The sequence below is a fragment of the Pleuronectes platessa genome, chromosome 1 (genome assembly GCF_947347685.1).
Source record: "Pleuronectes platessa chromosome 1, fPlePla1.1, whole genome shotgun sequence".
NCBI lineage: Eukaryota > Metazoa > Chordata > Actinopteri > Pleuronectiformes > Pleuronectidae > Pleuronectes > Pleuronectes platessa.
In genome coordinates, this window is record NC_070626.1 from 15,611,247 (window position 1) to 15,729,034 (window position 117,788).

At 42.0% G+C, this 117,788-nt stretch overlaps 5 protein-coding genes across 9 annotated transcripts; 4 read left to right on the forward strand and 1 right to left on the reverse strand.

The window, feature by feature from the left end:
* Window positions 1–1,330: 1,330 nt before the first annotated feature.
* On the reverse strand, window positions 1,331–14,619 carry abcb10 (ATP-binding cassette, sub-family B (MDR/TAP), member 10). Its single transcript, XM_053428600.1, has 14 exons — window positions 13,747–14,619; window positions 12,364–12,570; window positions 11,999–12,201; window positions 10,841–10,975; window positions 10,317–10,463; window positions 9,971–10,106; window positions 9,745–9,840; window positions 9,103–9,312; window positions 4,944–5,023; window positions 4,583–4,763; window positions 4,187–4,230; window positions 4,054–4,088; window positions 3,810–3,868; window positions 1,331–3,689 (listed from the first exon to the last, which is right to left on the reverse strand). Exons 1-14 carry the CDS (start codon window positions 14,150–14,152, stop codon window positions 3,496–3,498), a joined length of 2,133 nt encoding a protein of 710 aa, XP_053284575.1. The 5' UTR covers window positions 14,153–14,619; the 3' UTR covers window positions 1,331–3,495.
* Window positions 14,620–15,290: 671 nt separating this feature from the next.
* On the forward strand, window positions 15,291–30,994 carry urb2 (URB2 ribosome biogenesis homolog). Of its 2 annotated transcripts, none has more exons than XM_053423727.1 (12): window positions 15,291–15,401; window positions 16,091–16,227; window positions 17,436–17,612; window positions 17,734–18,893; window positions 18,991–19,129; window positions 19,541–22,016; window positions 22,583–22,743; window positions 22,850–22,960; window positions 24,555–24,797; window positions 26,810–26,906; window positions 27,769–27,902; window positions 30,058–30,994. In XM_053423727.1, exons 2-12 carry the CDS (start codon window positions 16,102–16,104, stop codon window positions 30,253–30,255), a joined length of 5,022 nt encoding a protein of 1,673 aa, XP_053279702.1. In that variant the 5' UTR covers window positions 15,291–15,401; window positions 16,091–16,101; the 3' UTR covers window positions 30,256–30,994. The 2 variants fall into 2 exon arrangements, with proteins under 2 accessions (XP_053279702.1, XP_053279695.1); XM_053423720.1 differs by having other exon boundaries at window positions 15,337–15,401; window positions 16,094–16,227.
* A 3,301-nt stretch (window positions 30,995–34,295) lies between these two features.
* On the forward strand, window positions 34,296–82,256 carry galnt2 (UDP-N-acetyl-alpha-D-galactosamine:polypeptide N-acetylgalactosaminyltransferase 2). 2 transcript variants are annotated; one of them, XM_053444502.1, is made up of 16 exons: window positions 34,296–34,497; window positions 60,783–60,867; window positions 65,315–65,468; window positions 68,054–68,152; window positions 68,264–68,331; window positions 68,439–68,504; window positions 68,626–68,747; window positions 71,292–71,379; window positions 72,612–72,699; window positions 72,842–72,945; window positions 73,981–74,107; window positions 76,889–76,981; window positions 77,736–77,819; window positions 78,101–78,254; window positions 79,181–79,300; window positions 79,439–82,256. In XM_053444502.1, the coding sequence occupies exons 1-16, from the start codon at window positions 34,402–34,404 to the stop codon at window positions 79,592–79,594; spliced, it is 1,704 nt and encodes a 567-aa protein (XP_053300477.1). In that variant the 5' UTR covers window positions 34,296–34,401; the 3' UTR covers window positions 79,595–82,256. The 2 variants fall into 2 exon arrangements, with proteins under 2 accessions (XP_053300477.1, XP_053300484.1); XM_053444509.1 differs by having other exon boundaries at window positions 34,299–34,497; window positions 60,780–60,867; window positions 78,101–78,227.
* A 5,190-nt stretch (window positions 82,257–87,446) lies between these two features.
* Window positions 87,447–97,372, forward strand: smyd2a (SET and MYND domain containing 2a). The gene is made up of 12 exons (XM_053421927.1): window positions 87,447–87,716; window positions 88,934–88,997; window positions 89,534–89,644; window positions 90,021–90,081; window positions 90,910–91,037; window positions 92,407–92,474; window positions 92,590–92,692; window positions 92,827–92,937; window positions 93,203–93,323; window positions 93,495–93,669; window positions 94,697–94,805; window positions 95,044–97,372. The coding sequence occupies exons 1-12, from the start codon at window positions 87,544–87,546 to the stop codon at window positions 95,125–95,127; spliced, it is 1,308 nt and encodes a 435-aa protein (XP_053277902.1). The 5' UTR covers window positions 87,447–87,543; the 3' UTR covers window positions 95,128–97,372.
* Window positions 97,373–98,185: 813 nt separating this feature from the next.
* Window positions 98,186–117,446, forward strand: cenpf (centromere protein F). 3 transcript variants are annotated; one of them, XM_053423114.1, is made up of 38 exons: window positions 98,186–98,253; window positions 99,652–99,827; window positions 99,989–100,114; window positions 100,556–100,626; window positions 100,775–100,911; window positions 101,141–101,232; window positions 101,309–101,582; window positions 101,701–101,903; window positions 102,202–102,327; window positions 102,453–102,581; window positions 102,985–103,107; window positions 103,423–103,558; window positions 103,649–103,778; window positions 103,888–104,167; window positions 104,451–104,657; window positions 104,789–104,997; window positions 105,720–105,849; window positions 106,150–106,428; window positions 106,622–107,209; window positions 107,366–107,539; window positions 107,651–108,555; window positions 108,685–108,887; window positions 108,969–109,101; window positions 109,205–109,340; window positions 109,558–109,660; window positions 109,915–110,168; window positions 110,275–110,383; window positions 110,552–110,757; window positions 110,850–111,068; window positions 111,806–111,949; window positions 112,114–112,303; window positions 112,390–112,487; window positions 112,637–112,678; window positions 112,879–114,015; window positions 114,155–114,284; window positions 114,387–115,022; window positions 115,805–115,926; window positions 116,526–117,446. In XM_053423114.1, the coding sequence occupies exons 2-38, from the start codon at window positions 99,666–99,668 to the stop codon at window positions 116,661–116,663; spliced, it is 8,481 nt and encodes a 2,826-aa protein (XP_053279089.1). In that variant the 5' UTR covers window positions 98,186–98,253; window positions 99,652–99,665; the 3' UTR covers window positions 116,664–117,446. The 3 variants fall into 3 exon arrangements, with proteins under 3 accessions (XP_053279089.1, XP_053279097.1, XP_053279104.1); XM_053423122.1 differs by having other exon boundaries at window positions 98,205–98,253; window positions 99,656–99,827; XM_053423129.1 differs by having other exon boundaries at window positions 98,237–98,294; window positions 99,656–99,827.
* Window positions 117,447–117,788: the final 342 nt, after the last annotated feature.

Below are 117,788 nucleotides of genomic sequence, written 5' to 3' on the forward strand. Positions count from 1 at the left end.
AATGAACATTGATCCCAGGAACTAGTGGTGACCAGTGGAACATTTCCTGGGCCGGGCCTTTGTGGTAGTCGAGCAGCACCACCTACTGGCAGCTTGACACACTGCATGAATCACAGTTGATGAGAGTTTGAGCTGGATGGGGCCAACGACCCTGTGGCTCCTCTTCTTACCATTTCTATTAGTTTTATAGGGGATAAAAAAAACGCTTTTTAAAATAAAACTTCATCAAAAGTTCTGAATAAATAAAATAATGTTATTAGTTAGTAACAATAATGTTATATGACGATGGCTTTTGATTCATGTATAATTGATTTGTTATTTGATTTTGGGAAAATAAATTAAACAAGAGCAGCAGAGGAACCCAGCCGCCAGCAGGGGGCAGTCTCAGGACATCAGACGGAAACAAGCAGCAGCAGACTGCTTGGAAATTAAGCAGCAAAGATCCAGGGATTTGTTGTTGCTGTAGATTCGTGCAGTAGTGAGGCTTCACCTGGTCTGTGCATGAAGTGGAAGTCAACCTGAGAAGCTAAACTTGAACGAGGACATCCGGGGGGGGGGGGGGGGGGGGGGGGGGGGGAGAGACAGCTCACCTTCAAAGTAAAAGTTCAGGAGGCCGGAAGTTTGATTTGATTTATGAGTAATGAGTGACCCTCCTCGTGCTAGTTGATGTGAAGAATATGTCATTTATTTGATGACCGAATATAAACCAGAGATTTTGCATGTGGGCAGTTTGGCCTAGGGGGTAGAGTGGTCATTCTTCCACAAGAAGGTTAGCGGTTCATCCCCACCCTTCCCCATCAGCATGCCGAAGTGTCATTGGCAAGATACTGAACCTCTAAAATAGGCAGGACTTCAACCACCTACTGATTGCACAATATCTTATACTATGTCAATTTAAAAACAAAAATAAAAAGTTTTAATTAAATGAATCCTGCGCAGTCCGCTTCTGCGAAGGAAGTGTGCAGTAGCATTATCACCACTTTCTAATTTTCTGCAAATTTTGGTATGAATTTGAGCATGTTAAAGCCCTCAAAAGGCCAATTAATTTGCCTGAAAAATACTAATAATAATCCTTAGACTTTCACTGTCTGTCAGTGCCTGTCAGTGCCTGTCTGTGCTCGGGCCCTAATTAAATTGGGCAGGTTAAAAGAGTTTAAACTCCCTGCTACCTGTGTAGGTGTATACAATTGTGAAATTCTTTTGGTTTGCAAAATGAACAAACTAAACTAAACAAACTAATAAATATTGTTAAACTGCTTAAGCAAATTAAGTGACAACTTCACTAATAACAATCAGAGATTAAAATGTAATACTAGTACCACAAAAAACATTTTTTTTAAATATTTCACTTTATTTCTCTTTACATATATGTATAACTTAGCAAACAGAAAATCATAAAAAAATCATGAAGGTCATTTATTACTCAACACATACATTACAATCATACGAGTTTGCTGTCCACTGTGATTTATAATCATGATGAATGCAGTGGATTAAAGTTTGGGTTACAAAGTGGGTGGAGGAGACACTGGAGACGAAACATAAGAAGGGATGTTAACAGATGATGGTCATCGCATAACTGGAAGTGAGACTAGTTTATAAATGTTAAGTCAAAACTGTTTGTCTTATTGTTGAAATAACAAGACATACAAATAAAGAGAATAAAACTTTTGGAAAACTTCCCATTACAAATCAGCCTTTAAAGAATATGTCAACTGATATACAATCTAAGCACTGTAATAAATTAATATACAAAAATCAGAACCAAAGTATAATGACAATAGTGAGACAATAAAGCCGCTGATAATCAGTGATCAGTGTTGTTTTAATTCCACGAATGACTGCCTTTAAATCGTGGATAAAATGTTACATCCACAAAGATTCAAGTATTTGATGCTAAACAATGGACGCTTGTTCAACATATACAACACGACAGCAACAGAACATTGCTGGGTTGTTCCTGATGTGCAATTCTACAAACAGATCTGGACTTACTTTAAGGTCACAGAGAAGTACAGCTCAAGGCATTTGCATGTAAACAAGACAAGAAAATCCACTCTCTGAGCGGTGAACTGGGTTTTTACGAGCCAAATAGTTACTGAGGAGAATCATTACTTCTCAGTCGGACTCTCAGAGCCAGCGATAATATTTAACCGGCTCAACAGTGCGGAGGCCGACATGTAGGGGGTTTAAGAGCTGTTTGTATAGACTCTAATGAAGGCCAAGTGTACACAGGCACACTTAATAAGGAGCAGAGCATGAAGGGGACAACATGTCACAATATAATCAGGTCAGACGACACTCACATGATCTAATGCTTGTTTCAGCTTTTCCATAAGTTAATGTCAAGAGCAAGAAAGTCACATGTCTTGCTCTTTTTGGAAGAAGATAAAAAGGTGAGGGGTTGAATGATGACATTTTTCAGGGCTGGCATTTAAATCCAAGGCAAGGAAACTAGAGAGTAAGTCCCATGTCAGCTCCTCAGCTGAGACTTTCAGTACTTCTGCTCTTCTTTCCCACAACAAATGTGCATACAGTACATTAATCACGCTATATCCGACTAGTGTTCTCTTTGACAGCACAGTGTAGAAATGATGAATATCTGCTTCATTTGTCTTGTTTACAATTCAAAATGGCAGGAAGATGCTCTGAATAGAAAAATCTGTGATACATAAACCTTTGCATCCAACATCCTAGACTGACTGTTTTCCAATTTAAAATGACAACGAATTGAAGTGTCACATCTCATACAATAACAGAGGGTTTGTCTTTTGTTTGTCTGAATAATTACCTGCACCAATGAAGCTCTCGTTGCTGTTTGTCTGTAAACAGGATTACACAAAAAAAACAATTTTTTTTGACAGGGTGGGTCATGAAGAACAGGATCCAATTTCTTTAACATGACGGAATTTGGCATTAGCCTTGGCGGAGGTTTGCCCTCTGTGAGTGCCCTTCTAGTTAAAGCTGGATTGGAGCTTCTCTTCAAAGCTACAGTAGTGACAGTGACTTCCATCCATGAGCCTCGAGTTTGAGGAGTGTCACTCTTCATCCTGTCTCGTTTTCACACTCAGACTCTCTCCCGGTCTCATTATTTCAGTGTAGAATAAAAATATATTATCAAAAGAAGATCTCTCTATAACTTCACTGATCCATGTTTCAGTTCTTAGGTCTTCACTGTGGATTACCCTGGGTTTCCATTACAATTAGGTCTTTATGTGATGCTAAATAGTCATTCCAGTGGTGAAGGGACTCAAGGCATTGAAGAAAATCCCTTTATGTTTCTCAGTGGCTGCCACATCTCCCATCTTTAGTCCTCCTCTGCCTTTCTTCAGTGTTTATCCATCTCTCTCCATTCCAGGAAAAATAATAGAATTGATTTATTCCTCTTTCTACTCCGTCTTCAGGGAGGTTTTCATCTCATTGTGGAGCAATCGACTGAACTCAGCTCCAGATTTCCTCCGCCTCTGATTCCATGTGTCTCTACTCACTGTCCTCTCAGCGCATGGCTTGTGTCTGTTCCTCCTGCAGAAATGTCTGTTTCTCCATCAGTTTTCTGAACAGCCCTTGCCTGTTGCCTAGCAGCTCTGTGTGCTGACCACACTCGGCCACGCGGCGCTGATCTAGCACCGCCACAGCGTTCGCATTCTTGATGGTGGACAGACGGTGAGCGATGATCATGACCGTTCTCCCTATTGATTGGATGAGAGGGGCAGGACATAGAAAGGAATAATAAGTATCATTCATAAAAAACTGCTGATTAAACTGAATGTCAGTTAAGTGATCGAAATTCAAAAGACAAAGAGATGTACCTTCCATCAGGCGCTCCAATGCCTCCTGGACCAGGAACTCATTCTCAGAGTCCAGTGCACTGAGGAAAAACATTGTTTAGGATCTTTTGTATTAACATTTGACCAAACATGGGTCTCAAACCATCACAATGGAGACCAAGAAAATTGAGATGACAAAGATAAAGACAGTGAAGCATTATAAGTAAAGCATATTTGTTAACTGACTGTACTTTAATTGTTAAATTCAATCAGACATGACTCTCACCTGGTTGCCTCGTCTAAAAGAAGGATCTTTGGATTCTGTGGAGAGAAAACACAAATGTATTGTTATGCAAAGTAATTCAGGTTCAACAGAAAGGATGAGGATACAAGCAACACACAGATGCTGTGGTTCTTACCTTGAGCAAAGCTCTGGCTATGGCTATCCTCTGCTTCTGACCACCTGCCACATAAATACCGAAGAGAACTTCATTTCCACGTGCACATTTCTCTCAGGGTTTACATGAACCCGACCTGAACCCATAGGTACACTCTAATTTGCACTGTATGGCTAGGTAGAAACAGCAAAACTGCAATGGACAACATAACACTATTGTTTATCATATTGAATTGATGATTATATTGACTAATATGTAGTATATACCCATTTTATGTGAAGTTTTTAACACCATTTTTTCAGAGTTTCACAGGAACAGTTGACCACTCTGACAAAGTGATTAATAAAAGACTACTGCAGATACAGTTGAATCAACATTGCTATGGTAATTCTGTTTGCCTCTCTGCGTGTTCCTCACCTGACAGCAGCACTCCTTTCTCCCCTACTATAGTGTCGAAGCCATCAGGAAAAGCCTGGACGAAATCATAGGCGTTAGCATCTCTGGCTGCGCTGTAGATGTCTTCTGTGGCCACAGCTTCGGGGAAATCTGCACCGTACGCGATATTATCCCTGATGGAGCAAGAGAACAGCACGGGCTCCTGGGAGAGAGGAGGGAGGAGTGGAGGGACAATATGAGAGATGATCTTCACTCAAAATGGTAATTCTTTGTTTGGACGGCTGCAGTTAATGTAAATGTATGACATGTTTTGTGTGTCTGCCCAGTTTTTGTGCTGTGAGATATGTTGTTAAGGTTGTTTGAACATTCATTTATTTATTACCTGGCTGACAGTTCCAATGTGACGCCTCAGCCAATAGGGATTTAGATCCCTGATGTCATGACCATCTATGGTGATGATACCTGGAGAGTAGAGAGGGTTTTTTAGGTTTGATATATAATATGTGTTATGAAAGTTTTCTATAAGCTGTTGAAAGGAGAACTCAGGCAGCAGCTGATGTCTTATGCAGAAGGTATTAATGTAGATCTGATGCACCAAGGAGCAATTGTCAGCCCCCAGTCTGAAGATGTCTCCCACAGTCTCCCCATATATCTCCCTATACTTGCATCACCCAATCTAACAGGACAGCCATGAATGGCTAGAGTTGCTGTCACTCTCTATGTTACATGTAGGTGTGTGCATCCTATTGGATAGTTAAGCCTAAAGTATGCATAATTAAATCACATTGTGTCCTTGCATCTTGCCACTGGTGAAATACGCAAAAGATTTAAAGTAAGTTCGAGTTGAAGCTGGTGTCGTTCTGTCTGTCACATCTGAGTTAGATATGAAAGACCCTCAACATAGATGCTACAATGCATTGTTGGTTGGCCCTTTATCTTTAACCTTGGGTACTGCTTAGAGAGAGAAGGGAGTATCTGTGGAATTTAGATAGACACCAGTCTACTGTACAGATAGGACTTGTCTCATCTCATCTCATCGTCATCCGCTTATCCGGGGTCGGGTCGCGGGGGGAGCAGCTCAAGCAGGGGGCCCCAGACTTCCCTTTCCCGGGCCACATTGACCAGCTCTGACGGGGGGATCCCGAGGCGTTCCCAGGCCAGTGTTGAGATATAATCTCTCCACCTAGTCCTGGGTCTTCCCCGAGGTCTCCTCCCCACTGGACGTGCCTGAAACACCTCCCAAGGGAGGCGCCCAGTGGGCATCCTTACCAGATGCCCGAACCACCTCAGCTGACTCCTTTCTAAGTAAAGGAGCAGCGGCTCTAATCCGAGTCCCTCACGGATGACTGAGCTTCTCACCCTATCTCTAAGGGAGACGCCAGCCACCCTTCTGAGAAAACTCATCTCGGCCGCTTGTACCCGCGATCTCGTCCTTTCGGTCATCACCCAGCACTCATGACCATAGGTGAGGATAGGAATGAAGATCGACCGGTAGATCGAGAGCTTTGCCTTGCGGCTCAGCTCTCTTTTCGTTACAACGGTGCGGTAAAGCGAACGCAATACCGCCCCCGCTGCTCCGATTCTCCGGCCAATCTCACGCTCCATAGTACCCTCACTCGCGAACAAGACCCCGAGGTACTTGAACTCCTTCACTTGGGCTAAGGACTCATTTCCTACCCGGAGTAAGCAATCCATCGGTTTCCTGCTAAGAGTCATGGCCTCAGATTTAGCGGTGCTGATCCTCATCCCAGCCGCTTCACACTCGGCCGCCAGCCGATCCAGTGAGTGCTGAAGGTCACAAGCCGATGATCCAATGAGGACCACATCATCCGCAAAAAGCAGTGACGAGATCCTCAGACCACCGAACTGCAACCCCTCGATATCCTGTCCATGTATATCACAAACAGGATTGGTGACAAGGCGCAGCCCTGGCGGAGACCAGCACCCACTGAGAACGAAACTGACTGGCTGCCGAGGGCCCGAACACAGCTCTCGCTTTGGGAGTACAGGGATTGGATGGCCCTGAGGAGAGACCCCCTTACCCCATACTCCCGCAGCACCTCCCACAGTTTCTCCCGGGGGACCCGGTCATACGCCTTCTCCAGATCCACAAAACACAAGTGGACCGGATGGGCATACTCCCAGGCCCCCTCCAGGATCCTTGCGAGAGTGAAGAGCTGGTCCGTAGTTCCACGTCCGGGGCGAAAACCGCATTGTTCCTCTTCAATCTGAGGTTCGACGATCGGCCGAACCCTCCTTTCCAGCACCTTGGAGTAGACTTTACCAGGGAGGCTGAGAAGTGTGATACCCCGATAATTGGTACACACTCTCTGGTCCCCCTTTTTGAACAGGGGAACCACCACCCCGGTTTGCCACTCCTTTGGCACTGTACCCGACTCCCACGCGATGTTGAATAGGCGTGTCAACCATGACAGCCCCTCAACACCCAGAGCCTTTAGCATTTCTGGCTGGATCTCATCAATCCCTGGGGCTTTGCCACTGCGGAGATGTTTGACTACCTCAGTGACCTCCACCAGGGAAATTGACGACGAAACACCATCAACCTCGAGCTCTGCCTCCAACATAGAGGGCGTGTTATTCGGATTCAGGAGTTCCTCAAAGTGTTCCTTCCAACGTCCGACGACCTCCTCAGTTGAGGTCAACAGAGTCCCATCCTTACTGTACACAGCTTGGATGGTTCCCCGTTTCCCCCTCCTGAGGTGCCGGATAGTCTTCCAGAAACACTTTGGTGCCGACCGAAAGTCCTTCTCCATGACCTCTCCGAACTTCTCCCACACCCGCTGCTTAGCCTCCGACACGGCAGCAGCTGCAGCCCTTCGGGCCTGTCGGTACCCTGCAACCGAGTCAGGAGTCCTCCAGGATATCATATCCCGGAAGGCCTCCTTCTTCAATCGGACGGCTTCCCTGACCACCGGTGTCCACCACGGTGTCCGAGGGTTACCGCCCCTTGAGGAACCTAAGACCCTGAGGCCACAGCTAGCCGTCGCAGCTTCAGCAATGGAGGCTTTGAACACCGCCCACTCCGGCTCAATGTCCCCAACCTCCACAGGAATGCCAGAAAAACTCCGCCGGAGGTGTGAGTTGAAGATACCTAGGACGGGGGCCTCCTCCAGACGTTCCCAGTTCACCCGCACTACTCGTTTGGGCTTACCAGGTCTATCCGGAAATTTCCCCCATTCCCTGATCCAACTCACAACCAGATGGTGGTCGGTTGACAGTTCCGCCCCTCTCTTTACCCGAGTGTCCAAAACATGCGGCCTCAGATCATATGACACGATCACAAAATCGATCATTGATCTTCGGCCTAGGGTACTCTGGTACCAGGTACACTTATGAGCACCCTTATGTTCGAACATGGTGTTTGTTATGGATAATCCATGACTAGCACAGAAGTCCAATAACAAACGACCGCTCGGGTTCAGATCAGGGAGGCCGTTCCTCCCCACCACGCCTCTCCAGGTATCTCCATCGTTGCCCACGTGGGCGTTGAAGTCACCCAGCAGAACTACGGAGTCCCCTACTGGAGCCCCATGCAGGACTCCATTCAGGGTCTCCAAGAAGGCCGAGTACTCTGAGCTGCTGTTTGGTGCATACGCACAAACAACAGTCAGAGTTTTCCCCCCTACAACCCTTAGGCGCAGGGAGGCGACCCTCTCGTCTACCGGGGTAAACTCCAACACCGCGGCGCTCAGCCGGGGATTTATGAGTATCCCCACACCCGCCCGGCGCCTCACGCCCTTGGCAACTCCGGAGAAGAATAGAGTCCAACCCTTATCCAGGAGTACGGTACCAGAGCCGAGACTGTGCGTGGAGGTAAGCCCCACCAGATCTAACTGGTAGCGCTCCACCTCCCTCACAAGCTCCGGCTCCTTTCCCCACAGCGAGGTGACGTTCCACGTCCCCAGAGCCAGCTTCTGCCGCCCGGGTCTGGTCCGTCGAGACCCCTGACCTTCGCTGCCACCCATGTGGCTGCGCACCCGACCCCAACGGGTCTTCCCACAGGTGGTGGGCCCATGAGATGAAGAGAGGGGGGGTGCCACGTAGTTTGTTCGGGCTGTGCCCGACCGGGCTCCGTGGCAAACCCGGCCACCAGGCGCTCGCCATCGAGCCCTCCGTCTGGGCCTAGCTCCAGACGGGGGCCCCGGGCTTCCTCCGGGCTGGGTCCCATCTCCTCTTGTATCGATATTCATTGAGGGTTTTTGAACCATTCTTAGTCTGGCCCCTCACCTGAGACCACTCTGCCATGAGAGACCCTACCAGGAGCACAAGGCTCCAGACAACACAGCCCTCAGGTTCACAGGGACACGCAAACCTCTCCACCACGATAAGGTGACGGTTCCAGGAGAGGGATAGGACTTGTAATATACAATATACATTAATATATAGTGGCATATACAGTAATGTGTGAGCATGTTCAAAAATTCCTCAACAGTATATAGTGCTGAACTTATTCATTTGTCATCATCGGATTTTTAAGCATCTCATGACTGAACAGTAACTGAATGACCTCTTGTTCTCACCTCCATCGGAGTCGTACAGTCTGAGCAGCAGCGAGACCAGGGTCGATTTTCCAGACCCGCTGGATCCCACCACTGCCATGATGGTTCCAGCTGGGACCAGCAGACTAAGGTTCTGGAAAATAGGAGCCTCTTTTCGGGTCGGGTAGGCAAAAGAGACATCAGAGAACTGCAGCTCACCCTTCAGCTGGTCTGCAGGGAGAACTAGACCCTCTGTGGAGGAATGGAGGACAAAGACAAATTAAAATATAATATTTTGATTATTAATTCTGTTATAAAATATACAAGCAAATAAGGAGGCAAAAACATGAATATAAATGAAAGGCAAGAAGAGATGTTTGCAGTAATAAATAAAACCTTCACATTTTTCAAGCAAGCAGTGAATCTTTGAAAATTGTTGGCAGCAAAATAGTCATGTGGTTATAGAGTGACGGCTCAGGCGATTCACTTTTCTGTTAGCAAAATATATTCTAATCAACAATTCTGAAACCGCTTCACATTAAAGATGATCTGCTTTCTGAATACTAAAATAACTCTAATATGTTGAAGATATAATTGCAGGAAAACAGGGAACTCATTGATGTATTGAAGTAATACTCTCCTGCCTGTATGTGTGTATGTGTGTATGTGTGTATGTGTAGTGACCGTTGAGAGGAAACTCAGGCTTTCTGTCCAGCAGCTCCCAAAGTCGGGTTCCTGCTCCGAAACCCTTCATCAGCTCAGAGTAGAATGAACTCAGTCCTAAGCATCAATACAGAAAAAACAGCACATTATTATCAATCATGGTTAAAGTGCAAATGGATGTACACAGTGCAGACGAACGGATTCATACAAGAGGACAGTGCACATGCATGTTCAGTATGTGTGTTACCTGCGATACTGATGCCCACCCAGAAGGTGTACATGAGGAACGCTGACAGCTCTCCAACGGTCATGTGGTGGCTGGCCATCAGAAGGCCTCCTTTGTAGAGCACTGACAGGATCATGATGTTACCACTGAGACCAGTCTGAAATATCAGGAATGGAAGGTTTGGAAGATTGGAAATTACTTTTTTAAATGGTGAAACATCCCAAGCACAGACACAACAGGTACTGTGGTCATGTAGCAACCCTAACACACAGTGGCAAAATGCAGAAGTCTGTGTGCAACAGCTCATTTGCTAACAGTGGATTTGGTTTGCATCGCTGACAAGCACACACACAACACACACACTTACCACTCCAAAGAAACCAGCTCGTAGAAAAGCTTCCTTCTTGGCCAGGCGGAGGACCTGGTCTGTCTTCTCTGCGTATGTGCTGACCTCTGACAGCTCTTTACCAAAAGCCCTGACCGTCCGCAGGTTGCTGATGCGCTCCTCCGCCAACTACATACACACGCGTCCAAAATAAAAATAAAATTCATTAGAGCTTTATCTACCGGAACTTAGATTATCAACATAGCAAATTAAATCTGTCTACAATTGTTATTCACTTAGCACAGCCAGTGAAGCATTTATCAAACACACACAACTATGGAATGGACAAGATGGCTTCACTAACCACTAATTCAAACAGAGAAGAGCTTTTTTAAATTCATATACTAAAAAGGAAAAACCCTGAATTCATTAACATAATAACTTTGAAGTCCTATTTTGACACATCGTCCTTGTTTACAACACCTACATTCTCAAATAAGGTTTTAATAATCCCTGTCCCAAGAACAAAACCCTCAGCTGTTTCTTCAGTCTGTTTGTATTTGTACCTCTGTAGCTTGTGCGAGTGCGTCCTGTGTGCGTTTGGAGATGGAGCGAAGATATCGACCATAGATGACTGCGAGACCGGCCAGAGGAGGAACAATCATCAACACAAAGCTCGCAAGACTGGGGGAGACATAGAACTGGAAGAGCAGAGGGAAAAACCCAGTGTTAATGGAAACCAAAAGAAGAGGGAGGAGGGGAACAAAAGACATTCACACCAAATTACTCTGACAGTAATTACAGCAATTATTCACATTCATTTCCTTCAATGTTCACGACACCAGGAAATCATTTTACTTCCTTGTAGGGGATACAGATTGTCCTCACGGCATGCATCATGTTTATTATCAGCTTTCTAGTAATACACATGATGCAAAAGCGTTTATGATACTTACTTACAAGTCAGTCTTACTTCCTGAACTTGCTGTTCAAGACTGTCTATATCCTAGTTCTTAGTTTGTCTGGGGTGTGGCATTCGTTCAACATAATCTTGCATTGATAAGAAGTTTTTTTTTTTTTTAACTGGTTTTCCGACAATCCAATAGTCCACAAACAGTAACATAAATGGAAACTGTCAGCTCATATACAACAGCTCTGAATGGAAATATGCAAACAAAAGATCTGTCTTTGTATGTCCTACAAAGACAGAGAGCCAAAGGGGGGTTCGGTTTCTGGTTTTGATTTCTTAAGTCTTTTCTTGTTTTTGACTTGGAAAGCAATTTGTGCTTAAGCTGGAAAAGTGCTTCATAAATAAAATGTATAATTACTTTATCTTTAAGATATGTACTGTATGATGTGCTGTACTGCCCACCTGTTGTTTAACGACCGATTGTCAACATCATCGTACATCATGAGCATATGTATATCCTCAAACTGATTTAACATCACAAAACATGTTTTGGATTAGATATTTTAGATTGACATCACATTTCTAATTATCTGTTTAGATAAAATGAATAGACACGGTGTGAGAGATCATTATTTTGTGGCTAAAAGGATATTGAGTCTGTCCTTTTTTGTAGCAATTGCGATAAAATAATTTCTTTCTCATAAGAAATATAATACCCAGCACACTTATCTATGGTCTAAAAGATTGTCTGTTAATTCGGCATTCAGACCTGTCCTCACCAGACACAGAGGACCACTCTGAGGGACGTACTCACCATCATACTGACACCAGCAGCTGCCTGGGCGACAGCTCTCAGACCGTCTGAAAGGTTGTCTGTGATTGAGCGCCCCACTACAGCTGTGTCAGCAGAGAGGCGGTTGATAAGCTCCCCGGTCCTGTTCCGGTCAAAAAATGCCACTTCCTGTCTGAGAATGGAGGAGAAGACGGAGGTTCTGAGATTACTAACAATCCGCTGACCTGCAGAGAGAAGGTAAAATATATTAGTGAGGAAAACAGAAACAATCAGTTGATTTATTAAAATGCGAATCAGGAGAAAAATCATCATGTATGGTTTTTTTGGGCCCATTTCATGTGAATGTGTGTGTGCCTGTACAGTTTTAATCTGCCTCCTCGTCTCACCTGAGAGCTGCATGAGGTAGACTCTGGCGGCATTCGCTGCTCCACCACACAGGAACGCTCCCGTCAGCATGATACATAATGAGGTCAGGGAAGCCGTCATCGCCTCTGTGTCTGTTCCAGTGGTGTAAATGGTGTCGATCACTTTACCGAGGAGGAACGGTGCGGACATGGTGACTGCACTGGAGACAGTTAGGAATCCAAAAGCAGCTGGGATAGATGATAAAAAAAAAAAGACAGAGAAATGAGACGTGAAGAGGAAAGTTTAAATAAAAGCAGAAGATCCAATGAAGACCGTGGAAACTAAAACCAAAGTTACAAATGATCAAAGAAAGTAATTAAATCATATTTGGGAGCAGTTATTACAGTAACTCCTAATCAAAAGATACTTTTAAAGTCTTATAAAGTTGCTCTCCAAATGAACACCTGAAAGAACTGATCTGTAGCAGCCTTTACTGGGTAATGAAAACAATGTGATGGTGTTAATAATCTATGAGAACGTTTTTCAAATCGAGTAGACCAGAGAGCATATGAAAACTGTTTTAAAGATCCTAAATAAAAATATAACAACATGTAATGAGTTCTTCCCTGACTCATACCGTATCCTTACACCAAGTTTAGTGGTAATAGGTCTCATAGTTTTAGAGAAATCACGCTAAAGCCGAATTCTTGCTTCTGCATCGAAGCTACCACGAAGCCTCAGCACAGACGTGTACCCAAAATTTCCCTTTGGATCAACAAAGTATTTATTTATCTATCTACTCTACAGTGAGCCCTACGCCGTAACCCGACGGGCGTACACCTCCTTATAAATGTAACTAAGCACCGAGTTGATGCAGACTGCAAGAGCTGTGATAGGTCCACTTGTCGCCATTTTTTAATAGAGTTTAAGGAAAGGACACGGAAGACATCTTTCTTTTTCCTCGTTGCTTTTCTTTAAGAAAAAGTATTGCTCTTCAACACCTATCAGCTACAACTCCAGAATGGTCCACTTGCCATTGTTCTGAAGTAAACAGAGAAGCCAGACGCTTTGTAAATAAGGGGACTGTAAAGCTGAAGACACTCAACACCAGCAAAGAAACTCTACCGCCACTGGAGTTTCGGTGGAATGAATGAAAGGAATCGGCCTTTACAAACAGAATAACAAGGTGAAAACGTAACACTCTTGGTGAAAGAAATGAAATTACATGGGATTGGCCGGAAAGGGAAATCATTTTTAACAATCTTCTTAAAGAAAATAATAAAATAGCACTTCTCAATAGATCCAGTTTTGTCCTTAACTTAAAACTATGGTAATTCTAGGGGGGGCAGATACATGTAAAGGGGGCCCTCGCTGCCTGCGCTTCGCCCCTGGCCTTACAGACCCATTCTACACACACAGTTTACCTGCAAGTCTCCATCTCTCTGGATGAGCGAGTCCCACAATCCTCTTCACATCCTCCAGAGGGACGGTGGTCGGCGTCTGGTCCCTGTCCGTGTCCGGCTGGGTCGCCGGGGAGGACGAGGAGGCGGCTGAGGAGCTGGCGAAGGCGACAGGTGTGCGTGTGACTGCCCGTGCTCGGGCTGTGGACTCGAACGTGTGTAAACAGAGTATGGAGAGCGAGCTGCGGGGCAGGACCGAGGTGAGGGGCCTGGCTGCCGGGTGGAGTGAGGAGCTAGCCCCGCTCCTCCTCCGGGGGACCGCTGAGAGGGTCAGGCGGAGCCCCTGTGATAGCCCCCTGGCCTGGGTCAGTCTCAGTCGGGACAAATATCCTCCGTTTGTACAGCCTGACGTGCGGACTAACAGCCACATTGTCCTAGATGCGAGCTAAATTCCCCACAGGGGAGTCAAATACATTAACCGGTGATAATAAACAAGTGGTGTCGAGGTGAGGTTAGGTCCATGTCAGCTCCGCAGCCCTCAGGTCAACACACCGCCTCCATAGCCGTCCAGCTGCGAGCCTGCCGCCGGTGCATTGTCGAGTCTTGACGGTTATTGTCGCTGTTATCTGCGCTTCACAGGCGTCTTCACCCAGTTTATCTCTTATCAGCGAGCAATTAGCAGCACCACCCCGCCCGTCACGCACATCTGCCGGCCCCTGACACATATGTGGCGGAAGCGGAGACACGGGCGACACCACAATCGGCCCGAGGAGAACGTGTGATGTCCCGGTGCGGAGTGTGGAGCAGTGCGGGGGAGTGTGGAGCAGCGGTAGAGGAAAGGTGACCCTGCGGCTCCTGGCTCACAAGAAGCTGCTGCTCGATGTCACCAGCGAGAACCAAACTTCCTCCAGACGAGACCAATCCAGCCCAGAGCAGCCCAATGTTTGTTTCAATGCTTTATTGACAAACAGCAACATTAACAATGATCAAAGCGAACATAACAACACGTAAAGCATAACAAATCACGCCATAAAGTAATCAGTATTAAAGAGGGTTTATAAATCAAGCCCAAAAATACATTTTCACAGGAGAGGGAGAATTCAGAATCAATACATTGGGAAATAAATGTGCAAACATCTTGCCAACAAGTGGGTAAAAGAGCAAAATAAGTGATGGATATCTCCTGGAACCATGTGACTAGAAGAAACATCGATATCTCTATTGCATTCTCATAGTGTTCAGTTGACTCCACAGCAGAAACCATAATTTCATGATTGGAATAGTTCCCATAAACTCATATATGACTGCTTGGCACTTTTGCAAATTTGCAATGCAAAAACCTATTTCCTATATGCATCCGGTATATTTTAGCTGAAGTGGTTTTCTGTTATTTTGAAAAATAAATGTTGCATTATCTTTCTGTTTTTGCATACTACTAATAATTACATATAAGGTAGTTTGAATATTATGTCATTTCTGTGAGAGAGAGAGAGAGAGAGAGAGAGAGAGGGAGATTCTTTGAGAGAGAGACATTACTCTGGAATATCTGAGCCGACCATAGTGACAACTGTTGGCGGATGATGTCGATCGACTCTCGGTTGCTTTGGGCTGGCCGGCAGGGTGAAAGTTGAAAGTTCGTCCCCATCTGAAAACAGGAGCCACGTGCCTGCTGTAAAGTCGTGAGTTCACTGAAATAAATGTTTACAAGTGCATGTATGTTTTATATAATAGGCACAGTCGATGCTCGGGGATAGTTTGCTCCAGTATAGACGAGTGACAGCCCAACTATTAGCTTCTTCTGACGTCAGCTAGAACGTGCTATCTAGCTAGGTGCCGTTAGCTTTAGAAGCGGAGAGAGTCAGAAAGGTGGTTTGTATACATGAAAAGCATGTTCACCCCAATAATACTCAGATCAAAATATATACTTCATGGGGAAGTTGTTCTTAGACCAAAGTGCTACAACAGAACAGTACACAAGGACATATAGTATAAGACCCACAGTAATAGTGCAGAATAAAAGGGAGTTGAATATTGCACCTGCCCTAAAACACTTATAAAGATAAAACACTGAAAGGATATAACGCTTAAAAGATTAACAACAACAAGTGGCATTACCCAGCGTGTAAAGGTGCCAGACAAAGTGCAAAGGTTATTGAGATACATGGCTGAATCAAGAGGTTTCCTTAATGAGTGGGATAGACTTTGGGATGAATGAGAGCTCGAGACTCTTAATGATGATTGAACATTACACATTAACCTAAATGTGACCGCTCTCAGCATGTGCTCTAATGCAGTGTGTGTTGAGTTTGGTAACTGTGCCTAAAGTACAATCACACAATGAAACGCCCGTCTTGTTTCCTGTGTACAGCAGCTACAGCGATGGCTGCCATCTACTCAGGAATCCATCTGAAACTGAAGAGTCCTCAGACACCATGGGACGACAAGCTGAAGCTGGCACGCTTTGCCTGGATCTCCTCTCAGTGTCTGCTGCCCAACAAGGAACAGGTGACAGCTGAAGTTGTCAGAGAAGATGCTTGTGTCTTCGTCAACCTATACTCTTTGGTTGTTGTTTTTTTATTTGGGTGCAAGGTTCAGATGCTGGAAAGCCTCAGTAGTCATATGTGTGGTCTGAGTAAAAAGTGGTTGCTGTAGTTTTATTTCATAATAATCTTCCATGTAGATCATTGTTTGGATATCAATTATCATCAGTAGATGTTATGTGTCCTCTGTTTTAATCCTTTCTCACGGCTGTCTGATTATAATTTGAACTGGGGAGCTAAATTAAAATACTTAACTGCCTAGGGGTCTGCAGGTCCTCCACAATTACAAATAGCACTTTAAAACAGGTTTCCTGCAGTCCTACATCACCTAACCCCTTGTATTACGCAACGGCACCCTATAGTGGTGTAGATTAGTTGAATTTAGGGTGCCATGAAAACCAAGAATTCATCAACAACAGTATATCACCAGCTTTATCAGGACAAAGATGATCACTGGGAGAATTTCACATTGAAAATTATATTCATAACAACGTTGTAGTCGAGGCTGCAGGCTATTGGGTCAATTTCCAAATCAAATAAAGATAAAAAGATATATTAAACAGCCTAACAACTAAAAATATATTAAACCTGAGGGCTGTCTTTCTCAGTACTCACAAAGCCATTTTCAACTACAACCCACAAACAGTTTAGATGAATAAAAGGGATGTACAACAGATATCACCTTCCAATACCACCTGTTTATTTTACACATAAGTTCCAGTTGAAGCAGTTGTCATATGAAAAACTAGTCGATGTAGTTGTATTGTTGTACATGAAGGAATAATCATATGATGATAAGTGTATTTGTATAATAAAAAGTTAAAATTGGGTTGTAGCTTCGCTGCAGATGAATTTGCTGAACATTTGCCCACTTGTTCCATTGCTCTGGTACCGATGGCTTTTGCATTAATTATATTTATGATGTCTACTAGAGGATTTGGATTTATGATTGGCGTCTATCTTAGTGCACATTACTTGACAGGCCTTCATTAGGACTGTGCTGATACAGTGACCACATTTACTGTGGAGGATTTGTGAATTTCTTTCTTCGTCTGTCGTTAATTTTTTCCTTCTTTAATTCCTGTCTGCTTTAGGATAGTTACAAACAAAGCCTGTGTTAATTTAATTCAAACACTTTATTTCATTGACTGTCTTAAACTTTTTTCACTGCAGGTTCTATTGGACTGGTGCACCCATGCTTTGACAGGCTGGTACAACAAGAAGGTGGAGTTTTCTCAGAATGTACTGGAAGGCCTGTGGTGTTACCTTGATGACCTGCTTCACAGCCGAAAGCTCCACTCGCTTCTCAAACAGGGAAAGACGGTCAGCCTGAGGCTCAACATGGCACAGGTGTGTGTTTATGGCAGAATCGTGTGTTGGTTAATGCGCTTGCATATTCATACTTAGGAAACAGGATGTGTCGATGTTTGTATTTGAAGGTTTCATTCCTTGTTCCTCTTTTTTCCTCCAGCTGCTGCTTGAGCGTCTCCAGGAGTGTTCTCGTGTTGGCTCCAAGTCACTGGTGTGCGCGGCCACCATACTGAGCGTGTGTCAGGGCATTCTCTCTTCTCCCGTGCTCTCATCTGTCTTCATCACCAAGTATGAACTCATGGTTGACCTGCTGGCCAAACTCTGCTCGATAGCCTGCTGTGAGCTTCAGCAGCCATTGCTCACAGAAATCATAGTGACTGAGTCTGATACATGTCAAGATGAGGCGATGAGCGAGCCTCTTCAAACTCCACTTGCTAACAGTAAGGAAACGTTGGACTCTCCTGCAGATCTGACAGAGTTAGATACCAATAAACCAGCTTCCAAACCAAATGAAAACCATTCATCTAATTTGTTTGAGGTGCTGCTTCAGGTGTTGTCATGTTACTTAGCGGTACAGCGACAGCAAGCCAACCCCAACAGGGTCTTTACCCTGGTGACCAACCAGCTGATCCAGCCATTAGTGCTGCTCAGGCATCTGCTGACTTCTGGGGAATTTGCTCCCTCTCACACACATCTGCGTCTCCGTCAGCCGCTGTGCAGAGACATCCGCGTCAAGATTGACTCCATCCTTCAGTCTGCCCTCTTCCCGTCCGAGCACCTGACCTCTTACAAGGAGGAGCTCCTTCCATCGAAAGGCGAGACTGGGAAACGTGGTCCAGGAGGAGCAAAAGGCCCCCTGAAGCCAATCAGTGCCATTATTCCCAAACTAAGTGCACAGGGCTACTGTGAGCCGCACCTACACTACTCTGTGAAGTCCAACACGTTGTCTCTGCTGTTTAAATTTTTTCTGGAAAGCTATGGGAACGGTAGAGGAGAGAATGAAGAAGAACAGAAGATGCTGTGTTTCTATTTTCTCACGAGATTGATCCCAGCATTAGATCTATGTCTCGATGGAGACTCCGTCTCACCTGCAAAAGCAGAGCAGTCAGTGTCTGAGTCGACTGGGCAGACGTCTTCCCCGGACTCCCTCCATTCCCCAGAGAGCTGGACATTGGCTCTGTTGTCTGTGGAGTCCCTGCTAACCCAGGCTCTGTCAGCAGATATGTATAACGTAGCAGCAGACAGAATACGACACAAAGAGGTCCAGCTCAACTTTTACAGAGCACTGGGGCAAATGCTCTTCAACCAGGCTCAGCCAAGGTAACACAAACCTCCTTGATGTGTTTTTCATTATATTTTTTTCATATAAACAATCTTTTGGTCATTAACTGTAAAACTCTAATATCTTGTCTTTCAGCATCCCAGCATGGTACCGCTGTTTGAAGGTGCTCTTGAGTCTTAACCATCTGATTCTTGAACCAGACCTGGACCAGCTGTTATCTTCAGCCTGGGTTAATTCGGAGTGCATGGAAGCACGAGTGCAGCGCGCCAGACAGGTCATAATTCTAACAGTAATTCCTAAATTTGATTTTGTAACAATATGATATTTGTATTTATTACATATGCACAAAATATCTGGGTTTTGAGGTCACGGTTTGGTATGTGTTTACTTAACAGACGATGGCTGTCACCCTTAAAATCCATAATACTGCTGCAATATACAAATAAAGTTAATTTTCAAAAGTAAAATCATTACGAGGAACTTACGATATTTGTTACACATGCGCTCAGAACCGAAAGGCCCATAAATTGTTTCAGCACAAATACATTTACTGTTACAACCCTAATGCAAATTTTATAAAAAAATCAATAGTTAAGCTCATGCTGAGAATTGTATACATGTAAATATAGAATTGAGTCTTTGTAAACAGATGAATTTGAAAGATTCTGGATATTTGTCCCAACAGCTGATGGTGTGCAGTCTCCTCCAGACCTACACTAAGCTCCGTCAGATCCCTCGCTTCTTCTCGGAGCTCCTGTCGGTGATCTGTCAGCCAGCTCTGGAAGAACTCCGACCTCCGCTGCTGTCCGAGGCGATCTCCGTCTCCCTCGGGACTTGTCTTCTGGACACGCCCCCGTCCCAGTGCCTCGAGATCTGCTCATCAGTGCTGGAGAGTATGAGGACATGTATACTCCCTGACCTGGTGAAGGAAGAAAAAGAGGCAGAGAAGATGGACATTGATGGAGGAGGAGATGATAAAAAAAGCCAACTTAATGTGGACCAAGAGAGACAAGATGCATCTCTGAAGCTCTTCTCCCTCAGCCAGCTCCTTCATGTGGTTTTATTCAGCCTGAAAACTCTAGATAATACATCTCCTCTTCCTTTAGTCCGGCAGGGTCAAGCCCTGATGGATGAGATGCAGCAGGTAGTCAAGGAGTTACTACAGGTGTTGCCAAGAGAAAACAGGATCAAAAAGACGCCAAGGAAAGGCAAAAAGAAAATGGACCACAAAGAGCCCGAGAGGGTCCCAGTGCTGTGGGAACAGATGACCCAGGAGGCCACACTGCTCCTCAGGTACACCTGGGTGGAATTGGACACACTTTTTGATATCCACTGTGGTAAATACATATCTCCTGACTCTGACCAGGAGGCAGCTGTCTGTGAGACTGGGGAGGAAGCTCTTTCTAATTCTCTGCTCCAAACACGCATTGAGAGTCTTCTATCTGGTGACATCTTACCTGCACATCTCTATCCCTCCCCCTCCTTCAGCCCCATGAGCTGCTTGCTGCTCAAACTCCTGACCTTACAGCAGATGAAGAGAGTAATGCTGAACTGCAACTTACCATGTGAATCCAGCACTACTGCACTGCTTAACAGGACAGCCCACTTTATTTCAGCTGATCTGAAGCTTGAGGAGACTCCAGCCGGAGAGCAGGTGTGGGACGGGCAGATAAGCAGCGTAAACAGCAGCTCCTATGTTGTTGCACACTGGCATCTTGTTGCATCCAATCTGCCTCTGATTGCTCCCTACCTGAGCGGAGAGAACATGGGCTGCATAGCAAATTTTCTCGTCGGGTCTCTCCTCAGCGAACAGTCAGACGGAGGGATGGACTGTCCACCCAGCTGTCTGACCATCTCCCTCATATCATCGCAGCTTCTCCAAAGCCTAATTCTCCCTGAGTTACCTTCACTTAACTCTGCAATAGTTTGTTCCATAGCACAAAGGATTTATGGTGTCCTCCTTGCGGCACATGCACCCAAGGTTTGTGCTACTCTCCCGAAGATTCAGGAAGACGGAAGTGATGCGAGTCCTTCTTCTGCCAAACTGGTGGAAAAGGAGACCATAGTTGAGGATATACTGGCGTCCTCTAAGACTGGAGACGTGTTTGTATCACTCACGGACTCACAGACCAAGGAACTGGTGAACTTAATTCAAATCTTAACACAACTTAACCCAGATGCTATGAACTCTGAGGATCTCGCCTCTGTTTTCCTCCTCCTCCTCATGATGCTCACCTCCGCCTCCTGTCAGTCTGACGGTCGTCCGGACTCTGAAGCTGATGCCGTGTTCCAGGCGAAGCTGCTCAGGATCCTGACTCCTCTTGTGGAGAGCAGACACTTAAAAGGTGTTTTGAAGCTCATTCATGCTGGTTCTCTGCTGCAGGCTACTGTGTCTTCTCTCCTCTGGCATAGCAACAGTGGAAGATATCGAGCCACAAACAGCCTTGATTGGATGGACTTAATCAAAGCAGTGCAGGACTTCATCAGGGCATTGGTCCAGTTGATTATATTCAGAAACAGCAGCGTCCAACTCAACCTGAATCAGTTCGTTGCTTTTCTTACCAGTAAGGAAAAGCCAAGCGGGCACAATGTTGCACTAAGTTCAGCAGCTGTTTCAGGAAAACCAGATCCAGGAGCATCCATTTCTTCTGATCATCTTGAGCTGGCATCACTGTCTTCTTTTATCCAGGAGATGACCACTAACCTGGGGAGGAGTAAACTAATGGATCAGACCTTGACCCAAATGATAACAAAAGTGAATGCTACACTGGGACCAGCTGTTGAGTCCGCCATAAGACCTCAGACTGCCGGCGAAGCAGCCGTTCAACCAGTCGTCGTCCTCGATCAAGCCTTTGTGGTAGAAGTTGTTACCGTCATGCTGCACTGTGAACTGTCCTCACTGTCAGTGGAAGAACAGAACAAGCAGGATGGCTCCACGCTCACCCTGAGCCACATGACTCTCTATCAGAGCATGTGCCAGCAGATCCTCCGAGAATTAACCTCTGACCTCAGGCCAATGGAATCTCTGGTCGCCGATCTCCATTTCCTGTCCTTATTCTACAAGGCAGCAGAGATGACGAGAGGAGACGAGGAGAAGGGAGAAAAGGAGCTGGATGAGCTGTTTGCTCAGATCCTGCAGAATGTGCAGGGACTGCTGAAAGGTAAATGGACAGACTGGACACATAATAATAATATCCATCCATACATGCACATACACACACACACACACACACACACACACACACACACACACACACACACACACAGTACAGATCATAAGTGAATCACAGGCCCATAATAATAATAATAATACAACTTTATTTATATGGCACTTATCTAAATAAGGTTACAGAGTGCTGTGTCAGTTGGTTTCCTTCAATTAATCATCTCCTACTGGCAGAAGTTTACAACTGCATCTGCATTTAATTTATTACATTAGTGTTGAAATATGACGACTTTTTGTAGGGCTTGTTCAAAAAGGAGGTTTGATATTTCCTAACAAACAAAGCTAGATAAAATCTTATCACATAGATTTTGATTTCTATAAAACACTTGGCATCAGCTCAGATTTATGTCAACACCTAAAGACCAAACACTATTGTAAAAGTTAAAAGCATTACATTTATTTCTTGATATGTGCATAGAGTTACACTGTGTTGTTGTGTCACGTCTTTATCAAAAAGACTGATATGCTGATATGACTTCAAACTGTTTATTTTGCCTGCAGCTCCACGGCTGTCAACAAAAGAGGTCTCTGAGCTGGAGCCAGCAGTGCAGGAGCTGCTGCGCCTCCTGGTGGAGAAAAACACGGCTACTCAGTTCAAGCTGCTGCTCCTGATGATCAGAGAAGGACTTAACTCTGGCGAACTGAGGGCTGGAAACTACAGGGTGAGGCCAAGATCTGTCCCAATCGCTTCTGTTGTTTCATGTTTAAAGAGAATCAGTTAAAAAATAATTGCTTTAATCTTGTCACTGTTCCTCCTCTGTTCTGCAGGAGGTGCTGTCTGCAGTAACCATCACTAAGCTGCTGTTCTGTTGTCAGTTACCTGAGCCCTGCTATAAAGCTCTGTGGCACATTGCACCGGAGATTATATCTGCTATGGTGGTGAGAAAACACACACACGAACACTTACAGGGATAGTTCACGGAATTTTTTTTATCACTCATGATCTACTCACTGCTATTACCCCCTGAGACTCGTAACATGTTTGTGGAGTCAAACACTTCACCCACCCCTCCATCGGCATAGTGGTGAGTGGATAATGAATGAATTTTCATTTTACGGTGAACTATCTTCTTAAACACAAAGTCACACAAAGCAAACAAAGGAAAGACCAGGCTTCAGTGAGCAGCCTACAAACATACAGAGCTTATAGACGGATATGTTGAAGTGTCCAAATCCAAACTGTAGGAGTTCCATTAAACAATCTGTATTCACGTTCTGAACATCCTTTGAGTTTTAGATGTGTAGTCAGAAGAAATTATAACAAATCAGTGTAACTTGCACTGCATTTTTTTTAAACAAGCAGGGACAGTGCCACGCTGAGAGCATTTTTAATATGCTCTTCAGTCGTCAGTGATATTTTTTCAGGAAGTGCAGCACATGTGACAGCTGTCAGGAGTGACTGTGCAGACAAATGACGATGAGGCTGCTGATTTCCACTGGAATGTCTCTTTTTTTTTACTTCCTTTGGTCAATGTGCTTTCAATTAGGCCGGCTGGCTGGAGAAAACAGACAACACAGCAATCTGCTTATATCATTCTGTAAACACACACACGCACACACACACCCAAAGTGGACTTAGATATGTTAATAATGCTGTTGTTTCCTCTGTTATGACCTTCACTATGTCCATATGTCTTCAGTTGTTGATTTGTTTCCGCCTCAGTCTTCTCTTGAGACGATGTAAAATTAGTCTAAAATCATCATATTTTCTTGGTTTTAGATTATTGAGGGAGGTTATGTTTTCACCCCTGTCCATTTGTTGGGTGGAGTGATTGTAAGCGAGATTACACAAAAAATCCAGACAGATTTCCACGAATCTTGGTGGAATGACGTTGTGTGGGTCAAAGAAGAACCCATTAGAGTTGATCTGGATCAGGAAAAGATCAAGGAATTTCTTTTCAGTTTATTTAACATTGGAAGATAAGGCCTTATTCAACATTTCTCCTTATAAGTCATGGATCTTGAATAAAAAAATCTGATGTTTAGGTGACTGATATTTATGAGTGTCTGAAATTTAATGCAGATCCAAATAAACATCTCAATCTAGTAAATTGTGGTTTCATAAGGGGACTGTTGGGCCTTGGAGGAGTTAAACGCTCTACTCAATGCCCTCTAGTTGTTTATGTCTTAATTTATTTATTTTTTCAACATACAGTTCTTGAGCGCTGTGTCATAGTTGAAGTAATCAAATGAATGATGGCTGAATTCCATATAGCTGATTCAGTTACCTTGTGCAGTTTCTGCTTAGTCACTCTCATGGTTCAATGTGACACTTGAAAAGATCAAATCAACTGTCAATGCTATTAGTATCAGCTGCTGTGTCTCTCCTACTGTGACAAGCCTGGGAAAAAGTCCTCGTAGTGTTGTCAGGTTTGTCAGTTCCATATTGAATTTATTACTTTTTGAAAGCTTCAAAAAGTTTTCATTCTCTTTCTCTCGCTGTGTGTGTGTGTGTGTGTGTCTTTACTTGCAGTTCTTGGTAAGAGCATCTGGACTGGACAGCTCTCTAACGCTTTCCTTTACCGTTCCTACGGTGACTTCAATGACATCACTGCTGCGGCAGGGGGAGGGGCTCTTCACCAACCCTCATCATGTGGTCATGGTGCTTGGCGCGCTGCAGTCTGTGCCCCTCGACCACTTGGCCCCACCTGTCTACCAGTCAGCCTTCTTGGCTGTTCATGAGGCGCTGTTCGCCATCATCCAGTGTCATACTCAGGTAGGAAGAGACAGAAGGTCGGGTGGTTTCCAAGCTTGAATGCTTTTAGTAGAGGATAATCCCGACAATACTGGATTCTTGAGGCCTGATGTATATACTTAGAGTGAAAAAGTTATCCTTAACATAAACTCATACCGTAAACCAAAATTTTTGATCTATATCTCTAGGATTTATGATTTTGAAGATTTGTGACCAAGATGCAAACTGAGACATTTTACATTGGAAGAATCAACTTATCTGGTAAACAATCTGTTTGATGGCTTTACTGTTTTTAAATTACTTCCCACCAATTTTCGTATTTCTGCACTGCAATTTATCATTTCTTAGATAATAAGATGTCAGATATTGGCGGATATCAGTCAATATATCAAACTGGCTAATGTTTTGATATAGCTCCAGTCCAGAAGCTATCCAAGTATCCAAATCTGTGTTTCATTTGACAGGATTGCAACAGGATGTGATGTAATCCAAAGAACAAGAAGACATTTAAAGGAACACCGCAAACTAAAGTGTTGTAAACATATAACCACACTCATAGCAATAGATAATTGTAGCACCCCCACTGTAGGTCAATATAGATAAACGCCACTGGTTTGAATCCAAGTTTTGAGGAAAAGGCATTATGTGCCTCGAACTGTGCTGCTGAGATGTCAGCTTTAGTTTTAGTTTGCATTGCAAACAAAATGTGGGGAAAATCTACCTTTTATTTCTCCTAGTTTTTAAAACTTTTTGAAGGGGATTTGATATCCTAGCCTTCATATGGCCTTTTGTTGTACCGGTGTTGATGTGATAACTTTTTAGTTTATCACTGGTTAAAAGGTTAAAAGTGTTCTTTGTTCAGAAACAGCGACAGAGAGTGACTGAAACAAGGCAGCTGTGTTGAATAAAACAGAGCAAGAACCAGCTAACTGATTTCAGATGTTTGTGAGGACAAAAGACAGCAGTAAAAGAGCAGGATCGAGAGAGCAGGGAGGTAGAACTGAGAGGAAGCAGATAGTAAAAGACTACATTTATAGAGTATGAGAGGGAAATAAAAAAAAAAGTGATAAACAGAAGAGAGCAGGAGGTGGAGAACAAAAGAGTGAGGAGTAAGTGAGGGAAGTTTTAGGAAATTGAAGATAAGAGAGGAAGTGAAGTGGAGGGAAGGAGGGAAGGAGGGAGGGAGGGAGGTAGAGAGGAGAGAGGTAGGGGAGCTGGCAGACAGGTTAGGTTGGCATGGAGCGGGTTCAAGTCAATGGAAACCATTACTGAGCTCCAACCAAAGCTGGTGACGTCACCCCCTCTCTCTAATTATTCTTTCTTCATCCCTCACTCTATCCACTGTAGTCTTCAAGCAAAGAGAGGTACCGAATGAAATGCAAGCGTAGTTCTTGTGGGAAGCCAACCTTACCTCAGTCTTATACTGAACTGTAGGTTGGTAGCTGCTCTGTGTGACTCGAACAGGGAAAGTTATGAAACAGATGGATGTTACGGTATTGTAATAATTCAAAAACATTTCTTTGTTTAAATATTAATGTTCGCTAACTTTACATTTTTCTCCTTTAAAATGTCTTTAACCACAGAAAACTGTAACCATAATCTGTGACAGCATCACATTATTCTCTATTTTTGTTGCAAAGTTACATATTTAAGACACCCTGGCGTACCATAAGATCACAATAATGTCTTGTGCATCATTTTCTACCCTTTACTTTGAAACTGAAATTACCTCTACAATTTCTTTCTGATGCAATAATCAGGTTGAGCTGGATCCATTTGAAAATATATTGTATCATTACATATATTGATACACCTATTATACCCCTGCTAAAGAGAACAGTACATTTGCGTTATCTACAAGATTTAAGCTAAATCTCACCTGGCCCCCCTAAGAAGGAAAAAACATTATGGATGTTTTATGGCAACCGACCACGAATATTATGACAGTCCAACTACAATCTATGTCAGTTTACCTCCTTATCAGACAAAAAGTGTGAAATCTAAAATATGTTTGTGTGTGTGTGTGTGTCTAGGTGTTGTCAAATGCAGCTCCGTCCTTTCTAAATGTCTTCTATCGTCTGGTGGCATCCATTATGCAGGAGGGTCGGCAGAGAGGCGTCAGTGACACAGGTAACGTCTACATGCTCAGAAAAGTTGACTCACTGTTTTAATTAATTTGGAGAAAAACTTGCGGTTTGAATGTGAACGTGAATAAACATGTGATTTTAACTAGTCGTAAAACAGGTAGTTTATGGGTTTTATTTCAGAGTAATAGGAACATTTAGAAAAAATTCCTCCGGCCCTAATATAATAAAGCCCATTCATCCAGGTTCCCCAGCATGTCAAGGGAAATGTACATGTGCACTTTTCTGTCCTTGAATTGTAAAAGATTCAGTGAAATAACTTTGATGTCAGTTCAATGTTGAATTAAATAAAAAAAGAGGAGATTCATCTTTCTGCCCTACGCGAGTTACTGGAACCGACAGGGACTCGGTGTCATGCCCAGTCACTTTTCAACACTGTTGGCAGCTTCTGATATTTACTCAACAGCAGCAGCCTCCCAGAAACCGTGAAATATTAAGTCAGAGAGTTTTCTTGGTCTCAATTAGGTTTTTCGTTAAATCCTTGGTAGACCGCTGTCATCCTCTGCAGAAATCTGTGACCATAGAAACTTCTCCACAGCAACAACAGTGCTGAGTCAGTGTGTTGTAGAGGTATTTAAAATGTTTGATGTGCTCAGTTTTTTCTGCACTTAAATCCAAGTATCATTTATAATCTTGGCCTAAAAACAAGTGTTAATAAGGCAGCATTGTGGTGCAAAGTAGTCAATGAAACTAGAGCCGCTAACAGGATAGAAAATGAATGTTTCCTACAGTAAACTAAGTGTAGCTGCAGGCAAAACTGTGAGTACCGGGTATAATGTGTAAACATAACATTTACTTTCCGCATATAAACATGTAAGTAAATTGATATCTCTGTTTACATTTTTTAGGTTCTGATTGTGACGTGTATCACAAGTGCTCCAGACTGACACAGCGGATGTTCTCTCACATTGCTGCTACAGCTGAGAGCTTCACCACACTGTCGACCTTCATGGTGGCTCAGTACGTCACAGAGCTCCAGAAGGTAAAACACACTTAACCTCATTCTAACCTGAACCTTAAAGTGTTAATCTTTATAAGCAGAAGATTTTGGGGCAGAAAGCCTTGGTTTCCGTCTGTAGTTTGACCTATCACTCTTGAGCAGGTGTTGGTTGCCCCCAGGTCAGTCCCTGTAGTAGACCAAAAGAGGCAGGACTCATTGACCAAACTGCACTGGCTATTAGCTTTTTATTTAATCTGCATTCATATTAGAATAGCTGTTAAAAAAGGCCAGTTGAAAACGTGTCTGGACCTAAAACATCTACAAAAAACAGCTGTTTGTGTTTAGTGTGGCTAAACGTTTTACTTGTGTGATAAAAGAAAACGTTTCAGACTGTAAACAGTCTAACTCAAATGGAAGACAGGGACTTGGCCCGGATATTTGCTGTCTACAACTGAAGCCTCAAAGTATTAGCCGTTGCCCCTGTCATCATACGATAGCTGATGACCTCCGAGATTACGAAGTGTTAACCCATAAACAACTCTTTGAAGAGGTGTCAGAAAATAAGGACCGGTTAACGCCATATCCTCACTTTGTAGGTCCTCACAATGATAGAAGTACATGTACACACACACACACACTTAATCACATACAGTCACACAGTCAGCACAGTTCCTCATCCAAACCCAACTGTTAGAGCCTGCGGTTTCATTACAGCTGTGAGTGACACACTTACACACAAACATACAGAACATGTGGATGTATAAGTGAGGCGGCAGGATCTCAGCTGATCCTTTGAGCCCGTCCAGTTTGTCTGGTGGTTAGCGCTGAGCTGGAGAGATTGAGTCGGGCTGCGTGACGGAGACGCTGACGCACACGGGCAAAGATGGGAACTATTTCCATTGGCCGCATTGCAAACGTTCACACATCTCGGTGAGTGGGTCCCGTATTACTGTAAGTCACTGTGCAGAAAGTTTCAGGCTGGATGTTCCCTCAGAGCAGTGAGTCACGTCTGGTTTATGAACGTGGCTCCTCTCTGCTACCAGACTGTATTTAACGCGATGCCAACCTGACTCAGCAGTCTGCAGCAGAGTCGCACACCAAGAGGAATACATGAAAGTACACATTCAGACCGACAGACAGACTGGTTCAGAAGTGGTGTTTGAGCTTCTTTGATTCATCTAATAATCCTGAAAATTGGATTTATGTTGTGCTTTATATCAGAGAGTTCAGAGAGATGGACCTTTTTGCGTGTCCAAGGTAATTTAGTTGTCTGTCTCTCTGTTGTCTGATCGGTGTCTAATGGCTCTTAGCCGGAATTAAACTTTCCATGCAGCAGTCGGGTGTAATTAAATTAGGGTGGAGCCGTAATTAGAAAGTGAAGTTTTTTTGTGGTCAACTTTGAGACTTTGGGCTACATTTGGATACATTTGTTCACCGTAATGCAGCAGGATTCATTGTCTCTAGAGATTCCCATTACAATACAAGTCCAGTTGCAGATATTCACAGGTACAGGTGAGGGAGCTTTCAGGCAGGTAAAGGTTGTATATGTCAATCTACACAAATGTGATCTACTTTAGCAGCTACAGAAGATGTAGTTTGATTGCTTAGTTTCTCTTGGAGAGCTTTAGAATTTCTTTAACATATAACTCCATCTTTCCTCACTCTTATTCACTATCTGTGACAGAGCTGTTTGACAGATTTTCTTGGTTTCATTACTGTAGTAAAACTTTGAGAAACACGCACAACTTATTTTCACTCATCATGAGTTTGTTTCCTCTTTGGCAACAGGACATGATGCGGCAGCTTTCAGAAAATCCTGTAGGTCAAATTGAACAAACTGAACACTTAAGACTGATTAAGTGTAAAAGACTCACTATAGATGGACGTGAAAACTCTCTAGCCCGTAACATAAAGGCTACAAGTGCAAATGTGTTTGTAGTAAAGACTGGATGTGAGAGAGGACAGTGACCCATTGGCCACCGATATAACATTGGTTGGTTTTTTGCCCCCCCCTGGGCTCCTGTTTTGTATCTGTTTGTGTGCACGTGTTTATGTGTGAGTGAGAAACAAGAAAAAGCGATTATATCAGTGCTGCTCGGCATAACTAAATCTATTAATGGGAAGTAACCTTTGAAACAGATCTCGTAAACTGCTTCCTCTTCCTCCCTCATAACTCCCTCTTTACTCTCCTCTCCAGGTTACTCTGCGACCAGATGTTAAGCTGCATCTCACTGAGGGGATCTATCAGATTATGGACCTGTGCATGGAGCAAGACATCAAGTTTCTAATGGCAGGACTGCAGATGGGAGTCAGAGAGGTGTTCAACGAGCTGTACGGCAGCTACACCCACTACCACAAAGCAGAGAGGCAAGGAGAGGAAAAGTACACTGTTTGATATCAATTAGGAAAACAAATGTCTGGATAAGGAAAGATTATGTGATTTCTGCATTTCAATGAGACAGGCTGGTGTAAATCATCGGATGTTTAGGCAGTTATCTCTGGTTCTGTTCAGACCTGGTATTTACATCCATCCTGAGGGATCCAATCACAAGGCAGCAGGGTAAAGTGAAGCGAGCAGGGTCAGGAGGGACTGAATGAATCGATGCTGTGTGTAGATCTACTATGAACAAAGGTTGAACCCATTTGAAACAAAAATGTAAATCATATGTTTTAGTCATTATGAAACTGTAGGAAATCAGAGGACGTCAGCTGAGTAGTCTGTCGTTAAGATGTGGCCAAGGATACATTTGTGTCCACGCACAAATGTGGCCAGGTGCATCTCAGACCACCTCCGAATGTGGCCTGAGTGATCGGATGTCAGCTGACCACTTGTGATCAGATCACTCAGGATGAGGTCTGAGCGAGGTCACTGAGGAAGATGTCGGTTTCTAAAGGGTTGTGAACCACAGCCATTAAGAACAAAACAGTACTCTCTGATATGACTGGTTAATATGGTATTCGAACACAAAGCCATCTGCTAGTGGATTACTTTGGAGAACATGACGGACTGGAGCAAGTGTCGAAGTCGATATGTGAACTGATCATGTGGAAGAGTTTCCTTTTTCTGCAGCCATGACAAATGATACGTAAAATATTGTGTTAATAATATAAATAAAAACAACTGGTTTCAGTGAGATATGATTCTTATTTTACTGCTGGATGAAAAATGGCGACAAATGGGAATTGTACATATTTTCTTTAGCTTTGTCTCTTTACCAAACGTTAATCATTTTATATGGATACATTTCAATACAATACTTTCTCAACCCAATCTGCGTCTGCGTCTTTTGTGCACTGTATTGTTTTCATGTACTTTTTGCTTTTTATTTGATTGAGTTCATTAGACGATCAGAAAGGAAATATGAAGGGAGATCAAAGAGGAAGACATTCATCAGACACTGATAAAAAAGAGGAACATAGCAGGCACGTCAATGTTGAAGCTTGTGGTTTCTATTATCTAATCCCTCATACAAACACATTGAAGCTCCAACATTTCCTCGGGTGTGGTTTTCTGCTTTAGTTACACCAACACAGCACTAAATGTCTGCTGCTCACATCCTGCCAGCCCCTGTAGCTTTTTCGATTTACTGTATATGCTCCCGCCTTAAGGTCAAATGCAGCTGCAGAAACTAATGAGTGGAAAGCTCCTCTATTTACCAATGAACGTACATAAAAGTTACTGTAAATCTGTCATTGTGCGACGCCCCCAGAAGAAACGCTGTCGCCCCAATAACAGGTTGCTTTATGTCATAATAAATTGATGTGACAGTTGTTTTTTCTGAATTGAAGAGAATCACTAAGCTGTTGATTCAAGAAGTTGCAGTAAGTGAAACCTTTTTGTGCTGTAAATGTATTATTTAAACAGACATTATACACATTGATGCAGAAGACGGAAACGAGTGGAGCTATAAATGTGAGGAAATGAGGCAGTCATAGATCGAGGACAGTGAATCTAGTGATGCTATTGTATCTCTTCTACTTCATGTTCCTGTAGAGCTCACAGAGCCACCTAATGATAACAGTAACTGACTTGTTGATGAGTCAGGGAAGTTAGTATCTTTCCATTGTCTTAGAAAGAAAGTCTATAAACTATGCTGGACCCGGTGTTAATGCGGAAAACTGTGAACAACACACATCCAGTAAAGACTCTTCTGATGTGTGCTGGATCAACAAACCATTTGAAATAAAGGAAACGATCTGCACGTCTAAAACTCCTGTTAAAGTGATTTATTTGACGTTTTGAGCAACAGGCTCTTCCTCAGACTTGTGATGCAGAACAGAGTCAGACCAGGTGTAACAACATGGCAGCTAGAAACACACATTTAATTGATGCTCTTTTAATCTGACAAATATTTCAGACTTGAACCCGCTGATCCATGTTCAGACAAAATTAAAGACAAAATCTTTCTTTGCCGCCACAAAAAGTCTCAGGTCTCCTGTCTTACAACATCTTGAGATCATGTTCTCGACCACAGCAGTTTTCTCTTTGCTCAACTTAGTTATCTTAGGTGCTAGGTGATTATAAGGTGATAGTAAACCCACACATTACCATCGTTGAGCAAAAATAGATGAAAGACTTTAATCAAAGACACGTTGAACGTGTATTCACTTAGTTAATGTAATGTTAACGACTTTTTTAATCATATTTTCTCCCAGATTATCTTTGGTGCAGTTAAAGATCAAACCTAACTTTCTGACTAATATTTTCAAAGTTTCCCTGACACTGCTGGTATGAATGTGTTGTCATTATTAGGGAATTGCATCTGTGAACTAGAATGTCACCACACTCATAAATATCAGTTTGCCTAAACATGCCTGGTTTATTGTTTCATAATCAAAAAAAATATTCTTTGAGAAATCCAGGTAAGTGTTGAAAAACGCCCTAACTTGCAATGTTTAAGAAAGTGATGCAAAAATTTTCCCAGATCTGGATCCATACCAAAGCTCAGTGAGTTCTTCCCTGACCTGTGAAGCATCCTTCAACAAAATGTTGTGGTGATCCATCCAATAGTCTTTTCGTAATCCTGCTAACAATCAAACAAACTCCCTTGTGGATATCATAAGCATTTTTTCCAAGTGTTAAAGATCGTATGGTATGGTATGTTGCCATGATCCTTCCTAATAGTTTGGATGGACTTTTTTTTAATTTACAAAGTTTTATGTTGACAACTGCAGTATAGACACAATGCAAGATGTTTATAATGTGCATTTATGTGATTAAACACATGTTTACTCCATGTAACACTCTGTTGCTCCTGCAACGTGGCTGACAAGCCAGTAGACAGACTTGTTGCCATTACTCTCTGTTTCTGGAAGGTGAATTCTTGAAAGCCAAACCGATCCTCTTCAGGGTAATTTGAGGTCCTCGTAACAGTTGTTCAGGACATCCAGGGCAAAGGGCAAAAGATAAAAACCCTCTTTTACCTCCGTGCGGCTAAATTTGCACAACATCTGTTTCTGTGCCTCTCACTCCTCCACTCTCTTCACAAACATTAGCTTGACTTCCATCCATCCATGCTCTAACACTACTGTAGGTAACATAAACACGCTGAGTGTCTCCTCAGACCACCGTAGCGTAAGCAGTGATGAATAAGTGTGTGTGTGTGTAATATGACTGGGACACACATGGGAGGAACAGCACAAAGTGCGTATTGACAGCGGTTTTTTTCTCAGACTGCAGAGATATTTGCTTTTCCGTCAAAATCAAATTCTATTAATAAATTAGAAATGCCCTTTTTTTCAGTTGAGCCCTTGCCCCCAAATATGTCTGTGCACGTCCCTGAGACTGAGTTGTTTCCAGTAGAACACGTTTGTTTGCCACATCCTGACCCCAGGATTTAGAATGAGAACAAGAGAGAGAGAGAGAGAGAGAGAGAGAGAGAGAGAGGGGAATAGGAAGAGAAAGTAAAACTAAACTGTCTACTTTGGGTTGATCATGGTTTGATGAGTAAATCAGGTCGGAGAGGAACCAGCGGAAATAAATAGAGAGTTGTCTATGATTTAACTCGGTTTAACCTCTTTATATACAGTCTGTGGGTTTAATCTGTGACTCTGGCGCCCCCGGTGTCTCCTCGCAGCACGTGCAGGCCGCTGCACAGCACCCAGTGGAATCATATGATGACCACAGACCTCCTCTCTGCTCACACAGACTCGATACTGAAATCGTACAACTAACATTTCCTACAGGGACTGCCCCCACCCCCCCAGCCCCTCTGCGCTCGGCTCTAGCACGGAACCGCACGGCTCGGCTCTCTCAACCCAGAAGAGCCAGCTCGGGCCCTCCTCCAGGGCTGCGTGAGCCGGTGTTTGATTGGATTAGAGTCGGCTCGCCTTTGCCCTCTAACCTCGCTGATGGTGGTTGGCTGCTTCCTGCTGCCTCCGCTCCCCCTGACCGACAGAGAGAGCCTGCCGAAGCCGCACGGCGAAGCGCCCTGCACGGACACAGCCGACCGGGACGAGCCGCTTCCAGCCTGAGCAGAGCCGAAGCGCAGCCACAGTGCACACACGGGCGGACGGGGGAGAAAAACGAAACAAGGCAGCCATGCGGAGGAAATCGAGGATATTGTTGTGTTTTGCGGTGCTGTGGGTGCTGGGGATAGCCTACTACTTCTACTCAGGAACAGCGCTGGGGCGAAAGGTAGGTTCCGGTGTTGCTCGACTGTCTTTCCCCGGCCACACGCTCCAGTCCCCGGCTCCGGGCGGACGTTTCCTTCCAGGACAAAGCGAAGATGGAGCGGTGTGATTCGGCGCTGCAGTGCCGCTTCTCATCCTCTTTTACCGGGGACTCGCTGGTTTTTTTGTTGCGGCTGCATCGATGCTGTGAGGAGTGTGATAGAGGGCCTGCTAGTATCAGTGGGCAGGCATTGATTTGCGGGAGATGAGTGTGGACAGGGGCAGCAGGGGGAGCGGAGTCGGCCGGGTCGCGTTCGGGGACCTCCCGCTGTGCCGGTGATTGCTTTCCCGTGGCAGCGGGACCGGTGCACGTCGGCGCCGGGCAGCGTGTCAGCCACTGAACCGCGGCGGCGCCGGTTTACCGTGAGAGCCGGGGGAAGGTGGAGGTATAGCGGAGTGATTGTTGTTCATGTGAGGCTGCTGGCCTGGCTCACAGGGCCGGGGGTGTTGGGGAGGTGGAGGCTGGGTGTGGGGTGGGGGGGTTCGCCCATAGAGCACGTCAGCACAAGCGGCGGCTGCTGCTGCCCAGGACTGAGTCAGGATCAGGAAGTGGGGAGGCAGACGAGCGCCGGGTTAAATCCCTGATATTCACCATGCTGTGGCTGGCTACATAAGCTCATCAAGTTGTACTGTGAGAAGAACCTGGATCCAGTTGGCGTTCACTCCTGTGGGAAAACACACCTACAGTCATTCGATCTATTCCTGAGCTAAAAGTAATGCAGTCTGATTCAGCAGCCATGCAAGAAGTCTTCTTATAATGTCTAGGTGATTTGTTAAAGCTGTTCTAGGGATCCAGCTGCATGTTTCTCGATAATCGATAATCAGGGACTAAAAAACTACAGTTGAAACAATAAATCGGTCAATTACCTTAAATCCAATCAAGCTGCAACAAGATCAAGATGAACTTTATTGTCCCTCAAGAGGAGAAATTGTGCTTGGGCTCGTCACCAGAACTGCAGCCCATAAAACCCACATAAACATGTACACATGCACAAATCCCACATTATACAACAGACATCATAGCAATTACCTTAAAGATTTATAATACAGAGCACACCTGACCATATTGCAAATACATATACGTATACAATAATTGAGGAGCAACAAGCAAGCAAATTTTACACACTCATACATTTCAGTTCCCTAAACATGCCTGATCTCACAATGTTAAAGAAAGTGGGTAAAATATTCCTGGATCTAACCCCTGATCCGGATCTACACCAAAATGCAATGGGTTCGTCCTACCACACCCTTCCACCATGTTTTGTGGAAATTTGTTGTCTCGTTTTCCTGCTGTCACGCTTGCGAACAACCGGAAAACTTAACCTCCCTGGCGCAGGCAATAGCCAATTTATTGTTTTTTAAAGTTATTTCTCAAGCAACAATGTGAACAAACATGTGATGCCTCCAGCCTCCAACGTGTGCCTTTTCCTTTATAGTATTGATAGTTTTTAGAATATATTTGGGTTCTGGATTGAGATCGGATAAAACAAGACACATGAGTAAGTAAAGCCTGTCAATATGACACAGGACAGTTCAACAGCATCACAAGCGGCAGCCTCCAAAATGACCATTCAGTTGAGTCGGCACACCCCTAAACAAGTTTCAACACAAACAGAACCATATAACATTAATGAAGGGAGGAGGGATTGCATGACTGTTGTGTTAGGCAGTATTAGCCGTGTGTACCTAATAAACCGAATGTGTTAATGGATTCTTTGACAACACAGTGTCCATCAGTTTATTTTTAGATAGTTGTTTTCCATTTGGGTCATGTAGTTGGTTTACAGCAACGTCTTCAACTGTTTTTTTCTAGTCACACCAGCGGTTACTGGAAATGTCAATAGTAATTGTGGTAATAGTATTGTAATAGGCGTTAGAGTAGTAATGATGATAGTAGCTGCTCAGCTACACTTTATGTATGAGAGGGTACGAATTCCATTCATAATAAACCAGGCCTGCACATGTAAAAGTATGTCACATGTGAAATTTAAGTTAAATAACCTCCAGGTGTTCAAATGTACGCTCGCATGACTAAGACATGTTGCTGGTGTAAACACTCCATGTTCTTGGAGTGTGTGACTCCCTTGTGCTTGTTGTAACTCTGTCAGTGTGTCCTGTCAGAGTCAATGTAGTCCAGTGTGTCCTGTTTATTTGTCTCCATGGAGACCTCTGCTTTGGCAGTTTCATTTGCACTCTGCCTCTATTGCCCCTCTAGATTTGGTTGTGTGTGCATGTGTTGGTGTGTGTGTGTGTGTGTGAAGGTCCTGTGTGTATTCCACCTGTTTCCTTGTCTTGTCCTATCTTTACTTTGTTTGCTTTGCTTCAGTCAACCAGAGCAGAGCTGTTACTATTCCATTAGGCTGATAGCTTTTTGTGTGTGTGTGTGTGTCTGTGTGTGTGGTTGCAAAGAGGGTCAAAGGGGCAATGCATGATAAGCAACTTTCTTTTGAGTTGATTTGTGGGCAGCATTTAATGTGGAGCTGGGTTGATCGGTTGCATCTGGGTGGGGTCTTTACACACTGGGAGATTTGATCTGTTCAAACAAAGGTGCTGCTGCTCAGGTTAAGTGTTGTTTTTCCATCTCACCGTACTCTACTTTCAAGGAACCAAGGCGTTAAGTGATTTCTCTCCGATGTCCTGAAACAAACTTTTGTAGCTGGACTGGAGTTTAGTGAACTTTTCCAAAATGCTCAAGGCTCAACACAGATGGACTTAAGTGGGTGGAACTGGCACCATGAAACCAATTTCAAAACAAATCCTGTAATTTCCCAAATTTTTTTCAAACAAATGAGAATTTATTTTCTTTACATCGCAAGTTGTGTGTCACCGAGCAAATACAGTTTTACGACAAACAGCAAATCTTAATATTTAATATGTTGGAATTGGAGAATTGTAGTATTTAGTATAAATTAAATGATTATTGAATATTTATTGATTTTGTTGCCTGATTAAGTGCTTAATCGATAGCTATCAACTCCAAATAATGTCGACAACAGTTTTTCTGTGGTGACCCCGTCATTTGTTTTTCATCTTGTTTCTTCTCATGACAACAGATGTGTGAATGGGAAACGATGTGAATCTAATGATGTAACAGTTGGTAGGTTTCCAGTTATGGACAAATACTCCCCCTCATGTTCAAAGTGTGAAGTTTGTACGTTCATTCATCCATTAGTCACACTGGAGATAATGGTGACTTGTGTGTATGTTTTGTGGTGCAAAGACAATTGGAAAAGGAGCGTGTTCACAGATAGTACTTTCATCCAGGGTCACACCTCACAAAGCCACACGTCTCGTCGTCTGTGTTCACGAGCATTGTGATGAATTCAGTGTCCGGCGGCTTTGGGCTGAGATTTGCTGGCAGCTAATACAGCGAATACACTTTTGAATAATCTTAAAGGACAGTGTCTGTGCCAGGGGAATAAGTACACACACACACACACACACACACACACACACAGCCGTGACACGGTGGCTCTTTGGATCTAAGCTCTCACCAAATAGCATTATCAGTTGAAAAGTATCCCATTTGGAAGAATGTGGCTCTGTCTGTGTGACACTTCAAAGACACTTTTTGAACACAGTATCAGTGCCTGCGAGCGATCACACTGCGCCGTTCAGAAATGAATGCTGCCATTTCTCACATGTTCCCTGTAAGCTCTTTTTGACAAGGCAGTAAAAACAAGGACTGAAATGTCACAGCGTGTCTACATCGGTCAAGTGCAAACCTTTTATACAAAATCATTCTTGTACCCTTGAACTTAAATTTGGACCCGCTTCTCTGGAAAGTTTCTTTCTTTAATTAATGTGCACACAGTTATACAGTTATTTTTTCAGGCTCACTGGCTTCAATTCCGTTGATATACAGTGTGAAATAAGAGAATTCGAGATGGGATCAGTCCATAATCTCTGCAATTCTAGAAATATGGATACTTTATATATTTAATGTCATATTTAAAACATTATGGTTTCTAATAATCATTAATATTTCCAACCCCTTGGCATCGGTTGGAAAACAGAAATGCATCTCTACAATTTTATGATGATAACTGTGAAGAATCTGCTCCTTTACACATTTTATAGTTGTACGTGTGCACGTGTAGTTGATGGACGGGGAGGCACAGTGTAGTGGTTTACCTCATAGCAAGAAGCTTGGTTGGTGGTTTGATCCCCAACTACCTATGGGCTGTATGTATGGGTGAATGTGAATTGTACTGTAAAGCTCTCTGAGTGATCGATAAGACTAGTTGAAGGGCAATATAAATAGTCCATTTACCGTTTGTGGACTATCTGTTTCGGTTAATTGGCGATAAACTGCTCATCAGTGAGAGAGCGTGGTTGTTTGTATCTGTATGTCGCCTCTGAGATAGATTGTAATAAACCCTACAGTATATATTCCCAATGTCAGCTGGGATTAGTTCCAGCTCCCCTCCACCTCCGACCTTGGAAGGATAAGCAATCTTACCAACAGATGGATAGTTGATGCACTGAAAGTAAAGTTTCTCATCTCCTGTACACAGTACAAAGTAGGTGTATAGGATGACAGGACTCTTTGGGAGACACCCAGCAACTGGACTCAGAACAAACGCACATATCTGTAAGTGCATTGTTGTACACTGGAGGATAATGTTGCAAACATGAGCCTGCTGCCTCATTAAAGTCTTCCTTGTTGGACGAAGCTCAGAGGGATTTTTCCCGCCTGCTCTTGAAAAGCCGACGTCCCACTGTTGAGTCTACTTTTCCTTCTAATCAGTGGCGTGAGTGGAGAGCTAAATAGCAGATAGAGGAAGGTGGAACTAAACCAACAAACACTTTAATAAGAAAGATATCAGCTGTTTGCGCAAAGCTGCAGGGGTAGACCGGGATAATTATTCATGGGGTTGGAGGAGAGCAGCATGGAGACTTATATGGTTTTTGGAAATACATATATACACTATATACATGTCTACATTTAACTGCAAACTGCCAATATTTGCTTGCAAATGAAGATATTTTAAGTCACATTAGATCCCATTATTGCACCAGCAAAGCATTTAATAAAAATGTTTACAGGTGGCTTCAGAAATCAACAAATCATGTATTCAAGATAAACTTATCCTTCAATTTGAAATGAAGCCATAACAGATCATCAACTTATGTTAGTGAGGTGCAAACTCTTGAGTGCAGAGGTTTAAATTAACTGACTCTGGCGTTGACTTGAGTGAGCGATTTTCATGCTTTTTAAATTTTATGCTTTTGAATCTTGCCCTTGCAGGACCTGCATGATCTCAAATTTAAATGTTTGCCGACTGAGCAGTTTAGAAGATGTTTGTAGCTTCAGGCAATTTGGGTTCAGTCAGGTTTAGTCCATCCCTCAAACAACATAAAGCACAAGCATAGACATAAACAAAGCAACCCTGCCAACATACATCCGTGGCTGTCCTGATTTTCTACAAGACGCACACACACACACACACATTATGTCATGTGTGGCCTAGACCGGTAAAGGGGGCAAAGAATAATGCTCGAGCAGGGAGAAAAACCGAGGTATGGCTGGTGAAAGCTGGGTAAGAATGTAACCAACCCTGTGTTCTCTCACAGCTGCTGCCAAGACTGTCTGGCTTGTCTGCGCCCTTATGCCTCATCCCCTCATCGTATAGCCTGCAGACTGCTCTTCAACTGTTCTGTGAACTGTTCGAGTTAGAACGCAGGAATGAGGATCGTGTCTTTCACAAATCACCTGCACTTTGACATCAGAGTTTTGACCTTTTAAAGTTGTGAAGGCACTTATGAGGCGTGGCAGCTGGCCCCCTCAGTAGATCCGCCCCTGGATAGAGCGTTAATTACATAAACTGATAATTGGATTCATCACAGCAATTAATGGATTGGTTTACCCCCCGAAGCCAGGGTGTGTTGCATGTAGTCAAGACATCCTGTTCATCATGTGTCACTTGACTCATCAATATGTAGATTAGCACAATAATAATGACAAATTTCCATAAATGAAACTTTTACAAAGAATTGAGACCATGAAAACAAATAATAAGAGGTTGACACATTCATGCCACAATTGTCCAATGTTGTCATGGAGCTCAACTTTCAACCAGAGGTGGATCACAGTGTCGACTTGCAAGTTTTTCTCATTGTTATTAGCTGGAGGATTGGATTATAGTTTCTACTTGGTGGTAGATGATTCAGTGGTGAGCTTTTCCTTCCAGCAAACCAAAGAGAGAAGACAAGCAGGAAATTCATCGTCTCAGTACGGATTCAGAGAGTCTGTATAGCTGCCGGGTCCAGAACTCATGAGTGAAAGTTACAGTCTCTGTTATCTGCAGCTGCAGTCGGCCACTCTCTGCCGGTCTGTGCATGTCTCAAACTTTGGCGTTATCGATACATCGGTCTCTCATCGTAGATTATGTGACTTCACTGGCTCCAAGCATTTCACTGACGTAAAAGTAGAAAATGTTGATTCAGTGACTGATGAAGATGCTGCGTTATCAACGTCGATTAGAGTGCGCTTTGACTTAACACGTTATTTTATGTGTGGTATTAAGAACAAGGTGGATGCCAACCCCCGATCCTCAATCATTTCAGTAACGTCAGAACTATATATGCAAACGTATGTACACACGCACACGTGTTGTGTAACTATGGTTCAGAAATCTAGCTGAAAGACTTGTGGCTTTTAAACCACTTGAGGCCTCAGCAGTGTGTGCGGGTTTAATCAATGTTCAGTTCCTGCAGATGTTGATCTGATTTAGATACTTCTTTGATAGAGATATCAAAGAAGTAGTGTTTTTTAGGTTCTAAGTTATTTTATGAGTTAAATGAAAATCCTCATTTAAACCAAGGAGAGAGGCCGACTTGTTCTTGTGTGTGTGTGTGTGTGTGTGTGTGTGTGTGTGTGTGTGTGTGTGTGTGTGTGTGTGTGTGTGTGTGTGTGTGTGTGTGTGTGTGTGTGTGTGTGTGTGTGTGTGTGTGTGTGTGTGTGTGTGTGTGTGTGTGTGTGTGTGTGTGTGTACATGCTCCTGAAGGTCCTGTGTCCGGTGTTGTATTTATGGATATACAGTTTGCACGTGACAAAAGGTAAACAGTTGACATTGAAAGCTAATATATAGAGCGGATTGTAAGATTGTCTTATTATAGTGATGACATTGTGAAATTGCCAACGCGTGTACCAAAGTCTTTGCAGACTTGTATCGAAATGTTTCACAGTTGGGAAAACACTTTCCAACTTTTCCAATTCCACTTGAATGCACAATAATTTGCTAGAAGAACATAAAACTCGTCAGGCCTCTCTGCGATAACTAACCATAGTGGGGCTTAGCAAACAAATTAAAGCGATTTACTGTAATTGTGAAAAAGAACGATGGAAAAGGTGAACATTTTTTGAGATTTGGGTAGAAAAAGAGTGTGGCTGGATCCAAATGAGAGAATGGTGAACTGTGTGGAGTCTGGGAGCTTTTACCTTCTCCAGTCAGAAGGAGTTAGTTCTGATCTACAAGCCCTGAATCCAAATGACTGACCGGCCGGGCTGAACAGACGGATAGCTGTTGACATACCAGGAAATAGACTGAGACGTTGCCAAGAATGAAGACAAATAGTTTAGGTCGATTTTTTTTTTTTAAAAGAGCAGTTTATATCTTTTGATAAAAGTGACATCTGCTCTCAGGGATGATTGGCCACATGCCAATCTGTGGCAAAGAGAACAGCTTTTTTTTTTACATATTTGATATAATTTAACTCAGTCCACCCCTCGTGAGCATCAGTAGGTTCATTGTGGTTAAACATAATAATATGCTGTGCATGTGCTGTAAACTGGATTATTTTCTTCTCATGATGATTTTCTTCCCTGGCAGATGCCATGCATTCATAGAAAAGGGATAAAGCTGTCCATTGTTCCAAGGGACGAGCGCTGAGACAGGAGCATTTCAGGGATCTCTTTTTTCATTCAACAGATCAGCCCCTGTTTATTCAATTTGTCACAGAGACAAACTATTGTAGCTGTGTTATAACAGTGTAGTTGACATGCTCGGAACATGGCAGTCAGTTCAGCAGTAATCTGTGTTCCCGTTATCTGCCTAAAATATTCAAAGAGGCCTGATACGGAGTGGAGGTGGTCATGGTGTTTTGCTTGTGTCCCCATTGTGGCAAGGACACTGAAGTCAATATTCAAATGACAGCGATAACCAAAATGCTCCCACCCTGTTGACTTGATGTGGCCGGTGAGTCTGGAATCTAAAGGTTTTCAAATCCCTCTCAATCCGATTACACAAGCACGACGCCATGTTGGAATTTAATAGAATCAGTGTAATGTGTATTATTTACTAAATATACAGCTAAAGGTTAATTTATGCTGCCTTTACATAAAAAATTAGATAGGAGCATTTCAAATGGTTACTGTCACTGCCCACATACTTCCATGGCTACACTGCACAGACTGGTCTTTTGTTTCCATATCTGTAACCTTTCAGAAGACGTGCACAGTAACACGCTCGACAAGATATGCATCAGCTCTGCAGAGAATATTTTTGTTACATCTTCACCACTTCCTGTGTCTGTTACTGCAGACTTACAAAGCAGATACAATACAGAGTCATCCAGGCCAGCTGGCTCCTCCTCAGACGTGTGTGGATCTGTCAAAGAATCCCGATGCTGACTGGGCTCATCGGTCTCAATGTTGAATGAGCTGCTGATCTTTCTGAATATTAGTTTTAGACATGCTCTCTGACTAAAAAAATAAGATCACAAAAATCTAAAGAAATCACTTTATAATGTACCGGCATCAAATATTTAGAGCACAAAATAATTTTAGATGTTAAGTATAATTTCATACATGATTCATGAAAGATAATCCTAAAACACTTTGCAGTGATGACCCCTGAATGAATGAATCGGTAAACATGTAGAGAGAAGGTATGCACGAGGGCCTGTCCATTAGGCTTGTTTTATGGTGAATGGTTGTAACTGCAGCATAGCAAACTCCCATTGGTGATGAAACTCGGCAGCGTAAGTGATTTTTAAAATGGAAAAAATCTCCAAATAATGTCTGGCCATGTGCCAAAGTGATGGGTACTATGGATTTTTTTTTTCAAACGCTCGTCTGGTGGGAGATGTTAACTTCTCACCCTTCATCACATCATGACCATGTGATAACAAACTGGTATTTGGTTCATCTATCCTGTAAGCAGATTCTATCAAAGCAATATAGATATATGAATCGATTGAACTGATTTCAAGCCCATAATCTACATATTTGACAAGGACCTACTCCACTGACTCCTGCTACTGAGGCTACTTGTGATTTCTCCACCATCATAACTCATTGATACAGGACTGGAATTAACACACTGCTACACACATACACTAAGTTCAAAATCCACATTTTTGGTTTATGATTTTATTGGTCAAGACTTTTATTGGTCAAGACTTGAAGAAGCTTGTAACTTGTCTTGTGAAAAATGTGTTGAAACGAGTTTCAGGAAACAGAGTTGCTGACCTGGCTCTACTGTTTTGTTCTCATTTACAGGAGGAGGAATCAATGACTTACTGACTGACAAACAAACTTGTGCCTTATACGAGTACGAGTGTAAGAGTCCCAATGCAATGGATAGAAGTGGATGAAATGAATACAGTGTGTGTGTGTTTGTACACGTTTTGTTACATCCGCAGGACTTATTGCACCATAAACATCTACCTCATGTGGACCAAAGCCTGGCCTTACTGACGCAAAACACAATTTTTGAGGACCTGGTTAAAGTTAAGTGTAAGATGTGAATTGTGGTTAGTAATGAATTGGTCATGGTTACGGTTAGGTACACGGTTTTGGTTTGGCTGTCCACAATGTTTGAATGTCAATACAAAATTCTTAAAAGGGGAAAAGCTGGGTGTATGTGTAAGTGTGTTGGAAGGAACAGTGTCTTAACAAGGATAGCTATGCAAACACAAAAGAGTCTGTGTGTGTGTGTGTGTGTGTGTACACAACCACAGCATGTCCTACCACGAGCTAACTTTTCCTGTGGGCTCGTTTCTCCTCTCAGGGACACGTCAGCAGATTTAAGACTTTTGTGTTTGTATCTCAGACTGTCATGTGTTTATATGCCAACTCATTACAGTATTTGGCAACACAAAGGGTTTTTCCACTCAGTCCTTCAAGTCAAGTTGCTGTGTCGAACCTGGATGGCTCAAAAAGCTGTCAAAGAATAAGGTAGCTTAAATAGCAGCAGTAGTCATCTGTTTGAGTGGTTGAAACTCTAATGGAAAACAAACTGAAAATCAGACCATTTGCCAAAATAAATAGTCAGGAAATACCGTGCTTTTAAAAACAGACTGCTACTGTATGGTGTGTTCCTCCGGTGACAGAAGCCTTGGTTGGCCGTTCTGTAAAAATAGACACGTGCATTTCCAAATTTAACTTCATGGTAAAGTATACCTCTCTTTTTAACATAAACCCTTCATTTGAACCTAGACCCAGCGCAGAGGTTTATATGAAATGGTGTTTCTTCACATTCAGACTAATTCTGCTGCCTCAGCATTGTGAAGCCAGGTGTAATTGTATGATTTCATGTACAGTGACCTATGGTAGGATATGCTTTGTTACTCAAAAATAAGTAGCTGTACCCATCAGTTCCTCTGAGGAGAAGTAGTGTAGCCAACAAAGTATTTGAGACTCAGTCGAGTTGTGTTGTCAGTCAAATACGACAACATATTTTAGGACGACTTCTTTACAATAGTGATATTATTTCGAAAGAAAACTGACTGAAGTGTGTAGTTTCCATTAGTGACCGTGTATTAAGGTGTAAGTTATTAAGTTAATTGTGTGTTTGTCTCCTCCCCGTTAGCATGTCCATGTCACCAGCTCATTATCTACTGTGTAAAAGGAACCAGGCTAGGGGTCATTTCATACTTCAGTATACTGTCAGGAGAGGTTGTGTTATTGCCCTGTTTGAAAATACTCATCCAACTTGGCTAATGTTCAGTGCCAGAGCTGAGTCCCTCTCCATCATCCAGCTCCGTCTTCACTACAGTTGGGTTTGTAGTTTACTGAGGTTTTCTTGTGCAGATATTTGGTTGACACAACAATTCTCTGCTTTCTACATTCATCAATCAGAAGATGTGTTTTTATCTGGATTACATCTCAGCCGGCAAAGGTTGTAGACGAGAAATGAGAAGCTGCTTTCGCTTCTAGCTCTTTTCTAAAATCGAGGATCAATGTCTGTGTATGTGTCTGTCGGTGTGTGTCAATGTGTTTTCTCCTGACTCAGGCCATATTTATGTTAACTCTCCAACAGGCCATATGGTAATGCACTTTCTCTCCCAGCGCCTTTCCTTCTATTTCCTCCTGTGTATTTGCTTTTTTGTCTTCCTGTCTTCACAAGCACACTTTTCTCTCTTCCCGTGCATACTTGCTTTGTCATACTATTTGTTTTTAAATTTTTAATGCTGTTTGTTCTTTTGTTGTTCTTTTGAAGTAGGCTAGGAATTCAGTTGCTTACCCAGGGAGACAATTATGAAAACACTGTCAGAAACACAATATTCCTGCCGTGTAGAGATCTTCCAGAAACAGGTCCGTGACCCACTTTTGGGCCCTAACCCACGGTTTTAGAAACCACAGATACAGAGAGAGTAACAGAATATCATGTGCTCCTGGGCCAGCAGGGCCTCTTTTTTTCTTTTTTTTTTGTGGCTCTCTGCATTTTTGCCTTAAAAGGTAGGTTTGATTTATCTGCGATTTCTGCTTAGGTGGGGGAGGAGTGGATGTGATTGTGTCACATCCCATTAAGATGGGCTAAGAATAGCTAAAACCATCTTACACCTGATTTATGATTTTTGAAATGGGTTGTTGCAAATACGCACTGTGGTCTGCTTGTCATTATGACCTGCCAGGTTGGAGACCCGGCCAAGTCATACACTTTACAGTCGCAGGTACAACTTTCACTTGACAGAATGCAGAAAGTTAGGTTTTGTATCACTCTTTCTATTTGCAGATATAGGACTGTTTCATTGTCCAGTCCCTGCTCAGGGTATGATGTTCTCACAGGTCACCATACCTCCATACGTGTTAACGAATCAACCACGAGTTTGCAGCTACAGCAACACCAGAAGCTGTAGCCATAGACCGCTAGAAAAGATGGCCATGGTTCTTGTCAGCTCACTGATTAAAATGTATGAACGCAGCTAAATGAAATTTTGCTTTCGGAGCTGTAATGGCAGAATTGAGATAAATTGTGGCACCAGAGAATTTGTATTCCGCCTGGAATGAAGTCTGTGTTGTTTCTGTTTCTGTTGTTGGCAGATAACTCGGCTTTCACACTCTATTACTTACGGTTCTCATGTTTCCAAAAACAGCAGCACGATAAGAATGAAATCTAACTTTGTTTTTGCACTGCTGCTGAACTTGATACTGAAAGTGTCTCTTCGACTTGACTCTTCACTTTATATCTCAATTTGTAGCTGGTTTTGATTCTTGCATTTTGCTGCTGTTATTTATTATTGTGACACAAGAAACAGCAGACTGTAAGTAGATCCAGTGTTTGCATTACATTTACATTATATTGCTGACTTTACTCTTTCCTAACTTGACAAATGAGCAGGAGACCCATGATATCCTCAGCACTTATACTGCTGGGTTTACACTTTTGTGTGCCATTGGACCGACCTTTTAATGAATACCAGTTGTGTTGCAGTTGTTCTGTGTGATGCATCAGCTGCCTTTCCTATTCATGTGAAATATTAAACCGTTCTCTTTTTACACGTCACGGCTGTAACGTCATGATAAGGAGAGCAGCCTTTTGAACGACCCACAGTCAAATGTTATTATGACTGAATCTAACTATGAATAATGCACACTGAAACCAGAAGACACCTCTACACTGTCAGACCAGCCCATAGGTACAGCTTGGTAATAGTGTGTTATATGTCGCTGACACCCATTACAAGAAAAACCTGAGTTGGAAGTGTGTAATTAACTTTCATAAAAAGTCTCACATCTGCTCCCCGTGTGTAACTCCAGCCTGATAAACATGTTAATATAGCAAAAGCTGAGATGCTGTTATGATCCTGCCGTGTTTACAGCGGAGAGGCTGTTTGCTGTCTGTGTTGTAACCTATGGTTGTAACACACACACACACATGTGACCAAGTCACATCAAAGAGGCCCAATCAGGACCAGATGTTTTAATGATGCATAAAAAAAGAGTACAGCTGCACCCTAACTCAAAAAAGTGTTTGTTCAAATGCACCAAAAAAACGTCCTCCTCATTCAAACATCATCATCATCATCGGGGGTGCACACAATAAGCAATCCTGGGAGCCGCTTCTTCTTTTTCTTCTTCTATCGTTTAATGCTGTCTCAACTTTCTGCATTTGTATGAAGTAACCCAAAAATTATTTTCACTCTGCACACAAACCAAATCATGGTTTAGTTTGATCTGGACTCAGACCATCTCTTTTGGCTTACAAAATGATGTTCAGTGAGGGATTAAGAGAAGGACAATCTTTTCAGGATGTCACACAGCAGGCTTCAGGCAGTTATGTCTCATTATGCGCATTGCATATTAAAGCTGGAATAACTCCCATTGGATCATAGATTTGACTTTTTGACCCATAGCCCTGTGCACTGTCTGCATTGGTGCTTTTAGAGGATGTTATTGGTGCCAGGCCAAGGATAGAACATGTCTGGTTTATGTCCAAACAGGATTGTGTCGCCATCCATTAGTTCATCCTCCTGCAGTGGAAGCTAGAATCCAGCTCTGGCACATCTGTTCAATTTACCAACCGATGTGTATAGGTAGTAATAATGTACGTGCATAGAGAGTGCTATGGAAAATCTAGAGCAAAGGTTATGTACTGTATGCATACATATATATTTCAACACTTGGTCTTAAATTTACATAAACAACACACAAAGTACAACATACATAGTCATGTAGAGACTGTGAATCTTGGCTTCGGCTCAGACTAAACACACATGCACAGCAACTCCTGCACGACATTCTCATCCATATGTGAAACCCATTCATGAAAAATACACCCTCTTGCTTGCTGGCAGAAAACATTCACCCTTGTATGGGAAAGAAAATATTTATGGACGTAGAGCTCCTTCCTGTTACACACACACACACACACACACACACACACACACACACACACACACACACACACACACACACACCTATGGTATGAGGTAACCTGCTGTGTTACAGTACTTTAACATTGATGACCTCAGCGTCGTCTGGGGGGTCTTCATCCACATGGTGCATTGTACTATTTGCAATTTCAATTTTTCTGCCTTTTTTTTTGTGCAACACCCCGTCATTATATTCTCTTAAAAAGAGCCAGGAGCTGTAATTTCCACAAATCATCATGATCATTACCATGCGCCAAACAATTGAACCAAAGCTCTTCCCATCATTTAGATTCTCTTAAAGCAAGAAGATGGTTTTTGGTGGTAGTAATCACAGACCACCGCTGTGGTCGAGGGAGGGACCGACATTTACTGTTCGCAGGAGAGAGGAGGAGGAGGAGGAGGCAGCATCAAAGGAGGCAGGGAGGAAGGAAGGGAGGGAGGAAGGAGGTGTAGGGAAAGAAAAGAGATTAAGCAAGTGGTTGATGAAAGAGAGAATTGGTGAATTTTAACTTCCCCAGCCCACCACCCTGATGACCTACTTTTTAGCCTCTGCTGACACACTAGGATGATTCAGCACTCCACTCGGTCTCCCCCCTCCGCCTCATCTTCCGCTCTCATTCCCCCCCACTCTTCTCTCCTGCTCCTTGCCTCTTACCTAATCTTGTTTAGCAATTCCTCTTTTTCTCCGAAAATCGAATTCGAACCTGCCCATTTATCAGGAGTCATTTGTTCAAATTATTTCTTAAACTCCTGTCTTCTTAACAGCAAGCTTCCACAATGCTGAATCATCATTACCGCCAAATGAAAACCGGACAAAAGATTTCAGGAAGGGAAATTTAAATTTTATGTTTGTTAGTGTGGTGAATGTCGAACCGTCTTTGGTACTTCAGCACATAAATCATCTTTGAGGTCAGGTAAAGAGATGAAAACCACTTGATAACATTAATGTTTCATGATCATATATCCCTTGTTTTAGTCTTTCCACTAGCTCCCTGTCTGTTTACAGATTTTAAGATTATGCAAACTAGTTTTAAGGCTCTCTGTGGTCTGGAGCTATATCTCTGAGCTTTTTGTACCTTTGTCTCCACATGTACTTGCTGAGGTCTTTTGTGTGTTCCAGGATTACCATTAAACAAGTGGTCAGCCACCACAACGATTTCCTGGCCCATGATGGTGACTGAATCATCAGCTGATTCCGATTCTCTAGAAATGTAATCTTGAATTTGCTATCAATAACATTGTATAATTTGTACCTTTCTGCGTAAAGCCCCTTTGTAAATACAATAATTCTGTTAAATTGTATAGGTTTGGGATATAGCAGCTGTCTCTAAATGTGATAATCCTGCAGTTGTGCTTCTTCCCCTTTTCGAGTGATGACATGTTTCACCATAGACACCTATCGGTTAGCAGGATAATTTAATATTCATGAGTTGCTGTGCATTGACCATTTGTGGTTGAATGTGGGCGTGTAGAGGGCGGACTTTGAGGCAGATCCACGTACGCATGTTTCCAGTTGGAGTGTGGTTTATAAGGGGAACTTGGCCTGCAGGTTTTATAGGTCTGGATCTTTTCGTGCTTACGCCATTTTTTGGACTTTGTGCGCACATACAATTCTACTAAGAATACAAAACACTTTAATATAAATGACGCCCCAGGTCAGCTGAGTCAGCAACGTCTTTTTAGTCCCTATATCTGTTTTATTTAAAAGCAATTTTATGACTTTCTTGTTTAATATGCTGCTATGGTAAAGCACTTTGTGATGATTTTTGAAAAGTGCTCCCTAAATAAAGTTTGATGTTATAATAATTATTATTATTTTATTGAGCCCTGTCCCATCCCCCTCTCTTCCTACTCCACCTATTTCCTCTAACAGATCTCCTCCCCCTGTCAGCAATCAGCTGTTTTCTCCCTGCAGCCTTCTGTTTTGCATTCTTTCCCACTTGTTATCCCCCCTCTTTCATGTCCGTCTGAACTTCTGGACGGAAACACAGAAGGCCCTGTGTGTGACCCCTCAGGCAGAACATAAATGGTGGGTGTGTTGTGCGTGTAAGAGGATGTAAGAGACACCATGAACCTGAGCTCTGTTTATTGTGTGTGTTGATCCATCATTGATAGGCAGGGAGGGAGGCAGATGAATTTTCTAAGCTGCTGCTTGGTGAACTGGCCTTACTGGTCATTTTACCAGTCAACATCAGGAGGCAAAGACACCAAGACTTTCATTATCTCATTAGTGAGAAAATAATAATTTGGTAAAATTTCCGCAAATTATGAATGGGCAGTTTATTTCAATATGTCTGTATATGGATTTAGTTTGATGTTTAATCAGCGTCTGTGTCTCACCATAAAAAAACATTTGTAAGGTCAAGCTTTTGTTGCATTTTGAATATAGATTTCAGATGAACCTTTCCAGATGAATTTAAATCAGTCAACTTGGGCTCTGGGAAATTGTTTGTGGGTCTTTTTGTCTGTTTGTTAGTAGGATTATGCAAAAGTATTGGACAGATCACTACAAAGTAAGGGAAAGGAGGTAAGCGCTCTCTGGCTTTCACAAAGTTAATCCCTCCACCTCTCCTGTCTTCCCATTTGGGTGCATGTGAATTTGAAATGATTTATTTTGATACTGTGATGGTCATTAAAGGAAACTTATGATTTTCACTGATAGCTCAGACCCCCTTAAGAGGACATCTTAAAAAGGACTTTATTCTGTTTGGCCAAACATCTAGAACCCTGCTGAGAAGTAGCACAGCCAGCACTCACTGGGTTTTCAGACATCCCAAATGCATAAATCTGCATTTTCAGAAGATATCCCACTGGCTGGATTCTTTCTGAGCACCAAACATGACTTTCATTAAATCACCAATATCATGCTGGTTTTTTCCCTTTTATATTTGGTGTGTATAGATTTTTGTAGCAAAGGTCCATGACAGATGGAGTTGTTCTCTCTCACAGAAAACCCTGAAGAGCTTGAAACGCCTTGTTTTCATTCCTTTGTGTTAAAGGCGTTTTCGTTAAAGACCAACATGTAATCACGATCCCTAGCTGGAATCGAAGCGGCAGAGCCAACACTGTTGTCACCGGGGCTACAGCAGTGTTAACCGCTGATCAGGAAGCCTCTGGTTAAGGGGTGTGACTGTGTGGTTTGACTGTCCAATCAGAGCAGCGTGGGCTTTTTGTTTCAGAAAGAGGGTGAAGAGAGAAGTGAAGCAGTGCACGCTGAGACAAATAATGTGTATTTGCAGTAGACCCCCAATCTAAAATTGAGGACCTTTTTAAATGATCTAAATATAGAAATGATAAGTAATGTGTCATCTAATAAATGACAAAACACTATACAAAGATATAGAATTGTGTGTCCAGCAATGTTTCTGTGAGAGCAACAGTGAGACAGCAGATGGTGCACATGCAGAACGTTCCCTAAATGCTTTGGCTGTGATGTGGTGAAAGTTTACAAGGTTTTTATTTCCTGGTAGCAGATTGAGAGTAAACTCAGTTATTGGACGACTTCATTTGGGCTGATCCAGACAACACCAGCGTCAGCCGCTGATAAACAAGAACACAGGAACTGAGGATAATTAGTTACTTTGCCTACTATGTGTGTGATCTGATTTTAAGTGTGTGTGTGTGTGTGTGCGCACGAGTGTGATGCAGATGAGGTTTTGGGAGGAGGCCAGCACACACAATTGCTCCATTGAGTCTTACACCCCCTAAGTCTCTAGCTCTCTCTCTCGCTCTCTCTGTCGCTCTCTCTCTCTCTTTTTCGCTCTCTCTCTTTCGCTCTCTCTCTCTCTCGTGCTCTCTCTTTCTCTCTCTCACACTGGTGAGACTTGTCACAGTTTGCTTAATGCAGTCTGAATTCTCTAGTCAAGCTGACGGAGCTTCAGGGTTGAAGCTCTGTCAGCTTCCCAGCACAGCCCCACCCCCTGTCTTTTTGTTATTCTGCCCCCCTCCCTCCCTCTCTCTCTCTCTCTTTCTCCTATGTCACTCTTGGTGAATGTTTGATTTTGGCAAGACTGTATTTTAAAGTTACACATAATGATTTGATCCATGTGTTTGAAGCAGAATAAACATCTGCGGCCATTCGCCAGCAGGAGCGTGCGTGTGTGCCTGTGTGTGCGTGTGCTTGTGTGTGTGTGACTTGCTTCTGAAACTTGTGTGATATTTTGTATAACTCTCCTCCTTTCTCATGGCTTATTAAGTGTCAGAGAAACAGACAGAGAGCCGAACTGTGTTTTTCTTACTCCAGGCCTGGTTGACTAACAACTCAAAGACCCCTTTGTAACAGAACCGAGAGAAAGTGTTGATTTATTTATCGGACCGGTCACTTTCACTCTTTGTCTTCAGTATGTGTTCATACTGCTGACATGGACTCGTGGCCCTCCACCATCGAGCTTTGTTTAAAGACGAGAGAATAAAATGTTGCTCCGGATCCAAGTCGCAGATAACAGCTTCACAGTAGGGATATTAACAGTGTGAGGTCTCACTGTCTCCTGCAGAGGAAGATGTCAGTCGTTCGTGCACCGCACATGAGATGTTTCCAGCATTTCTTTAACCTGCTAATATACTTATATCAGGGCTTGGGTGGTGGCAATGAAGACAATTGTTGTGTTTCAATTAAATTGAATTGCTATCCCCTTTTATTTTGTGATGGACCATCTGACACTTCAGCTGCTCTCACCCATGCACTCAACTGCGGACATTCTCCTGAAATTATCTGGAGGGGCTGTAAACGATACATGCAGACATTTTCCCAGGCCACGTCTCAAAAACAAAAGAGTACAAAAAAATCAGGTTGAAAAAGAGGTGTCATACATATAGAAGACGGCAACGAGGATGTCCGCTTGGAAAGACGAAAGTTGCTGTAAGACATCAACAGAACTCTGCAGTTCCTCCGTATTATCGCCAGAGGAGCTGCATTTGTGAACGGAAATGTCAGGATGAGGCGCTCCACAGTTTCTGCAGACTTCTCCACCTGACCTCCTTGTATAATGTCCATACAAGTCCAGGAGAAGTTGATGTGTGAACACAGCAGGGGATCTCCCGCTGGGTATGATGCTTCTTACACGCAACGGATGCCAAAATGTAAAAAAGAAAAACTATATCTTCCGGTGAAAAAGCGTTGCCATACATTCATGAAGACCCAGGCAAAGAGGTAGAGCTTGTGGTGATAGGCGCTGACACCTGTGTCTGTGTGTTGTTCTAGAAGAGCATGTGATCTCCACAGCGAACTTAATAAGTCCAGCTCTCACCTGAGTAATGCAGAGCATTCGTTTCTGTTTTGAAAGCGTCTGTGCAGAGAACAGCGGATAAGAGATTCTAGAGCTTTTGGGCTGACGGTGGTGCTAATGTGCTGTGATTTTCGCAGCAGAATAAAAATGTCATGTCTTGCCTTCTATCCCCAGTCTATCCCCAAATGTCTGTGGATTTTCTAGAGAAAACTGATTCAGTCACATTTACTCAGTGATGCTCTATGAACTCCCTTGTTCAGGAGCTGCACAAGTCTCTCGAGCAAGTTTTTCTGTCTACTGATTCTCAACAGCTGTGAAGTAAAGTTTGGAAGAACACCAAGGCCTCTATTTTTTTATAATCCTGTTTCAGTTTTTTATATTTTGTGTTATTCTGTGGTAAACTGTGTTTTAGCGATATATCATAAAAGCTCCACAGGACCGTCAACCCCCCTCACCCCTCTTTACATAAATTAGGAGTGAAACGCATTCAACTGACTTCACAATGAGACATTAAATCAGACGTAGGTCTCTCTCTCCTTATGTGGGGATTTGTCTTGGTTGACTACTTGAAGTTCAGCAAGTTCACGTCTGGGTCTCGTCTGGAGAAGAAACCAGGGTTTGAGAGAGGATAAAAATCTCTACCTGTGCTTTACGTTAAAGCAGTTGGTTTAATTAGAATTAATGTTTTATACCCCTGAAATATTTTAGCCATGAACAGAGTTAAATGTAGCATCCATTGAAGGCATTTAACATGATGTGCTTCCCATAAGAAATGTGATCAGGGCCATAGTGTGTTGATGGTAAACGGATCAGTTAAGAAACGGCAATAAATGACAAATGATACAAGATGAGTTTGTATTAGTAAAAAAGATCTCAGCTGATTTGTCTTGAAGAGGAGAAGAGATCTGATTCAGGAGGGATCAGGTTGCAGTGGCATGTGACTCTGTTTGTTTTGACATTATGGATGCTTATCTGTCCAGACAGGTCAGGTTCACACATCACACGTAACATTATGTCTCACCTCTTTTGACTGTGGTTTATTTCTCTGTGATAACCAGCGTACAGTGTGTTGTGATGTTACTATGAACCCCTGCAGGGATGGTGCTCTTTTCGCTCCTCGGGGTAGATTCAAAGGTCAGGCACAACTCATCAGAATTCAGCGTCTTGCTAAAGGACGCTTCAGCAGGACAGATGCTGGCTGTCAGGAGGGCTTGAACCTGCGCCATCTACTTGAAGGATCTTGTCTCTAATCACTGACAGCGCTCGTTGCTGTACACTGCCCTGTGGGTGAGAGCCAGCATAGATTACATACTGTAGGACAACATATTAGAAACAAGAAGCATTGTATTCATTTGTTTCTTTTCTGTTCGCATTTTTACTAATAGCTCTGGGTAGGGCGATGTCCTCCCGTCGATCCAAATCTTAATTGAATATTTCAACACCTATCCATGCTCTCACTTACTAGCGTCACTAACGACGCAGATATTAGCACTTTGTTATAAAACTAAGAGCTGAGTCTACCACACCCTCGTCAGAATTTACCTCAGTGCACTCACCTTGGCTGTGGGAAAGATGATGGATACCTACTGTCTCAGCCAGTAGTGTGTGAGCTCACATGGTGCATTTCGAAGGTTATTCGTTAGGCTGCTTCACCTCATCTTCAATTATGGGAAAGTATTACTAATTCTGGGACTCCGGTATTCTCGCATATCTGTCATACTTGACCTAGTTCTTACATTTCATTTACTATGGTAAATTTAGGAGGAAACGGTTTCAATCAGCACCGTATCATCATCACTGTGTGTGTCCTGCTGCTCTGCCTGCCTGATGTCCTGCATTGTTCTGTCCTGTCGTCTCTCGGAGGGATTTTGTAATAAATTAAATCCCGCAGAGCAAATCAGATCATTGACACTGCGTGTTGTATCCGAAACATGGTTTAATCTGGATTTACTCTGTGAAATCAAAACCAGGTTTGGCTTGAGTTTGGATGTGTACATTAACATGTATGCAAAAAATACACTGTGTGTGTGTGCGCGTGCTTGTGTTTTTGTGTGTTTGTTCACTGAAATCTCAACTCCTCTCTGAGTTAATCTATCACTGGATGTGATCAGATTACTGTGGATTATACGTTGACTATTAAAGTCTCAACTAAGTCTTGATAGAACACGCATACACATTCACTTACGAACAGATAAGTGCGCATAAGTGTGCGTGTAACCGGACTGACGCACTAATGCATGTGAGCTCTCAAACCCCCACAAACACAGCTGACACACACACACACACACACACACACACACACACACACACACACACACACGTGCTTTGGTGTGATCTGTCAGGGGCTTAAAGTCCATCCCATTATCAGCGAGGCAGGTGAGAGATCTTTTTTTTGCACCCTGCAGAGATCATTCAGTTAGCAGAGAGAAACAAGTTCATCAGGGCTGGCAGTGGCTTTTGATACAAATAAATCAAATAAATAAAATCTGAAACGAGCAGAAGTAAACAGAAGCTGTACTGCTGTGAACAGGGCAACAGGCAGATTTGCTCTCAAAGTCCTTCGAGGGGGCTCAAACCTTGAAAGCAAAAACCACCACAGAGGGAACAATTATCAAAACAAAACAAGAAGCAGCTACAGCTTAAGGAATATCAAAAGACAGGAACCTGTCAACACAATGCAGCCAGATTCCTTGTCTGGAGTTTGCCTTTCACGTGTTATGAACGCAGCAGGAGATTCTCTGGGACACACTCGCAACAACAGTCAAATTCTTGACGAATGCAGGGTGGTGCATGCAGGTGGCAGGACATATTGTAATAATAACCTTACAGCACATGGACGTCTTTATTCTCATCGTCTCTTAAGGTTGACGACTTGGCCAGTGGCTCCTCTTTTGCTCCAGATTTTTTGGTATTCTTTTTGTTTTGTTTTCCTTTTTTGCATCCGTAATCGCAAAGATTGTACATGTACAGTATATCATATTTTCAGACAGGGTGGAAATATGTTGGGTTACCTACACACAAAGTAAAAAAATTTGAAGAACTGGGTGTTTTTAACAATTGCTAGCAACATTATGTTTGTCGGTTATTAATACACTGGCTGTAGCAAGTGGACTGAGGTGTGTGTGTGTGTCTGTTTGTGAGTGCACTTTTAATCATGTTTGTGTCCTAGAGGAGAAGCGGATAACAGGCTAAAGCCATTTTCAACAAGAGGTTTTAAAATCCATTCGAGCGATGTGAGTCATAAAAATAGCTCTGCCAACATCTGCTCTCCACTTACCTTTTCGAAGTCACGTTTCAATCAGCAACAAGTCCTGTTTACGGCGGCCAGCTATTGATAAATCACGCAGACTGTTCCTTAAAGCACTTTATTGTTCTCATCGTCTCTTAAAGCCTTCGGTCCTGGTGCGATTAGTGATTTCCATAAATCATAGGTTATGCGGATCAGAAGTGGGCAGCGCAGACGCAGCTGCACTATGTCTCCATCACTTTTCTCTGGGCGACTCTTCTTTCATTTTATTTTTTCCTTGTTCTGCCCCCCACGCACACACACACACACAATAATGATAGGGGGTATAGTGGTCAGGATGTCTGTTCTCCCGCCCGTGTGTCCAACCATCCATCTGTGTGTCCGTTATCAATCTGTAGAGCTCCATTAGGAATTCTTTCATGAATATTTAATCAGGCAGTGAAGTGGAGCCCTTTGATATTTTGAGTTTCTTTAGTGACCATGAAATCCTGAGAGCAGCTCTTCAGGTTGTCGGTTAAGAAGATTATCAACTTATGTAAAGCACGCCCTGCTGTCTTTATGTGATTGTTATTATTAGGCCTAGTGAATAAAACAATATCAACAATAAAAAATGTTGCAGATGCTGGGTAGATCTCCTGTTGACTCTAATTAAATTAAATACAATTTGTGCCTATTTCTTGGTTTTCACTTCTTTTATCTCACTTCCCATTATTTATTTTCCTCTCAACTGTTTTTTTCAGTAAAAGGGAAAATTTATTTCTGCAGTTGCAAGTGAAAGTGGAACCCAGTGCTCTGCAGCCATTTGGCACTGTGAAGCACAGCAGGAGAAATTACTTGTTGATCTGTTCCCAGCACTGGCTCGTCATGAGTGTGATTAGGGTGTAGAAGCAAAACGATTGGCATGGGACTGAAAATAGTTTGTTTTCTTAATTCTCTGATGGAATTTAACATAGTAATTTTATAATTTACTTGTGCAGCCAATAGAAGGGAAAGTGGTGGGTTTCCAAGAGGAAGCTCATCACTCAGCAGTAAGCTAGAGGCTTCTTTGCTTTAGTTTCTTGTTCATCCAATGTTTATCTTTGAGATTTCACTTCCTGTAAACGGATTATCAGTTAACAGCTGCTAAAAACTGAAATCTGTCTGCCTTTTGGCAAACATCCAACTGTCAGCAGGTCGGAGGTGAATTCAACATCTGTATGTCAGTCACTCGTCAGGATAACTCAAAGACCACTGAACTGATTTCCATTGAATTTTTTGGAGGGGTAAGACACGACCCAATGCAGAACTCAATTATATTTTGGAGCAGATCCAGATAAACGGGTGGATCAGGATCTTTTGGGTGGAGGTATTGGCTCTCTGAACAACCTTCTGCATTGTATTTCCTCTGCTGGGGAAGTTGTGTTTTCAGCCCTGTCTGTTTGTTTGTGAGCAAGATTTCGCAAAAACCACGGAACAGATTTCACCAAATCTTGTTGGAAGGGTTCAGTGTGGGTCAGGGAAGAACCCATTACATTTTGGTGCGAATCCAGGATTTTATTTTCATTTTCTCTTTAACATTGTGAGACATATGCAACATTTTTCGAAGGGAATAATTCATGGATCCTGATATAAAAAAAAATCTTTGAACAGACCTTTGTCCCTTTAAAACCCCTGATTTCTCAAACACCATTCCATCAATGACTGTGACAAACAGTCTCATGACCTCAGTGAAACGTCTGGATGAGACTGAAATGATGTGATCATCACAAGACACAACACAGTTGACCTCATTAGGTGTCAATGCTTTAAAGTCTTACAATCAACAGTGGTGGTTGTCATCAAAAATTGACAATCACACCAATGTGAATGAGGTCAGAACTTGCAAACGCTGGTTTACTGACAACCACTGACAGTGAAAACACATGGAGACTGAAGAGAGGAAGAAGTTCCACAGTTTAGAATCTACTTTGAGAAGCTGTAAGAGGGTAAAACTTTGTAAACAATTTGAAGCATTTCAGTTTAAAGAGTTGACTTTAAAATGTCTGCTATAGAACCTTTTCTACAGATAAAGCTAAAGTCCGATGTGAAGTTTTATTTTTCCCTGAAAATGTGTCCGGTTTCCCCCTCTGAATCTGTCAAACTTCATCTCTGCAGCGAGTACACTGTCGGCTCTAGTTTCCATCCCACATCGAGCATCACCGGCAGACTGAGCACGCTCTCAGCCGTCGTCAACACTTATAGAAATGTATTTTATGGAGGATTTTCTTTAGAGTAGTCGTGGGTGTTAGAGAACCTAATCTTATTTCAGTCACTGGAAAATAGGTGTAGCTTTAGAACACAATGACACGCCGTCCTCAGCAGATGAATGGAAACGTTGGCATATAGAGGAAAGAGAAAACAAGAGCCGTTATTTTGCTACTAGAAAGGCGGCTGCATAAAAGTGTTAAAAATAGTGTGAAAATCCTTTTTCTTCCCTTTACCCCGTCTCTGCAGTGTACAAATTAACCGTTAAATACTGTTTCTGTTGGTTTCAGACTGTTGCCTGTTCTCCTGAGACGGGAACAAAAACAGATCGATAAAGCGTTTAGAAAAAGCTGAAGGTGAAAGGGACCTACGGAGCAAACAAGAGAGTTTAACAATAGTTTTCTAAAGTCAAGGGCAGCGGTCTGCACAGGGAGGGACGGTCACTAATTGCTGTGGCCCACAGAGTATTGATCCAGTGGCTTTTATGGTAATCTAGATGAACACAAGAATGGATGGCTCGGTTCAAATGTCCACCTGTGTAAATGGTGAGAGCATTGCTTTGCTTCTGTCAGGATGGAGTGACTGAATGAAAGAGATAATGAGTGGACGGATGAATGAGCAGCTGGAAATGTTCTGAATCACTGAGCACATCTCGGATTTTATTTCAACCTCGCTAATACTGTGAAAAAAAACAGCTTTTCAGTTTAATTATGAGGGTACAGACATCTTAAGAGCAGGATAAGTGAATTGATGATTTTAACATGAATCTATTCTGCATTGTTTACTTTGTAAAATAACCTTTTCTTATTGGCAATGAACATAAACGCAGATGGTGATGTGTCTGTGAAAGGCTCATATCAGCTCAAACATTGGTTTTCACTTTTAGGTCGGGGATGAAATGTGTAAACCAGCTCAACCCTGTGTGTACTAATCTATTATTGAATTGAAGCTATTGAAACTTCTGATAACATCCGCCAACCAGGTTATGTTGTCACCCTTGTCTAATAGTTTGTATGTTTGATTGTAAGGAAGATTACAGAAAAACCAGTGGACGGATTACAGTGAAACCCGGTGATAGGATGAACTATGGGTCAGGGAAGAAGCGCTTTCCTTTTGGTGTGGATCCTGAAATCTTTTTCACTTTCTCTAACAGTGTAAGATGGGACTCAATTCTTTTTTTGACATTATCTTTCTTTTTAGCAGAGAATAATTCAAGAATCTCGATGACAAATCTGGTGCAGATTGATTGAATCATAAGGGCCTGTTGGGCCTTGATGGCGGTTCGTGCCCTTCTGCGCGCCATTCTAGTTGATGCTCCATTTATAATCGTCAAGAATAAGGTGTATCTAGCTGCTCTACTCTGTGACTACCGTCAGCTGACTCTGTGTGTGTGTGTTACGGTCTTGTGTGAGTCAATGCTAATGTGTGTCTCCCGGTTTCTTCCAGAAGGAATCGGACTCCAGTGACTCATCTAGTCGAAGCAAACTTTACAGCTCTGACGATAAGACTCATGGTGTGGAGACCCTGCCACCAGGTAGGAAACTTCACTTCTCATCTTGCACCACCACCACACCACACCTAAACATGACATGGATAATATAGCTTTACTAATAAAAAGCATTTGAGTTTATTAGTCAAATACATAGTCAGGATATTTGATCCGGATCTCCGGGTTCAGTGTGTCATTGTTTGTGCTTGTGATTGCACTGAAGGGAAAGACAAACACTCCCCCGCTGTATGCACAGACATGGTGCACCACAGTCACATATCCAGAGGGTTTCCCACATCATATTCCCACCACCAAAACCATTTCCTCTTTCAAATGAGGTAACATGACATAGCTTTGGTTTGATTATCAGGAGAGCATGAACATCCTCCACTTCACCATGTTCCAAAAACGACCAGACTGTACAGCCATCAGTGTGACACGAATGTCACATCCACTCATGTATCCGGATAATTCTTGGATCCACTTTAATCCTCCCGCAAACCCAACTATGTGTCTCCACCCTGACTTTGACAAACATTGTTTTAGAGTCCAGCAGGGCAGAGAAGTAAGAGCAGAAAGAGCTAATCTGAGCAGAAGATTTTTTTATTCAGCGCTCGTCCCTGCTCAACTCACAGCAGCCGCTGCCCCTCCCTCACAAGCCCAGGGCCTGAGAAAGCTGAACACACACTCTCTTATCTGATCCAGCGGTAGAAATGGAATCCACTTTGAATGTTGAATTAGAGACATTTCAACCTCAGGGTGACTTTTTACTTAATAATGGCAGCATATCGCATCGTCACCCACAACAACACACACACACAAACTTGCATAGAAGAACGGGGAAAAAGGTGAAAAAGAAAGAGAACATGTAGAGGAGGCAGAGCCTGGGATTAAAATATGGAGGATTAAGTGGTGAAAGAATAACTCTTCCATTGATTAAGATTGTCTGATGGATTTAAAGCCCCGAAAAAGAAAAAAAAACTGCAAATGGATTTTGTATTTAGGGTTTGCAACGAATATGTATTATTTTTATTGATTAATTGATCTTCCGTTCATTTTTAGATTGATCAATAATAGTTTAATAAATCTTCTACCTGGATTCCAAAGTCGATTCACTACAATTTGTAAGTTGCCAAGTCACCCCGTATGTTATTTTATTCACATTCCATGTTTAGACCTCACAATATTATAGAGAAACACAACAAATGACTCCACAATGAACAAGCAGCTGGTGACTGGAGGGAAAAAAACTGCCTTTAATAGGAGGAAACCTTTAACAGAATCAGAGTCAGTGTGGACGGCTGTCTGTCCCTCGACCAGTCATGGTTAGAGGAGAACAATGGTGGAGAGAGGAGAGGTGGGTGGATGTTCGGGAGAAAGAAGAGAGGGAGGTGGGGGGGGGGGGGGGGGGCAACAGAAGAGGGAAAGAGAAGAGAGGCAGACCAGCATCATCATGTTCATGATGCAGCATATCTGAGAAGCTGGATGCAAGAAATTAAACAGTAAAACTGTGTAACAATTATAGATATAATGTGTAACAATTCTAATTCAATTTTCTAAAATTGATCAGACCTATGTTATATATTTAGTTTTCTTGTGTACTTGCATTCTCCAAAATGTTTACAACAATGTTCTAACTTAGAGAAATTCACAAGTTTCTTCAAGGTAACAAGACTCGTGATAAATCACGATTATTGATTGTCATTTGCTGTGTAATGTGAATAAAAGTCTTACACATTACCTTTAACGTGAAGATAACACAGAAAATGTCTTAACAAACTAAAGCAACCTGTCACAAACAGCTCAGTGACGAAGGGTAACTCTGAGGGTCCGAAGCAGCAAACTGCCAGTGGGGTCCCGACGGGAGTATATAAAGTCGTCCGAGACAGAGAGAGTATTGGGAAAATGTCAACAAGACTAGTAACACCATTGAGAAAGTGAACAGTTGGTCTACTCTGAGTGGTTCAGTGTTCAGAGCGGTCAGGAGCAGCAGAGAGAGAGTGACACGCAGAGTGAGAAGTCAAAAAAAGTCATTTCGCCACATTAATTAGTTGCTGCCACTAAACATAGATATCAGCAAGGACATCAAACATTGTGACACATGCAGCAGAGACTTGGAGGCACTGTCATACAGTCACAGGCCAATCAGCGCAAACTTCAGCTCATTAGCATGCCAGGCACATTCACATGCCGTCAGGGTAGACACACACACACACACACACACACACACACACACACACACACACACACACACACACACACACACAGAGAGATAACCTCGCTGAATCTACTTTATTTTCATAAGGCTCTGTTTCTGTCTCTCTCTCTTAAACACTCATCCATACTGGCGGTGGTCTAGTGGCAGAAACTTGGACTATGGGCAGAGAAGGTCTCTGGTTCGTCTCTGGTTCGACTCCACGGAGAGACAACAAAAGACGAACCTGGATTGATCTGTCCAAAAATCCAAGAGTCTCCCTACCCTGTCTAGTGCCCCTGAGCAAGGCACCTTACTCCCCCAACATCTGCTCCCCAAGCGCCGTACGCGGCTGCTCACATGAGTGTGCCTTTGCATGACTGTGCATGTGTTTGGGACGAATAAATGCATCTTATCTTACTGGTAGTGCAATCTCACACAACCATATGCCTAACACAATACATTAGCATAGCAGCTGCACCCGGCTTATTAGGTGTATTATTATTCGTTTGTGCCCGTGTCTCAGTAGCCAATGACAATCTGTGAAATTAAACATGACAACTTTCTCTGTTTAGTGGGCAACGGTCCTGGTAATCTGCTCAGACAGACGCGCCATGCTCCGCCTGTCTTTCTCTCTAAACTCACATTTTAGTCTGAGGCAAATTAGTAAATGATCAAATGTAGTCATTTTGTTCTTCTCCCCAGTTCACTGCAGTCCATGCTAAATGTTCTTGTAGCTTTGCTCAAATAGCCTCGCCTCATCTCTTTCTGCATATTTTCTGCATATGAGCAGCATGCATTTCATGTCAGCTTTTCCTCAGTGACATGTTGCCACCTTGTCAAGCAGCAAGGTTTTCCTTCCCGTCAATCGTGAGGGATCCTTGCATCATCCAAGCTGCTGCCTACATTTCACCTTCCCACTCATGTGTAATCCCATTCATTCCTGAGACACATTTTCTGCCTTTTGTAAAGGTTTAAACAGCATCTTTTATTTTGTGGATATGCTGTGTTTATTCAGCATTTTACCAGAGCTGCATTGAGAATATAGTCTTTTTTTGTCAAAGCTAACACATTAAGAAGATACAGGAAAGCTATTTCCCCAATCACGTTATAATTTATATTTAACAAAATGTGCTTAAAACATTTAGAAACTAGAATGGCACCCAGTGCATCCGCCTAGGTCGCTTGTGAAACAACATTTAAATTAACTCGATCTGGATTTTTATTGCTCTCTCTTATCTAATCAAATTTTATCTCTTCAAACCAGTGAAAATGCTGAAAAACGCCCTTCACACAATTTTAAAGAAAGTGAAAAAAATCTTGGATCCACCCCTTGATCCGGTTCCTCTCGAAAATGTAATGGGTTCTTCCCTGACTCTTACCACCTCCTTCCCCCAAATTATGTGTAATCCTGCTAACAAGCACACCATCTCACAAACCACGGATGAAAACTTAACCTCCATAGTGTTATGGAAGTTTTCTTCATCAAGGAGACCAGAGGGTGAAACAACATACAAACGCTAACAGAGTAACATGAGCAAGTGTCACCCCCAAGTCTGAAGATGTCTCACACAGCCTCCTCATATATCTCCCTCTACTTGCATCACCCATTCCAACAGCATCTATAAATTGCTAGAATACTGTCACGCTCTTTGTTACATGTACGTGTTCGCATACTATTTGATAGTCAACCCTAAAGTATGCATAACTAAATAACAATGTTTTCTTATGTCATGCCACTAGTGAAATACAGAAAAGAGTGGAAGTTGGTGCCTCTATGTCTTGGCGCACCTGAGTTAGATATGAAAGACCCTAAACTTACTGTTGGTTGGTCCTTTATCTATAACCGGACCTTTAGTCCTCCTTAAAGAAACAATGGCGTATCTGTGGAAAGTAGACATGCACTATTCTCCTGTACAGATATAACATACAATATACATTCTATACCTAATATATACTGGCATATACAGTAATGTGTGAGGATGGTCAAACATTCCTCAACACATAGGTAACAAGTAACCTTCACTTGAGGGTAGTTGGTCAACATGTGATTTTGATCATCTTACACATCTAATCATCTAACAGGGTACTGTTTGCTTTCGGTTCGGCGCACGTACACTGGACTTTATTTACAGTTTTGGAATATCTGCAATTGAATGCTTTTCCATCTTATCCCACCCCCTTAGTTCGACAGGTAATTTTCTGACCACAAACAAGGCAACACCCAAGCAAGTGCTTCCAGCTTCTGGATGGATGTGGTTTGACTGTTGCTTCATATGTTTGCGTGTGTGTGTCTAGGGAAAGTGCGCTGGCAGGATTATGACCAGGACCTATACGTTGGTGCCACGGTCGTCCGATCGGGTCAGGATCCATACGCCAGGAACAAGTTCAACCAGGTGGAGAGCGACAAACTCCGCATGGACAGAGCAGTTCCCGATACAAGACACGACCAGTATGTATCTTCTGTTGATCAGAATACCTGCTTCACTAATACACATACATTACACACACAAACTACAACACTGCCACTATAAGTCTTTTGTGTGCACATGGTTGTCCTCTATTATCTGTCAATTTGATTTAATTGGCACCAGACTGGAAACTCCCTGTATTGTGCTCTATCAGATGGAACCAGGAAGTAGCAGCATCCACACTGCGCTGTATGCTCCGTTCATAAAGCAAACCTCTGCTTAATGGCTGATTGTTCTGCTTGTTAAATGGATGAGGAGACAAAAACACATCCTGAAACAGCACCATGTCATGATGTTTTACTAGGCTTGATTCTCAAGGTGAACCAAATGATCTTGATGCCCCCTGAACAATTACGCTGCATATTGGTTTAACACAATGAAAAAAGAAAGATTCTGCCTATTCTAATCTTTGCTGTCTTCTCAATCCGTGTAAAATTGAAGGTCAAATATTTCAAATATGAGTCCCATAAGATGCTCTTACCGATTTTCCTGTCAGTTGGCTGCATTTTCCCTTACCCTGAGGATCTGTTCTAGACCTGTATGTTTTGAATGGGCTGTTTGTTGGGCCTGTTGCAGCTTACTTAGAAAAACTGTAAAAATAGCCGGTAGTAATTGAACCGTGGCCAGTAAAGAGGACTCAGTCCACAGAACCCTGAGGCCAACGCTACTGCACAATGAGCTGTTGAGTCCCTGCAGCCACTGCTACAGAGCACTGGTCAGTTGTTTATTCAGTTTTTGTTAATATTGAACGTATTGCCTGTGCACTTCCTTGGGCTCTTAACGATACACATGCCGAACTGATACGTTTTTTTGTGTAATCCTGCTAAAGCTGATGAAAACATTGCCTTCTATTGAGACGTAATAAAGAAGAAATACCTACCACACTCTGAGCAAATATTTTGATATTAAGACCAACGACTTAACAACGGGCAGACAAGACTTAACCTCTACATTTTATTTTATTTTATAGGTACATGTTAATATTTCAACCTGTATGATTTCTGTAGGATTTATTGACTTTTCAAATTTTGAGTCTTGTTTATTCTGAGCAATGGAACGCCAATGTCATTTTATCCGTGAGTCACAGTGTGTATGTGTGTGTGTGTGTGTGGGGGGGGGGGTCAGTCCTGTGATGCAGTGACTATTTCACTGGTTTCAAGTGAGAGAACATGTGGTGCCAACCAGGCTGTTCCAGAACCCAGTGTGCAAACCTTTTCTCCAAGAGGGATTTTAATATGTTATTTGCGAGGAACATGTCAGCATTTTGATCAAGTGTGTGTGTGTGGGGGGGGGGGGGGGGGCGTTCTGAGGAACAGCTGCAATACAGTGGGCCATAGTCCATCACATTACATTTCATTTAGCTGAAGCTTTTCTCCAAAGCGACCTACAATAAGTGCATTCAAGGGTACAAACCCAGAACAACAAGAATCAAGAAAGTACAATTTCTTCAAAAATAGAGCAAAACTACTAAGTGCTATAATTAAGTGCGATTTAAGTGCTACTGCCAATTTAAAATGGATGGCGGGCCGCAGATGGCCCGTGGGCCGTAGTTTGGACAACCCTGGTCTAGATCTATGGTCTAGATACATACTGTGTGATTCAAAGACTATTTTTATAAAGGCACTCGTCTGGCCTCACTGATATATTGACCTAACGCCAATAGATTTAGCCATTAGCCCACTAAAAGAGCAGAGATGTGTCTCCCATTGATCTGCGAGTGATGTGTCATTTGCACAGCAGCAGAGATTGTGAAAGTTATTCTAGAAAGCCAGGCGGAGCTTGCAGACTTACTCTAATTCCAGGCTGACAATCCAATATATATAAAGTATATAAACAATATCGATGGATTGTTGCCCTGCGGTCACCAAAACCACTATCATTCGTGTGGGTGGGTGTGTGTGTGTGTCTGACAAACTTTTAATGAGCTGTTTGAGGGATAAGACTTGGTTTCAGGGCTAGAAGCAGGTCTAATGTTAGAGTTAGGATTAGGGTAAGGCATTTAGTTTTGATGGTTGGGGTCAGGGCCTAGGGAATGCATTATGCCATTGAGTGGCCTCACTAAGATAGATGTAGAAATTTGCCTCTTTAGGGCCTTTTCCAGAATATACACTGCCCTTGTCAAGAACAGTAGTCTACAATGGGTCCTAATGAGCCCAAACTTTATCTTCTTTCTTCTGGTTTCTGCATAGTTAAAGAAAGGGATAAGATGTATATTGGGGTCAGGTTAGGATTAGTCATGAATTAGTCGTGGTATAGGTTAGAGATGAGGCTTTGGTTAGTTTGTCCACAATGAGTGAAAGTCATTGCAAAGTCCTAGAACAAGGACAGCTGGGTAAACTTGTATGTATGCGTGTGTTTCTGTGCGTGCGTGTGCATGCCTCGGTGTGTGCTGAATTCTTTTTAGTGCATTCCTGTCTTTAGGATGTGTTTAGTGAGTGATTCCAGCGTGCCCATTCATTCAGCTGTGCACCTATGTGTGGAGGAGTGTTTTTACATTTATACTTTGTCATAAAATATTGTTGCGTCTCTTTGTTCCTAACTCGTACGATTTCCTTGTTGCGTGCAGCTGCAGACATAAACAATGGAAGTCAGACCTACCAGCCTCCAGCGTGGTCATCACCTTCCACAATGAGGCTCGCTCTGCTCTGCTGCGGACTGTGGTCAGGTAGGTGAATGGTGTGTGTGCTATCCACTCCAAAAAGAAATACTTCTCTCTTGGCTGAGATTCTATCTTCTTAAATTTTGTCTTCCTATAAATAACCTTGTCTTTCTTTAGTGTCTTGAAGAAAAGTCCTCCTCACTTGGTCAAAGAGATCATTCTGGTTGACGACTACAGCGATAATCGTAAGTATTACACAGAAAAACACGTATAACAAAAACACTCAGTTGATATCATGTAAGTGCAAATGCAACATGAATCTCATCTGTTTGCCACGATCTGTCTGTTTCAGCGGAGGACGGAGCGTTGCTGGGGAAGATTGAGAAAGTGCGTGTGTTGAGGAATGACCGCAGAGAAGGTGAATAGAAAAGGAGAAGAAGATAATTTTATATTTTTATAACATAAACATCCCAGTGCTGCTTCCTGACACGTGTGATGGTTTGTAATAAAGATTTTCTTGTGACTGATGTTTCTCTCAGGACTGATGCGTTCGAGGGTTCGTGGTGCAGACGCTGCCACAGCTCCAGTGCTCACCTTCTTAGATTCTCACTGTGAATGTAATGACCACTGGCTGGAGCCGCTACTGGAGAGAGTGGCTGAGGTACACGCACGCACACACACACACACGTTTGTAGCAATCTGTCTTAGTGAGGACACTCATTCGCATAATGCATTTCCTAGCCCCTTACACTAACCATCCAAACCAAATTGCTTAACCCTTAACCTAACTTAAACCTAATTCTAACCCTAACCCTAAAACCAAGTCTTAAACCCCAAACAGTCCATTAAAGGGGGGATATCTGTACAAGAACACGAACACATGTATTTTGGCATCTTTTAAAAGTAACTGTGAAGTGAAAATTCTTGTTGAATCGTTTATATTTTTAAAAACATCTCTATTAGGCTGCTTTAAGACATGCACTACATTCTCCTGAAATAATATGATGGGGCTAAATGTGAGAGCCCAAATTTTGAAGTCAGTTGCTGCGGATATTCTCCAGAGTTTCTCCTGCCAGCTCCCAAGTAAAAATCATGGGGGTGAGCTCATGTGAGAGGACAGCAGGAAAATGTCTGGAGAATTTACAGCACTCAGGTGAGCTGGTTGATGACGCTCCTAACACATGATGGAAGCGAAACTGAAAAAAAAGGAGGCACACACGTAGAAGACGCGCAAAAAGATGCAGACTCTGAAAGACAACAAAAGCTTTTGATGATAAGAGCCGACACTGATGTGCTGTAAACAAAAACATGATATCTGCAGCACATTTTATGACATTTCCTGCTGTCAACGTGAGAACATCTCATGCTGTGTTCTTCATATATGAAAACAGAGTCTGGAAAATGCCTGAACACAGTTGTGTGGACATTTTCCAGAGTTCATGTCTGAGATTGGCTGATCAATATCGATTAGTTGAATCCAAAACCGTTTTTGTTTTATGGTCCAATCCCTCGGCCAACGTGCACACTTTGGAAAAGGAATTGCTCTGTAACCCGTCTAATTGCTTTAAGTGGATGTGATGTCATGTTCTGCCTGAATTTTGTCCCATTAGCATGCCAACGCCAGTCACAAAACAATGTCCCAGAAAAGCCGCTAAGACAACACTTATTTATATCTGTTGAGGAATTGTGTTTTCCTTCCTTTCACATAGAGGTCAGAGGTCAGGGAGGATGTCATTCAGTGTGTGTGTGACATCGCTTCAGTCACACAGGAATGACACTTTCAAAATAAAAACACATTTTCACGTTTTCTGACTTGAACCGTTTGGAAAGAAGTCTTTCTCATACTAAGACTAATGACTCTGTTTGTTGGTGAGGCGATTTTATTTGATCAGTCAGAACAATGTTTATTCAATTTTAAAAAGTAATTTTCCATTCCGTCTTTCGAAACCAAAGCAAGCTGTAAAAGTGAAGCTCCGGAAACCAGGCTCCCTTATAGATCAACAGTCTGGTGACATTTAGAGCGAAGCCTTGAAGTCCTGACTTGAGAAGGAGCTTCTTGATTCAATGTTATCTTAATTTGAGTGTCGGCACCATGGGTAAAATGAGGGTTGTTCTTTAAATATTTATCTGGTATGAATATAAATAGTGTAATACTCTTTTTGATCTGTCTAAATGTGTCATTTTGTTATTATTGCAAAGTTAATTAATCCCTGAAGCCAAATCTAAAACACTTAGCTTTCAGATTAATTAAAGCCACTTTTTTTTGCTGTAGTTCTAATCACAGAAACGAAAGAAACATGAAATCTGTTTGTCAAGTCCAAACGTTTCAGCCAAAAAACAGATCAGTCAGTATGTGGGGTCCTAATGTTATCACTCAGACCACTTGAGCGATCCTCTCTCTGTACCAGTGTGAGATGCAGCTTTCAGCTTCAGGAATTAAAGGGCTGCTTTATTTTCAGTTCTAGTTTATAAATGATGATAAACTAAATATAGAGCACGGACTAAGCATATGAATCACTGACGTTGAGGGAAATATTTACTTCTGCTCTAAAATTCTACAAGACAGGGTAAAGTGCTTGGAGTCGTCTTTAGCTTTGCATGTTTTGGTCCTTCTTGCTTGACAAGACTTGTTGTAAATATTTATGAAAAAGCTGGATCTCTTCTTACTCTGTTAGTTTCTTTGGACTCGTAAAGTTTTTAAGCAGGTTTTTATGACTCCAAACCAACAACAGCCAGTTTCTGGAGGCATTTTGTTTTCTGTCAGTTCATCAGTCCCATTCTTGTAAACATGATATCTTAAGTGGTTGAAGGTCAAAGGTGAAAGTCACTGTGTGCTCATAAATCCCTTATTTCCCTCTTGAATCCGTTATCTTGTGATCACCTTGAGAGAATCCATATAAAGTTGGTCTAAACACTCACTTATACTCACAGATTAACTGATTACAGTTGGTGGCTCAATGGTCATGGGTAAATCATATTTCTGGCCTCTTGAACATGATTTCTCAAGTCTGCTTTTAGGGAATTTCTTCAAATTTTGACCGGATGTCACTTGGACTCAGAGCTTCAATGATGAGATTTCAGTTTCCAAAGGTCATGGTGACCTGTTATCAATCTGTAATTGTTATTATATAGACTTAAACTGTACTGGTTGACAGAGCCACACACCTGCAGGGCATTCATTGTAGTATTTTCTTTCTGTTCTCAGGATAAGACAAGAGTAGTTTCTCCGATTATTGATGTCATCAACATGGACAACTTCCAGTATGTAGGAGCCTCGGCCGATCTGAAAGGAGGTAAAGTATCCAAGTATTAGGTACATGCATGCACGCACGCACGCACAATAGCCGCACTTATAACTGCCGATTTGGCATTTATTGTTCTATTTCATAAACGGTTTTCACTTGAGGCTGTGAGTATAAGAGGAGTCAGGGTAGCTGGTTCCAACTAAAAAGCTAAACAAAAATGAAGACACTGCTCAGCACAAGATAGCAGACTGACACTGTGAGGGCTGGTGAACAAAGTGGATCAACTTGAGTCAACGTCCACTTTATTGTCAATTCTGGCATATGTACAGGGATTGAGATTCTGTTTCTCTCTGAACATATACGTAGACATAGTAGCACACTCAACACACAGTATACTTGCCTATTAGGCGCTCAAGTTACAAATAATTACACAACATAGTGTATAGTACATAATACAAATTATATGATATGGGACTTAAATTCATCATGTCGCCATTAAGACAAATAAAAGGGTATCATAGAAAGCTGAATATGTGCATAGGCAAACCTTTTCTAGCAAGTTCACCACATCCACTTAAACAGTGACGTTATATAAGTGTTGTGTTCACAGCTGGTTTCCTCGGCCCCCCGGTGGCCAAAGACATCCAGAAATGCACGTTAAAGTTTCCAAATAACAAATGGCATCCGTTTCAAACTAGGTTTTGAATCAGACATCTGTTGAACCTTTAGGTACAATTTCATGGTCTGAAAATAAAAACATATGAATGGTCTACGCTGCCATAATTGTATACTGTTCTGGGGAAATTGGTACAGAGTTTAAAATCCAGCAGAAGGGGACGATGTTTTGTTTGTAATCTATAACAGACATTAATATCTGGAGTTATCAGTGTGCCTCCATCATTCTACATACATACAGTGGATGTGTATGTATATTTTTTCACCTTTACCATTCCTAATGTATGTTTAAGTCTACTGAGTATGGATTATACTACACATTTATTCTTTGTTAAACATGTTTAATATAATATTAATACTGACTATGCATACTGACATAAAAAAAACTTATAGTAAAAATCTTGTACTATTATAGAACTAGTATAAAGAGTGTAACAGGAAAACTTTCACATACTTTGTTAGTTTTGGTTGTTGAACGCTCTCTGGTGACACATGAACACGTACAGACATGTGAAATCAGGCATTGTGACTTAATCCCAACTAATGGTCATAATGGTTCTGTCGGTCATTTGTGTGTGTGTGTGTGTGTGCGTGTGCGTGCATAGGTTTTGACTGGAATTTGGTGTTTAAATGGGACTACATGACTCTGGAGCAGAGACGAGCCAGACAAGGCAACCCCATCGCGCCAATAAAGTAAGACACACACACACACACACACACACACACACACACACACACACACACACACACAGATTTAACAGTTGCCATCATCAGCTAATCCCCCTCCTCTTCCTCACTCCTTCCACCTGCCCTCTTTCTCCCTCTGCCCCTTCAGGACTCCAATGATAGCTGGAGGTCTATTTGTCATGGATAAGGACAGATTTGATCTGCTCGGAAAGTACGACATGATGATGGATGTGTGGGGCGGAGAAAACCTGGGTGAGTCAAAGGAGAGCAGAAGAAATGATGACACAGTAATGGACGTCTGAGGAGTAGAAATTGTTGGTGATTGAAGGTTAAAAAATATCAAATAGCGAGAAGAAAGAATAAAGTCTAGCTCTTGTCAGCTTTCACCATCAATACACTCGGCTGCTGTTATCCCCTGGCCTTCAGCTTCTAAAGGTGAAAGACGTGAGCAGCTTTTCCAGATGCTTCTAATGCTCAGTTTGATATTATTTGAAGTGTCAAATAGTTTCTTCTTTAGGTCTTATACAGGCACATAACTGAAACTTATTTCCATCACAAGTGCGGTTCTTTTGTGGCTTGAAAACCACAGATTCCTGTTCACTTATGAAATCCCATCTATCACATGAGATTTGATATACCAGGGACGTGTCTTCTGCTGTGATCATTACATAAGAATATCTGGGTGTCCGGGCCAAGAATATATCATAAACTCCTCAGGAATGAAGGTCAGCTATGTGTAAAAGCATTTTCCAGAGTTCAGTCTTGGAGAGTGACAGTGTAAATGTGATAATCACTGGAGTTGGTGTTGAGTGGAAATTGCCATTGTGTATACAATGGAGCTCATTTGCAAACAGTACAATGATATAATAACAGCTGTGTGTCCCTGCTGCCTCAGTCTGAATGCAGTTGGGATATTGTTAAGAATAAAGCTGACAGGATGATTCATGCTTCTCTGGCAGCTCCGGCGTCATTAACCAGGACTCAGATCCTGGTTCAATTTTTGTGTTCGTTTAGTCAACACTTTCATTTCATTCAAATGTAGACAATGAGTGACCTTCCTTATCAATGCACTGAAGGGAGGTTCAGAAAAAGCGGTTTTCATACCTCTTATCATAATTAACTGTAATAATTGAATGGAAATAGTTTGTTTCGAATGAGTTTATGAAAGGAAAGTGTTTCTGACTTTTGCTTTTCTTGTGTGTGTGTGTGTGTGTGTGTGTGTGTGTTTGTGTTTGTCTCTGTGTGTGTGTTTGTCTCTGTGTGTATTTGTCTCTGTGTGTGTTTCAGAGATCTCATTTCGTGTGTGGCAGTGCGGTGGCAGTCTGGAGATCATCCCCTGCAGTCGAGTCGGCCACGTCTTCAGAAAGCAACATCCGTACACTTTCCCAGGGGGCAGCGGGACAGTGTTTGCAAGGTGACACTCCTACACAAATATGCCAAGCCTGTAAAATCCGCATTAACCTCTAAGACTCCACCCATCATTTACTTATTTACATTTCCCATCCACACATATCACATTCCTACTCAAGCCCGACCGTATGTGCTGATATAAAACCTTTTACTTTACAAAATTAACAATGCGAATACAGACTCTTGTAGTGGATTGTCATTGTTTGGGAACAAAAATACCAAAATGATTACTCAGTTCACCCGAAATAGACCCAAAAAATGCCAAACCCCCGCATTCTTTATTTATTATTAACCTATATTTAATCATGATTATGGCAGCATCACAAAGTACAAGTTAATCGGGTAAAAAACAAGACAATCAGAGTTAGAATATAAAAACAGGAAATGAAGTGCAAAACAAACCAAACATCCTGCAACATCGGTCAAAATCATCGACATCCCAGCGACTCCATTTCCTGTTTTTTTTTTAAATCACTCAATATTTCAAATCCCTCAAAATATCTGTTACCCTCATATCAACACCGCAGACGGTGACTTCAGAGCAGTTAGAGAGGACGTTTATTCTGAGGATCACAGTTCATGCTTGATCTCGTATGTCAGCAGGTTAGAAAGCGATCTCACTCTGATTTTAATTTCCCAGCTGTTGCTCCAAGCCTTTCAGTCTTATCACATGATCTTGGTCCACTGCTCAGTTGTCATGCAATTGAAGATCATGTGATTTGGTTGAAAAGTTCCAGAAGAGTAAATGGTCCTTGTTGTTAGATTGTTTTGTCAACTGCTGTTTCCAAGGTCAAGAGTCCACCTTCAGGCTCAACCTTTAACTAGACATGGGCAGAATTTTCTTCCGGTGCTCAGAAAAAAAGAAAATCTATAAAACCATGTCAACTGAGGAAACGTGTGACATGATGGAAAGCCCGAGAGCTGCTACTGAAAGGATGAATGGTTTTCTTTTCTCTTATTTCAGAATGCATTTAATCTGCACTCAAATCAAACATCAGTGTATAATTGAACCGCCCAGTCCTCCTCTGCGGGCCTCTCTCTTTACTCAAATTATTTCAGGCTCAAGTTATTTGCATTGAGTGCTGTGGTGTAAAGGATTTTCTGTGGTTTTCAATGACTGAACATGTGATATTTAGTTTTACTGCAGGTCTGAGAATTAAACCCGTGTTAGATAATTAAAACTAAGCTACAACAATTAAAAGCCGAGCAATCACAGGGACAATTGCTTCCAGATTAGGAACGAGCTCTCTCGTTAAATACAGATCTGTTTTTGGCACATGCTGTGATTGAGAGCTCTGACAAATGTGACAGCATAATCACCGAGCATCGGTTAATGGAAGCATGATACAAAGAAAGATAATGGATCTCTGCTTTGAAATGTGGACCATTTACAAGTAACCACCCCTAGAAACAAGCCTGACAAAGCCACATGGTCCTGATTAAGAAAGTATGGGCGGATCAACAAACAGATAAGTTGGAGCTTAAAGTGGCTGTGGTTTCTCTGGTCCTCACCATCATTTACACAGCACAGGGATATGATTTATGAATTGACACGTGAAGTGGTGTCCTCGTGTTTCAGCCTCAACAATAAAGGTTCATAATGCAGCACAGCACATCTCTGGTTTCAGGCTGTTCAGTCCTACATTGTGCTCTTTATGTCGCACATAACTCCAGAGTCTGTCCCATGTGGCTGCTCACAGGGAGACTACAACACATATTACCACAGCACATATTTTTCTCTGCTCGGATGCCTTTATAATTGCTTTTCTGAGAAGAGCATGTCCTAAATATCAAACTTTTATGGCGCAAAGACGGGGCTCACTTACAATCATAGTGAAGAACAAAAGCTCTAGACTCCATATGGTGGACCAGAATGAAATGGATTCCTGCATCAGGCAGGCTGGTTGCACATTGGAAATAGTCATAGTGAAAAATACTGAAACTGCATTTGGTCTCATGTTCAGCATCGGATTTTTAATAAGACAATTATTATTAATTTATAAAAATTATTTCATACACAGAGGTACTGACATTGAGAATTATGCGGAAACAAAGAGAAATCGTTAGAATATCAAAAAGCAATATTCAAAACATGCTGCATGAACTTCTCCTTGATTAGGCTTGTACAGACTTGGCCCCGGGCGCCGCTAGCAGACCACTCCTCAGTGACCTCAGAGGTCTCGCTGGGTTGTATTGCAATAACATGTCTGTTATGTATTTGTGGCCAGCTCCATCAAGAGATTTAAAAATAAGCATGCAACTTAAAAAATTAGATTTAAGAACAGGGGTGATGTGGGCAGTCATTTTGTTTTTTGTCTGAACTCTTGTGGCTACAGTTTGAATCAGTTATAAGTGCTGGATGGTCTTTTTAGGAAGTCCCATTAAACGTTCTGTGCAGTGGTGATTGGAATGAAACATGGATCAATGAACTGGATCAATGAACTCTTAAGTGCATGATCTTCAGATGCTCTTCAGTGGGGTGAGGTAGAGGGTTTCAGTCCAGTAGGTGGTCACAGCAGAAGCCTCATTACACCAGCGACTGCTCCTCAGTGTTTAGAACTGTGACCACGTTCAGTCCTGGAATTATCATCTGTCCTGAGTGATCTGATCACAAGTCACAGGAGACGCATTCAGAACACCTTTTACTGCCAGTTGCGAACAGGAGAAACAAAATGCTAAATGCAACCCTGCAGTTTTCCTGTCTTCTATCACATCTCTCTCCTTTATATCCCTGTCCCTCACCCCTCCCTGATTTTTTAAAAATCTTTTTCTCCCCCCCTGTTAGGAACACAAGGAGAGCAGCAGAAGTGTGGATGGACCAGTATAAAAACTTCTACTACGCTGCTGTCCCATCAGCGAGAAACGTCCCCTACGGAAAGTAAGTACCCTTCAGTGTAAAACTTAACAGGTCAGGCAGACACATGTTTAAATTAGTTTGCCGATTAGCCTTATGTCAGCTGTAAAAAAAAAAAAGTCAGTAGCCGCCTTTATGGAAGTGACACTAGGCAGTTAGTGTGGCTGAATGGACTGCAAGAGGTCGCTGCCTGATTTACATTGATCAAAAGACTGCCGTATTATTTGATGTGCTGAGGGGATTAGTGTGAAATTACTGCAGCACAGGGCAAAGTGAAAGGACATGAGGGACACGAGCGGCTCCTCTAAAAAGAAGCAAGGATCGGATGGCAAAGCTCCATGAGAATGGAGGATTGAGTGAATTACATTGCAGTGTTTTCGAGTTTTTTGTCTTTTGTCCTCCTTGGATGTGTTTTCTGGTCCTTATTTCCAAAGTAATCTGCGTAAAATCTCACTGCTTCTTTGTGTCCCTTCACACATCCAGAAGAGTTTTCACAACAACAAGCACTCTCACATTCAGACAGCGTAGTGAGACGGAGATACAAAAAATATGCTGAGATGTATGACCTTGTGGGAACACTATTGTCATATCCCTGCGGTGCCGCCCAAATCTGTTATTTTCCCTGCAAAACAGCCGCCTCAGATGTACCCTGGGCCTCCTCCTGCTGCCCTCACAGAATCACTGAGCAGGGCTATAATTCAGTCAAACTTCAGAGACGCACTGGAAACCACAAGTGATCAACCCTCTCATTCCCTCTCTTTCTCTTCCTCTCGCTCAGCATCCAGAGTCGTTTGGAGATGAAGAAGAGATTAGGCTGCCAGCCATTTAAATGGTACCTGGATAATGTCTACCCTGAACTGAGGTAAGAAAATGAAAGCATTTAATGTCATATGGACGGGTGCATGGAATTATATACATACATATCATTATATATTGAGACATAAATTACACAGAGGAACACCCATTGTACTTTCCTACTTGTGATCGACAAACGTGGCTCTTTTCGTTCTCGGTCACCACACACCCACCATTTCCTGCTACTCACAATAAAGCCTTAATATATTTATAGAGCTGATACAAGCATGATAGAGTGGGAAAAGAAAACAATCAAACAACCCTGTGTGTGTTTGTGTGTGTGTTCAGGGTCCCAGATCACCAGGACATAGCGTTTGGAGCCTTGCAGCAGGGAGGAAACTGTCTGGACACCCTGGGTCATTTTGCTGACGGGGTGGTGGGCGTCTATGAGTGCCACAACGCTGGTGGGAACCAGGTAGCGTTACAACGACAACACACACAGGTCAGCTTGTCTAGTCCTTGCTCTAGAGACACCTGGGTGGCAGGAGGTGGCACTTGTGGTGAGACTACAGGGGGTACGTCCGATGATTTGGCTATCTTCGGCCGAATGTTACAGAGTTTGAATTGGAAGTCAGGTGGAACTGAGAACAAAGTTAACCCCACTTTAAGATCACCTTATCCTAAAGTGAATAGAAAGTCAGTAATACATGAAAGCTGTCTCTTAGTTAAGCTGCAAACTACGTAATACAGTTCAACACTCACAGAATTTCTATGAGAAATCATTTACAATGTAGAGGGTGTCCAGTGTGCATCTGTGTGTGTGCGCAATGTTCATGCATACTTGTGTTTGTGTGGTGTGAGGTTTTCCTTTTCCTGAAATAGGACGACAGGTGTAGACAGAGAAACACGGACATCGACCTCACATATCACATGTTCACTGTCACCTTTCAGTTTCTGCCACAGAAGCAGTTTTGTAGTATCAACAACAAACCTGTGCTGTTTCCACTCCAGTTGTTTTACGTTAACTGCAGCTCAGATGAATGGAGACGCCCTGTTTCATTGAAATCATGTAAATAACAATACGGTTTCTTTGGACAACCTGTTTCTTAATCACAGCATTATCTGTTACTGCTATTGTTTGTTAATCAGAGCAGCACAGATGTATTCCTTTAATTTGTTCATGTTAAGAGTGGGGTCTTATGTTTTACTTCATTACTTCATCAATCTGATGAAGACGTCCTTTATGCCAAGTTGGACCTCGATTTGCATCTACTCCAGAGCCGTATTATACTATGAAATAAAACAACAGATCTGGACAGATCGTACTTGGATTATTTGAGAATGCCTGGATCAGAACATCCCTACCAGTGTGCAGGCAGAGACGTGAATGCATTGAAACTAATATTTTCCTGTGTCTATTTTGTGAAGGAGTGGGCCCTGACCAAGGACAAATCAGTTAAACACATGGACTTGTGTCTCACTGTGGTGGACAGAACCGCCGGTTCCCTCATCAAACTACAAGGCTGTCGAGAGAATGACAGCAGACAGGTACAGACGCTGAGCAGTTTCTCTTTCCTGCAAGACAAAATAAGAACTGAAGGACATTTGTGACCTGTGTGTGTGGGTGTGTGTGGGTGTTCGTGTGTTGTGCTGTGTGTGTGTGTTATTGCTTTTTTTTCTCACCAGAAATGGGAGCAGATTGAGTCCAATTCCAAGCTTCGTCATGTGGGCAGTAACCTCTGTCTGGACAGCCGCAGCGCCAGGATGGGTGGACTCACCTTGGAGGTCTGCAGCCCAAGCCTCAACCAGCAATGGAAGTTCACCCTCAATTTACAATCATAGGGGGCGCTACAGTCCCCAGGCAGAGTTGGATCTTGAATAGAGAACCCAACAGACTCTGAGACACGGGTTAGAAGATGGACTTGAAGGAGAAAGACTGGCTCAATGGATAAAAATGGATTTTTGCTCCTCAGAGGTGCAGCCTGTCATGCACCCCTCTCCCCCAACTCTCCCCCACCAAAAAAAAAAAAACGAACATGAGCCACACACCCTGGGGGGAGGGGCTTGCAGACCATTACCGGAGTAAACGGGAATCTGTCTGTGCTTCATGATGAGGATAAAAGCGATGAAGAGGCTTCCCACCCAAACTACATACCTCAGTGTTTTTCCATTGATGGTTCCAGAAGCAAATGTTGAGTGAATTCCTTTTTTTGTTTTGTTCTTTTACATTATTCAATTCATGGGAAATAGGAATCTTTGACATTTTTACTTTGTAATTGTTTTATTTCATTATTATTAATATTTTTTAATGCCTTGCTCTTAATTCTTGACGGGGAGCTTTTTTTCTTTTGGAAGAATGGGATGATGTTGTTGTAGTTGTTGCTCCATCCGGTGCTCTCTCATTGGTTTTCCACACTGAACTCGAGCCCAGAGCGGCAGATGGAGGCTTCAGGTTGTCGTTTTTTGGTGAAGGTTTGGATGAAGGGAGGAAACGGACTCGATTCTTTGAGCTTTTCTTCTTGTTTACTTTCATTGATTCACAGGATCAACAGAGAAAAAAGAGACGAGGTGGAGAGATTACGATGTGTACTTTCTTGTCTCCTGTGCCGTTTCTTTCCTACAGGTTGTTCCTTGAGGCGGGGGAAGCGGTTCAGGGCAGAGCTTCTGTACTTTGGACCAGGCCTGACACTGGAACAACCGTTCCTGAAACCAAGAAGTGTCTTGAAGCTCACCTTGAAGATGTTCTGTTTATGTTCAGGCTGTAGCACTGGCTGTTGCTTCACTACTACACCGGTTATGTCTCTATAGGAAAAACACAGAAAATAAGTCTCCCGTCTCTTTTTATTTACTTTAAAAAGAATGGAACCAAATTTCAAATGGATGTTTTATGTTTCAGGTGAAACCGAGGAGCGATTAAAATTATTTTTAATTAAATACTCTCGCTGCTCTCTAACTGCTTCCTGTTGGGCAGTTCAGTTTATACAACTTTTTCCTGCAAACATAATTGTCTCTGCATGTGTCTATATGTCCATTGTAGGAAGGTTACTGTCTAAAATCCAGGTCCAAACTGGATTAAATGTTGCAGCTTCTTCTCTAGAGCTAACAAGGTGTTTGTTGCAAAGAGATAATGACACAGACACCTAATATTTTACAAATTCATTCACAATGACACGATTGAGGCGAGTGTTCATCCACATTCTACATGACCCTGCAGGCACAGGCATAGGAAAATCACCAGTGTCCAACGTGTGGCAAACTTCTCAGAGGACTCATACTGTCGACCTGTAACACGTTTTTTTTAACTTTTATTTATTTAAAGGAGACCTAAGGAGATCCCTTGCTTATTCCAGCCTGTGAATAGAGGTCATGCTCAAACAAAAGCATTTCCAAAGCCCCTGACTGAGTTCCAACGGTATGAAGTGTGCATGCACTCGTCTTCTTGAAAGCTCAGAAAGCTGCATGCATCACCATCAAGTTCCCACAGTTGCACTCAGTCACTAGTGATTTGCATCAACATGTTTTTCCCTTCACTGTGGCTGTTAGATGAGCCATCTGTTCAGAAGTCTAATACTGCAATAAACAAGGTTTCACTATGTGACGTACTCTGTTTCTGCACGAGGCGGCCAGGTTTTTCTGATTGCACGAGCGGAACTGTCGACCTTGCGCTGACACGACAGCTTCTTAGTTTCTTGTTACCTGATTTTGGTACAGATTCAATTTACAGAACGTGTATCTGTTTGCAAGTCCATTATCTGATAGCCTGTTTTGCATCTTTTGCATAACTGCTGTCCCCTGTGCTCCATCATCTCTTCTGTCTCTGTCACTGATGAGTCATGATCTTGGATTTTGGGGTAAATTGCTTTTGATTAAGTTCAGAGTGACTCATCACTTGGCATCTTTAATGCAGCTACATACAAAAAACTCCACAAATATCCCTGAACAGATGATACTGTATGACAGACTTCATTCCTGGTTTACTCTAGAAAGAAGCTGCGACAGAAATTGTTTATTAATGTGAACAAATCTGTTTCTCATTATTTCTCTTCCACGCACATTCACCTCCTTTCACCTTTGATTTTGTTTATTTAATTTTTGTAGATAGATTTTCCAAACCTGACAAAGACAGCTGGTTGTGTTTGCTCTGTTGTCTGATCCTTTTCTTATTTTCTGCCAAGTTGTTTCCTTGGTTCTGATGATTGCCTTGTGTTAACGCCTGAGTGGCGAGGAGGAGGTCAGCTGACATGTTTGAAAAGCCTATCCTGTGACTTGATAGGTCGCTTCATGAGGACCCAGGGTATGAGGCCAGATTCTAGATGGGGGGAGGATACTTTTGTGTTGCCATGGGGATGAGACTCAAAGACCCAAATCCGGTTTAGGCTGGTTTAATGCTTATCAAAAGGTAGATATGCTGTCAACTTTTATGGTACTTTTTATTTTTTTCCATTCTGTTGGGAAATTGTAAAATAACATAAAAATAAATCAGTCGTGTCTTAATTTACTACAATACAGTAGAAAAGTTATACATTTTCATAAAATGTGCAACGAGAGTCAAATCAGAGGCTTTGCAGAACATGACACTTTAGGCTGGTTGCAATACAAATGTGTAAAGATGGATCTCGCATATTACATGAAACGCATACACTCCTTCAAAGTGGCTGGAGCTTAATTTTAAATTTGAAAACCACCAAATATTTATTTTGTTTATTATATGGTTCCATTTTTTTTTACACATCAGCTGATTCTGAATTTGAGCCTGTTTGGTTGAAGCTATTATTACTGTTTGGGGAAGATCTGAAATCTGGGTTGTTCTAGGAGAAATCGGGTTCAAGTAGAATAATTTTAAATATTTAGTTTTCCTTTAATTTGTATTTATATGTGTAAGGATCACGTCTAAAAGTGTTACTGGGCTGGATGTACAAACGTCAAAGCATTTTTATTTGCTATCATTGTGACCTCCAGCTCTGGGATTGTAACAAAACCTCCACTGCAATTGGTTGTGATGCTGACGTTTTACTGACCTATAGCGCCCTCTATTGCCACCCTTGTGGTTAATGATTAGAGAACCAGGGGCGAAGGGGTGTGGAGGTAGTTAAGTTCTGTTGTAAAATGTACATCCAGACAGTTTTTTTTACTTATTCACATTTTCTTTGTCTTTCTTTACATTATGATATAACCTGTTGATTCAGCAGCCTTGCTAACCTGGATTTTCAGTGGCAATGAACCTGATTACACAGAATCAGAACAGGCACGATGACCAAACTGCACACGCCCGAGTGATCATGGCAGTACGGTCTGCAAACAGTGTTTCACATGTGTTGTTTAATGCCTTTTCTTTTCAAAACAAGTCTTACTCTTGTGAAGTTGAACAATTTACCTTTTTTTTTTTTTTTTATATCATTTTATATGTTAATACATTCTTAGAAGAAAATGACTGTAAAGGTCAAGCACCTCTTTTTGATTGGATGATTAAATGTTTACATCTTTAGCACAATGTGCCAAAGTTCCTTCCAGGAAGAATGAAAAAAGAGGGAAATGCCTTTGGGAAATGCAGAAATGGTCGTGTTGGGTGCACATTGTCCCACAGATTGTTGTTGTTGCGTTAGAGTTCAGAGGGCAGGATGTGAGCTGCTGTGCTGATCTGGTGTCAGATTTAATCATGGTGCAGGGTTATCAATGTCTGTAAAACATCTGTTAAGGAATTAGTCGTTTTTTGTGTGTGTGTGATGGAAACAACTAAGAGCTTCATTCAAAGGGAAGAAGGATATTGGGATATGTCAATCTGGCAGTCAGACATTTTTTATTCGCATTAAAAGAAGAGTAGAGTGACTGAACACCAGGGAAACAATCAACGGTTTATTCTATGAAATGTTTGTGTCAGCCTGAAAGACGTCTTCCTCCTCTCAGCCCACCTCAAACAGAAGGGAAGCCCGCTCTGATAGGTGACGAGCCCTGCACGGACATCCAGATCAGGACTGCTAAATCTCTGTCCATCTCTGTTTCTGTAATGGTGTGGATGAGTCGGGGCAAAAGGAAGGCTTAATATGCACATACGACAACAAAGTGTAAAATTCTCATCGACCAGTAATGACTTAACAAAAACACGACATGGTAAATATCAGTATAAGTAGGGAGGGAAATGAACGGCTAACCTAGCTAGGTAATCAGGTTAGCCGTACTGTTTTTTCTATGAGGAATGTGGCTTCATTCAATAATTGAATGACAATGGTGTTAAAATAACGAGGTGGGTGATGTGGCACGAGGGGGTTACACATGTAAAAGTGTATATTTTTGTAGATACCTACATCCGTGTATGTACAGTATGTACATATATACACAGTGTACTCAGCCGCGGTTCCTAGTTTTGTTGTCAGACTGTACAGCGCTTCTAACTGTTCCCTGTTTTATAGATACTGCAGAAAATTCAACTTTGATTGAGGAGAAATGATTAACTTAAATAAATGCATTTATATATATAAACTAAATGGTGTCTGGTGTTTTCATTGGCTTCAGTTTTGTGATGGTGGAAACTCCACATCAACCACAAACATGCCCATGATGCTGTTTCTCTTAGTACACATCTCTGAATGTGGACTGCTTTGTATAAATGATAGTAATAACAATCGTCTTAAAACAAGTTGACAGACATATATGTATAAAGAAAAACGACAAAAACATGTTTGACAGAAATTTAATTATAAACACTCAATATAATGATAACTAGAGTTAGGTCAAATCAAGGAATGTTTTATGATAAAAGTATGGTTTAAGTTTGGATTCAAAGGAAGCTACTGACTCAGCCTGACGTATTTCCTCAGGCAGGGTGCTCCAGATCCTTGGAGCTCTTATTTCAAAAGCTCTTTAAAACCCTGTTGTATCCCACTGCTGCTGCTTTGTAGTTCTTCAATGTTAATGAGCCGGCAGCGTTTTAGGTGATGAGATCATCTCTGAAAAGCCTCTGGTCTTCTCATCCAAGGATGGGCAAAGTTAAACATGAATTTTACATTTATCCTCAGCCATTACTATTTAATGAAGTGAAATCTAAGTACCAGCATCAAAATGCTGGTACTTAGATTTCCATCTAAAAATGTGCCATGGGGCAACTTTTTGTCCTGACCTAGATTGCATAGATCGGCCTTAATATAAGCTCAAAATTTTATAACAACAGATGGATAATATTTCTCCTGGGTTACTAGGACAAAGGCAATATGGTTAATGCATTAGGCTACAAGTTACTCATTTATAATGTATAAACAGTATCTGTCTCAATAAAGTGCCCCTTATCGTTCTGAGAAATTAACAATTTTATTGAAGCAAGTTGTATTTTGTACATCTGTACAGAACCACCACGATTCTATATAGAACATCATGGTTGGTTAAATTCAAAATGTATAAACCCAATGACCTGGAAAGCCCTCAGAGCACCTTGACACATGCATCACAATAATTGGGATTTATTTTATGCAAACCAATTGATTATACATTTTATTTGAGTACCAAATCACAATTATTTCATTGTTTGAGTATTTGAAGCAGGAATTTCACTCCGATTCCCAGGGTAGCTCTCGCTGTGCTCCAGGGCCGGAGCAAATGAGATTACAAATTTGCGCCCCCCAACATACACACACAAACTGTCATGCATCCCCAAGAACTTTTGGACTGTATACATATCCACACACAGGCAGACAAAATTGTAAGCTATGAAAAACAATACAAATATATAATAAAAAATATAAAAAGAGTCTGAAATCAGCTGTACTGATAGCACATCATGTCATGTCGACAAAAATAAACATAAATGATGTCCACAATCGGGCTGATTCTTACCTCTATATTGTTCTCTCTTCTCCTCCTCTACTTTGCAGTGCTTTCTTAATTGTGCACCTGATAATTGAATCTTTTTTTGATTCATCTTTGACTCTAACCACAGTCTATCAACCGCAGCGTGTACGTCAGGGACACACCTGAGGCGGAAGCGCAAATTCTGTGCGAGCCGCCGCCTGACTGTTCACAGGGGACAGGCTCTGGTTGAGACTTGGATTGCTGCTCTGGCTGGATTCGCTGCATGGTATCTGATGTGATCCCACTACCAGCCTGTCATTTTACTGCTGAAAGAGGGAGAGAGGGAGATGGAGGAGAAACATTGAGGGAAGGCAAATAAGGAGATTGAGACCATTTCATAGTTCAATAGAAACATTCTTTAGGGGTCCAAGCTAATTCAATATTGCACATTGCTAAAGAGGGAAGCTGACAGGAAATATACTTGGTTTTATTGGACTATTGGACTATTAGCACATCAACTCCATCCATCTCTCACGCTATGCCTTGATGTGTTATTTCTCCCCTTATTTTGGACTATCCCTCCATTTAAGTGTCTGGTCGTACCTCAAACCTTCTGGAGCTGTTTGATGATATTGGCACAGAAGCACATTGTGTGAATAGTTTGATTTGATTCTTTTTTTCAACTTTACTTGAAATTACTTTTTGATGCGACCCTACTTATAAACTGTAACTGGCTATACAGCTGACAATGATGCACCTATATACAATACACTGTTACACAAGTACAGTTCTTTTTTTTAAATCCATTCTTACATTTCGTAATTCATACTTGGCTTCTAGAAAGTTGGTACATGTGCACAAGTGATAGGAATCCAAAGCTGTTTTTCAAGACATAGCACACCTACACTTTGACAAGTGCATGTTTTATTAAAACTATTTCAGATAATTGAATTTCTACTGATGCATGTTGAAATGATTTAATTATTTCAACAACAGTATCCACCACCGCTACAACTGTACACAGTGTGCAGTGGGCTTCTGCGCAGGAAGTGTGCAGTTCGGTTCTGCGCAGGATTAATTTAATTTAATTTAATTTTTTTATATTATATTTAATTTAATTTAATTTAAAAAATATATATTTATTTTTAAATGGTTATGGTTTATTATTGTTTTTAAATGTACATGGCATTATATATTGTGCAATGAATAGGTGGTTGAAGTCCTGCCAACATCACAGCCTGCCAAACTTTAGAAGTGACATTAACATTAAGGATTTGATTACCTGCTCATACCCATGAGAAACTAAGCACAGGAAGAAGATGCACAAATTGCACCTGTAGACTTTTTTGTTTGTTATGTCATGATACACCTGTGTTTCGATTTTTGTGAAGATCGGTCAATGTGACAGTGTTCAAGGGGTCTCAGGGGGCACCGTTGAGCCATTTTACCACGCCCATTGAAAAATCATCCAGAATACATACATTTTCACCACTTTCTACTTTTCTGCCAATTTTGGTAAGAATTTGAGCATGTTAAAGCCCTCAAAAAGCCAATTAATTTGCCTGCAAATTAATAATAATTACAATTTCGGGTTGCAATCAGGGTTAGGGTTGCCATCAGGGTTAGGGTTGCCGTGTTAGGGTTTGGGTTAATTCTATTTATTTATTTTTATAACTTTTGCTAGTTTTATGTTTTTGTTTCATTGCTAACAATAAACCCTTATTGATCTATCTTATTTCATGTCTTTGATTTGATTGTAAATCAATTTTAGCTACATTTCATATATGAAAGGTGATGTATAAATAAAATGTTTTATAATATTGTTATAAGTGTGCTGGCACATTCATGTCTGTTTTGTCGCCTCTCCAGCAGGGGGCGGTGGGGCCACACCGGACCCACTCATATTGGCGGGGAGGAAGAAGGGGCTCAGGCTGACAGGAATCAGGGAGCTCACGTCGCTGCTGGTGTTCGGTGGTTGTGACGGAACTGAGGAGCCTCACACAGGTGGAGCCATGAAGAACGAAGGGATCGAGGGCATGGAGCGGTTCGTGAGCCCGGACAAAGGCAGAGGCCTGCAGGCGCTGAGGCACTTCGCGGTGGGGGAGCTGGTATTCGCCTGCCCCTCGTACTCCTCCGTGTTGACAGAGAACGAGAGGGGGGCGCACTGCGACCTGTGCTTCACCAGGTAACAGCACGCTGACCCGGCTGGGGACTCAGAGAACAAGCGAACACACCTCCGGGACGTGTAGCTACGAGCTGGTGGTTGGAGACAGTGGGAGGGAGGGGGCGGCGTGTCCACAGCTAACCTGGCTAACCTGATTAACTAGCTAGGTTAGCCGTTAAACCTCCGGACGCCCGCCGAGCTGCTGCAGACCTGAGCTGGGTCAGTGCGGCGAGGCAGCTCCCCTGAGTTCAATACAACCACATCAACTTATCTGATGCTTCAAAGCCAAACATGCAACGTAAAACGCTGCTCTCCTGTAGACTCATTGAGCCAATATCATCTTTGGCATGATGCTAATGCTTATAGGTTGTTCACTTGACTTATATTAATGACATTTGCTGACAGCACTGCAGGTGGTCATTAGTTATTTCCCCCCATAGTCAGCCTCCATGATCTCAGATTCAGCGAGTGTTCATTTCTTTCATTTATCTGCCATGAGAAGATCATCACAACATTTAAATGTCTAGCCCATGCTTGCACCAGTATGGGTGTGGAGATGATATGGAGGCTGGGCTACATGACTCTTGACACGTGTCTCGGTGTGTAGGTATCATGGACTGTATATAAAGAGGTTGTTATACTGTTTGAATCAAGGTTAAACTGCTCTGGTCTTCTTTATCTATGATTCACTTTAACACACACGTTGGAGTAACATGAAGTTCTCTGCCACACACTGTCGTCCACCCACATGCCTCCTACACAAGTTGAGGTTGGTGGAGCAGTAAAAGGTTAGGGTGCTAAATATAGGTGTCCATTTGTCCCAAGAGAGGAGGAGCCAGGAGATGAGGCCAGAGGTGCTTTTGTGCAGTAGTGGTGTGTTTTTACATTTCCTACTTTCAGTCAGGCGCTCAGAACAACATTGGGTGTATTTTCTTAGTGCTGCGTAATAAAACGATATCAGTGATGATTGCAATATAATATCCCTCGATCACAGTTTGTCAAGTTCATATATCAACATACTTGTGCATGTGTAAGCATTGCTAGGAGGTTTAACACAATTGAGCGACCTCATGTTTATAAAATGTCATTCTCAGCTCATAAATAAGAGTTTAAAACCACAATGTGCATTTGAATCTGTCATTTCACATTACATTTGAATTCTTCTTGTAAAACGTCAATACTGGGCTCATTCTGATGGTTGTAGCAAACAAACATGTTGTGTCTTCATCTTATTACAGGAGAGAAGACCTTTTTAAGTGTGGCAAATGTAAGCAGGCCTTCTACTGCAATGTGGACTGTCAGGTAAGAGTGACTCAATTAAATAAAGGAATAGGACATGAAGATATTTTGTACATTATTTAAAAAATAAATAAAAACATCTGTATTGGTCTTTTCCATTGGACTTTTTTGCAGTTGACCAATTTTTTGTCAGTTTGAGCTCTTTGTTGTATCAAAACATGAGACTTTTGCTTCACAAAACCATCACAGAGTAAACTGTAAGAAAAGTATTCACGTGGTGTTCTTGTGACCCACTTTGGCAACTTGGACCAGAGGGCACTCAGGCACACTGTTGGTGCTATGATGATTCATTCCCGTTATCCAGTTTTAGATTCATTGCCCAAATCACACTCTGTGCACTGCAGTAAAAAAAAGATGTTTTTACATGGGTGTGTGAATATTTGACACTTTGTGATCGTATAATTATTCTACAGCCATTCTATATATTGTTTTCTTTCCCCTTCAAACTTTCTGTCATTCCATGTATTCTTCTGTTGAACCGAATAACTTGTGATAATGACTGGGCGGTTATTTCTCTCTTCCTCTTTGTATTGATGCAGAGAGGTGATTGGTCCATGCATAAGCTGGAGTGTGTAGCCATGTGTGCCTATGGGGAGAACTGGTGTCCGTCAGAGACTGTCAGACTGGTGGCCAGAATTATCATGAAACAGGTAAAGTAATAAGAAACAGGAAGAAATGATTCAACATCCTTTTTATGGGGAACAAAATGGCAAAAGTTTAACATAACCAGCGAATGAGAATCAAGTAAAGTCAGAGAAGCAGATGTGAGATGCTATCAAAGAATAATTTAAATAAAGATATGTGAGGCAAAGACATAAGGCACAACTTGGTTTATTATGTGTACAAGTCTGGTACCGTATTAATCTAACAAAGCATAACCAGAACATTAGGTCTTATATTACTGTTTGTGACACTGTAAACAAACGTATAACTTAACTAAAATGAGTAAAACAAAGCCACATTAAATACTCCAATGCTCTAATTTTAGCTATCCCGAGTAAACCAAATGTTTTTTTCTTGTTCCAGAGAGTCACAACAGAGCGCACCCCTTCAGAGAGGCTGCTTCTATTCAGCGAGTTTGAAGCCCGTAAGTGTGTGAACAAATGAGCATGTATATTTAATTTCACATGATCTGCAGCAGCGCTGGGACTTTTATCCCAAGCTTCTGGATGCTGTAATTTCATGATCACTCTCCTACCAACTACATCCACTGTGCCCTTGAGCAAGGTACATAGCCTGTACTTTGTTTAAAGTACTACTACCACTACTAATTCATTAGCCAAAAGACTAAACAAATCAAGACAGTGTTCCACCTCAGCACCCACTAAGTGTTTTCTCGGCTCCAGTTGGTATTTTCATTTAATCTGAGCGGTTGTTGAAGGCTCATGTTTGTCACCAGCGGATTGTCACAGAATTAACCTTCACACCTGCCTCTCATTCACACAAAGCAACTCAGTGGCCAGCTGCTGACTGCTGCCACCAGTCAGTTTGAGAGTGAGAGTGTGTGTTTGACTGATGATGACACATGGCCTGTAGCAGTTGCATACTATACACTTTACACTGAGGGGTTGTTTCATGGAGCTATGTGGTAGACATCCATGGTAGTGGTAACAAACTACAACCAAATTCTTACTGATAATATTTTGGATCAGTGGGCAACATCTATGTTTTAGTCATTATCTTTTCATTATGGCTCACAGATTAGTATGTGCTATGTGACATGCTTAGTTGCTCCTTTTGTTGTAAAGAAGGTTTGCATATTTTATAAGTATTTTTTAAGATGTTCATTTGTAAACGCAAATGCTAAGAAAACACAATCTTCTATACACAAAGTGGTCTTTCTGTGGTGTTCTGGCATGTGTTTGACTTGTCCCCTCTGTCCTTGTCTTTCGGTCTGTGTCATTGCCTCCTCCAGATTTAGATAAGATGGACAGTGAGAAGGATGAGTTGAACCAGACAGACATAGCAGCACTGCATCACTTTTACTCCAAACACATCAGTAATCTTCCAGATGAGCAGGCTCTCACTGAGCTCTTTGCACAGGTAATGTTTGATATTATCTCGAATAATTTTAAATCAGAACGAAAGAATGTTTGTCTTGTTTTGTCGTTTCTTTAGAGTCACACTGTATGAGGTTACTGTAGAACTGTGGTGACAAACAAACTGTAACACAGGGTACCGCATTGTTTGTATGTATCTTTAATTATTTCGAAATGTACAGTTTCCTCTTCTCCATTTATTCACAGCTTTTGAGAGCCCTGACAGTTTAGTTGGCACTGTGCTGCTGGAATGCAGTCAGTCCCAGACAATGAGATTAAACGTCCTTAAGCAGCTGCCTGAGTCAGCTGTACCAGCTACTGCTCCTTCAGAGGGAGAGGTTTTTCAAAGAAGCACAACATTGTTAAGATGGACTTTTCCTTAGTTTTGAATATGTGATTTATGTGCTCTGAAGTCTGAACAAAACATTTTCTACACATGAGCCTTCACTACACAACACAAACTTAATCATTAACCGTTTAACACTTTCCTGCAATGAAAGAATGAATCGATCCACCCTAAATTTGGTGTAAGATATTTTTAATTGCTCCTCCATTCCAAAATGCTCGTGGTTGACTCCTTTGGTTTGTTTCATTAAAGTTGTGTGATTGGTTAGGAGAGTGTCAGAGGTTTTGCCTGTCACACAGACTGACCTTTCTCAGTCTGTGGAAGGATGTTCTAGTTGCAACATACACGCACATGCTAGTATGGTCATGTGCCCACACTACTCCGACTGAAGCCATTTGAATACAACTTTCACATCTATCTAATAACTATCTCTCTCCGCTTACCATCCTGTACTCACACATTACACACATTGAAGCCAGGGTCTGTCCCCCCCCCACTGGCCTTGTCTGTTTAACAGCATTTAGCTCTTTAATTTGATCCGTCAGAGGCCCTGTACACACCTGGTATTAACATGTGGTTTTTGTGATCTGATCACGTCAGACCACATTCGGATGTGGTCTGGGCCACGTGTGTCCACATTCTTTTAGCAGTGTGAACGCAAATCCATCCTGGCTCACTTATGAAGGATCTTATGAAGTGAAATCAGACACATCTGTAAACTCAGACTTGATCATCGTTTAGTCTTAACTAACACAAGCGTTTAGTACGTGTGAACACACGTACTAAACGCTGGCCACTTGTGATGGGATCTCTCAGGACGTGTACTTCAGCTTCTTGTTTCAGGCTGCATTTAATCTGCATGACTGGATTTTCTTCTCAGTGGAAGGGGTGTGATAGTACGGTAGAGCAGAGGGTGGTACAAGCTGTGTTATCATATTACTCACCCTGCTGTACTTTTTCCTCCATCTTCACCTGTTTTTTTTGTGTCATCTCTCATGCTCGGTCACTCCTTTCTTTGTTTCTCCAGGTTAATTGCAATGGCTTTACTATAGAGGATGAGGAACTTTCCCATCTGGGATCAGCTGTTTTTCCTGAGTAAGTAATCCGAGTCTTCGCTTGATTATTGCCCTAGGGTCCATTCAGTCGTCATCACTTTTCTGATTTCTTAATAATTGATTTGACCTTTTGGGCTTCTCTCTCTTCCTTCCAGTGTGGCACTGATGAATCACAGCTGTAGCCCTAATGTCATAGTGACGTATAAAGGCACAGTGGCTGAGGTCCGAGCTGTTCAAGAAATAAACCCTGGAGATGAGGTAAGAAAACGCAGGAATCGTTTGGCAAAATCATTCTAAAAGAAATTACAGATGTTTATTCTGATTGACGTAAAATGGCCATTTAAAACAAAACAATTCTCCTCATCCATGTAACTTCCTTTTTCTCTCTATAGATCTTTAACAGCTACATAGACCTGCTCTATCCAACAGAGGACAGAAAAGAGAGGTTGCTGGATTCCTACTTCTTCACATGCCAGTGTACTGAGTGCACCAGCAAGTCTAAGGTACCTTCAGCTGTTCTTTACTGCATCTCAAACATTCTCTTAGATTCTGAAAAAGCTTTTTTGTTATATTGAATATATAGATTTGGTAAAACCTTTCACCTGTGATCTTATAGTATTATACAAGAAAGAATCTCATTACTATCCGTCTCCTGTCTGTAGGAAACGCAGCAGGTTCATAGCGGCTGCCATCACCAGTGTGTGTTTCCTGTGAAGGATATGTTAACAATAACGGTTTCTTTATTCTTGTCTTTTCATTTCCCTTTAGGACAAAGAAAAAATGGAAATCCTGAAGCTGAGCTCTCCGTCTGAGCCTGAGGAAATCCAGTCCATGGTCTATTATGCCAAGAATGTCATAGAGGAGTTCAGAAGAGCCAAACACTACAAGAATATCCTCTTCCTCTGACTATAATTTAGTTTTCCCCTTGTCCTCTTTGTCTATTCAATTTGTCACTCTGTCTATCCCTTTACCTTCACTCCTAAATAATGACAACCGTTCAATTCCATGCCTCCTCTTCTTTTGCTTTATTCTCTGTCATTACTCCTTGACGCACTGGCACCCCCCAGCGAGCTGCTGGAGATGTGTGAGCTCAGCCAGGAGAAAATGGGAGCTTTATTTGCAGACACCAACGTCTACATGTTGCACATGATGTATCAAGCCATGGGCGTCTGTCTGTACATGCAGGACTGGGACGGAGCCATGAGCTATGGAGAAAAGATCATTCAACCATACAGGTACATTGACTCACAGCAGGGACACAGTCGTTCGGCTACAATAGATAAATCAATTGTACAGCAACAGTTATGTAGACAGATTATAAAGCCCTGTAGACATGTTAAGTGGCTGATTTGGCTGCCAGTGTTGATTAGAATGTTATCTCACTTGTTTAAGGAACAGATATCGTTCCTTAGACATCTGCTAGTTTGTCAACATTTCTTGTAAAAGATGAGATTCTAAACCACGTTTTAGTCTTTTAATAATTTCTTTTATCTTCACTTTGTTTCTTAGATTAAAGCTATACATTTTTTTATTTGCAAAAACAATTTGTTTCCCATAAAAGGATTCTTATTGTACAGAAATTAGTTAATTAATGTGTAAATTAATTACACAAGTGTGTTGCTTCACTGAATTCTTAAACATGACAATGCCAAACATATTTTTTCTTTGTGTAATACTACACTCAGCAACTTCTACTCCAGTGAATGGTTTATCTTCAAGTATCGTGTTCTCCCAGCTTCGTAGGTCTTGAACTTTTGTAACACTAAAATAAAAATAATCATATTCCAAGCAGCATACATCTATTGCTACATTGTTGGCAAATATGATTCCCACCTCTGAATTTGAATCCTGGATCTTTTTTTACCCCCCATGAAATGTGACGCACTGACTGTGCATCTTAAGACTATCGCTCGAGCATTCATATAAAACTGAACATAAAGATGTTTTTCCTAAACAACTTAAGATCATTAAGTCTTAGGATGATTCTGAAATAAAGTTTGTCGACATTTAGTCCAACAGTTTTAGAGGAGATGTCAAATATGGGTTTAAGAAATAATGGAGAAGATTTTTAGTACATTTGAAAGTTATTGAGCAGTAGAGCTATGTATAAGAAAGGCAGATGAATTGAGAGATTCAAAAGATGAACTTATTTTTCTAAAATGTATTTTTAATTATCACAGGACCACCTTGAACCTGACCCTATTTATAAATTGTATCCAATTTCTTCTCACATTCACTGCTTACATTGTGTTCTCTCTGCAGTGTGCACTACCCAGCCTACTCGCTGAATGTGGCCTCTATGTATCTAAAGCTGGGACGTCTGTATTTGGGCCTGGAAAAGAAGACACAGGGAGTGAAAGCTCTACAGAAGGTATTTCATTTACATCTGCTACATTTGGTGTTTTAATTGGTGGCAAGTTGATATTTCAGGCAAGTGAAGCTTTTGTACAAGCTTTGATCCACATATTCACACAACTTAATTTACTATATGTTGGTGTCCCCGGCTATATTACTGTTTTGTTTTATATAACTATAATTTTTATGTTTGATCAGTTGTCATGGAAGAGGTTACTCCACATTTTAAACCTCTCTTTTTTTCCTGTTTTCAGGCAGTGGCCATCATGGAGGTGGCTCATGGGAAAGATCACCATTATGTAGCGGAAGTTAAAAGAGAAATTGAGGCGCAGAAGTGAAGGAGGTGCAGCTGAAGGAGCAAAAAGATTAAAGACAGAGGCTCTGGAATGAGGAACCTCTCTAAAAGCAACAACAGAATTACACAACACATCTGCATGGCATGCATCTTATACCTCTCTGTTTTTAAAACTTTTTTCGTTGCCCACCCTCCTCTCTTCAGACAGCTTCTTATTTTCATATCTACCGTCAACATAATCACGTGGAGGATGAGCACACCTGTATCTGCAGCCTGCCAAACCTCGACTTCAAAGCAAACAAATAAGGATTACATCTTTGAAGGTTATTTGAAAATAATGGTTTGTGTGCTGATGCTCAAAACAGGATTTATTCCAACTAATGCTGTTCAGAAGAGGATCACAGCAGCTGAGAAAAAAGCTTCAGTTGCTGCATTTAAAGCTGCAACAAACCTTTCATGAGACCAAAGTAAGGTCAAGTGAATCTTTGCCAAGTTTTTGTTTTAAAAAAGATATTTCAAAGTTCAGTTACATCAGTTAAAGAGGGTTTTACTACTTTTTCAAAGCTAATGCAATTTAATTCTATCGGATATTCAGAAGCAGAGTTTCTTCCCTCATTGATTACTGCTTAAACTGAAAAAATGACTGATCATGCAGTACTCTGTAGCAATGGAGAAGAGAATACAAAGAACAATTCCTGAATGAGTAACCAAGGGTTTGACTTGTCTTACAGCATGTTGTTATGTTTTTAAGAGCCAGGAGAAGTGTTGCATGTTCTATTGTTTGTTTGTTTCTATTTGTTGTCATATCAGGCTTGATGACCAAAGGGCAGCGGGTTTAAATGACAAGGAACCAGCTATATATTCTCTGTTCACAGTGTAACCTTAAGGGTTGCTGATCTGAAATCAGTCACAGTGAAGACATAGATCCTGGATCAGTCCCTTTGCTCCCAGGAAAAAAGGTGCAACACTGTAGCTTATGTTGCCTTTTGTCAAGAAATGCATCATCATAGCTTAAAGTGTTTTCTCCTAAACACCATGAGTCCAGATTGTCTTTATCCTGAGAATCAATCATCTGAGCACCAGTGGGCAGAATATTTATGTGCAACATATCTGAATCAGAGACATTGTATCTTTTTACAATTTATCAAAGCAAAATATGGGGAGATTATGTTCATTCTCACTTACAATTTCAGCTTTATAAGCAGCATGAATACTTTATAAACATCTCCCTTTAATTTGGACTTTACCGGGTTTATTTTGCACTCTTGTAAGATGAATAACCTGTGATGATTCAAATACAATGAAAAGTATTACGCTCAGCAGGAATGAGTATTTGTATATCTGAGTCAGTTACAAGGTTACAATAGGCTATGATAAAGAAAACCATGGATATGTTTATATTCAACCCCGATCAGGACATCATAAGTAGGAGGTGGAACAGTTAAGGGTCATGACACTGTATTTTTTTTTCTTCTGTAAATTTGACTAAAGCAGCGTATTCAAATATCAAGTTAAAAGCAGCTGAACATGCTGTCTAATGTCAATGGTTTAGACCTAAAGACTAAGCATGCAATGTGTGAAGGAGGCTTTAAAACTATGAAACTTAAGGCAATGCAAAGATCATCACCTGGGCCTTATGTAAAGATTCTTGCACTCAATTTTGTGAGTAAGAGGAGATGGGAAAAACGTGTAAGCACATTTTGTTCCGAGTTACTTGTTCATGTCAGTAGACAGTTGGCTTTGATCCTTGAAACTGCAGTCTTCACACCATTCACTGCCAGAGGAACTAATGTTAGATCTGATGTCATCTATTGCTTTTAAACCTGTAGCTCCCCCTTGTGTTTACTATGGATGCAGCTGTATGCACCACATGATCGTGGGTTACTGAGTGCTGGAGATAAGCTCATTCTTCTGAGTGGTCTGTTGTCATATTTGTAGCAACTCTGGCACAGGTGACCAGCTCTGTCACCTGCACCAATGCATCTGGATGGTGCCTGCCTTACAGCATAGATCATCCAAAAGCACCACCGGGGGGGGTGTAAGTGGCACAAGATTTATTTTATTTTTCCTGAAATGTCAACAGATAAAAGCTATGGTGCAAGGATTTAGAGCATTGAATTCCATACTCGCGCTGCATGTAGAAAACCAGGTGAAAACAGATCTCTGAAATGAACTGTTAATTTAGCGGGCATGAAATTGATTCCACTGTTATGCATAACTAAAGTCTGAGACTCTTGATTCCTTCTGTACCATGTCAATGGAACTCAATAAATAACATTAGGACAGTAGCTACCGATGCTTATTTGTTCACTTGAAATATGATGTACAGAATTTGATGCTCCTGCAGTTTCTCATCAGCAGTTCATGTCACAGGTCCATCTTAGATCTGTATTTCATGATCATCTCAAGAACAGGGCAAACAGTCAACATATTTGGGGTATAGGTTCAAACCATAGACTGTTTGAATGCAGTGTATGGTTCAAACGAGTGATAGTGCTGCTGAAATATATCAGGCCTGAAATCATAGGCTGAACCATAAATTCATCTGTAAGAGTTCAGTACACTAATGACACATTCCCAAGATGAGAAATACGTTGTTAATTTGAGATGCTCTGATCCCTTTAAGAGATTAAAAAACCCTGCGTCTATAATTAATAGTGCCTGATACATTTTGAGATGTAAGATGTGCACAGAAGTTGCATGTAAAAACTTCCATAAAGCCTAGTGCCAAAATAAAGATGAGATAAGATACACTGAGATCGTACGTAGTTTAGCCCAAATAAAAAATAAATAAATGTATCTTTGGAACTGTTATATGTTTTTGTACTGGTCATCTCTTACTCTTCATATTTATACACTTCACTTATATTTGATACTATTTGAATGCAATACGATCACACACGCACGCATGCACGGTGGGATTCATGAACTCGTGCTGTGATGTTTTGAACAGTTTACTGTTACTTGAGGGCGACGTCCTGATATCCTGTTTGCCACCACGCGGCGGCACTGCTGAGAATGGACTAAACCAATCATCTGCGTCCTCTGACTGACGTCGCCTGAAGCAGCCAATGAGCGCGCAGTTGAGTGAGCCCCGGTCTCCTCGCCAAAGTTTGAATTTCCCAACGAGCCGCATTAGTGAATCTGTTCCAGGAGCGTCGCGCCCAAAGTAAGTGAAGCCGCTTCCTCTCGTTGAACCGCGACTTAACGGTAACACTTGATTTAATGTTTGATCTTCTCACTCGCACATGAACTGGGGATGTCGCTTGCTCACTAACATGTCGTCTTAGTCACTAGAAAACACATTGAACCGCTCGCTCAACGTTACGTCCACACAAAGTCCTGACTGCACGTTCTAATTGTATTTACCATTTACTCCTTTGCATCTATGTGGAATGTACGTATTGTGCTTTATGTTCAGGACCCAGTGAAGACTAGAGACACACCCGTGTGTTTCTGACGGGGTTAATTAAATACACTAACCTGTGGTATTGATTGTTAGCCGACCATTGTCCGTCAGCCACCATTAACTGTGAAGAAGCTAACATAAGCTAACTTCACACAACGTTTCCATTTGAACTCAATGGTAAAGTTCGAAGATAAACTATTTAACCAGCGAAGCGATTCGTTTACGTTAAAGTCTGTAGCACCCGTTCAAGTAGACTTAACACTAGTGTAGTGTTCCTGTTGTTATTATTATTACTATTAACGCATTTAATTAACAGACACTATGGTTTTTAGTAGTTTTTCCTTACTCTTGCTGATGGTTAAGGACAGAGGATGCCACACCCTGTTAAAGCCCTATGAGATGAATTGTAATTTGTGAATATGGGCTATACAAATAAAATTTGATTGATTGATTGATTGATTGATATGGTTTGTTGTGTAAGTGGGTTTATAATTAAAGGAACAAACATGGGTGATCGTGTCTGTGTCTACTGCTGGTGACTCATCCTGCTGTGGCACATGTACAAGAAGGAAAATAGATTGCTGAATTACACTCAGATTCAAAATAATACAATTTCACCTTAACGCTAGACGTCCTCTGGCACTCTCACGCTGGTTGAAGACATGGGGTGAAGCACATACTGGTGTTGATGGGTTGGTGACTGGTTGTTTCTGCTGTTGCACAGTAGTCAGGTCAAAGCTGGATTAGAGATGAATTGGGCAGGACAGATGAGTGATTGTTGTAGCTGTTAGCATCACATCGACGACATCATGCACTCATGAGCTGTACAGATGGATTCGTGCTGTGGCTTTATGGTAAATGTATTAAATAGGTTTAAATCAAAGGACCTGATCAGGCATTATGACGCTGGCTCGAACGCTGTAGCTTTTCACAAATGTATCATAAGTGTGTGAGAGTTTTTTATACACACGTCTGATCACCTTCCACACCATTTTCCATATCACTTTCAACTGCAGTTGGAAATCATACCAGTCCCACCTTTTCCTGTTCTCCTCGGCTCTGTTAAAGCCTTCAGCTCTCTCCAGAATCCATACAACCTCTGCACCAAAGTGTCTGGTGTCCTGTGACCCTCCTATTAATAAATTGATGTCTGTTCAGTCAGGTTGCAAACCATGAGCTGGGCAGTGGAGGAGTGGAAGGATGGACTTCCAGGGAAAGCCCTGCAGAAGATCCGGGAGCTGGAAGTCCAGCTGGATAAACTGAAGAAGGAAAGGAGTCAGAAACAGTTTCAACTGGACTCATTAGAGGCTGCCCTGCAAAAGCAGAAACAAAAGGTCAGTGTTCAAGAGTGAAGGATGAATTCAACATAGTAAACTATTTACGTGCAGATACATACACTGTAGTTAGTCACTTCAGGGAATTACTCATGTAGCAGCCTTACAGAAGTGGAAGGTCTTTCCAAACATCCATCCATTATCTGTTTGTCTCTCTCCAGGTGGACAGTGAACGTACAGAGACCTCTGCTTTGAAAAGAGAGAACCAGGGTTTAGTAGAATCACTGGACTCTCTGGAGAAAGCCCGTCACAAGGTGGTCCATGACTTCGGAATCAAAGAGCAGCAGGTAATTACTCTCTCCCCACTTATTTTTGAAACTATTGTTTTTTGTCTCGTCTCCTCCTGTGTTTGTATCTAACTCACTGATTTGAGACGCAATGATTGGCTGAGAAGCATCACACACCCAACAAGATTTGGCGCCACTACACCAGAGCCATTAAGGGTAGAAAAGCGGTGGATAGAATAGAAATGCTCTGCCAACATTTAACAAGTCATTGTGATTTATCAGAGATTGGTCTGGGTTCGATAGGACCGCAGTCCACTCTCAGAGTAAATCAAAGTATCAGAGTAAATGACCTAGATTCTATTATAACTGTCACACATTATTAGAGAGTTGCAACTACTTTGTTTAATAAAAGGAAAATGAGGCAGAGGATATACACATCTAGAATTAATATGAATTTGTAACTTCCTGTGATAGCTGAATTATGTTCCTGATTTGATTTAGGTCAGCTTACTGGAGGGTCAGCTTATGTCCTCCAGGAAGACCATCGAACGACTGGAGCAGGAGCTCAAGAAGTGAGTTCACTTGTGTCTGTTGAAACAGGGTTTTAAGAGTTACATTTGTGGTTAGATTTAGTCCCTGTGTCATTGTCTTTGAGTTGATGCAAAGATTTCAAACCTTACTCTTGAATGGCCAGTGATGAAGTTTTTCTTATTTACTCAGGTTCAAAAATGACCTGGATCGTTCTCAGCCTGCTGGTTCTTCCTCCATGTCATCATCATCCTCTGAAATGCAGCCTTACACTACTCCACAGAAAAGTTTCTCTACCCCAGCTCCTGTCCCAGCTTACAGACAGCAGGGTACTTCAGTTTGTTCATAATATATCTTTTTATGTATTCAAGTTATTATTTTTTCTTCACCTGTTGTTTCCAGGTTTATGCAGACTGCCTCTGTTAATTTATCTATGTCTGACAGTCAGTTGAAGGTTTTGATGTAAATGTCAGGGATTTGGCGTAATCTATTTTGGACATTGTGACTCTGGAGGAATCTAAGGTTACTGTGATGTTTGAACTGATGTTTGCTCCATAGATAATAGGCTGGAGGAGCTTCAAGAGAAATACAACCAAGAGGTAGAAGAAAGGAAAAGACTGGAGTATGAACTCAAAGTCATGCAGGTCAAAGTGAGTAAATCACTTAACAACATGATGCGTTTGTTTCTTTGTAATTGAAGATGTTAACATCCCTGTTTTCTACTAGTCGTTAAATCCGTCTTCAGTCGGCGTAAGTCACAAGGACATTGCTGCCCGCCAAACTGGATCCTCAATATTCCCATGGCAACAGCAAGATAAGGGCCACGGCCGACAGTCTCTGGATCCAATGGAAACGCCTCTGAAGAGGCGAGCTGCATCCCTTTGGGACACCCTTGAGGAGACACCTATCAAATCCTGCCAGAGAATGAGCTCTTCCATGGCAGTGCAGAGTCCCGGTCGATCCTCACAACAGATGGAGCAGCTGAAGACGCTCAACCAAGGTGAACTGCTTGTTATATTTCCTCAGATCATGTCTTGCCTCTGAAAAATCTATTTGCTCACTTTGAGTTTGACAATCATGGGGAGCAACAAGGATGTAACTTTGTGTTTCTTCATCAGAGCTGCGTGGCCGTGTGTCCGAGCTGGAGAGGAATCTGTCCAATCAGGAGAAGGAAATTCGTGGCCAGGCCTCCAAACTGCAGGAATTGCAAACTCAACTGAACCAGGCCCGCAAAGACCTGACTGAACGGGACAGAGACCTGGCCAAGACTAGTCAAGAGCTGAGTCAATCCACAGACAGACAACAGCAGCTGGAGACCAAGGTAGGCTTGGGTGATTTGCATTATGAATATTTCCAGCTGATATTATCAGTGCATGCTTGTCTGTCAGTTGTATCGGGCAAATATTGTCTAATTTTAGTACCACCACCTCTATGAATAACTATCAATGATCATTGAGTTGATCTACCAAACGACAGGTACATGCATAGGTACATAAACAATGTTTGCACGATAGATGTTTTTGTTTTATGTCTGCTCTTGTTGTAGTAAAGATAGATGAAACGGTAAGCAATGTAAACAACTGGCAAAGTATAATAAAAGGTTGCTTGATTGTTCTTAGTGTTGCTCAGTTGAGCAGAAGCTGAAACAAGTCACGGAGGAGATGAGCTGTCAGAGGCACAACGCTGAAAGCTGCAGACGTGCCCTGGAGCAGAAACTCAAGGACCAAGAACGAGACAGTCAGAAGGTGCAATAATGTGGAGTCTTACCCTCATCAGGCCTTCATTGTTTTAGGTTTAATAAAATATTATGAATAAGTATGTTCTGTTGTATTTTAATCCAAAGGTTTTGTATTTGCTATATTCTGTGTAGGAACTTGCCCAGCTCCAGAACTCCCACACAGCTTTGGATCAGCAGCTGAACCAGACCAGAACAAAGCTCACACAAGAGAACCAACAGTCCAAAAAAGACTACAACATACTGCAGGCTGATTTGGAGAAGGTAACTGTGTCACCTCTCTGCTTTACTTTGCACTTTTCTGCCCTTTCTTCTTCTACTGAACTTTTTTAAATCACAAAACCATTGGTTTTAGACAATGGGCCACTGAATCCCGGAGCACCGGGGACAGAAGCACAGTGACCAGCTAAAAACCCTAACATTTCTACCTTCCTTTCAAGGCAGAGTTCTTTATAACACCTGTAGTTTCCACATTAACTGTTAGTATTAAGTCAGGAAGATAGTTTTCAGGAAGTCAGATCTATCTGTAACACCGCCAATCTCTTTACCCTTCATTACAGGGGGTGTATATGACAGCATGCTGTGTGAGAGTTTACTGGCTAATCACAAAAATCGCCCTTACCCCAGCCCCCTAGCTTGACTGGTCTCTTCCCTTGCTTCTTTATAGATGTCCTTACAGAAGAGTCAGATGGAGAAGGGGGTGGAGGAGCAGAAACAGAAACTGCTGCGGTCGGAGCAGAGCCTCCAGGTCATGCAGACCAAAGAACAGGACATCCGCAAGAACATGGAGGTGGGTGGCTTTGAGTAGAATATTTTCTTACTACAATTCTGTATAGAAATTTCACTAATAAGTCTGCTGATATAGTTTTCCTCTTTAGTTGATGTCTAAACAGCCGTTGGTGGCCAAATACATAAAATGTAAACAATTACCACCAAATATTATATTTTAACCAAAATACAACACAAAAATGTGTTTGTTTTTATTGCAACACTGAAGTATTCTTTTATTATTCTTTAATCTTTGTTTTCTTGCTTGAATCGTCTTCCACCATCACTGTCGTCATCCTTTGCTGTCGCTTCTCTCCACATTTCTCCCTCCCACCAGGAGCTGCAGAGAGAGAAGAACAGTTTGACTGTCCAGTTGGACCAAAGCAGCAGGCGTCTGTCTCAGCTGGAGGAAGAGAAGAAGAGTGGAGACCAGAGCATCAAACGCACCCAGGGACAACTAGATGACCTCAAAGGTAAGTTATGCATTTGGAGTGGCAGTGCCAGTTATTTTGGAGCATGATCTAAAATCATCTCAGTTTTTAACTCGTGTTTTTGCTCCTTAGCGAAATCTGAAGGACAGTTAGAACAGCTGAAGAGACTCGAGACGAAACTGGAGCAGCAGTCTCAGGCTTCAACCCGTGAGCTGGAAAACTCAAAGAAGACTCTTTCTGATGCAGAAACCAAAAATGACAGGTGAAAATAGTCTTCCTACACAAAGGCAGAAAGTTGGTCTTTCATTATTCATCTAGGCTTAATTTGACTTTCTTTTTAATCATTATAAAATATTTTAATCCCACTGTAGACTTCAGAATGAACTGCAGCAACAGAAACAGGAGGCGGAGAAACTGACCAACAGGTTGACAGTTGTGGAGAAGGAGATCCAAGACCTGAAATCCAAACTCTCTTTGAGTCAGAGTGAGTGTAAGGAGGCGCAACAAGAACATCAAGCTCTGCTGGAGTGGAAGAAAGAAAAGGAGGTCTTGATTAATGAAACTGAAGCTGTGCAAAAGGAACTCACTGACAAAATGAACAACTCGGAGAAGTGTCTCATTTCGCTGAAGGAGGCTAATGAAGAACTTAAGGTAAGTTATGAAGTGGTTTCCATCTTTTATCTAGACTTAATATAGAAACATTAATAAAGGAATGATTGACAGTACAAGGAACAGATTAAAAACAGTATTAAACAGAGACAAATTTGTGTCATCAAGAGACAATCATTGTAAAAATTCTTAAAAATTTTTGAGAAATTGTTAAGAATACCATCAATGACAATAATACAAAATATATTTGTAAATGCACTAACATCAACTAATGAATCCAGTTAATTATCCCTCACCCTGAGTATGTTTACTGTCATTATTGTAGAAGCAGCACATGAGTGTTGAGGAGGATAAGGCCGTTTTGTCTGCTCGCATCGATTCCCTGAAGGGTGAACTCCTCAACAAGAGCACAGAGTTGGAGCAGAGAGAGCATGAGAGCAATGAGCTGAAGTCTCAACTCTGTGAGGCTGGACAGAAGCACGCTAAAGATCTGGAGAATGTTGGTGTGCAAGTGGCGCAACTCGAAGCTCAGGTGATTTATTATATTTTCATTGAAAACAGTTTGTAGATTTAAAGATTTTTTTTTAATTATTTGAAAATATTGGATTGGTGTAATTAAAAAAAATCTAAATCCTAATTGGCCTATTTGTATTTTATTTACAGGTCAAAGATCTGGAGATGCGGCTGCAAAAGGAAATGACTCGGGCAGAACAAGCTGAGAAGACGAACCGAGAGCTGCAGGATGAGCATCAGGCAGCCTGTGACCTGGTCCACTCTAAAGAGCAGCTGGTCGAGCTGCGCCAGGCTGAGATCAACCAGCTAAGAGAGCGTCTCGAGCAGTCCACTGCTCAGCAGGAGGAGCAAAACCTCAGGTGAGCGGTGTTTGTTAGTTCATCATTTTGTTATGAATTTTCTTTTTCAATACAACAGACAGCTTTTCTTAATTAATTCAATCTTTCATCAAGGCTTTGTCTGCAACACAAATTCACTAAAGTCAATAGAGTGCAAACAATAAAATATTCAAGGATGCATTATTAATCAATCAAATTTTACTTATATAGCCCATATTCAGAAAAATTCCAATTTTTCTCATAGGAATTAACACTGTCCGACATCCTGTGTCCTTAATCCTCAACAACAGTAAGGGTGAAACTACCCAAAAAGCCCTATTAACAGGGGGGAAATGTAGAAGCCTCAGAGAGAGCCACATGGGAGTGATCTCTCTCCCAGAACAGACAGAAGTGCAAGTGATGCTGCCTGTAGTGGATCATATCAACAAAATAATAATATTTACAACATTGAGTAGAAGAAACATCTTATAACATGGTGTGTCGATCTTTAAAGTATTTATAAATAAGAAAATGTCTGATAGAAATGAAGGGAGTAGCAGTGACAAATGTGATGTTATTATTGCCAGTATTAGTAGTTTATTTGAGTAGCCATATTGTATATCTAAGCAATCTTGTTGTAATCATATTCATCATTAGTGCCGCATCATATTAATCCTTTCCCTATTGTTTTCCTCAGGCTACAATTAGTGGAGCTCGCTTTTTAACATGCATATTTTGGGTCCTATGTATCTTATCTCCACCAGATTGGCAGAAGAGAGGGCAGCGTTGCTGAGGCAGTGTAATGAGAGAGTTTCAGCGAAGGCTGAAGAGTTGGAGGACATGAAGTTTAAGTTTGAAGAGACTATCAAAGAGGTGCAGCTCATCGAAAACCAGGTCTGTTATACTGCACACCAACAAAAAATTATTTAACAGATCAATGATTACAATTTTTTTTATTCAGTTTACTTGTTCTGGTGTTTCCTTTTGAGTTGATAAAACTTTATACAAAATAATTATATGAGTAATATTATATTATGATTAACTGTCTGGAACATAAATAAATGTTGTATTGGCTGATTGTACTTGATGTTTAATAACTACTCCTGACTGTGCTTTTTCTTAATGCTGGGTCTTTTTCCTTACTTTTGTTTCAACCAGTAGAGGTCTAAGATGCATCTTCTATTCATGATTCAGGTCAATTCATCGAAAGAATCCCGTGAGCAACAGGAGCAACTGGTAGTTGAGATCCAAGAACAACTTAAGTTTCTGGCAGCACACGAAGAGGTTCTAAAAAAGATGTTGGATAAAAAATGTGAAGATGTCCAATTGTTGGAAGAGAAGCTAAAGGACCAGCAGGCGCAGGCAGAAGAGAAGGAGAAGCAGCTTAGAGAGGCTGAAGCTCAGATTTCATCTGTTGAGAAACAAAAGGCTGAGCTGGCCAATGCAGCAGAAGAGATGAAAAAAGAGGCAGAGGTATTCAATTAAATGTATTAAATATTTTAAAATTTGTTTGTTATATTATCTGTTATTGTTTTATTATATTTATTCACCAGTTATCTTCAAGTGCACAAATCCATTCTGCTTATCCCAAATCAAGTTGTTTTTACTAGCTAATGTTCAAATATAAATATGAAGCTTAATTCCTTCTATTCTGCTTCCCATTAAGATCCTCCAACATGCTCAGATGGAGAAGATCAACCATCTTATGGAGCAGATATCTTCCTTTGAAGAAAAAGTAGCTGGGAACACAGATGCAGCAGAGAAGCTTCCAGTCTTGAAGATTGAGCTAGATATGATCAACCAATCCAACACTGAACTGAAAAAGTCTCTAGAGGCTCTTGAGAAGAATCACTCATCCACAATTGAAATCAAGACAAACCTAGAGAACACCCTGTCTGAGAAAAGTAAGCAGGTGTTCTCTCTGGAGAAAGAGGTAAAAGAACTGACCGAGAAGATTATTAAAGAGTCAGAGAGTCAAGTTTCAGAGATTGAAAAATTCCTCAACAAAGAGAAGAGCTTGAAAGAGCAGCTCAAAACAGCCAAGCAATCAGTGGCTTCTGCTAAATCAGAATTGAGTGTGTATCGAGTGGAGATAAAGACCATGAAGACGACTCTGTCTGCTGCTTCACGCGGCTTAGAAGACAGAGACGGCACGATAAAGAGTTTGAAAGAGAAGCTGAATAAAGCAGAGGCAGAGCAGCTCAAATCCTCAGATCTACTGAAGGAGAAGATGATCGCCATGAACAAAATCAAGGTTGGTCAATTATTTGTTCTTTTGCCTTTGGTGTCTATAGTCTACCTGCATATAATCTATTCTAAACCATACTCTATTGTGTTTTCTTCTGTGGAATATTTTATCAAATAAAGTATGAGATAGCCCATTGATCAGCCGGTTATTATTGACATCTAGGTACAGCTGGAGATGCTGCAAATGGACCTGGAGGACAACGAGTCAACCATGAACTCGTTTGACAGTCAGGCGGAGGGGTTAAAGGCGACGATAGAGGCACTGGAGGTGCAGCTTGCTCAGAACCAGACCCAGATGACCAATATGGAGGACAGGCTGGAGGACAGCAAAGCCCAGGTAGTCTTACACGCGTCTGTCAAAAATCATTCTGCATCATCTTTACAACCTCCTTTTGCTCTGAGAAAAGCAAATGTCCCTTTTGAAATCTAAATTCAGTTTCTCCTTCAGGTCTCTGTCCTGGAATCCCGCTTAGATGAGGTCCAATCCCAGAACTCTCTGCTGGAGACACAGTATGTCACAGCTAAGGAGGAGCTTTTGGAGAGGAGCTGTGAAATTTCTCGTCTAGAGGAGGACTCTGTCAAGCGAAACCAGCTGGAGGAGAGTGTGGCTGAAGTAGAGACTAAACTCAGTCAGATCACAGAGGAAAATACCAGGTTAGAGACGACTCTCAGGCAGATAAACGAAGACAAAGAGAAGTATCGTAACCAGTTTCTTCAGGAGAAAAACTGTCTTGAAGCTGAACGGAAACAGTTGACAGATGAAAGAAAACTAATCGAGAACGAAATAATAAAAGTAACTGCAGAGAAGAAACAACTAGAAGCCAGTTTAGACAAACTATCTGAGGAACACAAGCAACTAAATTCCAATGTTGAGCAGTTAACAGAAGACAAGCAGCAAACAGAAGCAAAGATCGATAGAGTAGTTGCTGAGAAACTTGAAGCTGAATCAACGGTTGCTCAAGTCACTGAGGAGAAAGCAGAGCTAGTTGTTGCTCTCAGTCTGATAAATGAGGAGAAAACTAAACTCCAAGCTGAACTCAGTGAATTAACTGCTGAGAAGAAGGCTTTGGTTTCCAACTTGACTCAAGTCGTTGAGGAGAAGCTTCAGCTGGAAACGAGCTATAATCGGCTGACTGAAGAGAACATCCAGCAACAGTCCAGTGTGAATCAAGTAACTGAAGAGAAGCTGCAGTTACAAGAAAGCACTCAGAGGCATGAGAATGAGATGGTTTCACTTAAAGAGGAATACGAGTGCATCCAGTACTCGCTCCAGACCTCAGAGCAGGAGCAGCAGAGGCTGAAGGAGCAGCTCGATATGAGGGACATGAAGACTGAGGAGGAGAACAGAGAAAGGTACAGTACATCTTCACTTCGAAGGTCAAATGTGCTTCCAGAATTAAATATATTTATACCAGTGTGTATTAGATGGTTTTGACTGTGTTTTGTACTGTGAATATCAGCTGAAGTTCTGCTTTATCACAGGAGGCTCCAGTTTGAGGCAGAGCAGGCCAGACTGCATGAGAAGCTGGTGGCTTTACAGGAGGAGCTGACCGTGTTCAGACAAAAGTACGAGTCACTGCTGGAGCAGGTGGCACAGCAACACAGCCTCATACAGAAACTCACAGAAACACAGACGCCAGGAGACAACATCAAGCACATCGAGCCGGAGGAGCCAGAAACTGGTGGTGAGTGTAAACCAAAAACTATGAAAATCTGTGCTACTTGAATTTGAATATGTGCAATAATGTGCATTTATCTCTTAACAGTTTCCCTGGAGGAAGCAGCAGGACAGATTCTTGATTCAAGTACAAATACAGAGTCTCCTAATGAAAAGGAGCAGCAGAACTCGATGGTGTTTGGCCTGGATGAGCTTTTCCATGAGTCTGACGATTCTTTCTGGTACAATGAGCTCTGTACTAAGAAAAAATACACAATTATATAATTATGTTATATGCATTTTATTATGTGATCATTAAAACTCAATATCCATTAACTCTTACAGTGAGACAAAGTTGGTCTTCAAGGAGGACGTCACTGAGCAAGAGCTGATCCAGGAACAGATTGAGGGACAGAGGCAGGCAAGTGTGGCTGATGAAGAGGAAATGAGGAGTGAGGAGGAGGAGCAGCCCTTGGATCAGGTATTAGATTATTACTACAACAATCTATTTGTCTTCGCTCATTATGGTGTCATTAGTTAAATATTGGCCTTTCTTGGATTTTTACTAGCTATTGATATTTCTCTTGAATGCTCAACATCCATATAACCCCTTACCTCTCAAAAAATATAATATTAAATCCTGACTGATTTAAGGTGTCACTCCTCATGACCGTTTCATTTTGTCTTCTCTCTCACAGGTTCCTCGTGACAGCAGCTGTCCCGGAGATGTTATTGACAATGAACCTGAAGTTTGTGAAATGTCTCGACCCATTTCCACGACGAAAGAATTGAACTCCTGTGGTGAGAAAATAAAGTGTGCTTTTAACTGCAGTAATAATGATATAATCATGGGATTTCTTGGTCTTACTAACTGATTCACACTGAGCACATACTAAAGAGTCATGATATCTTTTAGCTATTACTGTTGCGTTCAACTTTTCAGGTGCATCTTTAAAAAGGCAAATATCAGCATCACAACTTATTTTTGAATTTTGTTCGTCATTTTAATATTTGAATGTAGTTTGATTTAGACTTTTTATAAAAAATTTCAACAGATTCGTCCCAGGGACAAGATGACATCAGCCCCTATAAGGAAGTGATCACAAAACAAGAAAATGAGCTCCAGACCTTGCGCTCAGAGTGTGACCTCCTGAGCTCTGAACTGACGCTGAGAAAGGAGCTGACATCTGAACTGGAAATCCAAGTTACAAACTTGGAAAAGAAAGTCGATGCAGCGGAGGAGGAGGCACAAGGTGCAGCACATAAACTGAATGCTGCTTTGAAGGAGAAAAAAGATCTTGCTGAGCAGGTAGGGGAAAGAAATTGTACAATGACAAATATCACATACGTGGTAGTGTAACCGTAGTTTTCATTATTTAATATATGTTGTACTTGTGCTATGTGCTCATCTTCAGCTGGTGCAACTGTCAGAGGAGCGAGAGACATTGACTCTACAGTTACAAACATCTAAATGCCAGCTGGCTGATGTTATAGAGATGCTGGAAGGACTGGAAATGGCCAAAGGTAAATCTCTTTTTGCTTATGAGGAAGTCATTTCACAACTCTAGACTGAAACAAGGTGTTACAGTATATGCTCTGAATGTGGTGGTGAATTCAGACTGCTCAAATCGAATGGCATTGCCGGATTTATGAATAAATACACAAGTTGAACAGTTGTACTATGTTCTACAGGTGGATGGGATGAAAAGTTCCTTCAGCAGGAGAGCGAGTTGAAGAGGGTTCGATCTGAGAAAGCAAACCTGGAGCAGCACATCCTGGGCATGGAGTCTGAGCTGGAGACCCTGCAGGAGGAGAGGACCAGACTGAAGGATGAGTTGGAGACGCAGAGGAGGACGTGTTCCGGCATGGAGCAGCAGAGAGAAACACTCCTGACAGAGGTGAGCAGAGCTGAGCAGAGAAATAATGAATATGAAAGGCTCACCAATCAATGAAGGTAACATAAACATTTTAAATCTTATTTTTTCCTCAGACAAGCCAACTCAGATCTGAGCTTGTGTCCTGCTCTGAGGAACGAGATGAGCTGAGCCAGTCTTTGGGGCAATGGCGAGAAAAGGTTGACAGTCTGGAGAAGACGAACTGTGACACCAGGCACTTAATTTCCATCCTGGAGGATGATATCAGAGCGGGGAGGAAGGAGTACGAAGCTCTGCAAGGCAACACGGAGAAACTGAAGACAGAGAGGCAACAGGTAAAACGAAGAGGGGGTTGGTTTGAGTTGAATCTGGGACCTGCTACATGCCACTCCACAAGGCAAGGTTGACTTTTATTTAGATGTAGTGAGTGTTTAGATTTTTAGGCAACTTGAATGGTGAGAGAAATGCCTCCGATTCTATTGGGTTAAGTCAACAGCTCTGAACTTACCTGTGCATTTTAATGTCTGCTTATGGCATATCTAGTACATATAATAGACTGACATTATGACAAATCCCCTAAAATGATGCGAAAGTGTCTTGATTGCCATCTAGTGTCTGATTGCAGTACAGGTCATAAATCCAACCCCTGCGTCAATGGATTGGACATGGGCCAAACCAAAAAGTCAGAGTGCACATCAAATGCATCTTTCTCAGACTCGGTTTCTGACATTTTAGATTTTACTTATCACCTAGATTTTTTTAGTGCTTATTTTTTTCAGTAAGTTTGGTTTGAATTATTTGATATTATAAAAACTGGGTTATGTGTTCAGAATTTACAGCTCCGACTGAATGGTCACTACTCTGCAGACTGTGGCTCAGAATGTGCAAGATGGCTGCATTAGTATCCCGGTTATTTTAACATGTCTGGGTATTGAGAGGAAGTGGAAAAGCTTCATCCATCTTTATTTACAGTCTAGGATCTAGACGTTTAGCTATTCCATTTGTCCCAAATGTCCTGTTATTTATGTTACTGTTTTATTTCTAAATATAAATTAATTGTATTCCACTGAAGCTGTTGGAGAAGATTACGGGGCAGGAGCAGGCGATCTCTCAACAGAGTGGAGAAAGGGTGGACCTTATCGACCATCTTAACAAGATCCAGGAAGACCACACCTCTGCCAATCAAAACACTGAGTCCATGGTCAGCAAGATACAGGTGAGGGTGAAGCTTGGTACTAAGCATGTTATTATATATTGTATTACTAATAGACTATGATGAGGGATTTAAAGAATATGTGAAATATATATATTAGATTCAAGGAACCTAAGGTTTTCAATTTAACTCCTCCTCACTGTTTCTCTCCTATTTCTCTCCCCAAGGCTTTAGAGGGAGAAGTCAGTCGTATTACACAGTCTCTAGAGTCGTCTCTTCTGGAGAAAGGAGAGATTGCCTCTCGTCTGAACTCCACACAAGGTGAGGTCCAGCAGATGAGAACTGGCATTGAAAAGCTTCAGGTCCGCATTGAGTCAGACGAGAGAAAGAAAAAGAAGATGGGAGAGCTGCTCAAAGGTGACCCCTCTGTCTTTGATATAGAATGATATGACCTTCTCAGTTCTGTAGTGTGTTCGCCCTAACGTTACTTTGTATCTTTGTAGCTGCCCAGAGGAAGTCTGACTCACTGCAGGATCGCATTGATGCTCTGGAACGAGAGAAGGAAGATTTAGAGCAAAGTCTGGAGGAAGCATTTCTACAGGTATTCTGTCAAAAAATACAAACAGTAACAGGAACCTATATTTATAAAGTTTTTTTTTTTTAACATGATAAGACACATAGGTGAAGGGGTTTAATGAAATAAATGGTTTGATATATATCATATAAATGGAAATGTTGTGTTTTACACAGGTTGAGACAACCAAAGCCGAGCTGGAGGAGGAGAGAAGAGAGGTACTTTTATATTGTTCTATTCAGATGTGGTGACTTGTGATGCGTTAAATGTGTATCAACTTAGAACTGTAGTAATCTGGTTTCCTCTCCTTTTATCTTTTTTTCTGGTGCTCTTAATCTTCTTTCGATAGTCATTTTCTCTCTTGATTTGTCTCCTTTCATGAACTCTCTGCTGTCTTGTCTTGAACCCTCAATCTTAGGTGGAGGAGGAGAAGAGAAACCTCACCGAGAAACTATCAGATCTCTCAAGCATGCTGGAAAACCTGAGATCTGAGAAAGAACTATTGGAGAGAGAGCTAGAAACCAAAAACAGTGAGATAGAGGAGCTTAAGGCAGCTAAGGAGGAGCTTGAAAGAGGATTGGAGAAGGCGGAAGTGGATAGGAAACAGGAAGAGGAGAGACGGAAATGCATGGTAGAGCTGGAGAAAGGGATGAGAGAGGAGGCAAAGAGGCAAAGCAGACGCGTAGATGACCTCCAGGCGCAGCTGGAAGCCTCTAAGCAGAGAGAGATCTCACTCGAACAAACGAGTGCAGAGACAGAGGGTGAGAAAGATAAGATGCAGTTCCTGTTGGTAGAGATGGAGAAAGAGAGAAATTGCCTCCAGAGTTCTTTGGAGGACGAGCAGACTGAAGGAGAGAGACTCCGCTCCCGGCGAGATGAGTGGCGAAAAGAGAGAGAGGACCTGAGCACCTGTATTGAGACCTTGGAAGAAAAAATTAAAGAGTTGAAAATGTTTATAAAAGCCAAAGAAGAAGAGATGGCAACCCTGGAAAAGGAAAGGGAGGATGAAGTCGATCAGAGACAAGCCTCAGTAAACACCATCTCATCTGTTATGGCAGAGAAAGAACAGATGGACGGAGAAAAGGGACGATTGGTAGAGGAAAAAGAGAAACTGCAGTCTACCTTATTAACAGTGGAAGAAGAGAGAGATAACCTGCGTTGCTCTCTTGAATCTGCAGAAGAGGAGAAACAAAGACTAGAGCAAGACAAGGAGAGAATCATTGATGAGAGAGAAAAGCTTCAATCTCGGCTTTCTTTGATAGAAAATGAGAAACACATTCTGCAACAGACTCTGTCTCCACTCAAGCAAGAGAAGGAACGATTAGAGGAGGAGAAACAGAAGTTAGACGTCGAATTGCAGTCATCCCTTACTTTGATCGAAGTAGAGAAGGAGAAGCTGTGCTCTGCTCTTTCTGCGCTGGAAGAAGAGAAGCAAAGAGCAGAGAGAGAGAGACAGAAACTTGCAGAAGAACAAGAGAGCTTTCAGTCTGCTGTTGCCTCTATGGAAAAAGAGCTGGAAACCCACAACTTGTCCATTGTACAGTTAAATGAGCAGGTACACACATTCATATGTTAAACACTGAACTTATTGTCATTTTACACCAAGAATAATAACGGGTTGCACTGTTCAACCCAACACTCTTGTTTCCCCCACACACGGTCTCAACATATTTCTCTGTGTGCTTCTCCTGGAGGTGTCGGTGCTGACATCCCGGGCTACTCGTCTGTCCAAAGAGAGAGACTCTGCTCAGAGCAAGATGAATCTTTGGATGAAAAACTGCAAACAGCTGGAGCAGGAAAAGCAAATGATGTTAAACAGCTCAGGTACATACATCGCCAACAGTTTCACCAGTTAGTCATCATGCTTAATGGTTAGCCGTTTCCATAAAGTATAGTTGAATAATTCCGTTAACGTTTTTGTTTCAGGAGATGCTAAGAGCTGTGAAGAGGTGCAGCCAGGGAAAAACCCACTAAAGATTGAGCCACAGGACAAAAACAAGGAAGTGGAGGAACTTAAAGCTGCCCTTGATGGAAATAAGAGGGAATTAGAAGTGAGGGCTAAAGAGCTGGAGGAGATCAAGAGTGAGCTGGATGAAGTCAAGACACTCCTGGAGGAGAAGAGCACTGAGGCCGATGAGAGCATGGATAAATACTGCACTCTGATGGTCGAGGTCCACAAACTGGAGGAGACCAACAATGCACTCACAACACGACTCGAGCGGATTACTGCCAGCCAACGTGCTAATGAAGCTAATGCCCACTCCAGCACCGCTGGTAGTACTCGCTGCCGGCGGTCAGTTAGGAAGTCTTCCTCAAAACACGACGAAGAAAAGATGCCCGAGGACATTGAGAACACGGTTCCCTTGACGCCTCAGAGGTCTCCTCAAGGGTCACTCTCAGGGAAGCGGGGTCGCCGTGACGTCGGCGATAAAGACAGCGCCCAGGAGGCCCTGCACAACCTGACAAAGAAGATCAAGGCCAACGCAGTGGCTACACCCAAAGCAAGAAGTGAGAAGGAGGATGAGTTCAGGCCAGAGGGACTTCCTGAGCTGGTGCAGAGAGGTTTGTGTTGGGTGGTTCTCTATTGTAACTACAACTCTTTCACAGGAAGGACTTCTACTGTTAGTTTCCTGTGCTGCTGTATAATACAGAGTCCTAGTTTTAGCAGCCTGACCTGCTCTGCCACATTTCTATAGAAATAGTGTTTATTTGAAATACTCTATACCAGGGGTGTCCAAACTTTTTATCCCGAGGGCCACATATAGAAAAGAATACGAAGGTCTGGGCCACTCACGCCGCCACGCCGCCCTGCCCTGGAGGTGACTGTTGACAGTGGGGGGTGGGGGGGGCGGCGTCGTTCTGAGGGACAGCTGCAATACAGTGGGCCATAGTCCATCACATTATATTTCATTTCGCTGAAGCCTTTATCCAAAGCGACCTACAATAAGTGCATTCAAGGGTACAAACCCAGAAAAACAAGAATCAAGAAAGTACAATTTCTTCAAAAATAGAGAAAAGCTACAAAGTGCTATAATTAAGTACCATTTTTTTTTTCTTTTCTTTTCTTAACATTTTTTTTAGACGGGCCTATTTAAAATGGAAGGCGGGCCGCAGTTTGGACACCCCTGCTTTATGCCTTAGGCCCTTTGATATCTTTTTTTTTTTATTAAAATCTCTAAGGAAGGAATGCAGAAGTGTCTGAGGTTAGCATCAAAAACACAGGAGCAAATACAAAGAAAAATGGAAGCAAAATATTTGTCTTAATAATTTTCACGTGGTTTGAAGTTAGTTGGTAGAACAAAGCTCTGAATTAAAAACATCATATGTCATTTGTGCTCCCTCAGGCTTTGCTGATATTCCCCTGGGAGAGAAGAGTCCATTCATCATGAGGAGAACCACAGTGAAGCGCTGTAGCCCACGACTGGTTGCCAGAAAGACCGGTCCTGTATCTTCACCTGACGGCACGGTAAGCACACGCACACGCACACGCACACACACGTACACGATTGTACAGATTTCTTTGTGAGGATGTTCAGTGAGGACATTCAGTGACATAATGCATTCCCTAACAAAGTGAGGACCAGCAAAAATGTCCTCTCTTTCCTAAAATGTCCTCAAACTTTGTTATATGCTCAAACTGGTCCGCAAAAAGATAGCTGTACAAACACACACAGAGTACTACACTCCCACTGATACATCATCAGTGGCTGAGTGAATAATGTCACCTGAATATAGTTTTACAGACCATGGAATCAGTTCAGCCAAATTTGATCTGTTACCTAATGGGTCTGCAGAATATCCGGACCCCTCACACCTCTAAGTCAGTCAAGGTCAGCTTCCTTATAGTGTCAGGTCGCCTGAAGCAAAGCAGTGATGCATTTAAAGGATGTAGAGGTCTGAGGTCAAAGAGGTCAAGAGGAAATGATTTGTCACAATCACCTGTTAGAGTGAACCCCCGCTGTATGTGTCGAAATTGCTAACAATTGTACTTCCTTCATTCACGAATGTCCCTCTGCCCTACTTTAATGACTTTTCCTATTCTTTTCTTTCTCCACACTCCTCCAGAGTGCGTCTGCAGACAGCTCCAACAGGAAGCGTCTGTCCCTGAGCGGCGAAGAGAAACCAGCGCGTCAATCACTGAGCTCACCGAAGAGCCCCGAGCAGAAAGAGACACAACAAGCAGACAACTGTCATGTTCAGTAGATCAATGTACACACAAACACACACATTCTTGCACTTTGTAAATACATACACACGAATAAATGCACAAAAGATTAACACTCCACGTTTAAATTTCAAAGTAGAGACACTTATTTTAAATGTGTGTTGGTGGAAGTATACTGGGTTTGGGTTTCTGTTGCATTATGTCAGTTCATGTCGTCACATAGATATAAGTACAAGTATGTGTGTTGAATCACTTTGATGCAGCACTGCCACAGCTACACGTCACCTCTTTACAAACTAAATCAAGTGAGGTGAAGACAGGTTTAAAAACATCAAGGTCCTGAAACATAATTTCCCAGAGTGCAAATGAAGCCGCCATTGTTTTGTGATACTCTGAATGTATCTTCATCTTAACCTTGTTCTAGTCTCTTTGTTTATCTTCACCTCCGACTCACTGGTTGTATATTTCTTCTCTTATTTACTGTTCCTGTTTTCTTGGTGTGTGAGGAATGTATTGAAACATGTACATTACAGAACTAATGACCGCTAATGCATCCTGCAGCATATCAGCTAAATACTAATGGCAGCTTAGTTTGTGTAGATGTTCTGCTTTCACTGTTTCATATTTTCTACATATTTTAACTGTTTTAGTCATGACAACAAATCTGCTAAAACAATCAAGTTATGGCATTTTTCTGTTTTTTAAAAGCTTTCAGCATTTTATGTTTTGATTTAGATGTAGATCAATGCTATTGTAAATAGTTGATAAGGCCTCATAGTTCTAAATTACCCTTTTTTTAAACTAAACTTTCTAAGGTTGCACGATCTTTGTCTTGTCTTTATTTTATGAAGTCTGTTACTGTAGACGGGCGGAGAATGCAGTATGTCACCACAGGGTGGAGCAGCTGAGCCATGCTGTTGGGTTAAGGTTTACAGTGCAGAAGTGCAGGGCTGCGTGTGACCTGCTGAGAATAGCAGGCAGGAAACACCAGAAAGAATCTCATTAATCTATCTGTGGGAGATTCACCTCAGAATTTATATCCATCAGATGAAGAAATAGTATGGCTGATGATTCCAGTATATCTAGTTCCCTCACACCACAGCAGAAACTAAGACATTATCAACTGAAAGAAAAGAGAAACCAGGCACAGTATATGCACTAAT

Coding starts and splice junctions, on each gene's coding strand:
- abcb10 (XM_053428600.1), bottom strand. CDS start 14,152: ATGTGGCTGTTAGTCCGCACGTCAGGCTGTACAAACGGAGGATATTTG. Junction 12,202..12,363: donor CTACCTCATGCAGCTCTCAG/GTGAGACGAGGA, acceptor TTCTCTCTGCAG/GTCAGCGGATTGTTAGTAAT. Junction 9,841..9,970: donor GGTGGGCATCAGTATCGCAG/GTAACACACATA, acceptor ATTGATGCTTAG/GACTGAGTTCATTCTACTCT.
- urb2 (XM_053423727.1), top strand. CDS start 16,102: ATGGCTGCCATCTACTCAGGAATCCATCTGAAACTGAAGAGTCCTCAG. Junction 22,744..22,849: donor TGAGGGCTGGAAACTACAGG/GTGAGGCCAAGA, acceptor TCTGTTCTGCAG/GAGGTGCTGTCTGCAGTAAC. Junction 27,903..30,057: donor ACGTCACAGAGCTCCAGAAG/GTAAAACACACT, acceptor TCTCCTCTCCAG/GTTACTCTGCGACCAGATGT.
- galnt2 (XM_053444502.1), top strand. CDS start 34,402: ATGCGGAGGAAATCGAGGATATTGTTGTGTTTTGCGGTGCTGTGGGTG. Junction 68,153..68,263: donor CTGCTGCGGACTGTGGTCAG/GTAGGTGAATGG, acceptor GTCTTTCTTTAG/TGTCTTGAAGAAAAGTCCTC. Junction 79,301..79,438: donor GAGAGAATGACAGCAGACAG/GTACAGACGCTG, acceptor TTTTCTCACCAG/AAATGGGAGCAGATTGAGTC.
- smyd2a (XM_053421927.1), top strand. CDS start 87,544: ATGAAGAACGAAGGGATCGAGGGCATGGAGCGGTTCGTGAGCCCGGAC. Junction 88,998..89,533: donor ACTGCAATGTGGACTGTCAG/GTAAGAGTGACT, acceptor GTATTGATGCAG/AGAGGTGATTGGTCCATGCA. Junction 93,324..93,494: donor AAGAGCCAAACACTACAAGA/ATATCCTCTTCC, acceptor ACGCACTGGCAC/CCCCCAGCGAGCTGCTGGAG.
- cenpf (XM_053423114.1), top strand. CDS start 99,666: ATGAGCTGGGCAGTGGAGGAGTGGAAGGATGGACTTCCAGGGAAAGCC. Junction 102,328..102,452: donor AAGAACGAGACAGTCAGAAG/GTGCAATAATGT, acceptor TATTCTGTGTAG/GAACTTGCCCAGCTCCAGAA. Junction 108,556..108,684: donor GAGGAGGAGAACAGAGAAAG/GTACAGTACATC, acceptor GCTTTATCACAG/GAGGCTCCAGTTTGAGGCAG.